This window comes from Cavia porcellus, unplaced genomic scaffold (genome assembly GCF_034190915.1).
Source record: "Cavia porcellus strain 051 isolate PalLab524CR breed Dunkin Hartley unplaced genomic scaffold, mCavPor4.1 scaffold_3, whole genome shotgun sequence".
Lineage (NCBI taxonomy): Eukaryota > Metazoa > Chordata > Mammalia > Rodentia > Caviidae > Cavia > Cavia porcellus.
The window spans coordinates 26,869,885-27,014,063 of NW_026947486.1; the positions used below are offsets into that span (position 1 = coordinate 26,869,885).

General features: G+C 39.5%; 2 protein-coding genes, 1 non-coding gene and 1 pseudogene across 6 annotated transcripts; all 4 read left to right on the plus strand.

Moving 5' to 3' along the window:
- Positions 1–8,125: 8,125 nt before the first annotated feature.
- On the plus strand, positions 8,126–16,161 carry Maged2 (MAGE family member D2). 4 transcript variants are annotated; one of them, XM_063245960.1, is made up of 13 exons: positions 8,753–8,901; positions 9,773–9,846; positions 10,212–10,307; positions 10,608–10,703; positions 11,297–11,605; positions 11,712–11,775; positions 12,000–12,079; positions 12,512–12,606; positions 13,260–13,339; positions 13,446–13,488; positions 13,797–13,859; positions 14,914–15,028; positions 15,417–16,161. In XM_063245960.1, the coding sequence occupies exons 2-13, from the start codon at positions 9,802–9,804 to the stop codon at positions 15,846–15,848; spliced, it is 1,518 nt and encodes a 505-aa protein (XP_063102030.1). In that variant the 5' UTR covers positions 8,753–8,901; positions 9,773–9,801; the 3' UTR covers positions 15,849–16,161. The 4 variants fall into 4 exon arrangements, with proteins under 4 accessions (XP_063102028.1, XP_063102030.1, XP_063102027.1 ...); XM_063245958.1 differs by lacking the exon at positions 8,753–8,901 and adding an exon at positions 8,126–8,269 and having other exon boundaries at positions 10,212–10,703; XM_063245957.1 differs by having other exon boundaries at positions 10,212–10,703.
- LOC134475538 (small nucleolar RNA SNORA11) lies at positions 14,612–14,738 on the plus strand. The gene has a single exon (XR_010046713.1). It is a non-coding gene; the product is annotated as a small nucleolar RNA SNORA11 (small nucleolar RNA).
- Positions 16,162–16,366: 205 nt separating the features above from the next.
- LOC101787744 (inter-alpha-trypsin inhibitor heavy chain H6) lies at positions 16,367–86,382 on the plus strand. Its single transcript, XM_063245553.1, is given in 14 exon segments — positions 16,367–23,825; positions 34,788–34,830; positions 34,833–34,903; positions 43,312–43,471; positions 43,703–43,705; positions 44,379–44,527; positions 44,529–44,795; positions 44,797–45,067; positions 45,070–45,398; positions 45,749–45,952; positions 45,954–46,134; positions 46,228–46,350; positions 46,353–46,364; positions 86,114–86,382. Coding segments are annotated over 14 exon segments (2,526 nt in total). The 5' UTR covers positions 16,367–23,381.
- An 8,947-nt stretch (positions 86,383–95,329) lies between these two features.
- Positions 95,330–97,856, plus strand: LOC100722939 (protein argonaute-4-like; annotated as a pseudogene).
- The last annotated feature ends 46,323 nt before the right edge of the window (positions 97,857–144,179 follow it).

The window sequence follows — 144,179 nt, forward strand, 5'->3', positions numbered from 1 at the left end:
AACCACAAAAAATCCACCAAAAGACTTGCAGATTTAATAAACAATTTCAGTATCATAGATGGATACAAAATCAGCACTCAAAAATTAATAGCATTTCTATACACCAACAGCAAACACACTGAGAGAGAAATGAGGAAAACAACACTGTCATAATTGCAACAAAACTAAATAAAATACTTACGAATCAACCTAACAATGAAAGTAAAGATCTATATATTGAAAATTACAGTGCTCTAAACTAATTAAAATTATAGTGCTCTGAAAAAGGAGATATGTGAAAATCTTTAAGATTATTTTATGTATGTCATATATTTATATATTATTATATGCATGTTATATATTTATATTACAATTCTTTAAAAGCTCAAATACTGTGTAATCCAACCAATATTATGATAAATACATCTATGGACAGATGCATTCTTCTTAGATGACTACTGCAAGATAACAAATTTGGATAAAAGTTTCTTCCTATCAAAAAAAGACATCAAAGAGAGTATCATCATATGTAAAAATATCCTTTGCTCTTAGGAAGAATGAACATAGTGAAAATGTCCATATTCCCAAAATTGTTATATGGCTTTAATGCAATTATATTCAAAATACCATTAGCATACCTCACAGAACTAGAGGAAACATTCTTAAAATTCATTTCAAAGAAGAAAAGACCTAGAATAGCAAAAACAATTCTAGGCAACAAAGGCAACACAGAGGGTATCACAATCCCCTGACATGAAATTATGCTACAAAGTTACTGTGATATAAACAACATAATTTGAGGGACAGGGATTTAGCTCAGTGGCATAAATGCCTACCTAGCAAATTTGAGGTCATGAGTTCAAGTTCCAGAACCAAAGAAAGCAAACGAAACAACAAAAACAAAAACAGCATGGTGCTGGCAAAAGAACAAAACAAAACAAGATGTGAAGATCAATGGAATAGATTAGAAAATGCAGAAACAAATCCAAACACAGTCACCTTATCTTTGATGAAGGGGTCAAATACCTTCACTGAAAGAAAGTAGCCAATTTCCTAAATGGTGCTGGAAAAACTGGCTTACTACATGCCAAAGACTAAAACTAGACCTATGTCTCTCAACATGCACTAAACTAAAATTATAATAGATCAAAGATCTAAATATTAAAATAGAAACACTAAATCTTCCAGAAGAGAGAAAATGTAGAACTCTTGAAGTCACAGGGAAAGATTTCATGAACAAAACCCAGACTGCATGGGAAATATTATAAAGAATCAACAACTGAGATCTCATCTTAATAAAAAGCTTTTTCACAGCAAAAGAAATCATGAATAGGGTGAAAAGACCACACATAGGGTGAGACAAAATCTTATTCAGTTGTCCCTCAAACAAAGGAGTACTATCTAGAACATATAAAGAACTGAAAAAATCAGACTCCCCAAGTTTAAATATCTTATTAAAAAATCTGCATTGGAAATAAATACTTCTCAGATAAAGAAATACAAATGACAAATAAACATATTTAAAAAGGCTCAGCATCACTGGTCATTCAAGAGATGCAAATTAAAATGACATGGAGATTTCATATCACTCCAGGAAGAATGGCTATTATTAAGAAATCAACCAATAATAAAAACTGTAGCAGTTGTGGAATAAAAGGAACCCCTCTCCATTGTACGTGGAAGTGTAGACTGGTATAATAACTGTGGAAATCAGCATGAAGATTCTTCAAAAAAAGTAAGATTAGAGGTCTCATTTGAGCCACATTTTTACCTTCTGGGTATCTTCTCTGAAGAATTAAAAATATCATATCACACAGATATATGTACACCTATGTTTATAGCAGCACAGTTTGTAATAACTAAACCTTAGAAACCACCCAAATACTTACCAACGAAGGAATGGGAAAAAATAATGTGGTACTTTTATACATTGGAGTGCTACTCAGTCAAAGAGAAGGATAAACTTGAGACATTTCTAGGTAAATAGACATACCTTTAGACCATACCCTTAAGTGAAATAAATCAGACACACATATGCAAATGTCACATTGTCTCCTTGGTGTGAGAAATTGAAAGAATAAATAAGGACCAAAATTTACAGTAAATATTGTAAAATAAAAATAAATTATTCAAAAGGGAAAATGAACTAGGAAAGGAAGGAAGGGCAAAGGAAAAAACGATAAAGAAGGATAAAATGTGAGCTGAGGCCACATGAGGTGAGCTCCAGCACACCAACACAGCACCAGAGAGACTTTAAGAGCGTCGTCCCCAGTGGTTAAGGGCCTGCGCAGCTTCCAGACACACTGAACTAAATTCAGCAGGTCTCGCGGGCCTAACTGGACTACCTCCAGTGACCTTCTTTCAACCTAGGGAGCTGAGGCCAAGCAAAGTGAGTTCCAGTGCACTGGCACAGGCCTGGGGAGAGTTTACGACCATTGCTCCCAGCGGTTAAGTGCCTACCCAGCTTCCAGACACACTGGACTAGGCTCAGGAGATTTCACAGGCCCTACAAGACCTTGTCCAGCGCTCTTCATTCAATCAGGGAAGCTGAGGGTACATGAAGTGAGTTCCAGCGCATTGGTGCTAGCCGTAGGAGAGCTTTAGATTATCACTCAATGTGGTTAGGAGCCCACCCAGCTTCCTGGACACCTGAGGTGGCATGGGAGGTCCTGCATGTCTGACTGGTCCATGTTCAGCAACCTCCATTCAGTCCCGGGAGCTGAGAGGATAGAAGGCGATTTCCAACATGCCCAGGGGAAGCTTTGGAAAATCACTTGAAACATGGAAATAAAGAAAAATGACAAGAATAAAGACCAAAATGAAATCTCAAACCTCCAGCCCATCCCAAGAAGGCCTAGAAGCCATGTACATGTAAGAAAATATAAGCCGTATACCTGAATTGCCTGCAATGATAGCAACTGAAATAAAGAATCAACTCCGGGAAGCTATAAAGGAATTCAAATTAGAAATAATCTCCCAGCTAAAAGAAGAAATGATAAAAGTAATGAAAGAAATGTTGAACACATCTAAAGGAGACACAGTTAAAAAATTACAGGAACAATGCAAAAAGATAGAAACCCTGGATAAACAATATCAGAAATAGAACACATGAAGCAGATTCAAAGAGGTATACAGGAAATCAAAAATTCCATTGAAAGTTGTCAAAACTGCCTCAACAAAAGTGAAGATAGAATTTCAGACCTTAAAGATAAGATTGCAGCTAGTGAACAAGAAAGGAAAGATCTTTTAAAAATAACAAGGAATCAGGAAATAATTCAACAGCTGCAAGATGCTGCAAAGAAAAACAACATAAGATTGATAGGGATAAATGAAAAAGAAACGAACAAGACAAATGATATCAAGAGCCTATTTACAGAAGTAATAGCTGAAAATTTCCCAAACCTGAGAATGGAAACTGACATATGGATTAGTGAAGCATATAGAATTCCAAATAGCTATAACCAAAATAAAACTATACCCAGACATATAATAATGACCATTCCAGAAATCCAACATAAGAACAGAATATTAAAAGCTACAAATTTCATTGATCTTACAAATGATATTTTATCATAATATCTAAATGAGCATATAGCTATCCAATTAGATTTGCTCCCATAGATGAAAAAGCATACAGTTATATGGCTAATATATGTTTATGAAAGTTATGGGGTATTATCCTATTTTCTATGCTATTACAAATGCATTAGGGTAGGTGCTTTATAAAGAAGAGATTTATTTAGCCTTAGTTTTAGAGGCTGAAAGTCCAAGATCAGGTGGCCTCATCTATTCTGCCTTTGATGAGGGACCTCTTCCTGCATCATGACATGTTGTATGTAATCATAATGGGAGCAGTAGTAAAAGGAAAACATCATAAGACAGGAAGCCAAAGAGATTCAGTGGTTAGGTTTACTCTTTTTATAGCAATCTACTCTTGCATAAACTAACCAGGGCCCTGAAACAGTTACATTAATCTCTTCCAAGGGTGGAGCCTCCAATGATCTAATTCCCTTTCCCTAGGCCCCATCTCTGAAAGGCCCCAACTTTGGTTAAGGTTCTACCACCTCAAAGTACCACTGAGGCCCAGTTTTTCAGCACATGAATCTTTGGGCACATGAACATCTAAATGATAGCTATTGGAAAGAGTATTCTGGGACTTAGAATATTGGAGGAAGTCTAGTGTAGTGGTTAAGGCACACATATCTGGCATCCCACTGATCTGAGTTCAAGTCCTCTCTGTGCCACTCAGTATCTTTTCCTTAAGGAGTGTACCTTTCTCACCCCTTAATGTTACCTTCTATAAAGTAAGGTTGGTGCTTTTAAATAGGATTCCACTTCCTTATAAGCAAAGCCACCCAAGTAGAAGCGCCCACTACACAGCTGAACTTTGTTTTCTGTTGAATGGCCCAATCTTGCCTCATAGTCTTGTACTGAGGAAGGACACAAATGTATAAACCGAAAGGTAAATTGCCCAGACTAGGCTCCAATAATCCGAGAGTGCTGGGATCACAGGCCTGTGCCACCACAATTGGCTTGCAGATTTTCTGGGAAATTTGCCTTTTGTTTAACAAAATGAAGTCATTTTGTTGTGGATAGTTAGATCCAAAGCCTAACTTTGAGTGCCACAAGTGAGTTAAAATACCTTACATACAGGGATGGAGGATTTAGCTCAGCGGTATAAACACTGCTTGGCAAATGCAAGATTTTGAGTTCAATCCCTGGTACCAAAAAAAAAAAAAAAAAAAAAAAAAAGAAAAGAAAAAAAGTAAAAAAAAATCTTACATGCAAGAGGTAGGAACATGATATTCATTCATGAGCTCAAAAGAGCAATGAGAGATCCTGGAAATGGAAAGGAGTGGAGCTGTCTGTATATCGGAGGAAAGAAAGAGCCCATCAGGCATGAGGCAAAGGCACAGTTAGTAAGCCTTTCACGCAGTAATGCAGAGACACTGATTTTTTATTCCTTGGAGGAAGAGAAATATACTAGAGCAGGATTGGTGGTGGAGATATTCCAGGCTTCGCATTTGAGCTTCAGGTGTGTGGAATCTCAGATGTTCCCGGATTACATAGTTTCATCCCTATATTCTGCACTAAGCAATCTCTAGCCTGTTTTTCCTTATCTAATGGTCCAAGATGCCTAATCATAGCTTAGATTTTCATCTTTCTCTGTAATTAATATGTGAAATTGATACTGAAAAGAAATGTTTCTGCTGTGTATGGGTACTGGTAATAGGCCTCAGATCTAGTGACTTAGATTCTTCAGTTTTATTGGTAAATGCCGTTAATCAAAGTATTCTCAGAGCTCTGAAGAAGATGAATGGAAATCACTGTAGTCAAAAGATGATTATTACAAACTAATTTAATTTCCTCCTGGTAAATTTGCCTTCTTTTTTCTGATCTCCAAGTTATAAGATAAAGAAGGATATTTTTTTGAGACAGTCTTACTTTTTAGTGCAGGCTGGGCTTGAACTCAGTGTGGTGCCCAGGTTGTCCTAGAATTTGCAGAGATTCTCCTGCCTTCAGCCTTTCCAGTGCTGGGATTACAGGTGTGCACCACCATACCCAGTTTAAAGAAGGATTTTTGTGGTATTGAGCCCTGAATGTGGTGGAGTTAAGAGGAGAAGCTTTCATTTAAAAATCTTTGGTAACTGTCTCTGGTGGACTTGAACTGAGATTTTGCCACATTTTCTTGGATCTCACACTTTCTAAAGTTATGATTATGTTACTAAAGGCCTCAGGCATGACTTAAAATATTGTGGAATTTAAAATGTTGGAAGTTGTAACAGAGGGTAGACATAATGGAGGGACAGATCTAAGAGAGGGCATTCCATGGGAAAAAAAATCTTATGAACCAAAGTTCCTAGTTACAGTCACAGAAGGCAGGTGGCATCTGGTAATAGTAAAGTGTTCTGTTTAGGTGGAATTATATATATATATATATATATATATATATATATATATATATATTCCACTTCTACTATCTTAGAATATGATCCTAATCCTCATGATATTTATTTCAGGCATGGGAGGTTATGTATCTATCCAAACGATTAGATGTTCTATTAGTAAAGGACAAGGGGAGAATTGATAACAGGGTAAGTAACTATCAATTGATGTCACAAACGTCTTCACTGAAAATATTTCTTTCAAACTCACCAGAAACTACTAGCCAACTGTCAAAAATTCCTCAACATTTTTGAGGACCTTATTTTCTTGACCTCTTGGCATCATTCAGTGCTGTCAACCTCTCTCTTTTAAAGTTTCTCTCCTTGGATTCAAGACAAGACACTGCTTTCTCCTATTTTCTTCCTACCTGTTTGGGCACTCCTTATTGATCTCTTTCATGGGATAATTTTCCTCCACGTATACCACAGATTCTGCAGGTCTCCATGGATCTTCCCTGAGTCTATATCTCTTCTAGTATAATGCTGGATAGTTTTGCTCTTTTCCTTGAATTAAAGAACCATTTATATATTGATGATGCCCAGATTTGTAACCTGTCTCGACCATTTTCCTAAGTTTAGACATGTATATTAAACTACATGTGAGATATTTTCACCTGAGTGCCACATACATGCTTCAAAAAATGTTCAGCTCCCCTCAAATCCATTCCTCCTTCATATTATATATCTCAGTGAAAGAGGTCACATTCCACACATCTCTCAAATCAGATCCCTAAGAGTTCCCTCAGACACACACCTCCTCATAAGCCTTCTCTCCACAACCCAATTCCTCACCATGTTCTATTGTTTATTTCTTTACTGCCTTCTAAATTCAATTATTTCTCAGTAACTCCATAACTACCATTCAGACCAAACCATAATCATCATTTACCTCAATGATTATCAAGGTCTTTACTAATCTGCCTGTTTCCATGACACAACTAGAATGATCTTTCTAAAACACAATCTTATATCATATCCATGCCGAGAGCTCTTCAACAAACCCACAGTGTTAGATTAAAGTCCTTATCTTGGTATTCAAGGATTGTCAGGATTTTGAATGGATAGGAATTTAGGGCACTAAAATCGGGAGAAAAGGAAGGGCTAGATTCAGCGTGGATAAGAAGGGAATCTAGAAGGAAAAAAAGTGGTGAGGTAAAATCACAAACACAGAGGAAGTAACAGTTTAGAGGAAAAGAGGAAACAAGAGACTGAATGCCTACCTTAAGTATGTGGGAAATATATGTGTGTGTGTATGTCTTAAACTGTGATATTTTATTTGCTTAGTAAAGGAAAATGTGATCTCTTGAAGCAGCAGACATGTGACCATTTGAAGCACACATGGATGCAGGAAAGTTACTGAATGTTATGTTTTACAACTGACCTCTGTGCTAAAGTATAGTATGGTTCCTAGTAAGTTTTTAATTAATACTCTTGGGTTTTGGGGGCTTGCATCCACATATTCTGTAACTAGTGATGCTTTATTTTACTTTTACATCTATGCACTTTTTGAAAATAAGCTGACAAATTTGATATCAGAAGTAGAAGAGTTTTGTAGTATGTGAGTTAGCAAAAAATACCATAAAAACAACAAAAGAGTCCAATATATATACTAGGATGTACCTAGTGGCGTTGTTGGTAATAGTGGGGGACAAAAGAAACAATCCAAATGTCCGTGTATACTGGACCAGCTAAAGAAATTATAGGATGCCTATAAACAAGATTATGCAGCTAGTAAGAAAAATGTTCACTAAGGGAAAGACGTTTAAATGCATAACTGGAGAAAAAGAGATCATAGAATAAGAGGAATTGTGTACCATGTGTGGGGAGAAAATCCAAAATAATTAGCACATAAATATTAAAACATCTGGAGGAATGTATATACGTTAATAGTGGTTATTGCTGGCAAATGATATGAGTGGTCTTTCATTGGTCTGTTAAGTATTTTTGTATTATTTGAATTTTCACAAAGAAAACACATTACCTTTGTAATAAGAAATATATGAAATAAATTCAGCAAATGAATCGCTTCCAGGGGGTGGTTTAGGTTTGAAAGGCTTCAGACTGATCTTGGTATGGTGGCATAAACATGAGCTTTGGCGTCAGACAACCCCGAGCAGGCCCCATTGCCCCACCCCTCACCTCCCCAAGAAGGCGGAGGTGGGGGGATGGAGGGTGGAAGGAGGGTAGGGTGGTGGAAGGGGGGTGGGGTGGTGGAAGGGTGGTAGTGGCGGGGACTGCGGAAAGGGGCTGGGCTGTGTTGTGCTGTCTACAGCTCTTGTCCAGGAGGCTGATTTTGAAAGGAAGTGAGAGAAGACAGACACATCCTGGACTTGCAAGAGAACAAGGTGAGGGTGTTGAGATTAGGGTTTATGGTTTTCTGGTGGCCAGACAGTAGTTGTAACCTGTAACCCACAGCCAAGCAGGCAGGCAATTCGTATGGCACTGCTGCAGCTGGAGCAGAGGTGACTCGGTGTGGGGTGTAGGCAATAAAGACTACTGGGAGTAGAGGCTGTACTGTATATGGACTGGAGAGCATAGACTAGCCGAGGAGTTTAGAAAAACAGGGACCCCAGCGTTGGTTGAGGAACTGGGAATACGTGGGGGAGAGGGAAATACTGAAGGGAGTGTGAAGATCCAGCGAAGAGACTAGTGGATAGAGAAAGAGGTTAAGGAAGACTGTAGGGTGCGTATGCATAGATAACACAGGGGAGTGTAAAGAATGGGAACTGAGAATTCTGTGAGGTAAATAGGAAAAGCGATCTGGGGATAGAGAGTAAGGAAAGGCAAAGGGAACTGGGAGGGGAAAATAAGGAACTAGGAGCTGGGAGCGGGGGAGGGGCAGACAGGCTGGGATTAAGTGAGGCCCCTAGGGAGGCGGAAAGAGGCGGGACCACTTCCGGCCTGAAGGGGGAAGGGCAGTCTCGGAGTTTCTGAAGGGTTTGGAGAGTGATCTGCTCAAGAACTATAGGATCACAAGGTGAGCTGCGGAGTTCAGCTTTGGCTGAGAGCCTGCTAGGTGTGGGCCCCATCCTTTGGGATTTAGAGAAAATCTGCCACTAGGACCGGATTGTACCGGATCTATCTGGCTGGGAAGGGAGGGAACCGGCCCCGGTTTGGCTGGGCCTAAAATGGAATCACTAGTTCAATGCTGATTTGAGCTGGTGAGGGTGTAATTGGGAAGGGGCGGAACTAAAATGCATTTCCCCCACTTTGAAGGAGGGCTTGTTAGGAAAAAGGGCAGAACCAAGAGACACTGCGGACTTGTTTGAGTGAGAGTAGGGTTGGGGCTGGAACCACTAGACTTGGCGACAATTTGGGAGGGAGACTTGTGGAAAGAGCGGGACCGAGAACGCTGCGGACCAGTAGAGGATCGTGTTTTGGGACGCGTTGCTGGACTGAGACTGTCACCATTGCGCATGTGTAACACGTATCACTAGAAAGGGGCGTGTTGAGAAGGGCCAGCAGCCAAACAGGCCAGCTGCTGAATGCGCATGTGCATGGTGGACTTCAAAGAAAGCACTTGTGTTGGAAAGCTAACAAGGCGGAGACGCGGTTTGTAGCAGACGCACATGCGCACTATCGACCTGCGGCGGCTGGGGGGGGTCACTGGGAAAAGGGGCGGGGTCCTCTGAGCTGCCGCGCTGGCACATCTTCCTGGGGAAAGGGAGGGTGCGGCTGCAGAGAATTGAGACCTAGACACTGGATTTCTTTATCCTAGAACAAAGTCGTTGGGGTGGCAGAGGAGTTGGAGATTGAGGCCCTAGGGAAGGTGAGGATCAACTTAAGGCAAAACCGAGGAGAGGACATTAGTTAGACTCTGTACTTGACTCAGGCCCTGTCTCCCTCAGGCTCAGTTCTTGCCAGGCCAACCCGAGACATGTCTGACACAAGCGACAGTGGTGCAGGCCCAGCTTGCTTCCAGGTAAGGACTCTTTCAGCCCTCTTTACAGCTGCTTTTTCTTTCCAGCCCTGTTGCTGCTCCACATCCTTTGACATTTACCCTCCCATCTCACTTGTCCTTTTCCGTGCACATTTTTGACTGGACTTTTGCCCCCATCACACACACACTGGAGGGAGGAAGGAATGGAGAAAAAAATTAAAGAGTATGAGTAGGCTCCTCTTCTACCATCAGTTCTTGCTCAAAGGAAGAGGAGGCCTTATTGGGCTAAGGTGGTCACAGCGTACTGCAGTGGGAGTATAGACCTGAGAAGTGTGGGCTTTAACATTGGAGCTCTTTACCTAGATTGGGATGGAGAGGTCAGTGAGCTTTCTTCCTTCCTCTTGCAGGCCAAAGCTTCAGAAAAGGGCAGTGGTTCAATGATGCAGACCCTGTTGATAGTGACTCAGAACTTGGAGGTCTCAGAGACACCAAAGGCCTCAAAGGTACCAGAGATCTCAGAGACTGCAAAAGTCTCAAAAGCCTTAGGGGTCTTGAAGGCCATGAAGGTCTCAAAGGCCCCAAAATCTCAGGAGGCACCTGCCATCCAGTCCTCACCTGTCAAACAGCTGACTGATACTCACGTTCTGACAGCTGAAAGCAAGAGTCCAGCAGCTGACACCAAGATACCAAATACTGACTTGCAGGCTGTGAAAATGCCTGCCCCTGAGACCAAAAAGGGCAGCTGTGTGGCTGATATGAAGGTCAATACAAAGCCTTCAGAGACTGAGGCTGCTGCTTCTCAGTTGCAAGCAGATGAACCTGAGCATGAGAGTGCAGCTTCCAAGGCCCAGGAGAATCTGGATACTCGGCCCAAGATCAAGGTCAAGAAAGCTCGAAAGGTAAGACCTCTGGAGTCACTATCCATGCTTTTTCATTCCTCTCTTTCACTTGGTTATTTAATTCTACAAACATTTACACAGATTCCCTTTACTCATCAAGACATATGGGACACTGAAAAGAATATGTATGATTCTTGACTTCAGGGAGCTCACAGACTGGTGGGAAGACAGTAGTATATACACCTATAATCTTAATGTAATGCAGTTTAAATTTGTGTGGTAGATGCCCGTGTGTTACCCCCCTGACCTAGGCACATTCACATAAGTTGCATTGTTAAAAATTAAATGTGAATCTTATAGTCTTTGTTTAACACAAAAGGATACTGAGTCCCAGAAAGGTGACTTGTCCAAAGTGGTACAAACAGAGAAAGTGGTGGTCATAGAAAGATGAAAAGCTCTAGGTTCCTGATGAACTGGGAGGATGACACCCTGGAATGGAAATCAATGAGAAATAAAACCAGTACTCTGCATGATCTGTGTTTAGCTAGTCAAGCTGTTACTATAGGAGCAGGCTGCTTCTTGGAAGAGAGAGGATAAGGAAGAATAATCACATGCTTTACCTGATAATGTTGACTTCATATTTATTGGTGCAGGTGAAGCATCTGGAAGGAGAGGAGGATGGCAGCAGTGATCAGAGTCAGACTTCTGGAATCACAGGTGGTCGAAGGGTCTCAAAGGCACTAATGGCCTCAATGGCCAAAAGGGCTTCAAGAGGGCCCATAGCCTTTTGGGCCCGCAGGGCATCAAGGACCCGATTGGCTGCTTGGGCCAGGAGAGCTTTGCTATCCCTGAGGTCACCTAAAGCTCGCAGGGGCAAGGCTCGCCGAAGAGCTGCCAAGCTCCAGTCATCCCAAGAACCTGAAACGCTACCATCTCGAGATGTGGCCCTTTTGCAAGGAAGAGTAAGAATGCCATCATTTTCATCTTGCTTTTCCCATGCTCTTGCCACCCCCCTTCTCTGCCATCCTCTCAGGTTTTCTTTTTTTTTATCTTATCTTCTTGTCCCAGGCAAATGATTTGGTGAAGTACTTATTGGCTAAAGACCAGACAAAGATTCCCATCAAGCGTTCAGGTAGAGTGCTACCAACTTTCCCCCTTCTTTGAGCTCTGCCTTACATTGCCCATTCTCCTATGTACTAGGGGCATATCTCACTTTTATAGTCCCACCTTTATTCCCCCAGAAATCTAGTTTGTAGTGTTAGCATCTCTATTGATAAGCCCAGAACCCAGTTAAGTCACCCATGGCATGGTTGACAAAGCATCAACCCAGGTGCTTGCAACACTCTCCCCTTGCAGACATGCTGAAGGACATCATCAAAGAATATACTGATGTGTACCCTGAAATCATTGAACGAGCAGGCTATTCCTTGGAGAAGGTGAAGGGGCAGCCTTGGGGGATGGATACATTGGGTAAACATTGAATGGAACAAAGGAGTACAATGGTCCTTCTGGGGGGGAATCAAAGAGGCCTAATAATAGAGCCTTATTACTGTGAAGATGGGCAGAAAGTGGCCCAGCGAGAGGCATAGACCGGCCATGGGTCACATAGCAACTAAATGGGGAAAGCATAACCAGGACTCAAGCCACCTAACTTAGTCCTGGCTTCTGTCTGCTGCTAGAAACACCCTGTGATATATTCACATGCTCACCTTTCTGTCTCTCTAGATTTCAGTAATCTTAAAGATGATGTTGATAGCAATAGTACAATTCTTGCATGTTTAATTTGTATTGGGTCTGTGCTTTGCATGTTTCAGGATGCTTGGAAAGCTGAATTTTGTGATCTTACATGTTATTCTCCCAACCCACAGGTATTTGGGATTCAGTTGAAGGAAATTGATAAGAATGATCACTTATACATTCTTCTTAGCACCTTAGAGCCCACTGATGCAGGCATACTGGGAACGTAAGCTGGAAGAAGGCTGGGGTGGGAGAGGGATTTCTACTTTGATCTGTGATACTACCCTGCCCTCTTTCCTGACATCCCTGATTCTAATGAGAATTCTCTAATGAGAATCAGGAAAGAGGGCCTAAAAAGGCTCTGTCTAAGCATCCCACATGGTTGGACCCTGTGTACAATAGTAGTGCCTGATTATTATTGACTGAAGGATGCAAGAACTTGGGATAGGATATTTCTGCTGTTAGGTTTGCTGTGTATCCTGAAGCTTCCCTGGAAAGCAGGCCTGTTGGTACCTATCTCTTCCTACTGAGGCCTGTCATTGGTAGAGTAGTTCTCAAGGGAAGGCTTCTTGATGTGATTGGATCATGAGGTTTAAAAGGTAGGTGTGCTACTGGAGCATGTTATACCAGATTGACAGGCAATCTTCCATCTTTTTGGCAACCTGGGGATGCAGTAGGATGTGAATTTTTTCCATCTTACTGATGAGATAATAGCTGATGATACTTACATACCTTGCTTGAGCTCACATAGAGTTGGAAGCATACATTGAACAGAATTCTCTCACATCTGAGGTATCTGGGAGATGCTAGCCAAGTGAGTTGGCTGGTATGTCTTGAAGATGCCTCCTTGACAAACTTTCTGTCCTGTTATTTCATTAGGACCAAGGACTCACCCAAGCTGGGTCTCCTCATGGTGCTTCTTAGCATTATTTTTATGAATGGAAATCGGTCCAGTGAGGGTGAGTGGAAATTGGTCCAGTGAGGGTATGCAGTCAAATGGGTGGCCATGGTCTGAATTCTGCCTGCTCATTTTCTATTCCTATCTCCTCTTGTCTCCCCTTGCAGCTGTCATCTGGGAGGTGCTGCGCAAGTTGGGGCTGCGCCCTGGGTATGATTGGGCTCTCTCAACACTTGGTGTCCTTTGATAAGAGAGGACAGTCCCAGGATTGCATCAACCTGGTGGTCTGGTGGAGCAGGCGGGGGTGCTGGACTGGGTAGAGGCCCCCGAATTCTGACCTGGGTGGATGGGGAAATGGTCCTGAGCTCTGCTCCTCTTCTCATTGTCTCTTGAACTTCTATGGAGCATACCCCCTCTGCTGAAACCTCTTTTGCATCTTGGAAGTGTTTTTGCTGTGCCTGGGCAGTGCCACATTCCTAATTGTATTTATTTATTTGCTTATGTTTTCCTTCTCTCAGGATACATCACTCGCTCTTTGGGGATGTGAAAAAACTCATTACTGATGAGTTTGTGAAACAGAAGTAAGTGTCTTTGGTATATTCCATGCATTTTTCCTATTTCAGAACTGAGTGATAAATCCATGGTACATTCATGCTTATGGGCATGGGTATACAAGTGTATGTGTAGGGCTAGGTATGCAGGTGCTAGGTTATTTCTCAGGGCAGTGATACAGAATGTGCTGCCTGTTTACTGATTTCTTAAATGGACTCATATGTATCTTCAGGAAACTGCAAGAAAAATTGTCATCACTAGCCACATACATATGTAGAAACAGGCAGAAAAGTGAAATTATTTGCTAAGATTCAATGACTGGGTTCTTCTTATTGTGCTTTTAATTTACAGAAATCAGTTTCCATCAAAAAATACCCTAGAATGGTAACTTCACATAGCCATGCTGGGAATTTGACTTGTTCATCTCAGTTTGCTTCCATAACTATTCTTCAAAATGTTATATTCTTACAGTAACATTCTTTAGAATGTTACAGTACCTTGTACAGTTGAAGAACTTGGGGCTTAAGGGTTATGTTTGAGTATAGCCTACAGTTGCTAAATGGCTCATTTAGGCATGGAGTCCAGCTCTCTTGACTTTCTGTTCATGATAGAGATAATATAAAGCATTGACACAATCACAGACACACACAGGAACACACACAGTCAAGTATATGCATAGGACATGCTGCTCCTGATTGACTGTTGTTCCTTTGTAGTCTTTCATTTTCTATAAGGAATAGTGCTCAAAGCTTGGCCAACCCTCCCTGGGAAGCCTGGCCATGGGGTGTGCTCAGCAGGTGGCCTGAAGAATGGCTCCTTTGTTTATAACACACTCAGTAGGAATCTAGGGTCATTGTGAAGAGGGGTACAACACTTTTGACTTCCCTTTGAGCAAGTGTCCTACATGTTTACTCCATATACTTCAACATGTTTTCTGGATATTAACAGTGGGACAAGGCTCAGTAATAGGGGGAAGGCTTTAGCATTTAGGGGGAAAGGTGGACATTTTGAGCCTGTCCAGTGTATTCATGGTTGAGCCATTGGTAGTTCTAGAAGTAAAGACTTTAAATTTCTATTTTCAAGGTACCTGGACTATGCTAGAGTACCCAATAGCAATCCCCCTGAGTATGAGTTCTTCTGGGGCTTACGTTCCTACTATGAGACCAGCAAGATGAAAGTCCTCAAGTTTGCCTGCAAGGTAATTGAAGAATTGCCTCAGCTTGGAATATAGAGAGTATGGGGTACACTTGACTGGCCAGGTTGTGTGCAGAGCTGCCTGCAGTTCAGATTTGAACATTCTGAAGCCTCTGTTACTGCCAGATGCTGTTACAGGCATTTTGTCTGAGTCATGTAGTCTTTACATTTCATATGGCATTGCCCTATTGCATATGAGAAAACAGACTCACGGTAGGTGATGAGTTCCAATCGTGTAACTAATAAAGTGTCAGTACAGGGATGGAGTATGAGGTACAAAATTACTGCTATTGTATTATTATTACATATAGCATGTAGCATGGTGCCTGGCATATAGTAGGTACTTAATCCTGTGATTATGATCCTTCAAGTGGCTGTTATTACCATTTCAGGTACAAAAGAAGGATCCCAAGGAATGGGCAGCTCAGTACCGAGAGGCAATGGAAGCAGATTTGAAGGCTGCAGCTGAGGCTGCTACTGAAGCCAAGGCAAGAGCCGAGATCAGAGCAAAAATGGGCATTGGGCTTGGCTCTGAGAACGCTGCTGGGCCCTGCAACTGGGATGAAGCTGATATTGGACCCTGGGCCAAAGCCCGGATCCAGGCAGGAGCTGAAGATAAAGCCAAAGCCAATGCCCAAGAGAGTGGTGGTGCTAGTGCCAATGCCAGTACTGGTACTGGTACCACTGGTGCTAGTGCCAGTGGTGGCTTTAGTGCCAGTGCCAGCTTGACTGCCACTCTAACATTTGGGCTTTTTGCTGGCCTTGGTGGAGCTGGTGCCAGCACCAGTGGCAGCTCTGGTGCCTGTGGTTTCTCTTATAAATGAGATTTCAGATATCTGTCATGGTTTCAGTGGAGGCAGCTGGGGCTCAGGGGAATGGGATGAAAAGCTGAAACCCAGGGTAGAAAATGACATGGAGAGTATACAAAGACACTGCTTCTGGCATTTATTCCTTCCTGTTTGGTGGCTATCAATTGACTTTTTGATTTTTTAATATGTGTTTGCAGATATCCTTAATCCTAGCAGTCTTGCTCTTCACTGAGGTGTACCCTCAGAAACCTACTCAAAACAGCACTCTAGGGAGCTATTATCAATCAATTGGAGTTGACACTGCATTAAATCTATTTGCTCTTTCTGAGTTTATTGCATTTTTAGGGGATGGGTTGTGACATTTTGTCATCACATTTTAAAAGAAAGTGGAAAGTGTCCATCTCAGTCTATGCTTAGTTTGTGTTGATATTGGATTCCTAGGAACAGGATCAGCACGTCTTCCTGTAAGAAGTTGGGCCCTATCTGTAGTTTGTAGGGTAGATAGGATTTCTGCAGTGTAGAGTCTTGGGAATTGTAGGCACAGAGGACTGAAATGGGCAAGTTTGAAACAGCAGAGGTAGAGGAGACTGCACATCATGTGTAGACTCCTTTTGAGAAATTTGAGTAAATAGGAAAGAGAGAGCTAAAGAAAGATGCAAGGGAAAGGGCATTTTCTTGACAAAGGAGATCAACATAGCCTAGGAGCCAGTGAAGAGGGGGGCGTTAAATACTGACTCATGCATCCCAGTCTCTGAAGGAGTGAGAGGGAATGATTTATAGGAGTGCCTGCGAGAAGGCTGATGTCTAGACAGGACTTAGAGAAGAGAATATAGAAGGATTTTGAGCAGGTAGGAGGCCCCAATATAGGACATAGCCACTGATTTGGGGAGAAAGTGGCACAGTGCTCAGTAATCTGTGTACAAGAACCAGGGAGATGAGTATTGGTTTATTCCAAGGTTTAGGTTGTGCTATTTGGATTTGGAGTAAGGACACAGGACCAAGAGCAGTGAAAGTGAGTTGAGATCTTCACTATTGTGTCCTGAGTGCCTGACATATAGTAGGTGTGCAGAGGGGTAAGAGAATTGGACTGTGGGACCTAAGCAGACTTAGAGAAGTAGGCTAAGGAGAAAGTGAGATAGACTGAGGAGCACTAGGAGTCTGGATAGGAATCTCAAGTCCATGAATGGGGACATAACATTAAGTAAATCTCCTAGTGACTACTGTATTTTTTGTGGTATTCTAAGCGTCTACTGAGAGAGCAGTTGAGAAAAAAGGTTGAACTAAGGATTAGTCAGACAGCAGGATATCCTTTGTGTTTAGGGCATCTTTGTGTTTAGGACAGCAGAAAGGCTTTGCGAACTCTTTAAGTTCATAGGGTGGGTGGCTGAAGGGGAAAGAAGATTATAGCTCCTGCAGATGAAAGATGAATGGCTTGGGGAGATAGATATCAAATTATCCATGTGGACAGTCGTATCACCTGGACGGTGGAAAGAGCTGGAAAAAAGGGTAGCACTATGAGCCAGGTATAAAAGTCCTCTCCTGTGGTTGAAGGTGGTATTTTTCCAAGCTAACGGACAGGGCATGTAGGCTATCAAGACTCCCTATATTGGCAGATACAATCTGGACCTTTCCAAGAAGCCTTCACCATGTCTAACCCCTCTAGTTTCAGGCACTGAATAACTAAGCCAATCTCAAGGACAATGAAATCTTTGTAATGGCCACCTCTTCCCTCCTGTAAACACCATAAATAATAAAAGAAGAAACATTTTTGTTTAGGAAATAGGATTTTTTTAAAAAGCTCCCTCCAGAGTTAGCTCCTTGCCTCTGACCCTGAATTGAGACCTACTTTTTACTGCTGAGGTGGTCTTTACTGGAAACAAGTTTTTCCATTGAACCCCAGGCTTTTGTCTCCTGAAGAAGCACAGGTCGACAAGGCAGCTTTGACACTCTTAATAAGGGCTCCTAGTGGGTTCCATGCCAAAGGCTCCCTTAGATTTTCAGGTCATGTCTGTCAAAAATGGAGGAGATAAGGGATTGGAGGTAATGGATTAATGGTGAGGAACTCAGGAACTGGTTCTAATAAAAATTGGGTTTAGACTACTTGATAAGAATTAAGGTTGAACTCTCATGAAGAGCTCTCTTTTCCATTGATGTTCCCTCCACAGGCCACTGGGCTTGCAGCACTCCTTTCTTCTTCCTACAAAGCCACAAATTTGACAGAGCAAGGCTTGGGCTCTTCTCACTTCTGAGCTGGGCCAGGGACAGGGCAAGTGGGACAGGGAAGAAAATAAAAACTCTGATACCTGGCAAGTGGAAGAGTGTTGGAATAGGGAAAAAGAGTATCAAAAGAAACCTGGACAGATTCTGTTTCTTGTTTTTATCATCTTTATCAGCCTGGATTCCCACAATTTCAAGTCTTTCCATTAGTTTATCACTAGTTCAATCCCAAGTAATTTTAGATTGTATCATGTATCTCTCCCTTGTCTAGGAGTGGGCAGAGCCATTTGAGCAATTTCTGTATTCCTTTATCACTCTAGAAAAAGCTTTTGGACATTTTTTTTTCTTGTGTACCCTGCCAGTGAAGTTTGACTTACACAAGTACACTATATATTTAATAGCTGTGTGTATTTATGCTTTATACATAAAGAATAAATACAAATCTTTTTATTTAGTATAAAGTTAATAACTAAATAAAATGTTTTAAAAGTTAAATGTTAAGGTAAATACATATTGACCCCATACATAACATGTATTCCATCTCCTATTGAAAATTTTCTTTGGTGATTAATTGGGATATCTTGAGAAAGAAGTTGACAGATTTTCACAGGATACCTCATTATGGGTTCTGTGGACATTCACATGGGGCATAGATACTCTCACACAGTCCATTTTTCAAGGAAATTAACATTAATATTTTGCATATTATATTCAAAGTAGTTCAGATTACATAGTCCATTTTGAATGTTCTGTTCACTTCTAAATGTATGCAGGCAAAGTGGTTAGTTAGTACTGTGCTTTCCATAGAAAGTGTATTGTGTACTGAGTATTTTATTACATTATTATTGTGATCATTTCTGCAATCATTTCCTGGTCTGACCATCTGGTCTAAATTGCTATATATTAGTACACTTGACCCAGTTCCTTTCTGTAAAGTGATCAACTAGATGCATAGCTCCTCGAAGGAGCTCCTTTCCTTAAATTAATATCAGGGTCAAACTGGGTGAGACTGTAGTCTTCCAGCTTCCCTTCCAGATAGTTTCTTGCCATCACTCAATGTTATCAGCTCTAGTCAAGGGCTTTTCTTTAGGACTGATTCTCAAAAACTTCCCAGTGTCCCAGGAATGAGTGAGACACTGAGCAAGCAGTGTAGTAGGAGTAGATGTGACAGGAAAGGTGAGCCTCCTGTAACATTAGCTTTAGGACTTGCTCTGCCCTCTGATGATGGGGAGTTGTGTTCACCTGTTAACTTTATGGTTTGCTGGACCACATGGTACACCTCCAGGATAGGTAGCTCAGGTGGTATGGTCACTTGGGGCTCCATGCTTAGACATTCAAACTTTACTGAGACTTGATAATTTAACTTTGTTGAATTAATTGTCAGGTGCCAGGAGCTGCTTGTCAAAAGGAGAGTGGTTACTTGGGGAAGACATGATTGATTTTACTCCAAAATGCTAGAAGCTTTTGCTTTGACACTCCAGTTAGCAGTTGTCAGAGACTTACCACATCTCTGTATTTCAGACAGCCACTTCATTCAGGCATGTACATGTTCATTCCACCAAGTAGTGACTGCAGGATTCATGCCCTCTGAGGGGTTCTGGGATGTTCTTGTTCTTAGGACCTGTGCAGTCCAGAGGGGAACAGTGGCAGCATTGAGAAGAGCCACACTGGACTGTGGGAACCCAAGGGAGTGAAGAATCCATGCCTTTGTGAATAGATGTGTTATGAATCATGGGTGATGTGTGCTAGTAACATCTGCATAAGTGCATACCAGCACATTTCTATATCTACAAATACATTTAGTGTGTACATTTAAGGACAGTTATGAGTCAGCTGTCAGTGCTCTCACAGAAAGAGTTCTTTCCTGTGAAATAGATTTGAGTTAACCCTTACTCTCAACTCTCATATATGGTGCCTATACACTTACAAGCATCCATGAGTCACTCAAGCTTTGTATTCTGCCCTTAAAATATGAGCCACACTGGTCTCTGAGCATCACTTTAGATGACTGGTAAGAAGCACAAAGTAGGTGCTGCATGAATGATTACTATGGTGACTGGTGAGATAGTCGATGAACCTGGTACACTGTGATCATGATTGTGAAGGTTCAGGCCTGGCATGTGTATGCATATGCACTTGTTTGTATGTGTGGAAAGCATATATGCGAAGATAGATACATACCCCACCACGCTCTGAGCTGTGGGGGCAGTGACAGGCCAGCTCCAGCCAAGAAGCCCCGGGATGCATGTGGTACCATGTGGGTGGACTGATGATTTGGTGGTCGCTACTCTGAGGAGAAGGAAAGGTGGAAGTTGGGTCAGAGCCTACCTTGAAGGGAGGCTGGCAGTGTGGAGATAACAAAAGGGAGTTTGAGGACAGCTTTCTGAGTATGTTGCTTGGTACATCTCCCATCTCTCTAGCAGGGAGGCTGAAACTAGGTAGGAAGGCCTAGTCAGCCCTGACTCTGTCCTATACAAATTTTGTGATCTGGGACCATCTTCTGGTCTTCTCTGGACCCAATCTATAAACCAGTAATAGCAATCACTGTTCCTTCCCATGCAGCTGTTGCAGAGATTAAATGAGGCTATACATGTGGCAGCAGATGACACCATGACTGTATGTAGTTATCTAAAGTGTGATAACAACAATGACGATGAATGACCCTTCTGGTCTTCGTTTCCCACTTGTCCCACCCCATATGATTTCCTCAGCAAGCAACATCTGTACTATTAAGCCCAGCCACAGTGACAGGTGTTAAGAAAATGTATCTCTTTAAAGATCCACCCAGAATGTTCAGATCACTATGTCCATGTGGGAGGTAGAGAATTTTGTTCTAAGAGAATCAAAGACAGCAAGAATGAGGAAACATGGAGCCCAGGGCCCTATAACCTGCCTAGGAGGAAGAGCAGTAGATGAGGAGGGCTTTTGGGGCCAGATCTTGAAGCAGGAGCAGGGCCTTAGAAGGAGTGGGGGAGGTAAAAAGATGCTATAAAAGGTGGGGACAAATTTTGGCAGTATGATTCCTGTGATAGGGGTAGGGAATGTATCAGCCCTCTGTGAGAAGAGGGATTCAGGGTGAGGTTTTGGGGGGAAGCTGCAGGGAGACTGGCAAAGGCAAAGGCACAATTGTGAGAATGATTAGGGATTCATCAAGAAGGGGCAAAGATAGTCATTGTAATTAGGCTGCAGAAGCAGGTGTATTTGGACTGTGGTCTAGAAGACCAGGACCAAGCTATTGGACTCGCAGATGGAAATTTCCATATGGTAGCAATTCGATGGCCTTGTCAAGACTGAATGACTGACAGAATGGAAGAGCAAGAGTGATTAGTATCTGCCTCTATCCATGACTGGGTAGCTCCTACTCAGGGTCCAGATAGTGGTCAACCATCAGGGCCAGCTCAGCCTGCCCACTTGGGTGTGTGGCACATTGTCTACCAAGTTTTCCCAAGCTGAAAATTCTGAGTCACTTCCAATGCAGCCTCTGAGTTTGAATTCATTCTCATTTCTGTCTCATAACTTTTACAGTTCCTAGAAACTTTAAGTCTGATGGTGCCAATGCATCTTAGCTGATGCAGCCCGAGGATATCTGATGATCTCCCCTCTGGGTCTCTTAACCCTGCACTCCACTGTATATTTTATTGTCATTGTATTTCTTGCAATTTTCCTGCTGATCATGCATTTCTTTGTTCATACAATAGAGACAAACATAGAAAGAGAATGCAGTGGAAAAAGGAATAAGTGAATGAATATGTAAAGATTTTGAATGAAATGTGAGTAAATGGGAGAACATATGCAGAGACAAGTATGAAAGACAATGCCTGAGTAAATCAATATGTCACACTGTCCCTGCTAATCCCACTGAGTATAAAAAGATAAGCAGATGAAATTCTGCTTTCTCCTGGAATCACCACTAAGAATAGAAAAACAGTTGAAAACCAGGAAATACAGGCTGCCCTGGAGGGGACAAGCTCAGACCTGTAGGGCAGAGAGGCATCCTGAATAATAGGCTTGGGTCAACTGTCACCCACAGAATGGTGAAAGCCAGACTGGCTACATCAGAACCACTACCAGAGGTTTAGGAGCACAGATTCCTGGACTTCATCCTTCTAGAGCCTGGTTCAGGAGGTTGAGATGGAGCCTGGGAATCTGCATGTCCAACCAGTCTCAAATGAACCTGAAATTCCAGCCAGGCTAGAAAACCACTGAACCAAGCCATACATCTCATCTGAGACATGAAAGGAGAGCTGTTTGGCTTGGAGGTCCTGGCTGGTTTGCCTCTGCTGACCAAGAGAAGCAACTGGAGAGGAAAAGACACTCATTCTGGGTTCAAATTCCAGCTTTGACACTCTGCTGGAATTATCCCAACAAGTAACCTCGGCATGCTGCTTCTCTTTCCCCATCTGTAAAATACGAGAGAGTCCATCAATGGCCCAAGAATTTGAAAGTGCTTCTCCCTTCAAATTATTTGGTATAGACTAATGAATGTTAGAACATGTCAGTAAGAGTTAGTGTTATTTAGCACTCACAGGGATGTAGGCACAGTTGCAAATGCTTATTTAATCCTCACAAACACTGTCTCTGAACTAGGAGTTGTTACCAAACGTGCCCTACAGAAGAGGAGCTTGAGGCTCAGAGACAGGGAATAACTTGTCCAGGGACTTGGAGCTGCAGCAGGGACCTGAGGCCACAGGCCATCTGAGTCATGCAGCCTGCACTCTTAAGCCCTGGGCTATAAATGGCAGCTCCCTTCCCCCTTCTCCTTAAAGGTTAAAACAGAGGCTAGAGCCATTCCTGAGGGAATAAAACAGAACAAAGAGCTCTGAAAGGAAGGAAGCCTAGGGAATGTATGTGATTAGGCACCTCAGAGAGTATGGGGGCTCAGTTTGCCCCTAAGCTTCCTGACAGCTGCAGTGGGGAGGGAGGACAGCAAGAATTCCCAAGCCTCCATTTTATGGAAAGAAGGAGGCACAGAGACATTTCTAAATGGACACTTGTCTTGGACTAAAATTCCAGAGGAGTTGGTCTTGTGGCCGGCTCAGCAAACATCCGGGATCAGTAATTCATCAGTGATGTCATGAGACACTAAAAGGCTTATTCACATACGTGATGCTGGGAGTTGGAGGCAGAGGGGAAAGAAAACATGAAATTCTATCTCAGATCAGAGCCTTGTTAGACTGCTATTTCCCGTAGTAGGAAGGGAAATGGAGGCCCAGGCCCTGTCTGTGTGCCTGTGCTTGTCCTAACATACACCACATTGCCTCTCTGGGAGGAGACCCGGGGTTGTGATTGACCTCGGGACATGACAGTGTCCCAAGGACTTGGCTAGGTTGAATGGGAAGTGAGGTTGCATGTGAGGGACAGATTGCTAGTGCTGGGAGGTGTGGGCAGGGGAGGTTCTATCAGGCAGAGCAGGAGCTGGTTATAAGATTTGGAGAAGAGTGTAACATTGGAGCAGGTGGAAGAGTGTGGGGGCAGGAGAAGCAAGAGCTACTAGGAACACAGTTTTTCACCCTTCTCAGACTTTGCCCCTTTTTGTGTCCTTATCCCTGTCTTCTGTGTCTGCTGAGCCCTCCATGTCACCCTGCCCCAATCTGCCCCACCCATACACAGGATGCCAGCTCACTCCCATCCACCAGAATGGTGAAGGGAGAGACCTGTGTCTGCATCACCTTCTGCCCAAAATTACAAGACCAGTCTGTCTTCTGCAGCTCAGGCATTATGGCTGACTTCGTGGTGCAGTGTGATGTGGTTTCAGAGGACATTGCAGATGTGCAGGTGAGGGGGCCCCAAGACGAGGAAGGAGCCTTTTGAGTTCTGCAGCCAGACAAGCCTAGGCAATGCTCTGGTCCATAAAGCTGTCCATTGGATCAGAGGCTCCCTAGGGATAAAGAGAGCAAATGAAAAAGGGCAGCATGTTGGGTAGAGACGCGTGTCTTCACATCTTGGGAATCACATGCATACTCAACATGGTTGGAGGCTTGGAACTTCAGAAATTGAGTCAGGGTCCAAATGAGCACATCCTTAATTGAATCAAGCCATAGCTGAGTCTAAACCAGCCCTCTTTCAAAGGGAACCATTGGCCAGTAATTCCTCTCTCATGCTTTCTATAGCTCTGATATTCTTGTGTTTTGCTGAGCTTTCTTGCTGTCTCTCATTTCCTAAAAATTCCTTTTGCTTCAGTGGAGCCATCTGCCTAAACAGGGAGCCCTCCAGTTCTCAGCACACACACTTGTGAAGACTGTGGGGCTTCTGTGCTGTACTGGCACGTGAAGTACTGATTCAAGACCCTTGCTTAATGAAAAGGGTGGTGACAGCATGAGAAGACCTCTCCTGGCCCACCATTGCAACCACACCTCTCCTTGCCCCCAGCACACAAAGTATCCCCTGGCCACCCCAAACTACCATCCTCCACAAGCACCAGAACCTGCCTCTTATCTGGGTGTGAGCATTGCTCAACTACCTGCTGCCCTGAGAGTGTCTTCCTCATCCTCCTCCCCTGATCAATGTCCTCCACCAACTTAATCTCTGTTCAAACAACTCCTCCTTCGTGTCTCCCCTCCACCCAGCCACAGTTCTCCTCTCTGACCTGCCCTAAATTAGTGCTTCAGTTAGATCTCTGTTCAGGCATCATTCATGTATTCATACGTTGGCACATCTCCATCCAGCACAGCTACTGTAGCCCAGTTTTGTATCTACTTTATCTGGAAACTCAAAAATTAGTTGGACTCAGCTCCTAATCTCACTCTGGTATCTTCTGGTTTTGAAGCAGCCAAATTCACAGGGCCATCATAGACATCAAAGGTTTTATGTGCTGTGTCTATACCCATAGGGGTTATGTGGTGACATGCATAAAGAAGGTCTTAGGACATTTTTCCTCAAAGAGTTGGTCTCTCAGCTACTATGGGAAAATGAGTAAGGCTTGCTTCCATGTCAGTGGATATGGTGAAGGGAAAGGCATGCACATGGAGGGAACAGCAGGCACAGAGGCTCAGAGGTATGGCAAGCCTGTTGTGTAGGGGAAATGAAATGAGTTCACCCTCTCAGAAGAGCTGAGGGTACCCTGCCAGGAAGTGGCACAAGGACTTTAACCTGGTCTTTGCCATGTGATTGTATTTAGTTCATAGAGCAATTGTCTGCTACTTCATTAACTACTTTGTTCACAATTGCTCAGAGGAAAAATTGCAGATGGAATAGATAGTTTAATCATTTAGTAGTATAACCAATAGTCCTGTTAGCTGAACTTTGACTCCTGATGCCATCCCATGAGGATCTCTCTATCCATATCCTAGTTCCTCTTTGAGCAGACCCACCTTTCAAACCCTGAACATCACCTGCTCATTCAGTCAGGATTCACTGGCCACCAACTCTGTGTCATGGCCTATGCTGGCTGGGATTGGGAATGCTGAAGGATATCAGTCACAGGTCTGTGGGTGTAACAGATCCAGACAATACTGACAGGAGCCCAGAAACACCCCCATGACAGGGTAGAAGCCAGACATAGTAGAAGCCAGAATAAGGGGAGGATAATAGCCAGAGAATTTTCCTCAGAGAAAGTGAAGGCTGGCCTGGGTTTTAAAGGATGTAGGGAAGTGGACAATATGGGGGGCCCTTGAGGAAAGGAAAAAGCATTCTATCAAAGTGGGTGCTTTTCAATAAAGGGAATGGAGGCTGGAAATATCCAGGTATTCATGGGGGGGGGCTGCAAGGGGCATGCATTTGAATGCAAAATGATAAGAGATACAGGAGCCTGGCAAGTCTGGCAGCAACAGGGCAAGAAACTTGCATTTTGTTGTGTAGGTGTCTGGGGAGCCAGAGAGAGTATGAATCTGTGAGTTGATGTGTGTGGAGACCCAGCAGGATTGTGGGGGTGGGTTGGCTGTGAGTAGGAACAGGGAACCTAAAACAAGTTAGGCTTAAACAAATCTCGAATGTAGAGGTGAGGTGACCCTGACAAGTATCCTGCAGAATTGATGGCTGGCTTGCTGGCTGGGTACAGGCAGATTGAAGGGGGCATTCAGCTTTATATGAGGAGGGATCCTGGGGTTGGTGGTGCCCTTACAGAGAAAAAGCATGCAAGGGCTGTAGAGAGTGTGTGACTGTGGCAATGAATGTATCATTTGAGCAGTGGGTCTGTTGTGCACTAGCAAAAAGAACTTCATTATATTTGTATTATACCAAAATACCTGTAATGTGGCCTACTGTTCTATATGCGTGTTTCTTTCCCTATGGGTGACCTAACTGACATGTTAATCAATGCTCCCTTCTGTAAAGAATTGTAAAACCTAACCCAATTGATATGTTAACCATTGTTGCCCTCTACAAATAGTAAATGTGGTGCTAAAATAAGCTAACAGGAGTTGTTTAGCTACTGCTAGACTGCTCTGTCTTCTCCTAAGAAAGACAAAGATCTTCCTCATTAACAGTTTTCCCAATCCACACCCAGAACCCCTTACTTTGTAAATTGTGATAGGTCCCACAAACTGGGAAAAGATTTTAGTGAACTCTCTCTAAGAAAAGGGACTCTTGTCTAAAACATATAAAGAATTAAAAAAACTCAGACCTCCAAAATTCAAAGATCCAATCCAAAAAATGGGCATCTGAGATGAATACGCCATTCTCAGATGAAGAAATGCAAATGGCAAATAAATACATGAAAAAATGTTCATCATCATTGGTCATTAGAGAAATGCAAATTAAAACCACACTGAGATACCATCTCACTCCTGAAAGAATGGCCAGGATCAAGAAAACCAACAACAACAAATGCTGGCAAGGCTTTGGGGAAAAAGGAACTCTCCTACACTGTTGGTGGGAGTGTAGACTGGTACAGCCTTTGTGGAGTTCAGTCTGGAGATTTCCCAAAAAGCTGGGATAAGGAAGTCCCATTTATTCCAGCTATTCCACTCTAGTCATATTCCTAGAAGAACTGAAAGCATCATACCACAGTGATATATGTGCACCTATGTTTACAGCAGCACAATTTGTAATCGCCAGATCTTGGAAACAACCCAAGTGTCCATCAACTGAGGAATGGATAAAAAAGTTGTGGTATTTCTATATAATGGAGTATTACTCAGCTATAAAGAAGGATCACATTGAGATATTTATCAATAAAATGGCGCAGATTGAGACTATACTCATAAGTGAAATAAATCAATCTCGCATGTGTGAATACCGAATAGTTTCCCTAATGTAAGTAATGATTCAAATATATAAAAATATGTGGTAATCATGATTCCCCATTATGTGGCCTTGAAGCCTTATAAAGTTTTCACTTATTAATTGGAAAGGCTTTATTCTGGGCTTCTTGATATGGAAATATTTGAAGCTATAGTATATGAGGTTTTATTCAAATATTTCAAGGAAAAAGACAGACACTATGGTAACCACTATTAAGTCGGGTTATTTGGTTGTGAAGCACTAGGTTGCTGAAACAGTTATGCTTTGACCTGTATTGTTATATTGTTATGTCCTGTTTTATCTCAATCTCTCCCTTATTCATTAAAAAATTATTTAGTTATTTCTTATGTTTTTTTAATTAAGGGGAATAATTTAAAAAATTAGTAGGATATATAATAGTAACTTTTTTTGATTTCCTATTAACTTGTTTTGAAGTCCTGTAGTACTCCCATGATCCTGTTTTGACTGATTAGACTCTGTTCCATTCTGTATGATAGTATCAAGTTTGAGAGTATAGGCAACTACTTTGAAGGCAATAAGATTCACTAAGATGCCCATTCTGGTTTGACTATTGTCTCCTTTGGAAGTCCTGTAATGTTTACAATGCTTAAGTTTTAAGTTTTTTCTTGTTCTCTACTGTCTTGTTCAACTTTATAATATCTAATGAGATAGACAATTCTTTTTAAGGAAACAAGCGACATTGTTGTTAACCATTGTTGATAACCTTGTACTCTGTTTTACATCATGTGCTATGTCTATCCTTGGTTTTGACTGACAGCTTTGTTTTGCCATATTTGACTTTATTCTCTCCCCCCAAAAAGTAATAAGAACTAAGGAGTAATAAAACCCAAAATGTGTAAATTTTGTTGTAAAAAAGAGAGGGAAAAAAGAGCTCTAAAGGATACAACAGCAAGTGTGTTAAATAGCTGACCATATTAATGTTTTTGGTTAGATCATTGAACACAACTGTTTGCAGTCTCAGTGTTTGAATGTCCACTTTGTGTGCTTTGAGCAAATATGTCTAAGACGATAATATGTAATCTAGTAACTGGTGATTTCTTACTGTTGTTTTTTTTTTTTTTTTTTTTTTTGTAGTTCTGTATTACTTGTACCCTTACACCGCTTTGTTTTGTTTTGTTTTTTCTCTTCTTCCTTTTAAATAAAAAAAAGTGAATTGTGATAGGTACTTAAAGGTGGCAAGTATAGAGGAGCAACACACAGCTTTTGCAATCTCCAACTTCACTGTATCACTGGGCCCAGGATAAAATAAATCAGTGCTGCTTTTTAAAATATGTTTTTGCCTCGTTTTTTGAACTTGAGTTTGGGGGCTCATTTGTGGATTACAAGATTTGAAGGCTTGCTCTGGATTAATGGGGGACCCCCCCCACTGATTGGCTAATCTTCTGTAAGTATTTGGCTTTTTTGCCTGTTTATAATCTGAGTGCACACATTTGTAACTGCAGATAAAATGTGACAACTTCTAGGGGACTTTTTCCCCCTTTTGTATTTTAGGGCTTCTGGGGCCTATTTGTAACTTTGGGCTTCGGCCCATGTAGGGGTTTTTACCCATTTGTAATTGGATGTGCACAATGACTGCAGATGAGCTAGGGCTCCTTCTGCACTGGAATTCGGGGACTATTGACCATTTGCAGTGTGGGGCTTTGGCCCATGTGTGTGGATTTGGCACATTTGGGGATTCAGCCCATTTGGGACTTTGGCCCATGTGTGTGGTTCTTTGGCCTGTTTGGGGCTTTAGCCCACATGTGTGGTTTTGGCCCATTTGGGGTTTTGGCCCATCCGTATCTTTGGGGCCTTTTGCCTGTGTATATTTATGTTCAGTGTTTTTGTACTTGGGAATTGTCTGCCTGTTTGAATCTGTTACTAAGTTTGGGGTTTTTTTTGGCCATTTGAACTTGTTGAATTTGTTACTAACTGAGGGGCTCATTGCCTATTTCTGTTGCAGGATCCATGTGGCTCATTGGACTCAAGGTTCATAATAAAAATTATTTCATTTAGCTCATCAAACTGCACAAAACAACCTTTGTTTGTGGCTTTAATGTGGGTCTTGTCTTTTGTGGCACATTGTTTAATGTTTTAGTCCTCAATTGATTACTTGCAACCTCAGCATGCCTTTTAAAAGCATTTTTTCTTTCTGGTTAAAATATAAATATATATACACATATATATGTATATTTATGGTTTTTAAAAATCATATTAACTTTACCAAGTAAAATCAGATCATACTGTAATTGAGCCAGTTAAAAAAGTTACAGTTTTTAAAATGTAGCATTTTAATGTGGTAAAAACACATAAAATGATTAAATATGTTTTAGACTACTAAAAGGTCACTTCAAGGATTTTGTTAAAGGTTTTAATGGTGTTTAAAAAGCAGGAGAAAAGTAATTGAATGATAATAAGTAAAAAAAAGAAGGTGGTTTTGTCTTAAAGTAAAAATGTAAAAGAGAAAATGCTTTCTTTCTGTGGCATGGCTATCAGAGCAAAGAGCCAAACAGGATAATTTGCAATACTGTGAGTTTGGGGGAGGGGAATTTCCAGGAATGCTATAGATTATAAAAACAGAGTTCAGATTTTGATTGCTAAAATAGAAAAGAGAAAAAAAAAAAAAAAACAATTCGTGTTGTACTGGAAAAAGCCATCTAAGTTTAAAAGAAATACTGATTGCGCCTATTGTGATTGGTGATTATACAGATAAATACAAGTTCTTGCATGTGCTGTGGACATCTGGGAGGTTATGCGGCAAAATTAATTTTGTTACCTATGAAAAAGCCGTTTTTGTTAAGTATGTAAGTTCAGTAAAACAATGGCCTGCCACATGGCACCCTGGGACAAAAAAAAGCAATACGGCATCCAAATGAAGCCTGCCCTCTGATCCAGAATGTCAGAACCATGTTTTCCTTTTGTCCTACCCCAATTAACCAGAGTTAAGGAGGTTTCCCAGTATTGTCAGTTGTTCTCAGTAGCCATTAAGGCACACCAGAAAATCCACCAATTTGCCCAAAATAGCAAAGGTGAGACAATTGGCGAATAAGTCTCCCTCAGAGTTTTCTGAAAAGATTGCAAAAGGCCTATCACATTTATACACCGGTAGCATCTAGAAATGCAAGGGCCCTTAATAGGCCATTTATCAAGAATGGTGCTTATTGACTTCTGGGGTCAAAAGATTAAAAATGCTCCCCAAATTTTAAACTTGTTGGCTGTCATCTGGATGTCTAGGAGAGTGGCTATTATCCCCTGAAGAGCCCATTGGGCAGGAGATGGTCTTGTTATACAAAAAATAATTTGGCACATGCCACCGCCCAAAAGGCAACTACAAAACCAGTGGGGATTGAGACAGCCCTGACATTACTGCTGATCCCACCTACTTTGTCAGAGCCTATTTGCACTTGAAAAGACTTGTGTCTGGCAGCTCAACTCCAGAGTGATCCCTGGGGGCCAATATTAAAGCTAGCCCAGTCTGTGAGCCTCAGATGCCCTCAGTGCCAATTGGTAAACCCAAAACAACTGCAACAAATAGAAACCGCTCACTATGTGGGACTATGCCTAAAAAACATTGAGACATAGACTTTACGAAAAGGGAAAAGCCTGGACTTCAAGAAAATAAGTACTTATTAATAATGATAGATATTTTTTACTAGATGGGTTAAAGCGTTGCCTACTAAGTCTGAGTCAGCCCTGATAGCAGTTTCCCCGATTTGGCTTCCCTTTATCCATGGGGTCCAACAATGGCCAAGCTTCTATAGCCCAGATAAGTCAAACACCAACCTAAGCTTTGCAGATCAATTGGAAACTCTATTGTGCTTAGTGATTACTGGCCTCAAAGTTCAGGACAAGTAAAAAAGATGAATCAGACCTTAAAGACAATAATTACTAATGGCCTTAAAAACTGGCGAGAACTGGGTGAGTCTCCTTCCCTTTGCTCTTTGCGTGCATGTTGTACCCCTTATGTTGCAGGTATTTCCCCTTTCAGGGCTTTATATGGAAGACCTCTTCCTCTTATCCTTAAGGTTTCTAAAATAACTTGGCTGATTTAGCTAATCAAGATCTTACTAAGCCCCCCGCCCAGATTTTTCAGCCAGTTCTGACTTCCATCCACTGGTGATTTCACTGCTGCCCACTGCAAGGGCAAACACCTTGCTGTAGAGCCTAGACACTGGCCCTTATCAAGAGGCGTCACAGTGAATCTCTTGAGCTGCAAGGGACTATCAAACTAGCGAAAAAGCCTGCCTGGATTCATCATTCCCAGTTCAAGCAGGTCCTGGCTTCCAGAGGCGATCAACCTACAGATAAGTGGACTGTCGTTCCCTCTATGGACTCTTTAAAGCTTAAGATTGCCAAATGTAACTGGTAATCTTGTGTTCTCCCTTATAAAAACCCAAGGAGGCCTCTGTCTGACTTTAAAAATATATGTTACTTGTATGACAGAACAGAGTAAATTTAAATTTCTTTCTCCTTTTGGTTAACAGCTTTAATAATGACAGCTGCAAGACCTTTGTTAGTCCTCCTATTGGGCCTTATATTGTAAACAAGTTGATAAACTATATCAAAGATCTTAAAAGCTTATGATTTTAAAGATGCACACAAGGTTATAAACAGATACCTATGAGTCAATGATTTGACTCACAGACCAAAATCAGTGGGGAATGTTGTACACTAGCAAAAAGAGCTTCATTATATTTGTATTATACCAAAATACCTGTAATGTGGCCTACTGTTCTATGTGCATGTTTCTTTCCCTCTGGGTGACCTAACTGACATGTTAATCAATGCTGTCTTCTGTAAAGAATTGTAAAACCTAACCTAATTGATATGCTAACCATTGTTGCCCTCTACAAATAACAGGTGTGGTTCCCTAATAAGCTAACAGGGGTTCTTAATTACTGCTAGATTGCTCTATCCTCTCCTAAGGAAGAAAAAGGCCTTCCTCATTAACAGTTTTCCTGATCCACACCCAGAACCCCTTACTTTGTAAATTGTGATAGGTACTTAAATGTGGCAAGTATAGAGGAGCAATGCACAGCTTTTGCAATCTCCAACTGCAATGTGTCACTGAGACCAGGACAAAATAAATCAGTGCTGCTTTTTAAAATATGTTTTTGCCTCATTTTTTGAACTTGAGTTTGAGGGCTCCTTTGTAGATTACAAGAGGTCTAGCCACTCAGACATGGGGGACACCCAGGAGACCAGGCAGCTTCTGCTCGTGGCTTGGTCCATGGCACTGTGGACGATACAGGTTAGGATGCATTGGAGGCATCTGAGTAAACAGGTCCCCACTGAGTGGGTACTTAGTTGTGGAGGTGGAAGAATGAGCAGACCAGACTGCAGAAAGAGATGTGGGGTCCCTAGTGGCAATTCAGTGGTATCATTCAGAGGAATGAGAGAAGTCACCCATGGGGAATGTTTAGAGCCAGGAGGGAGGGCCCCTTATGATATCAACTCAGGTGGAGTTTACCAATCCAGCAGTCATAGACCTCAGGCCTCAGGCTGCCTGGTCAACCATCTGCAAGCAACCTGCTCAGACTGCCACCCCTCCCCACTAACCCCCTCCTGTTCACTCCTTTGAGCAAGTCATAATCATGTTCTTTGCATACTGTGACCTGGAAAATTTTGGAAGTACTGCTAATGGGTATGAAGGTAAAGGGAACTTAGAGACACAGACTGAACGAGGTGGACTCAGAGGTGGCAGGAGAACACAGAGAGCAGCCCATCCCAGAGTCTCAGGGAGAAATGGTTTCAGAAAAAGAAGTCATCAGCAGCAGTGAGAACATGAGGGAGGTGCAGTGTGAAGGGACCCCAAATATGTCCCTTGGGTTTGGAGACAAGGTATGCATAGTTGCCTTTAGTGAGAGCAGTCTCAGTGCAATCAGGGGTGGGAATTGTCCTGTGAGATTCACACATATAAACTGGAGGTGTCAGAGGATAGCAGGTGCTCATCCCTTCAGCTCGGGATGCTAAGGGGAGGGAAAAGGCCAGTTAGAAGTTTCAGGAAGTTCGGGAGTGAGGGCCTATTTTAGTGGCTGGGAAAGGTATTTAATTTCTATATTCTAAGGAAAATCCAGTAAAGGTCATATGGGTAGTTGTGGCGTGGTGAGAAGTAGATTGAGGAATAGGGAGTGCTGGGGCCTGAGAGTGCCTAGGGTCTGTGGCAGTACCATGCAGTTCTCTGCAGAGGAGAGAGGCTATGGGAATACAGATAGACCCTGCCCAAGAGCAGGGTGGGCAGTCTAGATGTGTCTAGCCTCATGACCTCTATGTCTTTTCTGAGTTGAGAAGGTGGTTAAGATGACTGCAGAGGGAACTCTGAGAAGTTGGTAATCTGAGTCCTATCCCCATGCTGTGAAATAGGAAGTTGGGGCACAGATAGCACAGGGTCAGCTATAGCTGAGCACATGCGAATTCACAGGTTGGGGTGAGGGGAAGAACACCATGTACTTCTATTTCCTCTTCTCCCCGGAGGAAAGAGAACGCAGTGTCCAGGCTTGTTGTCACATAGTTCCTAGAGTAGAGAGGAGGATGAGCCAGTTTCACTGGGCATGAATTGCTTATACTTCAGGCTTCAGGACAGCACAAACCCTCAGCAAACACAGACATCTTTGGACTGAGCTGACACTGGTCCTGAGGGACCTTCCCTCATGTGACTCAGCCCTCAGGCTCTGCAGAGAGATAGATAGATAAAGAGAGAGAGAGAGAGAGAGAGAGAGAGAGAGAGACAGAAACAGAGACAGAGACTGAGAGACAGACATACAGAGAGGGAGGGAGTTAGAGAGGGGGAGGAAAGAGAAAAAACAGATGGGGAGCGAGAGAGAGACAGAGAGGGAGGGAGACAAGAAGAGAGAGACAAAACACAAATAGGGGAGGGAGGGGGAGAGAGAGAGTAAGAGAGAGACAGAGACAGAGACAGAGATAGAGACAGAGAAAGGCATGTGTGTGTTTGCACTGTGTGTGTGTGTGTGTGTACATCCAGTCACATCCAGAACAGCCCCCAAGCATCTTTACGTGGTATAACCAATCTTCTAGAAACAAAGAACTCAGCTGGCCTCTGCTGCCTCCTTCCCCTCTTGCTCTGCCCAGCAACAGCAGAAAGAAGGCTTGTGGAGAAGAGCAAGGCCCTGCAATCTCCCAGCCCTGGGCAGCAATGAGGTAGGCCCCAGGCTCACTGTGTTGAGGGAGGTTAAAACAATACTTACCATTCCTGGAGCCTAGGCCAGATGTCCCTGGCGAATCTCAACACTGTGCAAGACCAGTTCTCTCACAGGCAGGAACTCACAAATTATGGAGACCCTGATCCTTGGAGCCCTGGGCCACAAGCCAGTCTCTTTTGCTTCACAGCTGTGTTCAAGGCCTAGGATGAAGGTCTGAACAGCAGAGACATACTTCTTTTGGAGACAGACACTGAATAAACAGTCACACAGAAGACTATTTAACTGTAAGCAGTGAGAAGTCTTAGGTAGGAAAGGGCAGAGTTATGCAGGAGAATAAGAGAGGTCCGATTTGGATTGACTCTTACAGCTCTTCTTGATCTCCTTTCTTTTTGTCCAGATTTATGGCAATTATTTTATTCATTGCTTTGCCCCCAGAGGCCTCTAAATGTGGTGAAGAATGTGGTGCTTGTTATTGATGTGAGCAGCTCCAAGTTTAGTACCAAAATGAAGCAGGTAACAAGGACCCTGGGGATCACTTTAGTCTTGGCCTTAGAAGACCAGAAAGCAGAGAATGCTGAACAGTGAGGCCCTAGGACCAGAGATTCTATGCTCTCATCAGCCCATCAGCCCATCAGTCTTGGATCTTCTGTCTGAGCCTGATCCTGCCATAGGGCCGTGGTACCTCATACAACAGAAACCACAGAAATCTAGAACCACGGAGCCCTAGGAACATTGCAACACTGGTCTATATTTCCTAAAACTGTCAACTCCCTGAGTTGTAAAATTCCAGGGCTCTGTGAAAGGGTTTTGCCCTAGATAGGACACTACAGCAGAGAGAGGCAGGACTAAGGGACATTTACATTGAAGTCACTTTCCCGCCCCTTGGCAATTTACCTGTGGAATGAAATGAATTCCAATAGGCTGCTTGTGCATCAGCAATGTTCCCTTTAGGCACCACCCCAGACCCAAGCTATATGTATGCCCCCCACACCATGTGTCGGGCAGAGAAAGCCAGATCCCCGGTGGTCATGAAGTCATGAAGTTTCTCTCTGCATCCTAGAATACAGGTCCTTTTTACTTTATGTTCTCTCTTCTAACTGCACTGAAAATCCTATCACTCTGTAGGTCCTCATGTCTTGGAATCCTTGAACTGGAGCACCCTGCCATCATATACTCATGATCCAATACAAACCTTACATAACACAGGCTCTGAAATTTCATAAGATGACGGGTTTTCTAGGCTTTGGTAGTTTGATCTTTTAAAGTTTAAATATAATAGGGTACTAGCACTATAGGCTTAGAAACCATAGAGTTCTGGGGCTATCAATTTGGATCTTGTAGCTCTTCTACCAGTTACCCTTGAGTCAGAATATTGGAGCCAGACTTTGGTGTTAGTACTTCAGTTGACAATAGTCTGGAAGGAGTATTGCAAACCATAATAATCTAGGGCTTTTTATTTTCCAGTTACTTTTCAAATTTTTCCCTTTGTTTTAAATTTTATAAAAACAATAAAAATAATACAGAATTTAAAACAAGATGATAGGAAATTAACAGTGCTTATTATATTGCATATTGCTATCTTCAAAATATTTGCTCAGATTACCAGATATAGGCATGCAAAATTGATCAAACAACATAAATACTAACTGTTCCTTTCACTGAACTAATACAATTAGTAGGATAATGATCTTAATTATCATATTATATATAAATATGTGTGTGTGTTTACCCTACCTTTTTTCTTTAATCTCACATCCTTATTTTTCTTTCATTTTGAGCAATTTATTTCCCTTTCACAATATTTATTATACCTTTTTGATCATATTTAGTTTTCAGCTTCCTACACAGGGAAACAATATGCAAGTCTGGTTTATTTCACTTTTGAATATGATCTCTAGTTGTATCCATTTACCTACAGAAGCCTCGAGTTTATCTTGGTTTATAACTGAGTAGTGTAAAAGTACCACATCATTTTTATTCATTCATTGGCTGAAGGGCTTTTGAGTTGTTTCTAAGATTCAGCTATGACAAATTGTGTTGTAATAAACATGGGTATGCATATGTCGATGTGAGATGATGTTTTGAATTCTTCTGGAAAAATACCCAGAAGGGGAATTGCTACGTCAAATGGGACCTCTATTCGTAGTTTTCTGAAAAACCTCCACACTGATTTCCAGTGTTTTCACCAGTCTATACTCCCACCAGCAAAGGAGAAGGGTTCCTTTTCCCCCACAATCCCACCAGCACTTGTCATTGTATGATTTTTGGATAGTAGACCTTCTTTCTGATTTGAGATGGAATCTCAGTGTTGTTTTTAATTTGTTTTTCTCAAATGACCAGTAATGTTAACATTTTTTTTCATGTATTTGTCTGCCACTTGTATTTCTTTATCTAGATGTGTGCATTCATCTTAGATGCCCAGTTTTGGATTGGGTCTATGAATTTTTATGATCTAGTTAGAAGTCCTTTGTCTGAGGGAAAATTGGCTATTTTTTTCCCAATTCATGCATTTTCCTTTTACTCTGTTGGTGATTTCTTTTTAATAAGATGAGATCACAGTTGTTGATTGTTTGAAGTATTTCCCAAGCAGTAAGATTCAAGTGTCTTGGGATAGTAGAGGCTGCATGCATAGAGCTTTTAACCTCAGAGCTCTTGAGACTGCAATCTAACTGAGTGGTGTTTTACCAGAGGTCATCAACATGTGGGAAGGGAACTATCCCAAGCCAACTCCACAACCTTCAGTAGAGCTTTGGCCTCCCCAACTCAAAACCTTTCCAGCTTTCCTGTCTGTTTCTGAAGGGTGAGGGACAGATCTCAGTACCATTTGTGAAGTTTGTGTCCCAGTTGAAAGGATGATACCTAGCTACAGGATTATGGAATCCTTCCTCTTACCACACACAGTAATACCACATCAACTGTGGCTCCCACATAACACAGGAAGGTTGTTGCTGAAAGAACTGTAAGCCTTAGCCCTTCTTTTTTTTAAAAAGTCCTTATGGGAGCTCATAGGCAAAAATGGAGACCCATGTATAGACTTTAGATGAAGCTATAGCCTGTGGGCCTTAAAACTACTGCAAACAACAACCATAGCCTAAGTTCTAGCATCGTAAGAACAACCTGCACTGTGGTGTGCACTTGTAACTCTAGCTGCCAGGGAAGTTGAGGCAGGAGCATCATAAATTTGAGCCCATCCTGAGCAATTTAGCAAGACCTTTTTTCAATTAAAAATGAAATGAGAAGAGCTTCTGAGATAGCTCACATCTTCCTGAGTTCAGTCTCCAGTACAGGTGGGAAAAGTGTTTGCTTCACTTCCCATTCCTTGATACATTATGGATGCTTTCTCCATAAAATTGCATGGCATGCTAAGAAAGAATAACACTCACAATCTGAAGAGATAAATGTAGCATTTAAAACAGACCCTGATATATGACAGACATTAAAATTATCAGAGGAGGAATTTAAAATAAGCATAATTGGGAACAGATATTTAGCAGGGGTTCAGTGCTGTAGTGCCTGCTTGGCAAGTGTGAGGTCCTGGGTTCAGTTCCTAGTAACCACCCCTCCCCAGTTGAAATAAAATAAGCATAATCAGTATCCCACGTACTCCAATGAAATAAGTGGACAACATGCAAGAACACATGTGTGATGTAAGCAGAGATCTGGAATTCCTAATAAAATCAAAGGAAATGCTAGAAATGCAAAACACAGTAACAGCAGTGAAGAATGAGTGAAGAAATGTGGCTTATCGGGAGAATGGGCATGGCTGATGAATCAGTGAACTTGAACATATGTCAACAGAAACTTGTCACACTGAAAAATAGAAAGAAAAATGAATAGAAGACAGCATTCCTTTTTACATCACATTTTCTAATGTGAAGGCATTACAACGATATAGCACATATTGAATTGGAATCATACAGAAGAAAGTAACAGAAGAAATATCTGAAATAACAATAGATACAAATTTTCCAAGTCAAGCCACGGAGACCATACCACAGGTCCAGGAAGCGTGAGGAACAACAGGCACGATAAATATTCAAAATCTACACCTAGGTGTCACATATTCAAACAACAGAAAAATCAAAGACAAAGAGAAAATCTTGAAAAACAAAGCACTATAGGAAAAACTCCTTACCTACTGAGGAACAAGGATATAAATTAACCAGATTTCTCTTCAGAAACCATGGAAAGAAGAAGAATGCAGGGCAATATTTCCAGTGTCAAAGCAAAGAAACCACCCTAGCCTAGAACTGTGTATACATCAAAATTATCCTTCCAGTGTAAAAGAAAAAAAGACTTTCTCAGAGAATCAAAAATTGCGAGAATTGTCAACAGTAGACTGTTTTGCAAGTAATGTTAAAAGCTTTTCAGCAAAGAGAAAAATGGCATATATTAGAAATTTGACTGTACATAAAGGGAGGAGAAGTGTTAGAGAAGGAAAAGGAGAAGGTAAAACAAAAAATATTTTCTTCAAAATAATAGCAACAACGTATTCAGTGAGCACAGTTTAAGAAAGTGAAATTAATGACAGCAATGTGATACGGGATGAGACAGAAAAATTTGGAACACTCTGCTTCAAGATACTTGTACTAGATATAAAGCTATATAGTATTATTTGAAAGTAAACTTGAATTAGTTGCAAAGGTATATCAGGAATTTCAGGGCACCAGTAAAATTTTATTTTTAAGTGTATCAAATATGCTAAGAAATGAGAGAAAAATGAGATCATGCAGAATGTACAATTAAAACTGAAAAAGGTGGAAAATGAGTGGAAGACACACACACAAATAAAGAATAAGGGAAACAAATAGAAATCAATCAACTATATCAGTCATCACTAGATTTATGAATGGTTTAAATACACCTATGAAATGGCCAAGATCATCATTGTGAATGATCAAAAAAAATTCACTGCATGTTAATTTAGGAGAAATCCACTTTGTTTTCTGTCTCTCTCCATCTCTGCCTCCTTTCTTTCCTTCTTTTTTCTTTCTTTTCTCTCTCTCTCTCTCCCTCTCTTTCTTTCTTTCATTTTTCTTTCTTTCTTTCTTTCTTTCTTTCTTTCTTTCTTTCTTTCTTTCTTTCTTTCTTTCTTTCTCTTCTGAAACAGAGTGTCACAAAGCCTCTACCTTGCCCAAATTGGGCTCATAGTCTCCATCCTTTTTCTTCATCCTTCCGGAGTGCTAGGATTACAGGCCTGCTGATTATCACCATACCTGGCTAAAACTCACTTTAAATATAAAGATACAAGTAAGACTAAAAATAAAGCACTAGAGAAACACGGACAATGGAAACACAAATCAAAAGATATCTGGGGTAACTATGTTAATTTATGACAACTAAGACTTCAGAGCAAGGAAATTGTCAGGGAAATAAGTGCATAATATTTTGATAGAGTTCAGTTCTCCCAAAAGATATATCAGTGCTTCATGTGTGTGCACCTAATAACAGTACCAAAATGCATGAAGTACGATCCATTAGAACAGGGAGTAGAGACAGATGAATTCACTACTGTAGTTGGAGACTTCATCACCCCTCTATCAGTAATTGACAGATTGCAATGGCAGCAATCAGTGATGAAGAAATGCCACCATCAATGAAGATAAGAATACGTTAATGCAAATGTTACCTGTTTGAGTTACTTTTCTCACTGCTGAGACAAAATAGCTGACACCTAAAGTTAGAGGAGGAAAACTTTTAATTTGCTCACAGTCTGTAGAAGTTTCAGTCCATAATTGGCTGGCTCCAAGGCAGGGTGGCTTGGCACAGGGCCATCACAGACAAAAGCAGTTCATGGCAGGCAGTCTGTAGCCAAAAATCAAGGGAGAGAGAGACAAGTCTCTTTCTGTCTTGTAAATAGAATACAGTCTACTGGGATTAGGGTAGTGCCAATCCAACCAGTGAACTAATCCAAAAATCACCCACCCTTAGTCCCAGCACCCTTGATGCCAGCATCACACTACCAGTCGATCACATACTCCAGATTCAGCCACCTCCCAAAAAACCCTATGACTGCATGAGGCTTTACTGTCACATCCAGGCACAAATCGTAACACTCCAACCCTAGCCCTCCATCCTTTTATTCATCTCTTTATTCATGAAGGCATTTCATTCATCTCCAAGAGCTGCCAAAGTCCTAACAGTTTCAGTGTTGCTGAAAAGCCTAAGTTGAAAGTCTCTGAGATTTAAGGCAAACTTAGCTGTGAGGCCCTGAACAAATGGAAAAGAAAGTCAAACACTTCTGACATTTGATGGCACAAGACAGACATCTCCATCTCAAAAGTTGCAAAGAGAAAGATACAAAGGAATGGGACTAACACAAGTACAAAATCCAACAGGGCAAAGATTAAGTCCTGTAGCAGCTCTATGTGAAGCACCCGAGGCAATCGGTGGCAACATGTGAACTCCAAAGGGCTTGGTGGCTCTGCCCCTGTGGCACCTCCAGTGGTTGCAGCTCCTATACCTCATCTCTTGGGCCCAATCTGCTGTCTCCTTGCAGTTTTCCTCAGATGATCCTCATCCCTGGCTTCTCCAAACCCTTCTGGGGCCTCCACTGAACCTTTGGCTTCACATTCACAGCTTCACACCCTGCCCTCTTGGGAACACTACCTGGCCTCCCAGGCCTTCTGAAGTCTGGGTGGAAGCCTTCCTGATGCCACAACTCTTCCATTCTGCATGGACCTAAAATCAGTACCCCATGGATGATGCCAAAGTCTGCTGCCAGAAAGAGCAGTAACCAGGCTTTCCTCTCCCTTGGCTGTAAGGGTCAAGTGCCTGGATCACTGAAAGGTATGAATCCATTTCCAAGGAACAAATTCTCTAGGCTGCTGCCATTATGGAATATGGTGCTCTGGAGCGTTCTTCTCACAGCAAAGTCTTTCACTTTTGCAGGTTTGAGGCTGCAGAGGGTGGGGTCCTGCTGCTGGTTGTGATGTCTGCAGTCCATCTTTTCTATTTTCCTATTGCTTCTCAGCCATCAAGATCTCCTCTTCTCTATCTTTGCAGTCCATGAATTTACTGGAGATGCCTTTCTGGTCAAACTCACAATGTTTCAAATCATTCTGCTGGGCTCGTTGTTCTTGATTCTTAACCTAAACCTGGCTAAAACCCCCAACAGTAGGCATGCCACCACTTCAACACTAGATTGCCTTGAAACTTCTTCTGCCAGATTATTTAGCCCACACCCTTAATTTCAGTCTCAGGCAAACTCTCTGGACACAAGCAAAATGCAGACAAACTTTCTGTCAAGCCATAACACATTGTCCGGATTCCAACAACCGATGCATCCCTTCTTCTCATCAGAACCTTCCTGAGCATGGCCTTTATCGGCCTTCTGGTTTTCTGAACTCTGACCACAGTCTCCCATACAGAACAGCCTAAGGCATTCAAGATCTACTTTTTCAGCCAGCATCTTTCCAATCTCTTCAAATCTTTCCAATCTCTTCCCACAAGCCATACCCAAAGGCTCCTGAACCATCACAACGACCAAATCTTTCCAATCTTTCCAATCTCTTCCCACAAGCCATACCCAAAGGCTCCTGAACCATCACAACGACCTCACTTCTCCGGTGCCAAATTCTGTCTTAGCTACTTTTCTCTCATTGCTGAGACAAAATACTGATGCCAAGTTTAAGGGAGGAAAGGTTCATTTTGCTTACAGTTCATAGAAGTTTCAGTCCATAATTAGCTGGCTCCAAGGCAGGGTGGCTCATGGCAGAAAGGCAACAAACAGTTCATGGTGATGGAAGACAGAAAATGCAAGGAGAGAAAAAGGGGGAAACAAGCCTCTTTCTGTCTGTTTTGTCTTACACAGACAGCTGGGATTAGGGATTGGCTGCCAATACAATCAGTGGACTGATCCAGCAATCACTCACCGTTCATCTCAGTACCCTTAGTCCTAGCATTGAACCATGAACCAATCACAAACTCTAGATTCAGTTACCTCCAAAAGAGCCCCATCTAAAAGTACATGAGGCTTTTGGGGGACATCTAGACACAAATCATAACATTATCTAGGTGGCACAACAAGAGCAAATTTATGGAGGTGAAATAGAATCTGTGTTATCAGGAGTCTAGCAAGAAGACTAGCCTGAAAGAAACAGAGGATGAGAGTGAAAAGCAGGGTAGAGCAGAACCAAAGTGTGTGAAGTCACTGAGAGACATATATAGAGACCTGTAATCATGAGGATCTCAAACTTTAGGATTCTGAAATCACTGAATCCTGGGTTATGGGGTCAGGAATCATAACAGAAATGGACACTAGACCTCTGAAAATGCAGAACCCAAACCCGTGAGGCCACTGGTATCTAGTAGAACATTTTTGATGATAGTACTATTAGTATTAGTAGTATTAGTGTTATTTCAGTATGAGGGGTTGAATTCAGGGCTTTGCACATGCTAATAAGCACTCTACCACTGAGCCAGACCCTAGCTCTTTATTTATTTATTTCATTTTATTTTGAGTCAGGGTCTTACTAAGTTTCTCACATTGGCCTTAGGCTCACTGTCATCCAGTCTCGGCCTCCCAAATAGCTTGGATTACAGGTACATACTATCACACTCGCCTGAAGATGTTTTAAAATTGTGTGCTGCTTAAAAGGTAGTGACTGGCCACAGGTGGTTATTGAACACTTGAAATATGGCTATTTAAAATGAAGAACTAAATTTTAAAACTATTTTGCACTTCAATTTATATGGTTACTTATGGCTAGCAACTGCAATATTGGCCAGTGCAGTTCTAGATCTAACCCTTGGATCATAAAGCCCACCAGAGTAGTTTGACCTGATAACCCTTGACCCACAGAATGCCTAAATTAGAAGGTGTTGGAATCTTACAGCATATAAAATCCAGTACCTCAGTGTACAAAGAGACTTTCGCACTCATAGACTTTAAATCTTGTCTTATCATCCATATCCTGCAGACCGAAAAAGCCATCAATGTGATCCTCATTGATCTGCAAACCAATAACTACTTCCACATCATCTACTTTTCTGATGCAATTTGTGTCTGGAAATCTGAAAGCTTGATCCAGGCCACTATGCAGAATATCCACAGTGCCAGGGGACACACTGAAGCTGATGGTTAAGCCTACCTACTCAAACATGCAGGCTTTGGAAACATGAGAAGTTCCTGAAACCATCCCTTTATTCCCCCATCTTCTTCATCTCTCACAGTGCTTGAAATATCACTATTGTATTTTACTCACTTATGTGCCTTCATGTCTTGTGTTCCCCTCCCATCTTCCTTTCCTAGTGGAAACAACTGATTCCAGGTTAAGTGGAAGTGTTAAGCCTACCTACTCAAACATGCAGGCTGTGGAAACATGAGAAGTTCCTGAAACCATCCCTTTATTCCCCCATCTTCTTTATCTCTCACAGTGCTTGAAATATCACTATTGTATTTTACACACTTATGTGCCTTCATGTCTTGTGTTCCCCTCCCATCTTTCTTTCCTAGCGGAAACAACTGATTCCAGGTTGAAAGGGCACATTCTCTTTGGTCCTGAGTTTTCCCCTCCTTAAAGTAAACACTGGAGAGAATTTGCTAAGATTTCAAAAACCAACTACCTAGATATTTATTTCCATGCATTGAACAAACTGCTGCCCTGATTCCAGGTTTTGATCAATCTTCTCTCAATTACCAAAGTCTCACCTGCCTACCACCTGTCATCTCAGCCTTTTCTTTTCTTATAGCATGAAGAAGGTGGGGACTGTATCCTAGCATAGCTGCCAGTATGAATAGTGAATGAAACATTCCCCCAGAGCATAAGCAAAGAAGAGTCTGAGCTGTTGTGACGAGCCAAGGACATGTGGGTCTCCTCTCCGATCTTAGGTAGGCTGGGTGGGGGTACAGGAGTTGGGAGGGATAAGCCGCAGAAACAGGGTGAGAAAAGCTGAGATGTGACTGAAACAGTGAGGTTGGTGAGCTACCCATTGTATGGTCAGAAATGACTAGAAAAGATCGTCTCACAGTCTGTTCTCCAATTAGGGACCGGCATCAATGCAGCCCTGCTGGAAGCTGTGTCAGTATTGGACCATAACAACCATGAGTCTGGGAAGGGCCCCAGTGTGGGGAAGGTTCCACTTGCCATCTTCATGACTGATGGGGAGCCTAGAGCCAGCATGACAACAGCCAGTGTGAGTGATCCTTCACAAAATCCAATGGGTGCAGGGTTACAAGGCACCCTTTTATATCTTGGCCTTTGGAGGTGATGCTGAATTCCCCCACTGCTGCATCACCTGTCCCTGAAGAACCGGGGTGATGGTGGGGGCAGCCTGATGCATATAAGAGGATGCTGACATGGCCCTCCAGCTAGAGCACTACTATGAAGAGTTCGCCATTCATCTACTAGCAGATGTGTGTCTGGACTACCTGGGCGGCTCTGTTGGAACCTCCGGTTGGGCCTTTTTTCCCCAATTGCTTTGGTGGGTCAGAGCTGATGGTGTCTGGCCAGGTGGAGCCAGGGGAGCAGGAGCTGGACTGCCTGCCAACCTGTGACCCTGATAGTCTGCATCTTGTGGACCACCAGAGTGAAGGAGCCACAAACAGCAGGCAGAAAGTCTTTGGTTTCCCAGGGGAGTCTGCCCTCAATCTGATGCACTTTATTTGCCACTTCTCGGCCCATGTCATCATTGGAGAGCTGTGGGAGGCATGCTTCCATGGCAGTGAAACCACCACTTGCCTCTCAAAGTCCTCAACATATCCCTTGAATACAACTTTGTCACATCTCTGACTTCAGTGATTGTGGTGTAGTCCAAGGAAGCCAGTGAGGAGCCTGGGAGACAGTCATCCAACACATCTGCGCCAGGCACAATCACATCCTCCTCCAGCCGTGGCCAAGGTCTAAGAACAGGCACAGCTCAGGCATTCTTGATGCTCAAGGTCTCCCGCAAATCAAGGCCTGTGAGAGCAACCTCAGGTACAAGTGCCTCTACAAATAAGATGCTCAATTCCAAGGAGCTGAGGCCACTGAGTCAGGACTATAGTTCTCTATCAACCTTACTATACGTAAAGCTCCAAGCTCCAGCACAGTAATTTTCTGGTACCTTGACCCAGCCAACTCCCATGATGAAACTTGTTGCCCTTATGCCCTGAAACTCTAGCGTTCTGTTGCCTCCGAGGCCCCGCACTCCATCACACCAAGATCATTATATCATCCTAGAATTCTAATACACAAGTCCCACCTCCAACTCAGCTCAGTGCTGGAACCATGAAACATTTTATTCCACAGCATCCCGAACCTGATGCTCCATCATAACCTAAATCAGACACTCCATCACACCCCCAACCTCGGCTACTCACATCATGGTTGCCAGAAAAGCCTGCCATCGTCATGATCTGTAATCTCCATGCTTCAGATCCTCAAATACTCACCACTCACCAGATCTAAGATTCCTGCTCTCCAGACCCAAAACAACTTGCCACACTCTACACTTGTGATCCTCTTGCCCAGAAGCCCTAAAGTCCCATCACCTCTTAAACCCAGTGCATCACCTCACCAAAATTCCACAAGATTATCATTTTCCATGGTTGGAATCCCACCATTCCCCATATGCCCAAAACTGTGCTATTCCTCAGATTCTCAGATTCCCCAGAGTCTCCAGTGGCAAAGGTCCCAGCAGTACCATGACCACCTCTGTCCCTGGAGAACCCCACATCTCTCCCTTTACCACAAGAATGCCCTCTCTGCTGCATACTGGGAAACCCTGGCACAGGCAAGGCCTGCCACTAGGGTGCCAGAGCACATCTTTCCCAAGAGTCCCATCACTGGGCCTACTCAATGGCTCCAGACCTACGCCAGAAGGCAGACTCCAAAACCTGCCAAACTTGCTGCCTTCTAGCACTCTTCCTGAAGCCACCAGTCTGCTCCTTCTCCCAGGGTAAGTAGAGCCACTTTCTGAGTCAATGGTGCATTGCAAGCTTGTGGAGTCCTTGAGTCCACTGACATTCTATATCTTCCTCTTGACAAAGATGGTGAGTCCCATGATGGGATGTCAAGCTATGGTGGGAAGATATGAATGGAGAGCAGCAGGAGCTGCTATTCTACAAGGCATTTCAGGGTGTAGTGATAGTCGAGACACTTACTTGCTTGATGGCTTTGGAATTTTCAGACAAGTTATTTAACACCACCATGCCCCAAGACATAGGCACAGATTCTGGAGCCTTGAGAGATAAGACTTGGAAGACTGAATAGAAACACACTGAACAAGTTAAAGCTTTGACATTGTTGGAAAGGTGAGTTGCTAATGATTCCCAAACAAGAGAGGGACATAAGAGTATAAATTGGAGCACTACTGGGAAAGGTACATCTGATTCGTCTTTCTATGCCCTGTGAAGAGCTTTGCATCATAAGAAGGGTATAAAAATTTGGGAAGATGATAATATACTTAAATTTCCGAACGACTGTGAAGTAATAACTATCTTGTTTTTGCAGCACTGGGAATCAAACCCAGAGATTCTTATATGCTAGGCAAGTGCTCTACCCCTCAGTTACATTCCCAGAACCAAGTAACAACAGTTTTGGGGGCTTCCTATGTGCAGGTACTTGTATACATAATGTGCCTGTAGTCTCTCATTTAATCCCTACAAGAAACTGTCAATACACACATTTTACAAATGGGAGACAGAAGCACAGTCAGAGGTGTGAAGCATTAAAATCTGGTTCCAAAATAAATGTATTTACTGCTCTACTATTCTGCCTTTTTAAAAAAATTTTATTTAAAGAAAGACTAAACAAAATAAAATAGATAGAAATAATACATACATTGAAAGAAAGAAATAAACAGTAAGAAATCACTCGTTGATGCTTACATATTGTCATTTTTCAAATAGTTGTTCAAGATACAAGCATGGACCATGTAAAGTGCGAATTCAAACAGTGAGACCGCAAACAGTTCTGTTCAACTGTCCAACAAAATCTTAGTAGCATGGTTGTCAATACTATACACTTAAACATACATGCAGTTATCCATAGCTTCATTTATGTTTAGATTAAACAAACTAAAGCAGATTAAAATCATTCTAAAAAAGAATATTAGTATTGCTGGATTTCACATCAGGACACTCTGTGATCAGCACTGGGAACTTCAGAGTCTTTTTTAAAATTTTATTTAAAGAAAGAGTAAACAAAACACAAAATGGGTAGAAATAATACATAGTTTCAAAGAAAAAATAATCAGTAAGAAATCACTAGTTGATGATTCCAGATTGTCTTCTTACAAATAGTTATTCAAGATTCTAAAGTGGGGCATATAAAGTGTGGATTCAAACCGTAAGATTGCAAACAGTTCTGTTCAACTATCCAACAAAAACTTAGAAATATGGTTATCAATCCTATACACTTAAACATACAAGCAGTTATCCATATCTTCAATTATGTTGAGATTGAATAAACTCAAGCAGGCTAATATCACTCTGAACAAAGAATAATACTATTTCTGGGTTTCACGTTATGACACTCCAGGATCAGCACTGGATACTTTAGTGTCTCTTTTTCTTCAAAGTAGCTGTTCATTTCATCATGTGTCATAAAATCAGTTCTCATAAACTGTTTATAGATTCTACACATGCATGAGTCTTAACATATATTTTCATCCTTTCTATATTAGAGGGAGAAACAAAACAAAGCAAGGAAAATCAAAACATATTCCTATAAACACATGAAATGAAATAAACATATAAGACCAGTGTACAAAGACTTCTACCATGGTTCCTGTGTTGTCTCTTGTTATCTCTGATAGAATTGGCTATATCATCAGACATAGTATAATTGAATATATCAGTACATAACAGTATTAATAAAAACACAACTTTGTGTATAGTATATAACTTCAAAAAACCAGCAGTTATCAAACTAGCATGTGTATCGTAGAGTCTTGTCATCTTCAATGTAGTTGACTATACTCTCAGACTAGATACTATCAAGCTTATCAGTTTTGAATAAAATCTTCTCTGCCTCATTTCGGTTAAGCACATTTTTTTGCTATCAGTTGTCTGCTTATCTTCTTCATTATGTTTTCTGTTCCATTCATTTAGTCCTCTTTGCCACTGTTCCTGGAATCCTAGTACTTTTCTCTCTCCCTAGAATTCCCTGCAGTATTCTCTGTAGAGTTGTGTTGGTGGTTGCGAATTTCCCAAGTTCCTCTTTATCTTGGAAGCATCTTGTTTCTCCATTAATTTCTAGCGACAATTATTCAGGGCAAATCAATGTGGGCTAGACTTTATTTTCTTTCAGGGCTTGGAATACTTCACTCCAGGCTCTCCTCGATTTGATGGTTTGTGCCGAGAAGTCTGCCATAATTCTGAAGGGCTTTCCCTTGTAAGTAATCTGTTTTCTGTCCCTGACAGCTTTTAATATTCTGTTCTTATATTGGACTTCTGGGATCTTGATTATTATATGCCTGGGTATAGTTTGTTTTGGTTGTAAATGGCTGGAGTTCTGTATGCCTCATACACTTGAATATCATTTCCTTTTCCTGTGTTTGGGAAGTTTTCCTTAATTATTTCTGTGTATAGCCTGTGTAGGTCCACTGTTTGTAGCCCTACTTCTTTATTCACATTCTTTATTCTTTTTCTTCCAGTTTTTAAAAAAATTTTATTTAAGGAGAAAAGAGAAAAAAAAAACAGTGAAAGGGTACAAGTAATACAGATTTACAGAAAAAAATGAACAGTAAGAAATCACTAGTTAATGGATCACATATTGCCATCTTAGAAATAATTGTTCAAGTCACAAAATTAAAGCTTGTAGAGTGGACATTCCAACAATGATACTGCAAACAGTTCTGTTCAATGATCCCATAAAACTCTGTGATATCATTTTCTATCTTATACACTTAAATATACATGCAGTTATATAGTTTAGAGCACTTTCTTTTCCTCTCTTTTGTACAATGACTATTACACATTTTGGGTTTCATTGCTCCCACGGTTCTTATTGCTTTTTTGGAAGAGAGTAAAACCAAATGTGACATAACAGAACAGAATCGGTCAAGTCAAAAGGGTGGACATAATACATAATGTAAAAACATAATAAAAGGTGATCAACAGTGGTTACCATAATGCCTCCCGCTATCTCTAATAGAATTGCCTATATCATTAGTTATAATAAAATTGAACAAAACAGTAAAGAACAAAAGTGACAAAACCAAACCATTGGAGACATTGTAGGTCTTCAAAAGTAGATAAAAGTCAACGAGAATGGGCGTTATAATGAATCTCATTATCTTCACAGCTGATGCCTAAACTTTTGAACCTGATACTATCCAGCAAAACAGAATAGGGGAACATCAGTCAAAAACAAGATGGTGAGAGTAATACAGGGCTTCAAATTGAGATAATAGAAAGTCAAAGTGGGTTACTATAATATATCCTGCTATTTTTTCCCTTTAATTAAATGGATAAAAATAAAAAAGTAAATAATGGAGTGGAGATTGGGATGAAAGAGGGCATAACAGTGAAACAGTGCAGATCAAAACATAACCATTTAAGCAGAATAGTGTTTCACCACCAGATATTTCCGACCCAAAAGTAGTTACCATATTGACTCTTTCCTTGAAGTCCTTGAGTACAACTTGGTATACTGTAGCATTAAGTATATCAAAACAATGTAAAACCATTTAAGAGAATGACAGCATTACAGAGTATTTAGAATCGACTAACAGAAAATGAACAATGGTTTCTGTATAATCTCCTTGTCTTTAAAAGGTTTTTGCTTATACTATGGTACATAATAAAATCCAATAAGATACAACCTATTTAGACCATTGGAGACAGAAGAACAAAAGCTAGATGAGACTTCAAAACAAGATGATACTAAATCAGTATTACCTATTAAGATGTCATTTTTTTCCAAAATAGCTGTTCCTATCATCCAATCTTCTCTGTCTCATTTCTGTTGAGCTCTTTTTCTATCAGTAGCTGTCAGTTTGTCTTCTTCATTTTGTTCTCTGCTCCATTCGTTGTGGCATCCCCGCCACTATTTCTGGGTTCTTTGTATTTTTCTTTTTTTTTAGAATATCCTGCAATACTTTCTGTAGAGTTGAATTGGTGGTTGCAAATTCCCCCAGTTCCTCTTTATCCTGGAAGCACCTTGTTTTTCCATCAATTTCCAGGGATAGTTGTGCAGGATATCTCAATCTTGGCTGGAGATTATTATCTTTCAAAGCTTGAATTATTTCCCCCCACGCTCTTCGTGATTTGATGGTTTGTGCAGAGAAATCTGCTGTAATTCTGATGGGTGTTCCCTTGTAAGTGGTCTGTTTCTTGTTTCTGACAGCTTTTAATATTCTGTTCTTGTATTGAATTTCTGGAATTTTTATTATTATATGCCTGGATGTTGCCCTGTTTGGGTTGTAGGTAGCTGGGGTCCTGTATGCCTCATACATCTGAGTATCTTTACCTTTTGCTAAATTAGGAAAATTCTCCTGGATTATTTCTGTGAGTAGCTTTTGCAGTTCATTTGTTTGTGTCCCTACTTCTTCTTTTATGTTCTTAATCCTTAAGTTATGGCTCCTCTTATCATCTTCTTGTCTTTGTATTATTGCTGTTTGTTTCTTTGTTATTTTTAAGAAGTTTTTCATTTCATTCTCCCATATTACAAGTCTGCCTTCCAGTTCAGATAGTCTGTCCTTAGTTTCTTTCAAGCTGTTATGCCAGTCTTTGATAGACTTCTTAGTTTCTTGATAGTCCCTTTGAACCTGCTTCACGTATTCTATGCTTTCTCTGTTTTCTCCATCAAACAATTCTCCCCTCTTTTTCTGTTCTTCCATTCCACCATCTGTTTTTTCCTGGGTGGTGCTTAGCATTTCTCTAACTATTCTGCATACTTCTAGCTTCAGGTTGTTGATAACTTCATTCCTGAATTGATCTATGAGGCTCTCTATATGGTGCTTTATGTCTATTGGTGCGGTGTCCGCTATTGCCTGTTTCTCAGAATTGGGGGCCGAGGAGCCTTTCTTGTTGCTGCCTTTTCCCATATTCTCTGTTCCTTATATATGCAAGCTTACATAGGAGGCCCAGCTTCCCTCCCTGTCAGCCACAGCCTGATCGAATTGCACTGGCTAGGTGTTCCCGCCCACCGCAGCAAACCAGGGAGTTAGGCAGCCTATGCGGGTGTCGCCCCTCCGGGCCACCATCAGGCTCTGGGATCTGGGTTGGGTGAGCCTACTGAGTCCACCAGCAGTGTCACGCAGGCCAGGCACTTTTCACCAATCCCATCTGAGAGGGGAATGTGTGGCTGGAGTCGCCACCGCGCCCTGCTCCCGCAGGACTGCCTGAGTCCAGAAAGTCCTCCGCTGGAGTCAAACTGTGGTAGAGTGTCAGTTTGTCTCACTCACCTCACCACAAGTCAGTGTACGCCTCCCTGGCCATCCTTTTTTGACTCCGTTCGCAGACTCCCGTTCTCAGAGCTTCTGCGCGTCTCTCTCCTTGCCGAGCCGCTGTAGAGGCAGCCAGCCACGGCGCGGTGGCAAACCCAAATCGCGGCTTCCAATGGCGCGGGGTCTAGCCTCCACACCGAGGCTATTCTGTTCCTGTTTTAGCACCAGGACTGCATTCCAAGTTAGTTTCTCTCAGCCCAGTTCGTTCCTAAGTCAGCAGAGCATATCTCTACTGGCTTATGTCTCCTTAGTCCGCACCATTCCTGACTTCTGCACCAAGCCTTTCAGAGAGCCTCCGTAGTATCTGCTATCTGTCCGCCATGTTCTCCCGGAAGCCCCCCACATTCTTTATTCTTAAGTTATAGATCCTCTTGTCATCTTCTAGCCTTTGTAATATTACTGCTTGCTTCCTTGTTATTTTTTAAGAAACTTTTCCTTTTATGACCCCACATTGCAAACCTGTCCTCCAGTTTGGATAATCTAACCTTAGTTTCTTTCAAGCTGATTTTCCATCTTTCCATAGAGTTTTTAATTTCCTGGTGATCCTTTTGAATCTGCTTTATGTATTCTATATTTTTTATATTCTTCATCAAATGGTTCTCTCTTTTGTTTACGTTCCTCCCTTCTTCCCTCTGTGTCTGCTTGAAGGTGTCTCCAAGTTAGTATCTCTTTTAGTAATCTTCTTATATCTGTCTTTATTTGGCTAAATATTTCAGTTTTGAACTCTTCTATGAGGTCCTGAATATATCTCTTTATGTCCACTGGTGTTGTGTCTGATACTCATGTTTGTTGTTCTCATTCTTCTTTGTATTTACCAGTCCTGGGTCAGTGTTCTCAAGGTTGGGACCTGGGTACTTTTTGTTGTTGCTTCCTCTTCCCATCTTTTTTGCTTCTTCCAGGAGGCCCCAGTTTCTTTCTTTGTTCATTGTAATTCTTCTGAAGCATGCTGTCTAGATGAACTTTCACACTGCCATGTGCTAGTCAGTTGCAGACAGGGACAGCGTATAGTGGCCCTTCCCCTCCGAATCAGTCCAGCTACTTCGGCCTGCACTGTATTACTTTGTGCCACCTCCCCTCCAGATTGGAGGGGGTAGAGGGTGCAGGGGTGTCAGCAGCCAGAAGCCACAGAGTCTCTCAGCTCCCCCAGCCTCTGGTGGCCCTTGGTAACAGTTATTACCAGTGGCCCAGAGGCACCAGAGGCAGTGGTTGGAGCTTGATGGTGCCGGATAATTCAAGCTGCTGTGGCATGCACTGTATTTGTTTGTGCCGCCTCCCTTCCAGGCCAGTCAAGCTGCTGTCACCTACACTGCCAGTCAAACTTCTGAGGTTTCACTGGGTTAGTGTGGTTAGTGTGTGTAAGCACTTGAGTTCGGATAACCTATTGGGTCTCAGCCACGTCATATGACCCAGACCTACCTCATTCCACCAACCCTGTTCAGGAAAGGAAAAATTAACTGAAGTCACTGCTGCCCCTTGTACTTGTCAGTCCTGCCCAGTCCCAGAATGTCATCTGCCGGATCCCCCCTATTTATGGAATGCTTCTATTCCTGTCACTCACCACAGGTCAATGTAGGCACCCTGTAAACTCAGCTTTCCTTTTGGCTCACCAACTTAGCTCTCCATTAGGCTTACTGACCCACAAACTCAATGTTGAAGCCACGGGACCTCAGATGGCTCGGCAAGTTATGGGGCGACCTCAGCATGTCACAGTGGGAACTTGGCAAATCATGGTGAGACCTCGGCAAATCACAGCGGGACCTCAGCAAACCACAGCGGAAGCTCAGATGGTCAGCAAGTCACCTTAATTTATCTTGGGATGAGAGAATTCATCCTGTACTATGCTGAATTCTAAGTTGACTATCTCAGGGAACCTCTGTAGCCAGTTGTTATATATCCGCCATCTTTGCTCCTCCTCTTATTCTGCCTTCTTAAGGGAAGATGTGCCATTTGCTGGGTGACTTTACAGGGTGGGGTTGGGTTGAGGGTGATTGTAAATCATGGGGATGCAAATTTGGGCAGGTTAAGCATGCACCATCGCTCCAAGAGGCTGGGCGGCCTGGGGTGAGTGTCCCCACATGATCCCCAAGCCCAGCTAGTTTGGGATCCTTGCTCAGCCTGAGCAGGGACCTTTACATCTTCCTGTTGCCCTGCACAAGCTCAGTGGGACTTGAGTGGGCTTCACTGCTCCCTGCCATGCTTAGCAGTCTCTGGAGTTCTAGGTGTGCTGGTGTCATCATTCCAAGAGGCTGGGCAGCCTGGGATGAGGGTCTACACACGATCCCCAAGCCTAGCTAGTTTGGGATCCTTGCTTGGCTCCGGACAGGAAATTCCACATCTTTCTGTTGCACTGGACTGGCTTGGCGGGTCTTAGGGGGCCTCGCACCCCCCTTCCATGCTTAGTGGACTCTTGAGTTCTAGGTGTGCTGGCACCATCACTCCCAGAGGCTGGGCAGCCTGGGGTGAGAGTTCCTGCATGATCCCCAAGCCCAGCTAGTTTGTGATCCTTGCTTGGTTCCGGAAAGGAAACTCCATGCCTTACTGTTGCACTGGACTAGCTCAGCAGAGTTCAGAGGGTGGGCAGCCTGGGGAGAGTGTCACTGCACCATCCCCTAGCCCAGCTATTTTGGGATCCTCGCTCGGCCTGGGACAGGGAAGTCCACGTCGGGTTGCATTGGACCAGCTTGGCAGGTCTTGAACCAGCTTCCCCACCCCCAGTGATCCTCTCTCAATCTGGGAACTGGGCGTCCAGAGTCCCAGGAGCTGAAGGCATAGAAGAGGATTTTCAACGGGCCTTCAGGAAGCCTTGGAATAACACTTGAAACACAGAAATATAGGAAAATGACAAAACAAAAGACCAAATTACAATCTTAAAACTCTAGTCCATCCCAAGAAACCTTAGGAGCTATGTACATAGAAGAAAATATATGGCATACACCTGAAATATTGGACATAATAATAATTGAAATAAAGAAGCAACTGTGGGAAGCTTTAAAGGAATTCAAACTAGAAATAATCTCCCAGGTAAAAGAAGAAATAATAAAAAAAATGAAAGAGATGCTGAACATATCAAAAGAACACACAGTTAAAAAATTGGAGGAACTAAACCAAAAGACAGAATCCCTGGATGAACAATATAAGAAACAAACAGATCATTACATACTGGTTAGGGGAAAATTGCAAGAGGCAGAGATAACAATGTTAAATATATATTTGCACCAAATTGCAGAGCACGCAGTTATATAAAACAAGTATTAACAGAATTGAAAAACCAAATTAGCAGTAACACAGTTATAACAGGAGACCTTAACACACCATTGACAGCAAGGGACAGATCCACCAGACAGAAAATCAGCAAAGAAATAGCAAAACTGAATCACTTCTGTGAACAAAGGGACTTGATAGACATACACAGAGTGTTCCATCCAACATCAGAATACAAATTCTTCTCAGCAGAACATTCTCTAAAATAGGCCATATATTAGCTCACAGAACATATTTAAATAAATTCAAAGAGTTGAAATTATCCCATGCATGTTATCAGATCATAGTGCCATGAAATTAGAAATTAATGATAAAAGATACTGCAAAAATACCACAAACACATGGAAACTGAATAACACACTGTTGAGTAATCCCTGGGTCACAAGTGAAGTAAAAGAAGAAATTAAACAATACCTACAAGCAAACAAAATTAAAAATACAACCTACCAGAATCTGTGGGATGCAATGAAAGTTGTCCTCAGAGGAAAATTTATTGCACTGAGTTCCCATATCAGGAAAACAGAATGAATATATAAGTAAGTAACCTGATGTTATACCTCAAACACCTAGAAGAAGAGCAAGTCAAGCCCAGAGCCAAAAGAAGAGAGGGAATTATAAAAATCAGAGCAGAAATTAATACAACAGATACGAAGAAAACAATTCAAAGAATCAGAGAATCAAAGAATTGGTTCTTTGAAAGAAAAAATAAAATTGATCAGCCCCTAGTCAACCTTATTTAAAAAAAGGAAAGAAAAAGCTGAAATTCATGCAATAAGGAATGAAAAATGTGAAATCAACACATACTCTGTAGAAACACAGAATATAATCAACACCTATTTTGAAAACCTCTACTCTCATAGGTTTGATAATACAGAAGATATTGACAGACTCCTAAAAACATATGAAGAAGTACCAAAGCTAGGTCAAGAAGTTGTGAAACTACTGAATAACCCAATTTCTAGTAATGAAATTGAAGATGTCATTAAGTCCTTACCTACAAAGTAGAGCCCAGACCCAAATGGAATCCCTGAAGAATTCTGTTTTCTTTTTATTTAAAGAGAAACACAAAACAAAACAGTGAAAGGGCACAATAATACAGAATTTCAAGAAAAATATGCAGTAAGAAATCACTAGTTAATAGATTATGTATTGTCATCTTATAAATAATTGTTCAAATTACAAAATTAAAGCATACAAATTGGACATTCAAACAGTGAGATTGCAAACATTTCTGTTCAATGAGCCAAAATTAGTAATATGGTTTTCTATCTTACACACTTAAATATACATGCAGTTATATCCTTCAGATCACTTGTTTTCCTCTCTTTTTTACAATAACAATTATACGTTTTGGGTTTTATTGCTCCCACAGTTCTTATTACTTTTTTGGAAGAGAAAAAAAAACAAATGTGACAAAGCAAAACAGTCAGTTAGAACAGAAGGATGGACATAGTACATGATGTAAAAACAGAATACCAGGTGATCAACAATGGTAACCATTATGCCTCTTGCTATCTTAAAATAGTTGCCTATATCATCAGGTATAATAGAATTGATCAAAACAGTACAGAACAAAACCAATAAAACTTAAACATTGGATACCTTACAGGACTTCAAAAGAAGATAATAGTCTAACCATAATGGGCACCATAATAAGTCTTATTGCCTTCAAAATGGTTGCCTATACCCTCAAATTTGATACTATCAAACAAAACAGAATAGAGTAAAATCAGTCAAAAAACAAGATTGGGAGAGCAATACAGGATTTCAACTCAGGTTAATAGGAAAACAAAAAAGTTACTATAACACAATCTGCTATCTTATAATTTATTTTTCCCTTAATTAAAAATAGTAAGAAAAAATAAATTAATTTTTTTTCAAAAAATGGAAAAAAACCCGGGAGATTGAGATAAAAGAGGACATAACAACGGAACAACACAGGTCAGAACAGAACAATTTAAGCATCATAGTGTTTCACCATCAAATAACCTGACATAATTGCAGTTACCACAGTGTCACTTTCCTTGAAATATTTGAGTATAAGTTTGTATACTATAGCATCAAACATATCAAGACAGTTTGAAACCATTCAAGAGAATGAAAGCATTACAGGGTATTTAGAGACAGCTAACCAAAAAAAAAAAAAAAAAAGAAAAAAAAACAGTTTCTGAATTATCTCTTTGCCTATAAAAATTATTGTTTTTACTATCACATATATTAAAATATAATAAGATACAACATGTTATAACCGATGTAAACAGATGAATGACAGCTTAATGAGACTTCAAAACAAGATGATATTAAATCAGCACTAGCTATTATGATGTCTTGTTTTCTTCAAAATATCTATTTGTACTATCACAGACAATAAAATCAAACAACCCAGATTAAAACCATTCCAATTAATGAGTGAAAACATTATATGGCTTCAAATCAATAAAATTGGGAATCATGATTACCATATACTCTTATGCATTCTTATAATTTCTTACAATAGGGAAACTATTCGGTATTTATGCATGGGAGTTTGATTTATTTCACTTATGAGTATGGTCTCAAGCTGCGTCCATTTATTTATAAATATCTCAATCTGGTCATTCTTTATAGCTGAGTAGTACTCCATTGTATAAAAACACCACAACTTTTTATCCATTCCTCAGTTGATGGACACTTAGGTTGTTTCCAAGATCTGGCTACTACAAATTGTGCTGCTATAAACAGGGGTACACATATATCACTGTGGTAAGATGCTTTCAGTTCCTCTGGGAATATGTCTAGAAGTGGAATAGCTGTGTATAATGGGGCTTCCAATCCCAGCTTTCTGAGAAATCTCCAGACTGACCTCCATAATGGTTGCACCAGTCTACACTACCACCAACAGTGCAGGAGAGTTCCTTTTTCCCCACAGCCTCTCTAGCATTTGTTGGTGGTGGTTTTCTTGATCTTGGTCATTCTTTCAGGAGTGAGATGAAATCGCAGTGTGGTTTTAATTTGCATTTCTCTAATGACTCAGGATGATGTACATTTTTTCATGTATGTATTTGCCATTTGTAGTTTTTCATCTGAGAATTGGGTATTCATCTGAGATGTCCACTGTTGGATTGGGTCTTTGAATTTTGGGGGTCTGATTTTTTAAATTCTTTATATGTTTTAAAGAGAATTACTTTAGTCTGAGGGGCAGTTCACTAAGATATTTTTTCCCAGTTTGTGGGTTTTCTTTTCACTATGCTGGAGATTTCTTTTGACATGCAGAAACTTTTTAATAAGAGGTGATCTCAGTTATTGATTCTGGGAAGTACTTCCTATGTATTTTGAGTCCTGTTCATGAATTCTCTACCTACTCCAATGTCTTCAAGTTTTTTACCCAATTTGTCTTCCAATAGATTTAATGTTACTGTTTTAATATTTAGATCTTTGGTTCATTTACATTTTGTTTTAGTACATGGTGAGAGGCATGGGCCTAGTTTTAGTTTTTAGCATATGGAGAGCCAGTTTTTCCAACACCACTTATTCAAGAGACTGTCATTCTTCCAGTGAACATGTTTGGCCCCTTTATTAAAGATAAGATGGTTGAGTGTGTTTGTAGTTGTATTTGTATTTTCTAATCTATTTGACTGTTCTTCGGCTCTGTTTTGGTTCTAGTACCGTGTTGATTTTACTACAGTTGCTTTGTAGTATAATTTCAAGTCAGGGATTGTGATGCTTCCTGCCTTGCCTTTGCTGCTTAGAACTGTCTTTGCTATTCTACGTCTCTTCTAACTCCAGATGAATTTTAGGAGTGATTCTCAAGATCATTGAGGTATGTTGATGGTATTTTTATCGGGATTGCATTGAATCTGTATGAGTTTTGGGAGAATGGCCATTTTCACAATATTTATTCTTCCTATCCATGAGCAAGGGATGTCTTTCCATTTTCTGAGATCATCTTCGATTTCATTTTTCAGTGCATTATTATTTTCCCTCTATAGGTCTTTCACTTCTTTCATGAGAGTAATTCCTAAATATTTCATTTTTTTGGTTGCTATTGTGATGGGTGTGGCTTCTCTTATTTCTCCCTCAGTGACTTTGAAGTTAGTGTGTAGAAATGCTATTGCTTTTTGAGTATTCATTTTGAATCCAGCTACACTGATAAATTTATTTATTATATCTAGGACTCTTTAAATGGAATTTTGGGGGTCTACCACATAGAGTATCATGTCATCTGCAAATAATGATAATTTAACTTCTTCTTTTCCTATCTTTACCCCTTTTATTTCTCTCTCCTATCTAAATTCTCTGGCTAGTATTTCCAGTACTATATTAAATAGGAGCGGTGATAAGGGACATCCTTGTCTTATGCCTGAATTTAAAGTAAAGGCCTTCAATTTCTGGCCTTTTAGTACGATACTGGCTGTTGGTTTGTCATAGGTGGCCTTTATTATTTTGAGGTAAAGACCATCTATCCCAATTTTCTGCAAGGTTCTTATCATAAATGAATGTTTGACCTTATCAAATGCTTTTTCTGCATCTATGGAAATGATCATGTGATTCTTAATTTTGGTTTTATTGATGTGGTGGATTACATTTATTGTTTTATGTTTGTTGAAACATCCCTGTATGCCTGGGATGAATCCCACTTGGTCATGGTGTATAATCTTCTTGATGATTTGCTGTTTCGCATTTGTCATTATTTTATTGAGGATTTTTGCATCTGTATTCATTAGGAAGATTGATCTACAGTTCTCTTTTTCAGCTGGGTCTTTCTCAGGTTTGGTACTACAGTAAGATTTGCTTCCAGGAATGACTTAGGAAGGATTGCTTCCCTTTCAATTTCATTGAAGAGTTTGAGGAGTGTTGGCATTAGGTCTTCTTTGTATTGCTTGTAGAATTCTGCAGTGAATCCACCTGGGCCTGGGCTCTCTTTGTAAGTAAGGATTTAATGACATTTTAAATTTCTTCAATAGAAATTGTGTTATTCAGCAGTTTTAAATCTTCTGACCTAGATTTTTGACCTAAATTTTTGGAGTCCTAGAAATATATTCTAGAGTCCTAGAAATGTATGAAGTACCAAAGCTGGGTCAAGAGGACGTGCCAAGCAGGCACTTACACCACTGAACTAAACCCAGGCCCAACCCAACTCTTTCAAACAAGAACATATTCATGGGGACCTGGGCAAATGACCCAGCCACTAAGAAAGACCTCAAATAATGAAACAAGACTAGCCACAGTAACAAGGAGAAACAATAATACACAGACATTTGCTAAATATGGGAGAAATAGGTGCTGGAGATGAGTATGAATACCAAAACACAGATGGAGACATGGGCCTGAAGAACAAAGTTCTGGAGACACACAGACTCAAGGACTCGTCAACATTAGGCACTTGGAAGGAGGCATATACAGATTCATGAGCATACAAACACTGGAACACAGAGACTCAGGGACACCCAGACACAAGGGTACAGAAACCCAGGGACACATGTACATTGGGTCACAGGCTTTCATGGACATACAAAGACTTGGTGATGCAAAGAGACAGAAACAACATGAAAGTCTATGGGTTTGGTGCATGCCTGTAATCATAGCACTTGTGAAACTGAGGCAGGAGTATCAGTGTGAGTTTAAGGTCATCCTGGGATGAAAACTGAACTGATTCAGCCTGACCTGCACAGTGAAACCATGTCCAAAAAAGACCAAAAAAATGTCTACATGTATCCACACAGAGAGACACATACCTACTAGGTTATATGAGAGGACCAGAGATATATAAGGATTCAAGGTCAAACAGATCTGGGGGCATATAAAAATTCAAGGACACAGAGATTTCAAAACACGGAAATATTCAGAGATGTGTAAAGAGTCATGAACATACAAGGAATCAGGAGTACACAAAAACTCAGTGATGTGCAGAAAACAGGACACACATGCACAAACATGCAGTCAAACACATAAGCCAAGTGGATGATCAAACATACAGACTCACTGGCACGCAGAACCTGGGAGACACAGATGCTAGAACAGAGGCTTGGGATATAAAAAAACCCTCAAATACTTTCAACATGAGGATGCACAGACACCTAAACACAGACATTAAAGATCCTAAGACAAAGGCAGAAGTAAAGAATATAGAGTCTTGGGCACATCCAGAGGTAGAACATACAAGCAGTTGAACAGAGAGACTTATAGGATGTATGACATAAGGATGAATAGAGAAAGGGACACAGAAACTCAGAGAACCACAAGCATACAGATATTGGACCACAATACACAAAGGAAACCACAGACACTCAAACAAAGAAACACTGGGACATATAAACTGTAGGAAATTATAATGCATTGTAAGTATTGAATTCCAGCCAGACGCGTTCTATACAGATATTAAGATGTGTGTGGCCAAAGGGAAACATAGGCAACTGCTAAAACACACAGACACGAGTAAGATCAAATATTGAACACACTAACACCAAAACAGATATCAGACACACAGGAACACTGGCACTCAGAATCATTGGGAACAGACACTCTTACACAGACACCAAGACACATAGATACTGAGATACACAGACAGAGGGACATCTAGAATCTGAGATGTGACTTAGGAAAATGAAGTACAGAATCTGAAGCACATAACCACTGAAGCTCAGAGATAGAACAATTTGCTAACACTAGAACACACAGACACTAAGCTGCAAAAACAAAGGACATAAAAATCACTGAGAAATGCAGACTCTGAGATTCATGGTGGTACAAGCAAACATCAGAATATGCATACACTGAGATACACTGACACTGGGACACACAAAAGTGGGATGCATTCTGACATATATAATCATTGATGCATACATGTACAGGCACGGAATAACACAAAACATAGGGACATTGTGACACATAAGCAGTTGGGATGCAGATATGGAGATACACATGAAACTAAGAGACAGAATGCAATGTGTAGGTCACCAGGGTGTACAAGCGCTGGAACATACAGACACTGAGGAACTCAAATACTGGGACAGTTACACTAGAACAAATAGTCAGGATATAAACAGATACTGGGACAACCAGGTTATTAGAGAACAGAGAGGCCGTGATCTATAGACACTGGGGAATTATACACTGTGACGCACAGTCATTAGGACATGTAAACACCGAGAGCAGACACTCAGACCCATAGACATTGGTACATAATCAAGGGTAAAGACATAAATTGGAACTCACAGTCATTGGGGTATATAGACACCAGGATACAGAAACACTGAGCTATATCTCTATTGGAACACATCCCTGATACATATACACACTTGCATGCACAGAGTCTTGGAGGATACGCTCCTTGACACACTCACACCCAGAGAAATGGAGGTTGTTGATGCACAAACTCTGCAATAAACACTGGGACATACAGGCACTGAGACACACACATACTGACACACACGGATATTATTACATCACACAGATAGCGGGACACACAAACTCTGCGGTACTCATAAAATGGTACATAGAAACAGTGGAAAATACTCACACATGGGAATACAGAAATTCTGGGACATATAGATGCTGGAGTATGCACACACAATCAGAAACTGGGATACAGAAACCAAGGCAGACAAAAACACTGAGCCTCATAGATACAATGTGACATTCTTCCTCTGGACCACACAAATGTACAGAAACTAGAGTAAACAGGAAACGGGATATGCTGCATCAGAAATACAGATACTAGGACAGATATTGGCTCTCCATTGGCACTCAGATATATAGATATTAGGACACATGTAAACCACTGAGATATAGAGATATTGGCACTCCAGACGCCAAGATGTCCAAATGCTAGGGCAGAAATCATGAAATACACAGACACTCAAACATACAGACAGTTGAACATGGACACACACACATATATATGACATGGGCAGTGGTACACTGAGGCACAGGGATGCAGATACTGAAAGACACGCAACTACTGAAACTAGAGACAATACACTGAGACACACACAGACATGGGGACGCAAAGATATAAGCATCTACACATCGGGATAAATACCAGTGCCAGGAAATACAGATGATGAGCTGTTACAAATACTGACTTTAAGACATATAGACATTTAGGCATAGAGAGAAACTAGGACATACAGCGAACTGAAACATAAAGACACTAGGACACACAGAAGCCAAAATATACTAATATTTGGACACAGTCACTGGATGTACTCGAGCACTGTAACACTAAGACATTGGGACACAAGACACTGGAATGCACAAACAATGGAACGCGCAGATAGCACAGTACACAGATGATGGAATATAAAGAACCCGAGGTGCTCTTGACTCAAGACCTTGCTGACCCATGTGTTTTACTGCTGGTAAAGAAGACAGAAGGAAAAATTTAGGGGAGGAAGGTACTCATCCTGAGCCCTGAGACAGGAGAGAGCATGGTAGTGTTCTGCATAAGGAGAGTAGGGAATAGAGAGGAAAGTGGATGTCTAGGGAAGCAAGTGAAGTGGAAAGTAGTGTGAATGAGAAATGTGAACTTTCTGCTGGGGACAGTAAAACCAGCATAGCCTAGGGCAAAGAATGGAGGCATTTGGAGCCAGATGAGGGAGAGGACAGGAGAAAGGGAAAGAAGAGGGCTTGCAAATGTGTCAGTGGGTGAGAATAAACAAATGTGAAGTCTTCATTTTCAGCTCATGTGCACACCCTCATTCATTCATTCATTCAACAAACTTCATCACAGCCTTCCTCTGTGCCATAACCATGCGATGGTCTTTTGGAACAAAACAGGTAATGTGACCAGGATGACACAATGTGACCAGTGCCAGGATATAGGCAAGGAAAATATTCCGTGGGAGCACCCAGTGCTCAGGGTATCCAGCCTAAGGGTCAGGATGGGCTTTCTAGAGGAGGCAAGGTGTACTCAAGAAAAAGAGAGAGTTAGTGAAGGAGAAGACAATGGCAGGAAAGGACATTTCAGACATAAAGTTTATCTTGAGGCAAGGCTGAAGATTAGCTCTTCTGTTCACTGATTAACTCTACTAACATTGGAGAGAAGCTAATATGTGCCAAGCACTGTGCTACATGGCAAGAATTCTGAAGCAAGAAACTGGACATCGTCTATACACACAAAAAGTTTATATTCTTTGGTAGATTTTTTAAAAAGAGATTAAGACAGAAGAGGACATAACAAGGCAGATCAGAACAGAACAATGTAAGCAACACAGTATTTCACCACAAGACAACTCAACATGACAGTAGCTACCATAACATGTCTTTCCTAGAAATAGTTGAGCATACCTTCATACACAATAGTATCAAACATAACAAAATAATATAAAAAAGAGAATGAAAGTATTACAGGGCATTCAGAATCCAATAACAGAAAATGAACAATGGTTACTATATTATCTCATTGTCCATAAAAAATTTGTTTATACTACCACACATAATAAAATCCAGTAAGATACAACATGATAGAACCAATGGAACATAAGAACAAAAGTATGGTAGGTCTTCAAAGCAAGATGATATTAAATTGGCACTGGCTATTGTAACGTCTTGTTTTCTTCAACACAGCCGTTCATACCATCACAGACAATTAAATCAAACCAGAATACAATCATTCCAGCTAATGAATGCAAACATTATAAGGCTTCAAAGCAATGCAATGGGGAATCATGATTAACATAAAATATTATGTACTCTTGCCATTTCTCACACTAGCAAGACTATATGGCATTTATACATGTGAGTTTGATTTATTTCAATTATGAGTGTGGTCTCAAGTTGCATCCATTTATTTATAAATATCTCAACGTGATCAATCTTTATAGCTGAGTAGCACTCTACTATGTAAAAATACCACATCTATTTTATCCAGTCCTCAGTTGATGGGCATTTAGGTTGTTTCCAAGATCTGGCTATTACATATTGTGCTCCTATAAACATGGGTGCACATATATCACTGTGGTATGATGTTTTCAGTTTTTCTGCCAAAATGCATTCCAGTGGAATACCTGGGTCAAATGGGACTTCCAATCCCATCTCTTGCGGAATCTCCAGACTGATCTCCACAGTAGTTGGACCAGTCTACACTCCCACCAACAGTACAGGAGATTTCCTTTTTCCCCACAGCCTCTCCAGCATTTGTTGTTGGTAGTTTTCTTGATCCTGGCCATTCTTTCTGGAGTGCGATGGAATCTCAGTGTTGTTTTAACTTATATTTCTCTAATGACCAATGATGATGAACATTTTTTTCACGTATTTATTTGCCGTTTGTATTTCTTCATCTGAGAAGTGTGTATTCATCTCAGATGCCCATTTTTGGATTGGGTCATTGAATTTAGGGGATCTGATTTTTTTTTAATTCTTTACATGTTTTAGATAGAAGTCCTTTGTCTAGGGGAAAATCACTAAGATTTTTTCCCAGTTTGTGGGTTTTCTTTTCACTGTGCTGGAAATTTCTTTTGACATGCAGACACTTTTTAATAAGACATGATCCCAGTTATTGCTTCTGGGAAGTATTTCCTGTGCGGTTTAATTCCTGTTCATGAGTTCCCTAGCTACCTTTAAGAGTTTTACCTAATTTGTCCTCCAACAGATTTAGTGTTTCTGTTTTACTATTCAGATCTTTGATCCATTTAAATTTTAGTTTATTGCATGGTGATAGGCATGGGTCTAGTTTTACTTCTGGGCATATAGAGAGCCAATTTTTCCAGCACCATTTAGTAAAAGACTGTTGTTCTTCCAGTGAATATGTTTGGTCCCTTTATCAAACATAAGGTGGTTGAGTGTGTTGGTAGTTGTGGTTGTATCTTCTAATACATTCCATTGATCTTCAGATCTGTTTTTATTCCAGTACCATGTTGATTTTACTACAGTTGCTTGCAGTGTAACTTCAAGTCAGGGATTGTGATGCCTCCTGCCTTGCCCTTGCTGATTAGAATTGCCTTTGCTATTCTAGGTCTCTTCTGGGGCTAGATGATTTTAGGAGCGATTTCTCTACATCTATGGGGTATGTTGATGGTATTTTCATTGGGATTGCATTGAATCTGTATAGCAGTTTTGGGAGAAAGGCTATTTTCAACATATTTATTCTTCCTATCCATAAACAAGGGATGTCCTTCCATTTTCTGAGGTCCTCTTCAATTTCCGTTTTCAGGGTATTGTTCCCTGTATAGAACTTTTGCTTCTTTCCTGAGATTAATTCCTAGGCATTTCATTTTTTGGATGCTAGTGTGAAGGCGTGGCTTCTCTTATTTCTCTCTCTGTGATTTTGTACTTAGTGTATAGAAATGCTATTGCTTTTTGAGTATTGATTTTTGAATCCAGCTACATTGATAAATTTATTTATTATATCTAGGACTCTTTAAATGGAATTTTGGGGAGCTTCTACATAGAGTATCATGTCATATGCCAATAATTGTAATTGAACTGCTGTTCCTATCTTTACTCTTTTTATTTCTCTCTCTTGTCTAATTGCTCTGGCTAGTATCTCCAGTACTATGTTGAATAGAAGAAATGATAAGGGACATCCTTGATTTGTGCCTGATTTTAAGATAAAGGAATTCCATTTTTGGCCATTTAATATGGTGTTGGCTGTTGGTTTGTCAAGGATGGCCTTTATTATATTGAAGTAAAGACTGTCTATTCCAATTTTCTGTCATGATTGAGTGTTGGACCTTATCAAAAGCTTTTTCTGCATCTACATAAATGACCATGTGATTCTTACTTTTGGCTTTATTGATATGGTGGATTACATTTTTTGATTTGTGTATGTTGAGTCATCCCTGCATGCCTGGAATGAATCCCACTGGGTCGTGGTGTATAAACTTCTTGATGATTTGCTGCATCCTGTTTGCCAATATTTTATTGAGGAATTTTGCATCTATCTTCATTAGGGAGATTGGCCTCTAGTTCCCTTTTTTAGTTGGGTCTTTGTAAGATTCTGGTACTAGAGTAATATTTGCTTCCAAGAATGACTTAAGAAGAGTTGCTTCCCTTTTGATTTCATTGAAAAGTTTGAGGAGTGTCAGCATTAAGTCTTCCTTGTTTTTCTTGTGGAATTCCGAAGTGCATCTATCTGGGCCTGGTCTCTTCTTTGTAGGTAAGGACTTAATGACATTTTCAATTTCATTACTAGAAATAGGGTTATTCAGCAGTTTTACATACTCTTGACCCAGCTTTGGTACTTCATGTATTTCTAGGACTCTGTCCATTTGTTCTGTCTTCTAACCTATGAGAGTAGAGGTTTTTGAAATAGGGTTGATGAACTTCTGTATTTCCACAGAGTCTGTAGTGATTTCACTTTTTTCATTTGCTGTTGCTTAAATTTGAGCTTTTCTTTCTTTTCTTAAATAAGGGTTGCTAGGGGCTCATCTATTTTATTTATTCTTTCAAAGAACCAACTCTTTGATTCATTGATTCTTTGGATTATTGTCTTCATCTCTATTGCATTAATTTCTGCTCTGATTTTCATAATTTCCTCCCTCCTTTTGGCTTTGGGCTTGACTTGCTTTTCTTTTTCTAGACATTTGAGGTGTAGCATCAGGTTGTTTATTTGTATTTGTTCTGTTTTCCTGATATAGGAACTCAGTGCAATATATTCTCCTTTGAGGACTGCTTTCATTGCATCCCACAGGTTCTGGTAAGTTGTACTTGTATATTCATTTGCTTTAGGTATTTTTTAATTTCTTCTTTAATTGCCCCTGTGACTCACTGATTGCTTGAGTGTATTATTCAATTTCCATGTATTTGTTGGTTTTTTGCTTTTAAAAATAACAAGGAATCAGGAAATAGCAATTCAATAGCTGTGAGATGATGCAAATAAAAACAACATAAGATTGAAGGGAATAAATGAAAAACAAGGGGATAACACAAATGATATCAAGAGGCTATCACAGAAGTAATAGCTGAAGATTTCCCAAACATGAGAATGGGAACTGACATATGGTTTAGTGAAGCATTTAGAATCCCAAATAGCCATAACCAAAATAAAACTACACCCAGACATACAATAATCACCATCCTAGAATTCCAACATAAGAATAGAATATTAAAAGCTGTTAGAGAGAAAAGACAGATCACGTATAAAGGAAAACCTTTCAGAATCACAGCAAACCTCTCAACACCAACAATGAAGTCAAGAAGAGCATGGAGTGAAGTATTTCAGATCCTAAAGGAAAATGATTTCAAACCTAGAACGATGTACCATGCATAACTATTCTTCAAAATGGATGGAGAAATAAGATAATTCCATGACAAAGAACAGCTGAAGAACTACATGATCACCAAGACAACCCTGAAAAGAATACTGAAAGACAGTTTAGATACACTTAGGAGAAAACCACTAAGCAAGGCAGACAATTAAACAGAATGGAAAGATAAAGATGCAACAGCAGAAAGATAACATGTCAACAATAAGCCAATATGTAACAGATACAGCCATTAATCTAAATGGTCTAAATGCACCAATTAAAAGAAACAGACTGGCAGAATGGATCAAGAAACAACATCCAACCATATTCTGTCTACAAGAAACCCATCTAACCCAAAAGGAAACTCAGACTGAAAGTCAAAGGATGGAAAACAATACTTCAGGCAACAGGAACTGAAAAGAAAGTGTGGTAACTATTCTGCGTGCAGACAATGTGAATTTCAAACCAAGAATGATCCTAAGAGTCAAACCACATACTGGTTAGGGGAAAACTTCAAGAGGAAGAGATAACAATCGTAAGTACAAATGCACCAAATTGCAGAGCACCCAGTTATACAAAGCAAGTATTAATAGAAATGAAAATCAAATTAGCAATAACACAATTATAATAGGGACCTTAACACACCATTGACACCAAGGGACAGATGAACCAGACAGAAAATCAGCAAAGAAATAACAGAACTGAATCACACCTGTGAACAAATGGACTTGATAGACATATACAGAGTTTTCCATCCAACAGCATCAGAATACAAATTCTTCTCAATGGAACATCGGTCATTCTCTAAAATAGACCATATACTAGCCCTCATAGCATATTTAAATAAATGCAAAAGAATTGAATTTATCCCATGCATGTTATCAGATCATAGTGCCATGAAACTAGAAATTAATGATGCAAGTTTACCTTCTTGCAAAAGAGTAGGTGAAATCACATTTAGTGCAAGGAACAGTCCAGCAGAGCAGGAATACAGAAATTGAAGGCGAGAGAGGAGGATGAGATGATGTGTGAAAGGAGACAGAAGCCAGATCATGGAGGTTGTTGTAGCCATGATGTTTGGTCTAAGGCAAAGGTAATGGGTTGGAGAGATGAGGAAATTTTTCAGAGATAATAGATAGAAGTTGTCATAAGTGGCTTGATTGGAGGTGAGGGAGAGAAAGGAATCTGGTATGACTTTCTGTTTATTCCTAGCTTTGGTAACTGAGTGTTGAGTTGTTTCCTGAGATGGGAGAATGCAGGAGAAGAAGCTGGCTTTGATGAGGAACATATAATAATTTATCTGTTGGCCACTCAATTATTTATTCATTAATTGATCTCTGATCTTGTCTCTTTCCCCAAACCTTTTGAGAGTTCATAGATCTCTTTGTTAGGATGTTTTTGGTTGTAAATAATGGAAAATCCAACTCAAAGTGCTTCAGTAAGGGGAAGCATTGGCTCATATAACTGAAAAATGTACAAATGTACTGTGGACTTTTGGTTGCTCACTGAAGTCATGAAGGATTCAAGGTTTTTGTTTTTCCTTTCTTATTAGTGCATGCTTGCAATACACAATAGTGATGTGAATTTTGGGGAATTAGTATATGCATAGAACACACCTTGATCATTTTTTATCTCTTTTACTCCCATTTTTCTCACCTCCCTCTCCCTATGATTTGCTCCCTCCAATCACCCACGTGTGTCTTCTTGTTTGCTACCATCTTTCCTTTATTTTTACTCATTTATTTATCTCATGTAAGAGAAACCATATGATATTTAACTTTCTGTGTCTGACTTATTTTATTTGATGTTATGGTCTCTAGTTCTATCCATTTTCTTGGAAATGATATTTAATTTTTCTTAATGGCTTAATAACATTCCATTACATATACACACATATATGTATATATAAAGTATATATATATAATTGTTTATAATCACATTTTTTTCATTCATCCATCTGGTAACAAACATCTAAGCAATTTTCAGAGCTTGGCTATTGTAAATTGTGCTGCTATAAACATTAGCATGCATGTATCACTATAGTATGATTTCTTCAGCTCTTTCAGGAATATATCCAGGAGAGATATAGCTGGGTCAAGTGGAATTTTCTATTCTTAGGTTTTTGAGGTTTCTATAGTTGCCATACTAATTTATGTTCCTATCTACAATGTAAGCTGGTTCCTTTTTGGCCACCATTTGTTACTTTTTGTGCTCTTAATGATAACTATTCTGACTAGGGTAAGAAGGAATCACAGAGTTGCTTTAATTTCCCTAATGCCTAAAGTATTGAATATTTTTCCTGTACTTATTGGCCATTTTTACTTTTTGCTTTTCAGAATTGTCTACTCACTTCAGTGGCCCATTTTTTGACTGGGTCATTTGCTTAGGAGAGGATTGATTTATTTCTTTGAGTTCTTTATACACTCTAGGTATCAGAATAGCTCGGAAAATAGTTGTTTCTTTGCATCCTGCATGGTGTATATTCACTGCCTTGGTTGTTCCCTTTTCTATGCAGAAAATTTTTAATTTGAGGTAATCTCATTTGGTTTTTTGGTTCTTGATATTATTTTCTGTGTTATAAGCATCCTGTTCAGAAAGTCTTTGCTATGTGTCTTTTCTCCAACAGCTTTTAATAATCCATAGAGTCTTTGCTGTGGCTTATTTTCTGTGTTATCTTCTAGTAATTTTAAAGTTTCTGTTTTGTATCTAAGTCTTTGCCCCATTTTAATTTGATTTCAGTAAAGGTGAAGCATGGGGATCAAACTTCAGTCTTTTCTACATTTTTAGCCAGCGCATGTTTCTTGGCCCCTTTGTAAAATATCAAGAGGTTGTAGGTACATAGGGAGTTTCTTGCTTGTTTGTTTGTTTATCTTTTCTCTTCTGTTGCATAATATTGACCCACTTGTCTGTTTTTGTGCTATTACAATGCTATTTTTATTACTATAGCTTGATGGCATAACTTGAAATCCAGTATAGTGATGCCCCCAGTCTTGCTTTTGTTGCTCAGAATTGCTTTGGTTATTCTGGGCCTCTTCTGGTCTCGTGTGAGTTTTAGGATCACTTTTTCTAGTTTAGATCAAACTTCTATCTCTCTATTCTACCTTCTGCAGTGCCACTCAATCCTGGGATCTGGGATTGTGCTAACTTATCTAGGACAAACGTAGGCCCTCTGTTGAATCTGAGGTTCCTGGCAATCCCACACGACTATATATGTGGTTTCTACATATTAGATGGGGGGGAAATGGATGCTGGATAGATTAACAAGCATAAATAAAGGGTTTAGTTATTTTAAAAGTCCATAAACTAGGTGAAAGGAATAAGTAGGCAATACTGATAAAGAAGCAATTGCACCAGGAGATCCAGATAAGGTAATACTATAGCAATTCAGCCAAATAACTTGAATATTTTAGAAACCTGGCATAAAATGACAAAATATTGATGAGTTTGAAGGCAATCTTCACATACCTGGTTCTACAGAGTACCTAGTGACTGTCAACATAATGCTTATATTTCTTCCCTCCCTTAAAGTGAGTCAAGTGGAATCTGCAGTTTATCGATCCAACTCCCAATAGAAGATAAAAATGAGGCCAAGAGAATGTGCGTGACCTCCTTTGGAGGACCAAGAAAGACAATGGCAGAACCAGGACTAAAATCCCCAATGTGTCAATTCTTTGTTGTCAGGAAAAAAAATAAACTGATGTTTAAGCAGAAAAACAGCTGACAAACAGGTAATAAGCAGCTATGTACAGGAGACAAAATACCCCCAAAATGATGCCCAAAATCCCACCTCAGAAATTTCCTAGAGGAAGCACTGATCGTACTATTACAAATGAGATACTACCGTGTGCAGTGCCATATCACTGAAACTGAGTATTTGAACCATCTCTGGAAACCAGATGTAGCTTCTGTAGCTGCATTCACTGGTCACCAAAATGGATTCCATGCAGTTCTTCTTCCTTAAGCACTAGTTCCTGATTCTAAAGGATAAATTAATTTAGGGTTGGCATCTGATCATGTGCCCAAGCCCTATTTTCAAATGATCTTGGGCAACTGGGAAGCCTTTTCAATATTTTCAAGCTCCTGTATAGGTGGGCTCTGCCTCATTGGACAGTGGATTATCAAGCATAGGAAAGGAATGGGTAACCCAGAATATTAGGGAATGCCCACTCTACCAGCCGTATAACCACTTCACAGAGCCTCTACAGAGGGGTCATCTACTCTGAAACCAGACATTCAATAAGCTCTTCCCAAGTATGGAAGGCTAGCAAACATTGTCAGGGAAATGTGAGCATTGGGAAAATATCATTCATATTTTCCTCATCCCAGGATGGGTAGAATGCTTTACCTATGTAGTAACTCTTTGAAAAACAGCACCAAATACTCTGGAATAAGGCTGGGAGGACTTACAGAGGAAGTGAGTCTTGATCTGGACCTTGAGAGACAGAAAGACTTCAGAAAGAAAGGAAAGAAGGGAAAAAAAAAACATTGCATTGTAGTCTCTGCCCTTAACTCTTCTTTTTTATTTGGTCTCTACTTTGTCACAGATTGTCGGAAAGCCTGTTCATATTGTTGCCAGAGTGTACCTAGGATGCTAGACGATTGTTAAAGCAGATCTCAAGACCCACTTTGGGTCCAACATCAGACACATGGCACACACAGACACACACACAGACACACACACAGACACACAGACACACACACACACACACACACACACACACACACACACACACACACCAACCAGAATGGTATAGAATAGTGTCCAGCAATGGTCTCTTCCACTGTCATGCACTTGAGTGGTATGTACACACCACCTGCATCACCCCTGCTGTGTTTCATTTCAGGTCAGCCAATTCTTTCCTGTGAATCTCCATCTCTTCTTTATAAAACAAAGATAATGAACTTTATTATGAAATTTTATGAGGATGAAATACACATATATGTATGCATCTACAGTGCCCATTTAAATATCCAGCACCCAAGTGCTATCTGATGCTATTATTCCTGAGCTAGAAGGAAGCACAAAGACTAGCCACTCCAACACATAACTTTGGCACGTTGAGGCACTGAGGCTCAGAGAATGAAAACACTTTGCCTACGAGCTCACACCAAATGGTGGCAGAGAACAAATCAAGACCTATTCTTGCAGTCCATGCTATGAGAGTAAAGTCAATGGATTGCCCCTCTAATGGGTGTTGGCCTGCTTTCTGCAGTTTATTCATTCTTTCATCTAACACTTACAGAAAAAAGTCTTCATTCCAGGTGGACTTTGGGTGTAGCAAATCCGGTTACATTCATTCCACATATATCAAATGACAATAATGTTCTTTGATATGGATAACTACAATTTTTCAGTCTTGAACAAGTTGTAATTAAAATCATTCTGAATAGAACTGGAAGACCACGTTAAGTGAAACAGACCAGACACAGAACAACAAGTACCATATGCTTTCTCTCATATATGGAAACAACAACAAATCAATCTGAAGTAGAAGAGGCATTTCTAAGGGACTAGGGTACCAGGAAGGAGCCCGGGGGCTGGGTAGACAATGTTGGGTGCATATGATCAATCAACAATACATGCATATGTGGAAATGTCTTCATGAATCTTTTTCACTTATACAATTAATTATAATCTTTAAAACAAAATAAACCTGGGACTTCAGGCTATGGCTGAATTCTTTCTTTCCACCAAAAAGTGACTAAACAGTTGGACAAAGACATACAACGATTTAAGAAATGTTGATATTTTAAAAACTGCTGAACCTGGATCAAGAACAGAGGAAATCTATGTCCCCAGTTCTGGCTTCACTTCGCTCCTACCCCCCCCCCTCAGCCAGGCAGGTGGAAAAGTTCTGCCAAGGATAATACAGGACACGTGCACCAGCACTTCCTCTATCACTCTTAAAGTGAGCTCACTCAGTTTGAAGCGGTAGGTAAGGCCCGAGACTCATAGCGTTGTCAGTGGAAGTACTGCTTAATAGTGGGTAGGTGGATGAGACCCAAACAGCTCAGATTCTTATTATTTCAGTTCTATGGTTGGGACAACATAAATGTGAGTAGAGCCTGAGGAGTCTACAGTCCTCCTGCCCACCCCTGACATTGGGCGCAAGCACCTAGGAGACTTACAAGACAATGTAAAACCTAGACCAGAGTGTGAAACAGTCTAAACTTTTCATTCATTCCCTATACATACACAGATACACTGTGAAAGGAGAAAGTCTTACTAGTTGAAGGTGACATAGAACATAAGCTCTGTCCAATCATTGGCTCAACAATAAGTTATAAAGAAACAAGGGTAATTACAAGAAAGCTAATCTTTGCTTTAAAAGAAAATAGACATCAGTGGCTGCATGCCATGGTGGGGGGACGGGTAAATACTGAATATGGTTAATGTTAAAAGGCACAAAATAAGAAACTTTTGGGGAAATATAACAATTCTGTACTGGCAGCAGTTAGTTTGTTAAAAACAAAGGACATTTCCCTTTGGACAGAGGATTAATACCCAGAATGTACACAGAAATAAAAAAGTAGACCCTCCAAAATAAACCCCAAAAGAGCCTGTCAACAAAAGACAACTGAAATGAATAGACTCTTCTCAAAAGGAGAAATACACATGGACTGTGGTGGATTGAAAAGTGATGGTCAATTTAAACTCCAGCTGAACTGAACCAGCATGGTGCTGAGTGTAGAGGGTCCATCTGAGGACTGTTGCCAACATAAAAAGAAGTGGAGAGGAAGAATAGCAATGTGGGTTCTCCTGAGTGTTGTTGTTTGGAGCTGTTGGTTCTTTTGGAGCTATTGGTTCTCCTAGAGGAGCTTGTCATGCTAGCTTTGCAGATACGTACTCAGCTGTTATCATTGGAGGAGCTTGGGACCTTGTTGCTGAGAATGACTGTGGTTCACTTTGGGGAGCTCTGGTCTTCATTTGGACCATCACTTCCTGGCTCCAGAGAGGAAGATGTGTGCTGTTCAATCTCCAGGAGAAGCTTGTCATGCTGGCTTCCTTGTATGAAGTCAGCTGTTCTCATCGTCAGAGGAGCTCAGGACCCCATTGTTGCAAAGGATGACTGTGGTACTTTTTGGGGGGCCCTTGTTCTTACTTTGAGCAATGCTTCCTGGCTCCAGTGCAAAAACCTCAACCTACTAGCACAGATCCTTCAGTCCACTGGCATAGACCTTCTAGCTTCTGCCATTAACCTTTGGGTCTTCCCAGTGCAGATCAGTGAAGCAGACTTGCATGAGTCATTGTCGTGGGCTCTAGGTCTCCAGCTGGACTCGTAGGAGACATTGCCATGGGCTCTAGGTCTTTACCTGAATACATACAGGTTATTGCCATGGGATCCAGGCCCTTGACTGGATTTTCTAGGTCTTTAATGTGTGGACAGATTTCCTGCACTTCTTGTATTTGACTCCTTGGGTGACCATTATAAATAATTCTATAAATTATATGTCCTGTATCGTCTTGTTCTCCTTGCAAGCCCCTGACCACCACATGGTCCATATACACAAGAAAAATATTCAGGACCTTTGAACAATGGAAATCAAAATAACACCGAGATTCCATCTGACACCATAAAGAATGGTTATCGTTGAGGACTCAAAACACAACAAATACTTGTGAGGTTGTAGGAGGAAATGGAATCTCGTACAGTGTTGATAGGGGTGTAAAGTAGTAAAACCACTGGGCAAATAATTATGGAAGCTCCTCAAAAAACTAAGCAAAGAAATTCCATTGGACCCAGCAGTACCTCTTCTGGATATCTTCCTGAAAATGTTAAAGACATTATATTATGATGATACACGCATACCCATGAATGTAGTAGCAAAACTCATAATAGTGAAATCTTGAAAACAGTCTCTCAACCGATAAAGAAACTGTGGTATTTATACACGTATGCAATCATAAATAAGGGTAAATTTGAGTCATTTCAGGAAAATGGTCCATATTGCAAAGTGAAATGAATCAGAAAGAAAGTTAAGTGTGGCATGGTTTCTCTTATATGAGAAAACTGAAGGATGAATAATTTAAAGAGAAAAATAAAATATAGGATATAGGTGATAGGGATAAAAGAAAACACTGGAACTAATGAACACAATAGATTTAAAGAAAACATTAATAGAAACATTAGTAGAAAAATTCGATAGTGGATTCAAGATGGCAGAAGAGCCTCAGTGAGCCTGAGGAAAGACCAAATCCAAACCCAGTTTGAAGAATAGGGAATAAAACATTGAAGAGAAATGAACAGATATTCAAAATCCTGCAGCTCAATGTCAATTGGACAAAGAAAAGATGCGTAATAGGATTTCCAGAAGAAGATGAGGGAAGGTGACAGAAAAATAGATGAAGAAATAATGTAAACTCCACAAATACTATGAAAATAAAAAAATATGTAAATTATTACAAATTCAAGAAGCTCAACAAACTCTAAGGAGGATAAATACCAAAGAGCCATTCAAAAATAATAGTCAATCCTCTAAATATCAAAAATGAAAAGAAAATTATGAAATTAAAATATACAAAGGAATCAACGTTAGTAATTGATTTCTTATCAACAGTGGAGGCCAGAAAGCAGCAGAATGATATATTCAAAGTGTTGAAATAAAAATGAAATGATCAAAACTGGTTAATAAAGACATTCTCAAATACACAAAGATGGTGAATTTATGACTAGCCAAACTTCCCTGGCAGAAATATTAAAGGGCATGCTTCAGGCTGAAAGAAATGAAACCAGATGATAAAACCACAAGAACAGATAACTATATATATATATATATATATATATATATATATATATATATAATTTATGTTCATGTATTCTATTACCTGATTTTGAAATCTTAATATTGATTAAATCGAAACTGTGATACTATGTTACTGGGTTTATTACACATCAATATGCAATGGACATGTAAGTAAAAGGAAAAAAGGGGAGGTAATGTGTGCGTGCCTTGAGGGTGTGTCAATAGGTAGCTAGAGCAAACAGTTACAGGATATACGTTGTTTGCAACCACATAGGAAACAGTCAAGATAAACTATACGCTAGGCCATAAAATGAGTCGTAAAACTGTAAAAGTATGTGTTCTTTGTGACCGCAGCAAAATAACTTAGAAACAAACAATAGAAAGAAATATGGAAAGCATTCAAGTATTTGCCAATAAAAAACTTTCAAAACAATCCAACTTACAAATGGGGCAAATGACTTGAACAGAGATTTCTAAAAAAAAGATAAAAAATGGACAGTGAGCGTATGAAAACATGCTTTATATCACAAATAATTAGAGAAATCTCAGTCAAAATCACAATGAGATACTATCTCTCATACATTAAGATTGCTAGTGTAACACATGTGTGCACACACACACACAATGCCAACAAAACAGAAAATAAGAAGCGTTAGTGTGGATATGCATAAAACTAGAAGTTTTATGCACTGTTGGTGGGAATGCAAAATGGTATGGCTACTATAGAAGCCACTATAGTGGTTTCTCAAAACTTGCAAGTAGAATACCAAAAGATTCAGCAATTCTACTGCTGAGCCAAGGAAAAGAACTCAAAGGCAGAATCTCAGAACAGTATCTATATACCTATGTTCAAAGCAGCGCTATTCACAAAAGCCAAGAGATGGAAACACCCTATATGTCCATTGATGAATAAACTGATTAACAAAAAGTAGTATATATGTATTTCATTCTACAATTAAAAGAAATGAAATATTGGTATATACAACAACACTGCCTCATGACAGTTTCCATATGAAATATCATGAAAGGGCAAATTTATAAAGATAAAAAACAAATCTATCATTGCCTAGGGTGGGAGTTGAAAATTCAGACTAAATATTAGCCAGCAGAGAGAATTTTTGGAGGTGATAGAAATTTTCAAAAATTAAATAGCAGCAATGATCAGAAAACCCTATACATTTACTAAATTGTTTTGATTTTTCACTTGGAAATGTTAGAGTGTGTGAATTATAAAGTAAGTTTTTCAGATGCAAGCAAAAAATGATCCTGAGACTGCCTGAATTTTTAAATCAGTAACATCCCAGACAACTAAGTCCAGCTTGTTTCCTTTCAATGCATGAAAGTCCTAGGCCCTCACTTCCTGCTAGTTCATTGTCCATAAATTTTACTGCTCTTTCCAGAGTAGAAGCTTCCTCAGCACCCTAGCAAAGGAAGAGCCTCTCCCGCAAAGGAAACAGCATGAATAAAGGCATGTGGGTTGTAAAATTTCTGAAGCAGAAAAACGTTATCTCCAAGTAGCAAAAGGGCAGAGTGATGATTGGGAGGAAAACTGAGCTTCTCTAAGATCTAGAATCCATTCCAGACACTGGAAAATAACAACTTTGTGAGGACACACAGAGAGAAAGACAGAGACAGACAGAGACCAAGATAGAGACAGAGACAGAGACAAGAGACAGAGACACAGAGAGGATAGGTGGCTGGGAACTGGGCATGGAAGGAAAATCAAAAGCTACAGAGAAGTTGGAGAGCTGGTCAAGAGTGCACAGGAAAACAAAACAAATAAAACAGAACAATCTAGACTCTTTCTCTGGCTCCTGGTTCAGAAGGGAGGTTGTGTTGGTTCCCAAGAAGGGAGGTAAGCTCCCATGGGTGGAGATCCAAACAGGAATGGCAGTGGAGACCATGGCCCTCATGAACTGCAAAATCAGTGTGGGGTTGTAGTCTGAGGGTATTCCTTCCACAAGGCAAGTAACAGTTGAAAAGGAATTCCATCACAGGCCCCCTCCCCCATAGAGCCAGACAATGCTTAATCAGGCACCATTTCAGGCAGGGATGGATTATTTAAATCTAGAACTCAGAACAACTAAAAACCAACTTCAGTTCAGGGCTCCAAGAGTTGCCCTTCCACGGTGAGGAGGGGAGAGACAGCCATAGAGAGGGAGTGGGCTAGAAAGAGATCCTGTGAGAAAGTTAAACTCAGGTCAGGAAGGACATGGGCCCTGCTTCCTGGAGTGAGAAACCAGGCCCAGCTGAGTTGTACTCAGAAACAACTGAGTTTGAAACTGCTGACATTGAGTAATTGTACCACTGTCTTGCTGCTTACATCCAGCACAGATCTGAGATCTGTAGGCCTTCCATATCTGTCAACATGAGCAAGGACCTATCTTGGCATGGACATTGCCACAGCTTGGGGTAAACAGAATAGTGCCTCTGGAATAGTGGGAGCACCTCACAACCCATGGGCCATAAGGCCAGGCAGAGTAAAACCAAGACTGCCTGAGCTCCAAAACCATGGATCCTGGAAAGAAATGAACTATTCTAAACTACAAGGAATATTTTTTTTCTCTTAATGGATGCATTTTCTCCCCACTACCACCCTCAAACCCCCATTGCCTCTTTCCTCTTCCTTTTTCACTGGTTTTTGCGGGCTTCAGGAATTTTCTTTGTCCTTGCTTTTTTTCCTCTTTCACTCTTGTTTTTCTTACTACAATGTGTCTTTTTTCTCTTTTTGTTTTTTATGCTTTATTTTAATTTTTAATAGTTTTTTCTCACCTGAATGATATGGTCTTATAGATATATCACAGTTCAAACATTCATCAATTGGTGAACATTTAGCTCTGAGGTTTTCATCATTTACTTTAATTTCTTTAAGAAATTATTAATACTGTTTTGCAGTGTATAATGTTTAATTCTCCTTGTGGGAAGTTGTACACGCACCTGACTTATCTCAATTCTTTTTGATTGCTTTTCCCTTCTCTCCTTCCCCCTTCCTCCATCTCTTGATTCACTAGTCTCCTTATTCATTCTTTTTCTCTCCCTTTGTCTTATCTTTTATATTTTACTGTATATTTCCCTATTACCTTTAAATAAATGTATAAATATCCTTCTACTCCTCGGTAGGATTACTTCTATCACTTCTATGTCTTTCTTCTCATCTTTTAAAAATTTTTTTGAATTTTTCTTCTAGCATTCTCCCATTTCCAAAGCCCTGTATCCTCAATGCTATAGCCATTAAAGTTTACTAATATTTATGTAGCCAGTTAACTCTCTGGTACTACTGTTGAATACTTCTCTATCATTAGTGGAGATATAATTATTATCACATTAATGCACATTTGTTGTATGTCCATATTCAATTTGCCTTAGTTTTTATGCCATAATTATAGATTTTTTTCTAAAGTTAAGGGTGATGCGATATTGGCTTTTATGGGAATGAATATCCACTTTGTCTTGCATGATATTACTGTTGCTGATTTACTTGGTATTTCTTGAGTTGTTGCTCTTTGTAGGTTTTTTTCTGTATACCAATACCCATATTCTGTTTGTGACATTAGAAATTCTGCAATCCACTCCCAGAGAATTGTATTCTGGGCCAGTTACACTGAATCCCTCATCCCCAAAGTAACAGAGTTGGTCAGATCTTGAGACGGGGGCAGAGGAATATAGTTAGCCATGTCATGAGTGCATCGCTGAAAAGCAGAGTAACAAAAGACAAATCCATACTAGCAACATATACTCTTCACTGTAAGCAATCACATACCTAATCACAAAACTAAATCATCAAAGCAAAACCCAACAGAAACATGAGAGGACAAGGCAACAAAATGCCTTCCCAAATTCCCAACTCCTGCAATATTGACCCATTGGACATAGTGGAGGAAGAAAGAAAAAGCTACACAGCTAAAACTTTCCAATGGAAAACACAAGACATAAAGAAAACAGGTCAATAAAATGCTTGGCAGGCTCATAGAAGATATAACTATAATCAGATAATGGAGGCAATAAAATGTTCAGGGAGCTGACAGAAGACCTTAATAGAAAGCCAGGTGGCTAAACAAAATTATAGAAAACATACATGACCAGTTTAGTAAACAATTAGAGTATGTGAAAAGGTTTCAATGCGAAATTCAGGATTGAAAACTTTACTGAAAGATGGGCAAAAGAAGGCCCAATGTGAGGACACAGTATCAGAGTTAGAGGATAAGGTTGTCTTCAAAGACCAATTGCTCATAGATACTTGAAAAACAACAAGAAAACATCGAAATGGATCCAAAAGCTTCTATATGACACAAGGGAGACTGACAAAAGATTAATTGGAATGAATGAAACAACTGAAAGACAAGACAAATTGAATGAAGAAAAGCACAACTTTACAGAAATAATAGCAGGAAACGGTACAAATATGGGAAAATAAGTAAACATACAGATAAGTGAAGCTTGTAGAACACCAAATAGCCATGCTCAAAAAAGAACTTTATGGTCAAAACCACAAGTCAAGCAGAGAGACAGAATTTTAAATGTGTTAGAGAAAAATCAATGAGACATTTATGAGGATTATTCCACTAAAATTACAATGGACCTCTCAAAACAACACAAAGGGTTAGGAGATGTTGGAGTGAAGCATTTTAGAACTGAAAGATACCAACTTTCAAGCTTGACTTGCATATAACCTGCAAAACTTTCTTTAAAAATGGGTGGAACATAAAGTGCTCCTATGACAAAAAAAAAAAATCATGACCTCGAGAAATTTATGACCACTGAACAAGCATTATACAAATTATTAATTCCAGACAAAGTTGATTTCAACTCAAAATTGAGTAGCAGAGGCAAAAAAGTGCACTACATTTTGGCTCAAAGAGCAATTCCACTGTAAGAGATATCAATTATAAATATCATTGCAAGGGCCTGGGGATAAAGCTCAGTGGAACAGTGTCTGCCTGGCATGAATTTAATCTCCAGTACAAAAACAAAGCGCAAGCAACACAAACAAACATAAACAACATATATGTACCAAACACCAGCATGTACAGCTTCATAAAATGAACACTACTGGACATACAAAATATCAGCAAAATGCCAAAAGAATTATAAAGGAGGAGGTCAAAACAACTGTTATAAATAGATAGATCAATTAGACCCTCCCTCCAAAATAAGCAAAGAAATATCAGTTGACCTAAAGCTTTGAAAAAAATGAACTTAATAGAGATCTACAGAGTGCCCCCTGCCTTGACAGCTGAATACACATTCTTGTCATCAACACTAGACTTGTTCCAAAATACACCACATGATATCCTATAAAGCATGCTAAGTAAAAGCAAAAGAATCAAATTGATCCCATGCATATGATCAGATCATAGTGCACTGAAATTGGAAATCAATGTGAGACAAACCACAGAACTTATCCAAACACATGGAAATTAAATAATACCCTGTTTAATAATCAATGTCACAGAAGAAATCAAGGAAGACATAAGACAGTTTCTAGAATCAAATGATAATGCCAGTAAAACACACAAGAACTTATCAGACACGATGACAGCAGTCCTAAGAGGGACGTCTATACACGTGAATTCCCACATCAGAAATCAGAACAAGTCCAAATAAATAACCTAATTGTGCACCTCCAGGTCCTAGAAAAACAAGAACTATCCAAATCCAAAGTTACTACAAGGAAAGCAATTATAAAGATCAGAGCAGAAACCCATGAAATTGAGACAAAAAGACAATGAATAAATCAAACACATGCTTCTTTGAAAGAATGAACAAAGTAGACAAGTTATTAGCCAATCCTATAAAATGAAAAGGAATTTTAAAAACCACACAAATCAATGCAATAAGAAATATTAAAAAAGGAAATCATGGTGGCCTCTACCAAAATCCAATACTGAACCCAAATGCTATAAAAACCCTGAATAATTCAATATCAGGTCATGGAATTAAAGAAGTAAGAAAAAACACTACCAAAAAGAAAGCCTCAAGTCCCAATGAATCTGATATCAAATTCAACAAGGTTTTAAGGAAAGATCTACATGAATACTACTCACAAAGTTCTTTTAAAATTACTCAAAGACGTTAATAAAATAAAAAAGTAAGGCATATACCCCAGATCATTCCTTTAAGTGACCATTGCACTGATTCCAAAACCAGAAAAGCACCCAATCGTAAAAGAAGACTACAGGCGAATTCTTTTAGTGAATACAGACAAAAATATTCATAACAAGATACTGGCTAACATGATGAAACAAATTATGAAAAAGATCATACATCATGATCAAGTAAAGTTATTCATCTCAGAGATGCAAGGGATGGTTCAAACTATGCCTATCAGCAAATGTAAGACATGACACATAGGCAAGGAAAACATCACTTAATCATCTCAATTGATGCAGAGTGATCAACATCTATTCATGGTAAAAACACTAAAGAAAATGGATACAGAACAACCTAATATCAATACAATGAAAGCTGTTTATGTCAATCCAATGGGCAACATCATACAAAATAAGGAGAAACTGAAGGCTTTCCTCTAAAACCAGAAACAGGACAAAGGTGGCCACTGTCACCACTATTGCTCAACATAGTTGTTGAAATGTTAGCTGGAGAAACCAAGCAAGAGAAAGGAATAACAGGGATATGTATACAAAGGAAGGAGATAAATTAACACTATTGCAGATGACATATTCCTGTACATAGAAGACCCCTAAAATATCCATCAAAATTCTCCTACAATGGATATCCAAATTCAGTAGCACAGCAGGTTACGAAGTCAACACACAAAAATCAGTCATGTTTCTGTACTCCACAAATTAACTCATGAAAGTAAATTATGGGAACAACACCATTCATGATAACATCAAGAAAATGCAAATACTTAGGATTAACCTAATGAAGGAAGGGAAAGAAAAACCATACTACTGTGAAACAAGAGATCAAAGAGGACATCAAAAAATGGAAAGATATTGCCGGTTCCTGAATACATACAACCAATATAGTCAAAATGGGTATCATTTTCAAAAGTGATGTACAGATTTGAACAATCTTAGTCAAAATATCAATAGCATTCATCGATGAATTAGAGAAAACAATCTTAAAATCCATATGGAACCAGAAGAGACCTAGATCACCAAAACCAATCCTGGGCAACAAGAACAAGGAGAGAGGCGTGGCAGTTTCAGACTTCCAGCTGTACTACAAAGCAAGTGATAAAAACTAGAAAAACAACATAGCATTGCAAAACATAGCAACATCATAAACAGAAATAGAAACAAAAGCAAACATAAAGTAAAGAGACATGTGAATCAGTGGAACAGAACACAGCATGCAACATGCGCATTCAGATATCCAATCTTTGACAAGGGGTCCAAAAACTTATGCTAGGGGGACGATAGCTTGTTTTAAAAAATGGCACTGGGAATACTGTCTACTCATATGCAGAGGATTGAATCTATACCATATCTCATTTACTAAACTAAAGTCAAAATGAATCAAAGATGTAAATCTTAAAACACTGTCTACTGGAGAGTAAACTAGGGACAACTCTTAAGTACGCAGGCATAGGCAAGGAATTTATGAACAGAAACCCAATTGCACAAGAAATAATACACAAATTAACAAATAACATCAAATTTAAAAGCTTCTGCATAGGGACAGGGATTTAGCTCAATGGCATAAGTGCCTGCTTTGCAAGCGCGAGGTGGTGAGTTTGATCCCCTGTACCAAAAAAAAACAGAAAACAAAAACAAACCTTCTGCATTGGAAAGGAAACAACCAACAGAGTGAAAAGACAAGTTACACAATAGAAATACATTATTGTCTGGTATTCCACCAAAATGAAGATTAATATCTATAATATGTAACTAACTCAAACAACTAGACCTCTCACAATAAATGACCCAATCAAAAATATGGGCAAGTGAAATGAACTGACATTTCTAAGAGTTAGAAACACAAAGAAATAGGTAAAGAGAAAAAAAAAAGTCCAGATCTCTGGCCATTATGAAAATGCAAATTGAAACAACACTGACAGTCCATCCTACTCCAGAAACAAGGACTATCTTCAAGAAATCAGATAATAGTGAATGCTGGTGAGGAACAGAGGGAAAAGAAACCCTTCTACATTGTTGGTGGGACTGATTTAGCCCTAGAGCAATCATTATGGAAATCAGCATGGAGATTTCTCAAAATCCTAAAACAAGAAGTTCTATTTGACCCAAGGAGTCCCCTTCTAGGTACTGCTCCTAAATGTTTGAACACATCACATTGGAGTGACTCATGCGTACACATGTTTATACCAGCACAACTCACAATAACTAAACCTTGGAAGCAGCCTACGTGTCCATCCACAGATAAATGGATAAAATGTGATACCTATATACACTGGAGTACTAATGTGCCATAAAGAGGGATAAACTTAAGTCATTTGTCAGAAAGTGAATGCACCTGAAGACCATGATGTTTCATGAAATAAAGCAGGCACACAAGTTTAAATAATGGTTGCAATACTTTAGATTCTCACCAGTGATGTAGAAGAATGCCTTTTTCTTCTACAGCCTCACTAGCAATTGCTGCTCTTTTATTCTCTGATAATAGCACATTTCCCCCAAACAGACCCTAAACCCTAGCATGATGTTTCAGGGTGGTTGTAATACAAGCCCTGCACTTAGAATAAACCTCAATTAAGATTTTCAACCAGACTGATGCATTTAGCATATCTGTTGCAGCACATGGCACACATATTGAATTATACAATATTATTATTGATATATAGTTAAATATAGATAATAATATGATTGACATTAATTATTAAAACAAATGATAAATAAACTATAATTATTTATAAAACCAAGCAGCCACATTTGGACAAGAGGTAAACACCTATATTAACAGGTCAACTCAAGACTTTTGCTGAGTGACCAATCAGTACAGATGGAACACATGAATGATATATGCACTTGATAATGAATGAACGTGACTGTGTCTAATACAAATCTTCATAATTCAATATCTTGTGTGTTGGAATGGACATACTTAGTACGCTCTTGCAAAATAAAGGAATGTTTTCTGCATTTTGGTGCATGTCATTTTATGACACTTTCTGTGGACCATTATTCTGAACTGTCACCATTTTTGTTGCCACTTCTGTCTCATATGTCTTCAATTAACTCTTGATTTAAAGGAAACTTTGTGAAGCCTAGCATGCAGGACGTCGTGATGTGGATGAAGTGTTCATGGCATAAAATCACTGACAAGCGTGTTGTCAATGGGCCACAAGCAGTCTACACAGACAAGAAGTGCTCATTTAAGGAGAGGTCTCTTGCTGGACGTGAGAGACTGGAGCCAATGGTTCTACAGGAGATGGAGTCACAAGAAATTCAGACCAGTATTCGGGATTTGGAGATTTATGAAAGTGGTCCAGAAGAAGATGATGTGACTATATTTGAATAATATAGGTTGCTGTACATGATGAATAAATGTAGATTGCTGTAAATGAAAAAATAAGACATCCCATGAAAAGGAGCTCTATTGTGTCTTTTGGAGCAAAAATTAATGTAAGACCAACTTTTATTTTTTGAGAAATATGGTAGCTATTTGATCTGGAGAAAGCTGGAAGCTCAGTGTTGTTTTAACTTGCCTTTCTCTAAGGGCCAACGATGCTGAACATTTTCCCCGGTATTTAATGGCCATTTGTTCTTCTTCATCTGAGAAGTGTCTGTTCATTTAAGATGCACATTTTTGATTGGTTCTTTAAATTTGGACAGCTGAAATGCTGAGTTCTTTCTATATTCTATATTAGTCCACTGTCTGCGGAAGTGCTCTATTGGTTGTGTCCTTTGCTGTGCAGATATTTTTAACTTTATATGACCACATTTGTTGATACTTGGTGTTATTTTTCACTCAACTGTACTTCTGTTCAAAAAAATCCTTGCTTTTGCATCTGTGCTTGAGCGTCTTACCTAATTTACCATCTGGAAGATTAAGGGTTTCTGTTTTAATGTTAAGAATTTCTGGTTTTAATACTGATCTTTATTATCTTTCTTGTAGCAGTATTGGATTTGGATTGTTATTGCTCCTGTAAGACCTTGTGTTGAATCCTTAGGTTTTGTATTTCTGCTTACTGCTTTCATAGATTCTGGTATTTTGTACTGATATTATTGTTTGCTTCTAGGAACTGTGTTATGTCTTCCTTGATTTCTTCTGTGACTCATTGATTGTTCAAGAGTGTGCTGCTTAATTTCCATATGATTGTATAATTTCTGTGGCTTCTTCTGCCATCAAATTCTAGTTTCTTTGTCCTGTGATCTGATAACATGCCTGGCATAATTTTGACTCCTTTGCATTTATTTAAGTATAACTTATCACCATCATGTGGTTTAGTTTGGAAAAATTTCATGCACTGCTGAGAATGAATATTTTTTTATTTTGGGTGGAACACTTTGTAAAGGTCTAGTATGTGCACTGGCTTGAAGGTTGGGCTCATTTCTGATATTCCTCTGCTTGTTTTTTGTCTACTAGATCTATCTGTTTGTGACAGTGGGGATCTGATGTGTCCCACTATAATTTTGTTGATGTTCATCTGAGTTTTTATGTCCAAGAGGGTTTATGAAGTTGAGTGCAGTGTTGTTTGGTGCATTTACATTTATAATTGTTATCACTTCCTGTAAAATTGTTCCCTTAATCAATATGTAGCTGTCATCTTTACCTCTTCTGATCAGTTTTGGGTTAAAGTCTACTTTGTGTGAAAATAGGATCAGTATCCTTGCCTGTTTACAGATTCCCCTGCATGGAATATCATTTGCCTCTCTATGAGGTTTTTTTTCAGTCCAGAAGGTTTTTGGGGGGATTAAATGTTTTTGCTTATATACATCATAACAATGAATATGTTTCTTGATACATTCTTCCAATCTTTGTCTTTTGACCGGGGAAGTAACACCATTTCCATTGAGAGTTATTACTGAAATTATTGACTTATTCTTTTAACTACATTATTTTCCCATTGCTGATTACTTTTCTTTATTTTCTACTTACCTACTCACCATACCTAATGTATTCACTCTATTAGACATTTTGGTGTTGTTTACTTCAATGTCTCTTTCTAGGATATTTTTGAGAATTTATAGTGCTGATTTGGAGTCACAAATTTCTTTAGGTGCTCTATATTTTGGTAGTATCTTGGTTTCCATCAATTTCAAAAGATAGTTTTCTAGGATATATCATTTGCAATTTGAAATTTGTTTTCTATGGTTTTATACACTTTACTCGCAGCTTTCTGGCCTTTCATGTTTGTGCTGAGAAGTTTACTATAATTCGAATGATTTTTATAAGAAATTCATTGTTTGTTTTTTTTTCTAACAGCTGTTAAGAGTTTTGTCCTTGTCCTGCACTTCTTGGATTTTGATGACATGTTATGAATCAGTGGTTTTCTGATAGTGGATATTGGGGGTTTTATATGCTTAACATATCTGCATGTGAAATTCTTTTGCCATGCTTGCAACATTTTCTGCCATAATTTCTGTAAACATGGGGGTTTTATGCCATTGTGTTGTCTTCTGATTTTCAGCAATTCCAACTAGTCTAAGAAACTAGTCTAAGATTAGACTTTTTGTGCCATCAAGTAGCTATTCTATCCATTTTTTGATATCTTGTATTTCAGCCATCTCTCCATAAGTAGTCCATATAAACAGCTCTATCTTCTAGTTCTGATATCTGCGCTCACACTGGTTGTTTCACGTGCTCGTACTTTCAGTAGAATTTTTAAGCTCCTGAATTTTTATTTGGTGCCTTTTCTAGGATTCTAATTCTTTGCTAAATTGGACATTTATGTCTTGTTTCACTTTGTTCAATTCAGTTAGCTTTTCATTAGTGTTTGCTGTAGCCCTTTTGCACATTTTGCTTACTGGATTCGCTGTCTGTTTAGCTATGACTTTTTGATTTTGGCAAACACATTACTAATCTGGGATTTTTAAAAGTTATCTTTCTTATCCCTTTGCATAATTCAGTTTTGTGGCTTTTGATTTCCTTCCTTTTCATGCTGCATGGATCAGCATTGATGCGTGTACCTGGGAGTTTGGGGGGTTGTTTTATTGCCTTGTCCTGTCTTACTTATTTTCTTTGTCATCTGTTTTTCTTTGTGAGTGTGTGTGTGTGTGTCTGTGTGTGTATGCAAGTGTGTGTATGTGAACACCGGGGCTATGAGCTTGACTCTAATGGAAGTCTTTTGTTAGAAAGAAAACCTCTTTAGTTAATGTCCAGTGTTTAGCAGTGTATTCTGCCTGTGGTTAACTATAGTTCTTTGACTCTTTCCCAGAATCCAGCCACCCATTTTTACATGACAAGGGAGGTTGCAGCACATTTGATTCAGTATCCAGTTTACCAGGAGTGAGTGGCAGTATTGTGAAAGACTCAAAGGCAATGCACACATTGGCATATGGAGAAAAAATATTAGTAGCAATAAGTATGTCAGCTTAAATACAGTAATGAAACCAGCAACACAAATATAATGAAAAGGTAACTGGATATTGACATACCTAGAAGGAATAATGTGTTACCTTTAACCATAGAAAAGAGGTTTATAATTATAGCTTGAATGCTAAGATAAATAAAATATTGACCTGCAGTATATTTTTACTTATTGGAATAACTTTCCACCAATAAAAATTAAATGGGATGCACAGGCACAGCATAGTTATGTATTTAAAGAGTCATAAAGCTTAGTGATTATACTAGTACAGTTAGATGGGGTTAGGGAATTGGAAAATAAGAAAAATAAAATTTTAAAAATTAATGATTGGAAAAATAGAAAAGAGAATATTGAGATAAAAGATGTTATTGAGCAATAAACAGAAATTAGTAATATTACGTACCAGTAAACAAAAGGAATAAGGAAATGCAACAATAAAAGAATAAAAGGGAGAAAAATAAGGATAAAAAGGAAAAATGTTCAAAAGGAGAAGATAAAAGAAAAAGAGGGGGAAAATGCAAATTCCCAAAAATTCATTAAGGGAAGACAACTTAGAGAGACAGACAGAGAGAGACGAGAGAGAGAGAGAGAGAGAGAGAGAGAGACAGAGAGACAGAGAGACAGAGACAGAGAGACAGAGACAGAATCAGAGAGAGAAAATTGAGCAAAAAAATGAATTTTTGAGGGTTTTTTGGGTGTGTCATTTTTGAGACAGGGTTTCACAGTGCAATTCAGGCTGACTTTAAACTCACTTTGTAGCCTAGAATAGCCTGGAGATCACAATGAGCCTTCTGCCTCAGTCTCCCCCAGTGGTGTGATTACAGGCATGTACCACCATGCCTGGCTCCTAAGTGTTTTTGAATAAATAGTCTATTTCCAGGATCTTTAGTCTTGAAATTCAGAAACTCACAATGTCCTCTACCTATCTTTAAGGCCTGTGAATATGTAAGGTGTCCTCCATACTTCAGAGAATCTTTCGTTCCTTCACTCCCGACTGTGACAGTCATCCATTCTGAGACATATCTTTGCCCACTTTGGTAGATGGGAAAACAATCAGCCTTTTGGTCTCAGCTGGATTTAGATCATAGCATAATGGTTCAATGGGCCAATGCTTTTAGATGCAGTCTCCTCTGAAAGTCACAGTTGGCAGGTCTGGTTTCAAACCAAGGAGGGCATAGTCTATGTCCCTGGCCTGAGTTTAAATTCTTGGGAGGGACTATGTCCATCTCACACCCTCTCTGTGACTGTCTCTCACCTAGTCACTATTGGAGGCTAACACTGGAAACCGTGAAGTAAATTTGTTCTGTTCTTGATCTGTGGCACAGTTTTAAACAACCCCTTCCCATAATGGAGCTTGACTAAACTTCCTGTCAGTATGAAACCCCACTCCACTGGGTCTCTTTTCTAACTCCAGTGTGCCATGAAGTAGTAAAACCTTACCCTGTTTTTGTAGTTTACAGCAATTGTTTCCCTTGCTAGCATGGCAGCTCAGGTCCGTATTTTCTCTCCACGTCTGCTGATCCTCCCAGTTTACATTCCCTCCCAGGGCAGCGGCTCCTTCTATGATCAGGTCAGCCAGTTTATTTGGTGCCTTTGTTGCCCCAGACCAAGAAAAAACAAAAGATAGAACCAATCAAAAGCTCCTAGATGTCCAAAGCCCGCGCACAGAATCCACAGGTGCAAAGTTGATCATGCAGCAATATGCACAGTTGTTGTGTCATCCTGCATCAAGGCCCAGCTGCACATAACTGGAGGACCTCAGCAGGCCAGTCAGAATGTGGTGATCTTCCATCAAAACACAGGACTTCAGTCAGTCAACAGGAGCTTCAGCAAACCCTCGCACAACCCAGAGAATCTTGGGAGCTGTTGAGACCACAGGTGAGTCTTTCCATATAGAGAACCCCAGGAGGGTTGACAAGAGTTTCAGCAAGGCCTCATCTCATCCAGAGGAACTTGACTGGGGCTGCTAGACATCCAGTGGCACAGTAAGGTCCCTGCTGAAGCACACATTATAGACTAGTGGGTCTGGCAGCCTGGAACAGCCTGAAGCCACAGTAACAATATGAGCAAAGGGTTGGTTCACATCAATACCTCTGGGCTAGTTAGCCTAGAAAGAATATAGGACTGATGCAATTGGCCTGCAGGATAAGTTCAGGTGACTGGCCCATTCCCTACATTGTTGAACCCAGTGACTGGGTGAAGATCAGCCACAGAATAGAACCCCAAGATACACATGACAGACAATTGAGACTAGCAGATTTGAAAAACCAAAATATTAACCCAAGAGGTGAAAATGACAAAATAAAAAACAAAATGCAATGTTGGGACTGGGAGGATCCCACAAGAATTCAAGCAGCCAACCTTTCTGGTAAGGCATGCAAGCCATGTGGTTTCCAGGAAGAGAAAAGTCAGTGCCTCCTGTGAGCCTACTGGCCCACCAAACACCACCCCTCAGCCCCATATGCAACCCAACATTTTGGAGAACAGGCTGAGATGATAGCAACTAAGGTACATAAAGCAATTAAATGCTTGTATTGCGGGCCTGGGGCCATCGGTCTGATCATCTCTTAGGAGAATGACAGTATGCAATAGAGCAAATATGGGGGATTTCCTTCTATCTTGTCTTTGAAACCCAATGTTGTTCTCACTGTTTTGCTTTACTCAGTGCTCTGTTTTGATTGGTTTTATTCTATTTTGATTTTGGTTTGATTTTGCTATACCTGATGGAATGGACAACTATTGTGAAGACAATAAGATATACTATGGTAGCTATTGTTGTTTTCTTACGGTAGCTGTTGTCTCCCTGCTTTGAAGTTCTGTACCAATTATGTTGCTTTGTTTTGATTCACTTTGTTCTGTTTTGTTTGGCTGGATTTTAACATCTTAATAAAAAAAACACAGCAAAATGGCAATCTCAAATGTCCAGCCATCAGGAACAAGTACATTGAAACTGAGGACATTGGAGGTCACATGGCTGAAATTTCAGAAAAGGTAGCAAGCGAAATAAAGAAAAAAACTCCATGAGGCTATAGAGGAAGTTAAATTAGAAATAATCACTTAGGTAAGGAAAGAAATGACAACCTTAAGAGAAGAGTTGCACAGCATAGCTAGAGAAGACAGATAAAAATGTACAGGAGCATGGGGAAATGATGCAAACCTTGAATGAACAATATAAGAAAGAACCAGAATGCATAAAACAATTTTAAAAAGATAGCGTTTTGGTTACTTTTCTCACACTGTTGAGACAAAATACTTGATGCCCAAAATTAAGGAAGCAAAGGTTACAGTTTTTGGAGGTTGCAGTCCATACTCAGCCTTCTCCAAGGCAGGGTGGCATCACCAAGAGGCAACCATTCATGGTGGCTGCAAGCAACAAGAGCAAAAAGAGCTAAAAGGGGCAATCATACCTTCTTCCTTCCCTTATATTGTATGCCAGCTACCTGCCTCTGGGTTGGTGAGTACAGCAATCACACCACCAATCCCATAACTAGACAATGAACCAATCACAGATGGTAGATTTAGCTGCCTCTGTGACTGCATGAGTCTTTGGAGGGATGCCCAGACACAAACCATAACATTTCACCTTTGTCCCCTAAAGACTCATGCAAATCCTTGATGCAAAAGATATTTAGTCCATCTCCAAGAGGTGCCAAATCCTAACAGTTTCAACATTGCTGAAAAGTCCAAGTCCCAAGTCTCCTCCAAGACCCAAGGCAAACTCATAGCTGTAACTCCCTGTAAAGAAAGAAAAGAAAGTTAAACACTCTCAACACACAGTGATGCAAAATAAACATCATCATGTAAACAGGTACAAACAGGATACAAAAGATCAAAACCAAAACAAGTCTGAAAGCTGTCGGGAAGTCCTGGCGTTCCACACTCAGCATCTGAAGCAATCTGGTTGTGAGCTCCAAAAGGCTTGAGTGACTACATCCTAGTGGCATTTCCAGTAGTTATAGCTCCCAGGGATGTTCTTTTTGGCCTGCTCTGCTCAATCCTTGCAGATTTCTTTACATAATCCACACTCCCGGCTTTTCCAAACTTCTGGGCCCTCCTTTGTACCTTTGGCTTCACACTCACAGCTTCACCACTTCCCTCTAAGGGCAGACTGCCCAGCCTCTGAGGCCCTCTGAAATCACAGTGGAAGCTTTGTTTTAACCCCTGAACTCATGCATTCTGCACTCTTAAAATCAGCACTATGTGGATGTGACTAAGGTCCCTTATCAGTTAGAGAAGTAGCCAGGGTTCTCTCTTTCTCTCTCTTGGTCATAAGGGCCAAGTGCCTGGATCACTGAGCACTTTGAATCAGATTGTGAGGAACAAATTCTCTACATTGCTGCCATTCTGAAATCTGGTATGGCAGTTGCCATTTTGGAACCTTGCATGGCCACCACCACCATTCTGGAAGATGGTGCTTGGCAACTTTCTCCTCTAAGCAAAGTCTTTGACTTTTAAAATTTGGGGACTACAAAGCATGGAGACCCACTGCTTCTCATGATGTTCACAGACCATCTTTTTTATTTCTGTTCCTTCTCAGCAATGGAGGTCTCAGCTCTATCTTTACAGTTCATAGCTGTCTGGCCAAACTCACATTTTAAATTAATCTGCTGGGCTCTTTGCTCTAGATTTGCAACATAAATCTGGCTAAAAGCCCACAAAAATAGCCGTGCCACCACCTCAACATTTGACCGCCTTGAAATTTGTCTGACCAGATTAATTAGTCTGCTTCCCCGAATCTTAGTCTCAGGCAAAGTCTCTGGATACAAGAAAAATGCAGATAAACTTTGTGCCAAGCCGTAACATGCATTGTCTGGAGTCAATCACCCAATGCAGTCCTTCTTCCCAGCAGAAACCTCCTAAGCCTGGTCTTTACCAACAGGCTTTCCATCAGCCTTCTGGTCTCCTGAGCTTTGACCAGAATCTCCCAGGCAGAACAACCTAAGGTGTTCCAGCATGACTCTTTCAGGTGACATCTCTGACCCTTTCCAAACTCTTCCCACAAGCCATTCCCAAAGGATCTTAAGCCACATAGTCAGGCACAGTCACAGAAACAACCCCACTCCTATGGTCCCAAATTGTGTCTTGACTACTTTTCTCTTGTTGCTAAGACAATATACTTGACACCCAAAATGTAGGAAGCAAAGCTTTATTTAGAGTTTTTGGAGGTTGCAGTCCATACTCAGCTTTCTCCAAGGCAGAGAAGCATGGCTGCGGGTCAACCATTCATGATAGCTACAAGTGACAAGAGTGAAAAGCGCAAAAATGGGCAAGCATGGCTTCTTCCTTCCCATATATTGTATGCAAGCTACCTGCCCTTGGGCAGGTGCAATGATCTCACCACCAATCCCAGTACTAGACAATGAGCAGATCACAAACACTAGATTCAGCCATCTCTGTGACTGCAAGGCTTTGCAGGGACACCCACACACAATCCACAACATCCAGGAAATGAAAATTGAGAGCTGTCAAAATCTCCTGAATGAAACTGAAGATAGACTTTCAGACCATAAATACAGGATTGTAGCTAGTGATCACGAAAGGCAAGAATTCTTAAAAATAACAGGGAACTATGAAATAACAATGCAACAGCTCCAAGATGATGCAAAGAAAAACAATACAAGCTTGATAAGTGTGAATGAAAATGCAGGAGTGAACCTGGCAGACATGTACCACTTCCACTCCCATTGGCAGCCATGGAAGCAGCAATGATTTTTTTTTTTTTTTGCTGTTGCCAAGGCTGGAAGAACCTCAGGAGCTGGGTCCCTGTCCCCAGGCTGGGCACAACTGCCTCCCTCTGCCCAATGCCCACATCTCTGCAACACCACTCCAGTACCAATATTTCAGAGATGAAGTATTATAGGGTGGTGGTGGGCCCCAGAGCACTGGGGACAGGGTGAGGTGGTCCCCACTGCCACCACGGCTGTGTGGGGACCTGGGCCTTAAACCAGCCTCTTTCAGCCTCCCTGTCACCCTGGAACTGTTAGAAAACCAGTTTGACTGTTAGTCAATCATTTCAGGATCATATCCCGAAAATAGAGGTGTATCACCATGATGTGGATATTAAACTAGAAAAACAGCCTCCTAGAGTCAAGAGGGAGGTAGTAGATACAATGGTTTGGCATTTCAAAATGCAGATATTTGATGATTGACAGCCTGGCAATGATGGCAAAAGAAACATGTACACAGCACACCCACTGCCAATCAGATGTGATAGGATTGACATGCAGGTGACTCTCCCAGGTGAGGGCAAAGGCCAAACCTTCAAAGTATCCATTAATTGGGTGTCCTTTGTGAGCCTTTAGGAGCTTTTAGCACCTTTATCTGGGCAGCTGAATGAAGTCCCAAGTGATTCATTTCAAGCACTCAATGTTATCACAAGACACCTTCCCTTTATGAGGTATACTCTGGAGGACTGATGGATCTTTGTTCTCACCTCCTGAAGGTTAATACCACCATCTGGGAGGGGGAAGAGACATTTGGTCTGGCTTTCATCAGTCTGTGAGGCCTGCCATTTGGAATATGATGCTTAATATTGATGTATCTGCAGTTGCTTTCTACCAGGATAGCCATCATTGAGTTCATGTGTTAGGTTTTAGACATTCAAAACATCATTGAACAGACCAGACCTCTAATAGATTCTCAGCATGTCAAGTTTGCAAAAGAAATCAGAGGACTCAAAGTGGTAGTGACTCACTGTGGACAAATGAAACAACAATGCCGAGTTTGTAAAGTGACCAGATGGCCAGCCAGTCATCAAACTTTTCCTTTGCAGCTAGAAAATGTTCAAGCTATGGATTGTACAGTATAGTTCAACACTAAAATCTCTTTATTCTGCAGCTGAAATACCCCCATCTTCCCTGTCTCCAAGTGCGACAAGATCCAAAACATACATACTTACGACTTGAGGTGTATAATATAGTGGCAGGACGATGACGTATAAAGAAGCTCACAGACAATCATACATCTGTGATGATCAAAGCCGCAGCAAGATCTAATCATGACAGGTAGGAAGGAAGAAATCAGTAGACTGGTGATGAGTAAACAGAATGGTGGGTGGACCTGATCCATACCTTAAAGAACTTGGCAATGTTGTCCGCAACAAAATGACAGAGCTTACAGGCAGGGTACTTCCAGCACCAATGCTGCAATATGGAGGCAGGAATAAAACAGTAGCCACATCCACCCAGGGTGTCTGGGACATGAAAGGAAAGCAGTTTTATGCTGGCACTGAAATTAAAGTTTGTGAAGTTGCTTGTTTTGTGCCTCAAAAACAATGTAGGGAAGATTTACTATTGAGTATCACTCACCAACTGCATAAAATCTCCAAGGACTTAGGGATGCCCATCCAGGGTCAGCCATGCTTCTGCAAGTATGCACAAGTTGCAGACAGGATGGAGTCCATGTTTAAACATCTGAGGATGACATATGTGGGTCTGCAGCTAATAGTGGTTATCTTGCCTGGAAAGGCACGAGTACATGTGGAAGTGAAACCTGTTAGAGATAGTCTTGGGGGTATGGCCACACAGTGTGTCCAGGTAAAAGACGTAGTGAAAATCTCACCTCAAACACTTTCCAAACTTTGCCTGAAGATAAATGCATAGGTTGGAAGAATCAACAATGTGCTTGTTCCACTTCAAAAGCCCTCAGTATTCTAGCAGCCTGTCATCTTCCTGGGAGCAGATGTCATACACCTGCCAGCAGGAGATGGGAAGAAACACTCCATTGCTGCAGTGGTAGGCAGTATGGACAGCCACCCCAACCAGTACTGTGACACAGCCCGGGCACAGACTTTTTGGCAGAAGATCTTTCAGGATCTCCTCTATAGCCAGGAGGTCATCCGGGACCTGATCAACATGGTTAGGGAACTGCTGGTCCAGTTCTACAAATCCATGCTCTTCAATCATTCTCATCTACTATCATGGAGGGATAGCTGAGGGACAGATGAAGCAGGTAGCTTGGCTAGAACTAATAGCAATTCAAAAGGCATGTGTTAGCTTGGAAGAAGATTATTGTCTAGGGAAAAAAAACATACATTGTGTAAAACAGACATAACACGCTACTTCTGTGCAGATAACACAGAGAGGGTGGGGAAAAGTGGTAACATATCAGCAGGAACTACAATGAATAGCATCATCACACATCCACTTGAGTTTGACTTTTACCTCTGTACTAATGCAGGAATTCATGGAACCAGTCATCCTTCACGTTACCAAGTCTTACAGGATGACAACTGGTTCACTGCAGATGAGCTCCAGCTACTGACTTACCAACTATGTCACATCTATGTGAGGTGCACACACTCAGTCTCTATTCCATCCACTGCATATTATGCCCAGCTTGTGGCATTCAGGGCAAGGTATCATCTGGTGGATAAAGACCATGACACTGTGGAAGGCAGTCATGTGTCAGGAGACAGCAATGATCGGGATCCTCAATGGTGCAGATTCACCATGATACCTAACACATGAAATATATTGGCTGAGTCTCAGGAAAGGAACTCAACCAGTTTGGCACCCCACAAAGCCTAAAAATGTTTCAAATTCCTACCACCTCTAGTTAGAGCCAAGTTGACTTCAGGTGATCTTCTACCAGCAGCTCAGAATAGTTGCACTGAATTTCTACTTCACAGCACTGTCTGATGCATTGACAAAATTGAGCCATTTTTAAGAGTAGTAGATGATTCTGTTGCACTGAACAGAATTTTTACCTCAGTGTTCAAAGGCTGATCAGCCCCAACTTTCTAAAGGACTGTAGAAGAAGGATTTCTATGGATTACTTTGCTAGCTGTGGTGTTTACGACATCCCTCCCATCTTGTAAGAAAGAGCATTCTTTCTTTCTGTGTCCATTGAGTGGGGTGTGTGCATAAGTGAGAGAGAAAAACCAATGAATCTATTTCAGTTCAGTGTAACTATTTAGTTGTGTGGGCTCATAACTTTTTAATGGAGATTTCTAACTTTGCCACTGTAAATATCTTTAATGAGCATTAATTTCTGAAAGTTTTACAGTTTTATTAATTTTACTACTTTATCTTACTGATCTCTGCAGACTTGTGTTGGTGCAAGTACAGGCTGTCAGGCCTCTGTATTTTGTTTGGCTGCAGAATCAAACAGGCAGTTCTCTTATTTGGTTGACTTTGCCACAGCGACAGATAACACTGCCATGAACAAGGTACTCACATTTCTCTCCCTTTAGAAAAAAAAGTTAGCTTTTAGTATTTTTCCAAGTTTTCAAAAGTGCCCATATTATGCTGCTGTGTAGTATATTAGATCTGCATCATTTTTAAACTTTTCTCATAGAAAATCAACTTTGGCAATAAGCATTTTTCAAAGTCCTGCCTTTTCTTCCCCCTGATGATATAGTTTTCTAGATGAGATTTTGCTATGATGTTATCAGCTGTTTCTTATATATCATAATCCGGCCATTTCCAAAACCAATCAGAAAAGATATATATTTCTGTGCCTTTTGAAAGAATGGTTTTCAATAATATTGTAGTCACAGTTAGTGTTATGTTACTTTGTTTTAGAGTAAGCTGGAACTAGGATACTTTCCTATTGGACAGGCATTACCAGTCCTTAATGGCACTTTGAGTGATGTTGCACTTCCAAAAAAGTACCAGCATTTTTTTTTTCCAAGTGGAAATCAAGACTATGCACACGGTTATTTGCAGTGCAATGTTTCTTTTTCTTGTTTTTCCAACTGAAAGAGATGGGCTTTCTTCCCTTTTGTTCAAATAAAACTGTAGAAATGGTTGCTTTTTCTTAATAGATTCTGGGTTCCACTTATAGGGAGATGAGATTCCTTTCCCTTTTTTTCAGTTTTATTACTTCTAACTCTTTTCCATCAATTTTGCTTTTTTAAAATTTTTATTTTAAAGAAATTAAGACAAAAGAGGACATAACAAACCAGATCAGAACAGAACAATGTAAGCAGCACACTATTTCACCACAAGACAACCCATAATTAACAGTAACTGTCTCTTTCTTTGAAATAGTTGAGCAAAATTTCGTTTACAATAGTATCGAGCATAACAAAATGGTATAAAACCTTTCAAGAGAATGAAAGTATTACAGGGCATTCAGAACCAAATAACAGAAAATGAACAATGGCTATGATAGTATCTCATTTTCCATAGAAATTTTGTTTATACTATCACATATAATAAAATCGAGTAAGATATAACATGATAGAACCAATGGAAACAGAAGAACAAAAGCATGGTAGGACTTCAGAGCAAGATGATGTTAAATCAGCACTGGCTATTATAATGCCTTGTTTGCTTCAAAATAGCTCTTCATATCATCACAGATAATAAAATCAAACAAACCAGGATAAGACCATTCCAACTAATGAATGAAAACATTATAAGGCTTTAAAGCAATGTAATGGGGAAATCATGATTACCATAAACTCTTGCCTACTCTTACCATTTCTTACACTAGGGAGACAATATGGTATTTATACATGTGAGTTTGATTTATTTCACTTATGAGTATGGTCTCAAGTTGCATTTATTTATAAATATCTCAATGTGATCATTCTTTATAGCTGAGTAGTACTTCACTGTATAAAAATAACACAACTTTTTCCCATTCCTCCGTTGATGGACACTTAGGTTGTTTTCAAGATCTGGCTATTACAACTTGTGCTGGCATAAACATGGGTCCACATATATCATTGTGGTATGGTGTTTTCAGTTCTTCTGGGACTATGCCTAAAAGTGGAATAGCTGGGTCAAATGGGACTTCTAATCCCAGCTTTTTGAGCAATCTCCAGACTGACCTCCACAGTGGTTGCACCAGTCTACACTCCTACCAATAGTGCAGGAGATTTCCTTGGAAGACAAACGAGGTAAAATCTGGAAGACATAGGGTTAGTTAGAAAATTCATGTGCAGGAATCAAAGCGTATGGGAAATACTTCCCAGTATCCATAACTAGAATCACATCTTATTAAAAAGTTTCTGCATATCCAAAGAAATCTCCACCATAGGGAAAAGAAAACCCACACAATGGGACAAAAAATCTTAGTGAACTGTCCTTCAGACAAAGGACTTCTGTCTAAAACATATAAATAATTTTAAAAAATCAGACCGCCAAAATTCAAAGATCCACCCCCAAAATGGACATCTGAGATGAATACACAGTTCTCAGATGAAGAAATACAAATGGCAAATAAATACATGAAAAAATGTTCATCATCATTACTCATTAGAGAAATGCAAATTAAAACACTGAGATTCTATCTCACTCCAGAAAGAATGGCCACGATCAAGAAAACTACCAACAACAAATGCTGGAGAGGCTGTGGGGATTCCTTTCTTGTCCAAACAGAGGGGGTCGTCTGAAGCAAGGATCAGTTAAAATGTAGGGCAAAATGTATCCTTTATTTATTGTAGATAATACTTTGTAACAGATAATGATTACATAGGGTCTTGGTACTTCCAGCCAATGGTTCCCACTTCACACTTCACTGACTTTACTGATATTCTGTATCCTAGAATAACAGGTGTGTGAGACAAAGGACCCAGAGCTGCACTTCATAAGGCTGGTGAAGGTGCCCTGGTTAGGAAGAGGGAGACACAAGGTGGTAAAAACTGTTTTGCCATCTCTGTCTAGAAACTGTTGCCGGGAAACCCTGGATCAGATGATGAAATGCATTTGCTTGAACTCATTAGTTTGGCCCAATCTCTTAAACTAGCCTTCTTGAAATCCCTTCAACGTACAGCACTGTTTTGCTTCAATGTTTTAAGCAAGTTTGTAAATACATTGAAGTTTACATTTTTGTGTGCTGTTACTCAGCAATACTACCAGTGTTTGCTGGACTGATCTCTGAGAATTTCTTGTCTTTTGAGTCCTATAGCTCATAGTGGTAAGTACAGATGTCCTTAGTCTATACAGATAGTGGGATGAAAGCAAATTCTGTGACTGAAGTACAACATAGACAGGAGTGAAGAGTCAAAACATGTTAATATATTAAGGTTTTGCTTTTTTGCAAATAGCTCACTTTAATACACATCAGGACATGTTGGTGAGGGTCTGGCTGCTGCTTTTCCACACACTTGTTTAGGTAGAGTACAGAAAATACCCTTTAGCACAGCTGATATTGACCCAAGAGGAGGAAAAACAAGCCTTGGTGGAGGAAGGAGACTCTTTGGAGTTCAAGATGTGAAGAACTCTGGCTGGCTAGTGGGCACCACACCTGCACTGCAGTGCCTCAGGTTCATTTGACAGTAATGCAAAACAGAAGCTCACATCATATTCTGGCACCCATGGATCAGGGGTGAGCCAAATGGCCAGAAGCCCTAATTCACTTGCCTGCAGTTGGGCTCTATGCTTGAGATTAGACTGTATTGTTTGCCAGACTTAAGTCAGAGTACAGGAAAGCCAATCAGCATGGTGGTGGAGGAAAAGCCAGGAGACCTACTTTTTATAAGAAAACGGTCCCATTAAGTGTGTGATGCTTCATTTTGGACAAAAGGAAAGAAATATAGAAGAAGTAGGACCATTGAGTGGGGGAACTGCAGAGCGGTGAATCTTTAATAGGTAACCACTGCACAGAGTTGCAGTAGTAATATTGTAAGCAAGTCTAAAAAGAGTTCTCATTTAATTCACCTTGACAATTCTAATTGGTAACCTCCTCAAGACTAAATCGTTGTGTACATGTCAATCAATGGGAGGTGCACATTCTCTAGAAGCAGTATTAGGCTGTTTGGATTTTGCTTTATTTTTAATGAAGCCTGTTTAGACATTTTCATGTGGTGTGAAAGATTTAAATGAAGCAGTGTCAAAGAGCAAAAATTGGGAGATAAGGAGTGAGACATTAGGAGAGTGGTGAAGTCACAAATGTTGAACCAGTTATGTTTTGTCATTGTTGTTAGCTGTTGAATAATGGGTGGTTTATAAAATGAACCAGCAGGCTTGATGCAGCCAGCTTTCTGGGAAGACAGAACACATTCATTCTTACTGTAAATTTATTTGGCTGCTTTCAAGGTGATGATTTACAAGCAGACATGTTCTATATGGTGGGTACTTTAGTGCCTGGTCCCCAGCCTATTTCAGAGGTTACTTACCAGGCTCAACACTCTACCCCATTTCCAGGGGAAAAGACAATCACCTGTTTAACAGGACTCACCCTCTCCACCCCGCCCCATTGGCCCTTTGTGGATGTGCTGTAAGATTTTCTTGCTCAATAACAAAGTTGGGGCTCTGCTTTCATTTTAAGAAAGTGGAGGCTAAGAATCAGTACAGCTTCAACTCCTAGAATTTTTCCTTGTAAAGTCACAGGAAAAATCTTATTTATTAACCATTTTCTTATCCCTCAATGTTGACATATCCATGCTCTTTCTATGTCTAGTGGCTGAAAATGTTTGCATTTGTGCATTTGACAAATGGTGTGATTTTTGACTCTATACCATTAGACGTGCAATGTTTTAAAATGTATTTTATTAAATTTGGACTGGATGCATATCTCTAGGAATACAAGATATTTTTTTATTTTGAACAGAATAAAATGAAATGATATCAAACAGAGTAGTCCATCATAATTAAACAATGAACATGGTACATGACTTCAAAACAAAATACAAGGAAATCAACAATGGCTACCATAATGCCTCTTGTTATCTTGAAAAGAACTGCACATATCATCAGGCATACTAAAATAAAACAAAATAGTAAAGAATAAAACAAATAAAAACAAAACAATGGAAGAAGTACAGGACTTCAAACAAGATAATAGTTAAACAACAGTGGCTACCATAATGCCTCTTGTTATCTTCAAAGTAGTTGCCTACACCATCAGAAATGGTACAACCAAACAAAACAAAATAGAATAAAATCAATCAGAACAGAACAATGGAAGCAATGCAAGGCTTCCAAACAAGGTAATAGGAAATCAGCCATAGCTATGGTAGTATATTTTGTTGTCTTTGAAATAGCTGTCCATGCCATCAAATGTAATAAAATTAGACATATTAAAACAGAATAAAACCAAACTAAGAACAACGAAAACTATATGGATTTCAAATCACAATAATAGATTAACAATGGCCACTGTTTTACCCTTTTAGATCCTTCCTCCCTTTTCACTTTCACAGTATATATTGTGCATTTTGAATCCCATTAACTCCTTTAGTCTTTTATACTAGGGAGACAGCATGATATTCAACCATGTGACTGTGAACCATTTCATCCATAAGCATGATCTCAAGTTGTATCCATTTACCTACAGGGTCCTTGAGGTTATCTTTCTTTATAGCTGAGTAGCTTTCCATTGTATAGAAATGCCATGTCTTCTTATCCACTCTGCAGCTGATGTGCAAGTTATCTCCACTTCTTTCTGGTTCCCTGTCACATAGAGCATTGTTCTCTCTCCTTTGACTTTCAGTCTATGAACCCCCTTTTGAGTTAAATATGTTTCTTGTACAAAGCATATTGATCGATCCTATTTCCTGATCCGCTCTGCCTGTGTTTCTTTTCATTGGTGAATTGAGGACATCTGTATTATTGGTTATGGGCAACGTGCTCTGACTCATCTCTGCCACGGTATTTTCCTACCTTTGATTGCCTACTTTTTCCCTCCAATCCCTTGTCTGCCCCACTCAGTGATCCCTCTCTGCCACTGTTCCTAGGACCGTGGACTTTTTCAACTCTCTGTAGGGTATTCTTCAGAATTCTTTGTAGGGTTGGTTTGGTGGTCATGAATTCCTTCTGTTGTTTCTTGTCATGGAAGTATTTTGTTTCTCCATTAATACTGAAAGATAGTTTTGTGGGGTACATCAATCTGCATTGCAAGTTGTTTTCTTTAAGGACTTGAAATATTTCACTCCAAGCTCTTCTTGACCTGATGGTTTGTGTTGCAAAATCTGCCTCGATTCTGAAAGGTTTTCCTTTATAGGTGATCTGATTCTTTCCTCTAACAGCTTTTAATATTCTGTTCTCATGTTGAATTTCTGGGACCTTTGTTATTATATGTCTGGCTGTAGATTTATCTTGGTTATGGCTAGCTGGAGTTCTGTGTGCATCACTTATTTGAACATCACTCCTTTTCCCCATGTTTGGGAATATTTCTGGTATTATTTCTGTAAATAGACTTTTAATGTCATTTGTGTTGACCTCTACTTTCTCACTCACACCTATTGTTCTTAAGTTATGTTTCTTTGGGTTGTCTTGCAGCTGTTGAATTGTAACTTCCTGGTTCCTTGTTATTTTTAAGAGATCTTTCCTGTGGCGATTGCAAGCTAAAAACTTTCTTGAGGGTTTGAGAGTCTATCTTCAGTTTCTTACAAGTGGTTTTGACAGCTTTCAAGTGAGTTTTTAATTTCCCAGATATCTCTTTGTTCCTTTTTTCTTCTTTTTCATTTTAAAGAGAATAAAACAAAACAAAACAGAACAAACCAAATCAGAACAGAGCAAAGCAAGCAACATAACACTTCACAACAAGACAACAGGACATCAACAGTGGATACCATAATGTCTCTTGTTTCCTTTGAAATAGTTGACCATACCCTTACATGCAATAATATCAAACATAACAAAATAGGATAAAAGCATTCAGAAGAATGCAAGCATTAGAGGACTTCAAAACCGGATAACAGGAAGTGAAAAATGGCTACTATGATATCTCGTTTTCCTCAAAAAATTTGTCCATACCATTACACATATTAAAATCAAATAAAACACAACAGGATATAGCCAATCAAAACAGAATAACAAACGCATGACAGGACTTCAATTCAAGATGACCATAAATCATCAATGGCTACCATGTCTCATTTTCTTCAAAATAGCTGTTTATACCATCACATATAATAAAATCAAACAAAGCAGAATAAAACCAGTCAAACAAATGAATGAAAGCATTATATCAACAATAAAATAGGAAACCACAGTTACCTTAATATATCCCATTATATTCAAAATAGCTGCCCTTGTCATCAGACAGAGTAAAATCTAAGAAAACAAGACAGAACAAAGACAACCCTAACAAAATTTTGAAAACAATGCAAGAGTTCAAGAGAAGACAATAAGAAATTAACAGGTTTCCCTCACAGGTTTTTCATCCCCTATCACTCTTACATTAACTAATTTTCTTTGGATCCCATTAACTCCTTCTGTTTCTTGTGTTAGAGTTCATGGATATGAGTTTGAACTGTTTTGCCCATGAACAGGATCTCCTGTTGTGTGCATTTACCTACAGGAGGCTTCAGGTTATTCTACTTTATAGCTGGGTCACTTTTCACTGCATGAAAATACCATATATTTCTTATCCTTTGTGTAGTTGGTGGGCAAGTTAGTCTTGCCTGTTTTTTTTCTGGCGTCCTGTCACATGAAACCGTTGTTTTCTCTCCTTTGATTTTCAGTATATGAATTTCATTTCCAGTTAAATATGTTTCTTTTATACAGTATATTGATGGATCTTGTTCCTTGATCCACTCTCCCTATGTTTCTTTTTTATTGCTGAGCCGAGGCCATCTACATTAATGGTTATAACCAGTATACATTGATTTGTCTCTTCCATGCTGTCCTTCTGTTGTTGGCCCTCCCCTTTTCCCCTTCATTCAATTGCCTGTCTTGTTTGGCGATCCTCTTCTGCTGCTGTTCCTGGAACCATGGTCATCTTTATCTCTCTCTGGAATACTCTTTTGTACTCTTTGTAGGGTTGGTTTGGTAGTCATGAATTCCTTCAGTTCTTCTTTATCATGGAAATATCTTATTTTCCATCAATTTTGAAACATAGCTTTGCAGGATAGATCAATCTGAATTGGAAGTTGTTTTCTTTAAGAGTTTGAAACACTTCACTCCAAACTCTTCTTGACGTGATGGTTTGTTTTGAGAAGTCTACCATGATTCTGACAGGTTTTCCTTTACAGGTGATCTGTTTCTTTTATCGGATAGCTTTTAATATTCTGTTCTTGGGCTGCGTTTCTGGGCTCTTGATTATTGTATGGTTCAGTGTAGATTTACTGTGGTTATGCTTAGTTGGATTTCTATAGGCCTCACTTATCTGCATAGCAGATCCATTTCCCATGTTTGGGATGTTTTCTTCTATTAGTTCTGTAAATAGCCTTTTAAATTCATTTGTGTTGACTGTGCTTCTTCACTAATGCATCTCACTCTTAAGTAATGCTTCTTTGCATTCTCTCCTATCCATTGAATTGTTACTTCCTAAATATACTGTTTTTTAAAATTTATTTAAAGAAAGACTAAACAAAACATAAAATAGGTAGAAATAATACATGCATTCAGAGAAAAAATAAACAGTAAGAAATCACTAGGTGATGCTTACATGTTGTTGTTTTACAAATACTTGTTCAAGGTACAAGCTTGGAACATGTAAATTGGGAATTCAAATAGCAAGCCTGCAAGCAGTTCTGTTCAACTGTCCAACAAAAACTTAGTAACATGGTTGTCAATCCTATATACTTAAATATACATGCAGTTATCCATATCTTCATTTTTGTTTAGATTAAACAAACTAAAGCAGGTTAAAATCATTCTAAACAAAGAATAATAATATTGCTGGATTTCACATCATGACACTCTGTGATCAGCACTGGGAACTTCAGTGTCTTTTTTAAAATTTAATTTAAAGAAAGACTAAACAAAACAGAAAATGGGTAGAAATAATATATAATTTCAAAGAAAAAATAAACAGTAAGAAATCACTAGTTGATGATTCTAGATTGTCTTTTCATAAACAGTTATTCAAGATACTAAATTGGAGCATATAAAGTGGGGATTCAGTCAGTGAGATTGCAACCAGTTCTGTTCAACTATCCAACAAAACCTTAGAAATATGGTTATCAATCCTATACACTTAAATATACATTCAGGTATCCATAACTTCAATTATGTTGAGATTGAGTAAACTCAAGCAGGCTAATATCACTCTGAACAAAGAATAATACTATTTCTGGGTTTCACGTTATGGCACTACAGGATCAGCACTGTGTATTTTAGTGTCTCTTTTTCTTCAAAGTAGCTGTTCATTTCATCATGTGTCATAACATCAGTTCTCATAAACTGGTTATAGATTCTACACGTGTGTGAGTTTTAACATGTATTTTTATCTTTTCTATATTAGAGGCAGAAACAAAAAAAAGCAAGGCAAAGCAAAACATATACCTATAAATACATGAAACAAAATAAACATACAAGGCTGTTGTACAGAGTTCTACCATGGTTCCTGTGTTCTCTCTTGTTATCTCCAATAGAATTGGCCATATCATCAGACATAGTATAATTGAATATATCAGTACATAACAGTATTAATAAAAACACCACTTTTATATAATATAGAACTTCAAAAAACCAGCAGTTATCAAACCAGCATGTGTATCATAGTCTTGTCATCTTCAGTGTAGTTGCCTATACTCTCAGACTCAATACTATCAAGCATATCAGTTTTGAATAAAATCTTCTCTGCCTCATGCCTTCTGCCTTCTGTTAAGCTCTTTTTTTGCCATCAGTTGTCTGCTTATCTTCTTCATTCTATTTTCTGCTCCATTCATTGAGGCCTCTCTGCCACTGTTCCTGGAATCCTAGTGCTTTTCTCTCTCTGTAGAATGTCCTGCAGTATTCTCTGTAGAGGTGGATTGGTGGTTGTGAATTTCCCAAGTTCCTCTTTGTCTTGAAGGCATCTTGTTTCTCCATTAATTTCTAGAGATAGGTTAGCAGGTTATATCAATCTGGGCTGGAGGTTATTTCTTTCGGGGCTTGGAATATATCACTCCAGGCTCTTATTGACTTGATGCTTTGTGTGGAGAAGTCTGCCATGATTCTGATGGGCCTTCCTTGTAGATTATCTGTTTCTTGTCTCCAAAAGCTTTCAATATTCTGTTCTTAGGATCTTGGTCATTATATGCCTGGGTGTAGCTCTGTTTTGGTTGTAGGTGGCTGGAGTTCTGTATGCCTCATAAATTGGAATATCATTTCCTTTTCCTATGTTTGGGAAGTTTTCCTCAATTATTTCTGTGAATAATCTTTGTAGTTCCTTTGTACCCCAACACATTCTTTATTCTCAAGTTATAGATTCTTTTGTCATCTTCTAGGCTTTGTATTGTTACTGCTTGTTTCCTTGTTATTTGTAAAAAGCTTTCCCTTTCATAATCGTACATTGAAAATTGTCCTCAAGTTTGGATAATCTATCCTCAGTTTCTTTCAAGCTGATTTTCCATCTTTCCATAGCGTTTTTAATTTCCTCATGATCTCTTTGAATCTGCTTCATGTATTCTATATTTTTTTATGTTCTTCATCAAATAGTTCTCTCCCTTGTTTGAGTTCCTCCCTTTTTCCCTCTGTCTGCTTGAGGGGTGCTCAGTACCTCTTTTATTAATCTTCTTATATCTTGCATTGTTTGGCTAAATATTTCAATTTGAGCTCATCTATGAGGTCCTGAATATATCGCTTTATGTTCACTGGCACTGTTTCTGATGTTGCGTGTTTGCTGTTCTCATTCTCCTTTGTATTTACCTGTGCTGGGTCAATGTTCTCAGTGTTGGGACCCGGGGACTTTTTGTTGTTGCTTCCTCTTCCCATGTTTTTGCTTTTTCCAGGAGGCCTCAGTTTCTTTCTTTGTTGGTTACAATTCTTCTGAAGCACTCAGGCTAGGTGACCCTTCATACTGCACTGTGTGCTAGAGAGTTGTAGACAGAGGCAGCGTATGCTGGCCTCTCCACTCTGAATCAGTCAAGCTGCTGTGGCCTGCACTGTATTACTTTGTGCTGCCTGCCTTCCGGATTGGTGGTGATGGAGGCTGTGGCAGCAGCACGGGCAGTGGTGGGGGCAGCCCATGGTTGCCGAGTCACTCTCCTCCTGCAGCCTCTGGCGGGCCCTAAGCAACAGGTGTCGCCAATGGCCTGGATGTGCTGGAGACAGCTGTTGGAGCACAGCGGCGTGGGGATCAGTCAAGCTGCTGTGGTGTGCACTGTATTTCTTTGCCCCATCTCCCCTCTAGGTCAGTCAAGCTCTGTCGCCTGCACTATCTGTCAAACTTCTGAGGTTTTACTGGGTTAGTGCGGTTAGTGTGCGCCACAGCTGTACCGTGTTTATTTTGCATAACCTATTGGGTCTCAGCCATGTCATGTGACCCAGCCTAACTCACTCCACCAATCCCATTTTTGAAGGGAACAATTGTCTGAAGTCACTGATGCCCCTTGTACTTGTCAGTCCTGCCCAGTCCCAGAATGTCATCTGCCAGAGCCCCCCTGTTTATGGAATGGCTTCACTCCCATCACCACAGGACGATGTAGGCATCCTGCCAACTCAGCTCTCCTTTTGGCTCGCTGACCCCCAAACTCAATGTTGAAGCCACGGGACCTCGGATGACTCAGCAAGTCGTGGTCAGACCTGGGCAAGTCACAGCAGGACCTCGAATGGTGGGCAAGTCTCCTTCATTTCTTCTTGGGATGAGAGAATTCATCTCCCTCTGTTTGGGGCTCCTCACTCTGTACTATTCTGAATTCTAAGTTGACTATCTCAGGGGGCCGCTGTAACCAGTTGTTATCTATCCGCCGTCTTTGTCCTTCCTTTATCTGCCATGTATTTTTTAAGTCTGAGCAAATGGATACATCATTTCACACAGAAATAAGAAGAAAATATCCAAATGGAGAGGCAAACAAGGGAGGGGAAGGAGGAAAATGAAATATACATATATTTTAAGAGAGCTTTCCTTTCACAATCACCAGCAGCAATTCTATCTTCAAGGTTTGAAAGTCTATCTTCTGTCTTTTTAAGAGGATTTGCCAGCTTTTGATTGAATTTTTAATTTCCTGGATCTCTCTTTGAATCTGTTTCAGGCACTGTAGTTCATTTCTATATGCTTTCAAGGTTTCCTTTAGTTTCTTATGCTCCTATTTTTAGTCTATGTCTTCTTTAGACACCCTGAGCAATTCTTTCATGATTTTTGTGATTTCTTCTTTTACCTGAGACATTATTTATGATTTGACTGCTTTTGTAATCTCATGAAGTTGTTTCCTTACTTCAGTTGCTATCTTCTCAGAGATTTCAGGTGTGTGACTTCCATCTTGTTCCATGACTGTAGCCAGACTTGTTTTGTGTTGGCTAGAGGTCTGAGATTGCCTTTTGCTCCTTCATCTTGACATTCTGATAGGTTCTTCTCAACAAGCTGATTGTGGAGTCCCTGGCACTTCTCACTTTGGCTTCCCCTATACAGTGTAGGGGGACAGGACAGGCACCTGGTTTCCTCGAACCCCAGATTTACAGGGAGGTAGTAGGGTGTGAAGCAGGCTTCTATAGATCTGTGCAGCTATACCGGGGCTTCCCTGGTGATCAGTAGTGTATGGAGGTAGGGCTCTTTCTCTCAGCCTGTGTGTCTGTATTTGGACTCCCACAATGGTGGCAGACACACAGGGGTGTGTTTAACTGGTTCTGCTAGTGGGTGATGGCTGCCTGAGGGAACCAAGGGCCTCCAATGTTGGCCTACAGGTGCACAGGGCTTACCTGGCTGTGTGCCCCTGCTCCTGCTGGCTCCTTGCAGGAAGGAGCCTTCTGGTGGCAGCTCCCTACAGGTGGAGGTGGATCTGCTGGTTCTCTCTGCTGGCACTGGCCACCTGCAGGACATGGCCTTCTGGTGGCAGCACCTGGCAGGCAGAGGTAGACCTGTCTGTCTCTCTCTGCCTGTGCTGGACACCTGTAGGAAAGGGTCTTCAGGTGGCAGCAACAGGCAGGTACAGGTTGATCTGTTTGTCACTTTCTGCTCATGCTGAGCATGCATAGGAAAGGGCCTTCTGGTGGTGGTGCCTGGCAGGCAGAGGCAGATCTGTCTGGCTCTCTCTGCCTGTGCTGAGCACCAGTACAAAAGGGCCTTATGGTGGTGGCACCCAGCAGGCAGAAGTGGGCCTCCTTGCTCTCTCTGCCTGCACTGGCTGTGCATAGGAAAGGGCCTTCCGGTGGCAGTGCCCAGCAGGCAGAGGGGGATCTGTGTGGTTCTGCCCTGGATATCTCTTTGAATATGTTTCATGTATTCTAAACCTTTTTTATGTTGTTCATTCAAGACTTATTTCACTTTTCTATGTTCTTCTACATTTTTTTTATCTATGACATTTTAGAGATGCTTAGTAGTTCTTTTACTATGTTTTGGATTTCTTCTTTTACCTGAGATAGTATTTCTGTTCTAATTTCTTTTATAGCCTCAGTTTCCATGACTTCAGAAATTTCATTTGTGCAGCTCCCCATCTCTTCCACATTTACATCTCTTGGATCAGGTTGGCCTGGGTTGAAAGCCAGAGTTTGTCTTTTGCTTCTTTATCTTGATATATTCCTGGATTCTTCTGGACAAGCGGGTACTAGGATCCCATGCACTTCTCCCATTGGCTGCAATTTCTCTGAAGTGAGACTGGGTGGTTCTTCTGGCCAGTGATGGCTATGGGAATCTGATGGTGGCCATTGGGAACACGGGTGCAGGTCTGTATACTGTGTTTTCCAGCATGCGTTGGCTCACTGATGGCTGCCTAAGCGGCCATGGGGACAGGGCTGGCTGCTGCCTCCAGACCGAGCCACTGGCAGGGAACCTCAGGGATGGCTGCTGGAGTGTTTGTGGGATTAGGGCCATGTCTGAGAAATTTCCAGAGTTCTGCTCTCAGCTAAGAGCTGCTGGAGGGAGCCAGCAGCTTGTCTGACCCAACTCCAAAATCGCTCCCATAGAATCCCTCTCTCTCAAGGGAGGACTGAGCCCTCTGCACTCACTGCCAGTCAGTGCAGTCCTCCATTCCTGCCACTCCCCTCCAGTGCTACATCACTTTGCAGAGGCCTTTAGGGTCTCTAGCCACCGTTGTCACTATGACTGTTCATCCCCTGGTTCCGAAAGCTCCTCTGACACAGTGGGTCCAGCTCCAGGCCACAATGGCACCACCAGCTACTGCTTTCTTCATCATTTAAGTTTTTCTTTTTCACTCTCTTGGTGGGTTTCTGTCCTCACATTAGATTCTTCCTGTGTCCAGGGTGCCCACTTCTTTCCTTGTTGTCTTCCCCATGATGCTGTATTGCAGCCTTCACTGTTTCTCTCAGAGAGGCTGTTTACTCTGCTGCTTACTGTTCTGCCATCTTCCTGGAAGCTCCAATGCAAGGTACATTCTGAGATATTAAAGGAGAGAACTTTCCCTATGGTGAAATATGGTAATATTTGTTTAAATTTTGCAGAATTTTTGGCCTGCAAGGGTATTTTGTGTTCATGTAGAAAAAAAAAAAGAATAAGTTGTCACTCTTGTGCAACAAAAAGAAAGTAAGAAAAGAAAAAGAAAATGCAGGAGTCAATGCAAATGGCCTTCTAAAAATTTGCATAAGTAATAGCAGAAAATTTCCCAAGCATGGGAAAAGAATCTGATATACAGGTAACTGAGGCATATAGAACTGCAGACAGCTATAACCAAAATAAACTCATACCTAGACATATAATAATCAAGATTCTAGAAATTAAGCATAAAAAGAAAATACTAAAAGCTGTTAGGGAAAACAAAACATCTCATCTATCAAAAAAGCCCATTAGGATCATGGTTGACTTCTTAACACAAATCCTCAACTGAAAATGAGCTTGGAGTGAAGTATTTTAATCCTTGAGAGAAAACAACTTTAACCCCAGACTGCAGTATCCTGTAAAACGTTCTTTCAAATGTAATGAAAGAATAAGATACTTCCATGACAAAGAACAAATGAAGAAATTTGTATTCACCAACCCAACCCTAGAACGAGTACTGAACGACTTACTAGATAGAGTTAAAAATGTCAACAATTTCCAGAAAGTCAACTGAAAAAGTCCACCAGGCAAGGCAAACAATTAAACAAGAGGGGAAAGCAGGGAACCAACCACAGGATAATAACTTGACATAGTTAAGCCAATACCCCCCAGTTATAACCATCAACGTAAATGGCCTGAATTCACCAGTGGAAAAAATAGATTGGAAGAATGGATTGACTAACAGGATCCAGCAGTATGCTGTATACAAGAAACAAATCTGACTCAACAAGAAACTCATGGACTAAAAAATCAAAGGACAAAATGTATTCCATGCAATGGGAATCCAGAAAAGAGCAGAGGTAGCTTTCCTGTTTGCAAATAATGTGAACTCAAACCAGAAAAAATAAAGAAATAAAGAAGCTCACTACATACTTGTTAGGGGGAAAATTTAAGAGGAAGAGATAACAGTCATAAATATATTTGCACCAAATGCAGGAATACCCAACCATATAAGACAAACAGTAATAGACATGAAAAATCAAATATGCAATAACACAATTGTAATAGGGGAACTTAACATCCCATTGTCATAAAGAGATAGATCAACTAGACCAAAATCAACAAAGAAATAGCAGAATTGAATCAAACCTGTGAACAAAAGGACTTACTAGATGTTTACAGAGTGTGCCACCCAATGACATCAGAATATACAATCTTCTCAGCTGCACAAGGGACATTCCCTAAAATAGACCACAAATTAGTTCCCAGAACATACTTCATTAAATGCAAAGGGATTGAAATTATCCGATCCACACTATCTGACCATAGTGCACTGAAATTGGAGACTGATGGCAAAAAGAAACTTCAAAACCTACATAAAAGCATGGAAATTAAATAACACCCTCCTGAACAACAAATGGGACACAGATGAAATTAAAGAAGCAATTAAACAATGTCAACAAACAAATGAAAATGCACATACAACATATTGCAGCCGGTGTGACACAATGAAAGTGATCTTAATGAGGGAAATATATAGCAATGCATTTTCACATCAGGAAAACAGAATGAGAACATATAAACAACCTAATACTACAGTCCAAGCTTGTAGAAAAAGAAGAGCAAGTCAAGACCAATGTCCAAAGATGGGTAGAAATTATAAAGAACAGAGCAAAAATTAACTTGTTTGAGACTAAGAAAATCCAACAAAGAATTAATGAATTGAAAAGTAGGTTCTTTGTAAGAATAAACAAAATTAAGAAACTCCCTAGCAAAACTTATCAAGAAAAGAAAGCAAAATCTCAAGTTCATGCAATGAGGAATGCAAAGGGTGAAATTACTACAGATCTTGTGGAAATTGAGAAGATCATCAACATATACTTTGAAAATCTTTACTCTCATAGGCTGGAAAACATAGAAAATGTACAGATTCTTAGAAATGTAAGAATTATCAAAGCTGAATCAAGAAAATATGAAAATTTTTGAATAAACCAGTATCAGTTACTGAAACTGAAACCTTAAAAGCTTACCAACAAAGAAAAGCCGAGGGCCTGATGGATTCATCACTGAATTGTGCAAGTGATTTAGAAAAGATTCAACACCAACACACTTCAAACTCTTTGGTGAAGTTGAAAGGGAAGTGATTCTTTCTCACTTATGGCTAAAAGCAAGTATCACTCTGATACCAAAACCAGAGAAAGACCCAACCAAAAAAGGAGAACTGTAGACAAATCTCCCTAACAAACATTGATGATAGATATTCTCAGTAAAATACTGAAGAACAGAATGCAGCAAATCATCAAGAAGATTATACACCATGACCAAGTGTGATTTATCCCAGGAATGCAGGGATGGTTCAACACACAAAAATCAATAAATGTAGTACATCATGTCAACAGAGCCAAAGACAAAATTCACATGATCTTCTCAATACATGAAGAAAAAACGTTTGTTACAGTCCAACACACATTCATGAATGGAAAAAAAAAACCTACAGAAAATCAGATTAGATGGTCTCTATCTCAATCTGACAAATGCCAATATGACAAAACAAAAGGCAACATTATACTGAATGGGAAAAAATTGAAATCATTCAGTGAAAAGACAGAAACAAGACAAGGATGTTCCTCATCACCACTCCTATTCAATATAGTTCCAGAAACATTTGCAAAAGCAGTCAGGCAAGACAAAGAAATAAAAAGAATAAGGATAAGGAACAAAGAAGCTAAATTATCATTATTTAAAGATGGCATGATACTGAACATGGAAGACCCCAAAAACTCCATGAAATAAGCCTACTTGTCAGCATACCTAGATACAAATTCAACACTGAAAAATCAATAGCATTCCAGTACATAAACGACAAACTCACAGAGAGAGAAATCACCGAAATCAGACTTTTCAAAATAACACCCAAAACAATGAAATACTAGGAATCAATCTAACGAAGGTAAATGGAAAAGACCTATGCACTGAAAACTATAGTACAATAAAAAATAGATTGAAGAAGATCTGATAAGATGGAAAGATATTCCTTGCTCTTGGATTGGAAGAACCAATATAGTGAAAATGGCCTTACTCCCAAAACTGTTGTACAGATTTAATGCAATCCCAGTCAAAATACCACTAGCATACTTCACAGATCCAGACAAAACAGTCCTAAAATTCATTTGGAAAGAAAACAGACTCAGAATATCAAAAGCAATCCTGGGAAACAAAGGCAAGGCAGGAGTCATCAGAATTCCTGACTTGAAATTACTTTACAAAGCTATATGACACAATCAGTATGGTACTGGCATAAACACAGACCTGGGCATCAGTGGAACACATTAGAAGATGCAGACACAGCTAAAGATACTCAGCCACCTTATCTTCCACAAAGGGGCCAAACTTGTTCATTAGAAGAAAAATACCCTCTTTAACAAATGTTGCTGGAAAAGTTGGCCATCCACATGCCAAAGACTAACACTGGACACATGTCTACCACCATGCATTAAACTGAAGTCAAAATGGATCAGAAATCTATTTTTTAAAATAAAAAACTAAGTCCGCAGGAAGATAAGGCAGGTAAAATTTTTGAAAACATAGAGGTAGGCAAACAGTTCATGACAAAATGCACACTGCACTGGAAGAGTTTCAAAGAATCAATAACTGGGATTTCATCTGATTTAAAAGTTTTTGCACTTCCAAAGAAATCACCCGCAGAGTGAAAGGAAAACTTACAGCATGAGAAAAATTTTAGCCAACTGTCCCTCAAACAAAAGACTTATGTCTAGAACACATAAAGAGCTGAAAAACATCAGGCCTCCCAAATTCAAAGATCCAATCCAAAAATGGGAATTTGAGATGAACACCTATTTCTCAGATTAAGAAATACAAATGGCAAATAAATCCACTGGGAAATGTTCATCATCACTGTTCATTCAAGAAATGCAAATTTAAACAACAATGGGATTTCATCTCACTCCAGAAAGAAGGGCAGCCATCAAGAAGTCAACCAATAACAAATGTTGGAAGTGTTGTGGGTCAAAAGGAACACATCTCCACTGTTGGTGGGAGTGTAAACTTGCAAATGTGGAAATCAGTGTGGAGGTTCCTCAGAAAACTAGGATTGGAGGTTGCATTCAGTCCAGCTCCAGGTTTGTGGTAGAGAACACAAATGTTTTCAAGTATTATCACTGAAGTATGTTACAACTCGACAATGTGTGCAATGCATCAGTGAAGACAATGAGGGTTCTTTTTCAAGGGTTAAAAACAAAACAAGTTTGAAGATAAAAGTGAAGTAGGGTTACCAGAGACAGATGAGGACCATGGACATATGGCAGTAAAAGGAACCAACACAGTCAGTGAAGGCAACTTGCAGAGAAACAGTAGAAGACAGCACAAAGGAAAAGTCAGCCTTGGTTAGTGGTGAGATAATACCAATTGAATCATTTCCAGGGATTATAAGTAACTCCTCAAGAGATAAGAGAGAAAAGAGCATAGACAATGGGAAATACATATTGTCAGGTGAGTGGAGTAAATGTAACCATTCAACAATAAATACCTTGCGGCTATGGATGGCAACAAGAGCTCCTGTGGGCAAAGGGGCTGAATGAAAAATGAGCAAGGAGAGAGGGCAGTCTTTCAGGACTCGATCCACCATAACTGTGATGAGTGTGTGAGCAATGCTTCGAAGGGCTTGCTGTAGAAAAGGAGAATCAGAGATCACATCAGCAGGATTTGTGTGACCCTGTAGAGCATCGAATCGAGGAGCTAACTGTTGAGTTCTCAAAGGAAAATAGAGCCTTGCCTAATTAAGATGGCCTAGAAATTGTTGTAGTTTACAAAGTGTAGCTGGAAAGTGGAAGCACAAGATAGGTAAGTCAGGCATGAAAGAATAAGGAAGTTGATGGCCTAAATGAGAAAATGGTTTGAGCATTGAGCCTTTTCTGGAGCAATGAAAAGGCCAAATTCCGCTAAAGAGGAGGAGAGATCATGGAGAATGGAGGGATTCAGAGAAAGACCAGCCGCCAAGGATGTTATCTATATAATGATACTAGTAAATTAGGAAAGTGTTATCTAAAGGTAAGCAGAGCAGTATTAATAAAGTATTGACAGAGGGCTGGACTATATATCATACCTTGAGGTAAGGCACACCAATGGTAGCTGTGTGTAGGCTTGTGATTGTTATAAACTGGAACAGCAAATGCAAAATGAGGGTGATCCTGTGGATGTAAAGGAATAGTGAAGAAACAGTCCTTTAAATCAACAATATAGATTTGAAATTCATGAGAAATAAGGTTAGGATTAGGAAGACCACATTGTAAGGGGCTCATGGGGACTGTAGACATTAATTTCCTGGAGGACATGTAATAACCTCCACTTACCTCATTTCTTTTGTATAGTGAAGATAGGTGTATTCCAGGGACTAGTAGTGAGTTCAGTATGACCTGCAGCCAATTGTTCCTGAACTAAGGCCTCTGCTGGTGATAACTTATGTCTAGGTAAAGGCCATTGTTTCACTCAAATTGGACTATCAGTTTTCCATTTGAGAGGCAGAGCATGAGGGATGGTGGAGGCCCTTAGGAATAATTTGTTTCCACATAAGCATGCAGTTGAGAAAGAACATCATGGCCCCATATCCCAAAAGGAATATCCATAATATATGAGCAAATGGAGGCCTTTTTTTGTCCATTGTAACTACAAGTAACAGGGGCATCACTGCGGAACACTTTGTGGGAAGGGCCCCCAAACCCCACAAGGGATGAACTGGTGAAAAAGATAAATCAGAAGGCCAGTGGGAGTGAGTAAAATCAGAAACATCAGCTCCAGTGTCTAGCAAACCTGAGAAGGAAATGTAGTCAATAGTTAAAAGAGAGGCTTGGGGTTCATCCTCTAGGGGACTAGCAACAGCCACCATAGTAGAGCCAAATCCTTGATTTCCACGAGTAACATCACAAGCTTTTGAGGAGACATAAGGAAAGACAACTAGTTGAGCTACAGATTCAGAAACATTTAGTTAAATGAGTAACAGAGACCACAGTTGAAGCAACAATATTCCCATATACTCAGCATCAGTGACACTGGGAATCACAAAAGCATCTCATTTTGATGTATGTGAACAAGGAATAACTAGGTCAGCTGTCCCAAGAGGTAAAGGATCATGAAAAATAGTTGGAACCTTATAAATCATACCAGGCATTTCCAAGGCAGTAGGTCGTTTTGTATAAATATCTTTCAAAGCAATCTTGCACTCTTGGTTTGCATTTTTGTATGCTAATTGCTTTAACAAGATAGAAGCTGCTGACATAGGGTCCACCTGGTATTCAGTAGCTCTATTTAATCTCTCTATAAAGTGTCCAGAGCCGCTTCCGTCCCGCGGAATGGAGCACACGAACACTCAGCCTCTGCAAGCACCTTTATTGACTGGGCAGCAACCTCAATACATGTCCGTCCTCGACGGCTTCTTACGTGTTGTGCGTCAGGCACTTCCTATACTTGGGCTTATATAGCTAATGTTATCCAATCATGGGATTACACGTGGGGACAGGCGATTGGGCGGCAACAAGGAAGCAATCAATCATTACCATATATGGCGGGGACAGTAAGCCAAGCAAGAACCAGGAAGCAGGATGTGTGCGCCATCTTGGGCACACGATGGGCGGGGGAGCAGCGGAGGCAGTAGGCGGGTGCCATCTTATGAATATGCTCTCATGAATAACATGGCAGGCTCCCAACATCTCCCCCTTTCTTATTTACAAGCAAATGACAGCAAGGTCTTCCAAGTGACTACAGTGGTCTGTACTCCACTGTGCATGGCTGAGGTCATCCCCCGGCACAGGTTGGCCACCCCCGCGTCGGGAGGGACCCCCAAGCCTCATCCTTTTGCGCAGGGCTAGGGTAATTCGGATGAAACCTAGATGCATACAGACATATAGCCTGACATCTCTCTTCAAAAACCCCAAGAGTAGAATGTCATGCAGTACCATCTGGTCTCGCACCTTGGTGCCTCTTGCTGTCATTGTGTGGAATGGGGCCTGTCTTAGGTTGAGCAAGGTGGGGTACCTCAGTCTTACCTGTCTTTAGCTCGCCCATTCAGCATCCTTATAACTGATGCTCTGCAACATGAAGGAGATATGCAGCCGCCCGACCACCAGATGGGCCAGCCTCCGCCAGCTGCATAGCCGCCATAGCTGTGAACTTGACCTGCTGCTGGGTTTGCATCAAGCGGTCTAGCAAGCATTTGATGACCACCAACCCCACCAGTATGGCAACAACAATCAGAATCCAAGTAGTCAAATTGGGCCAAGAGAACCAGGAAGTGACATGGTCCCACAAACCTTTTAGGACGTCCCTCAGGGTAGACAAATCAAACCTAACTGGGTTTAATTGAACCTTTTCTATCTCGTTTAACTCGTGATTAACAATCACAGACAGATTATGAAATTTTGGCAGATAAGTGTCCTGTAACCACGCGGTCATACTTTTGTGGTTTCAGTCAAGTTGGTGCGAACGGGAGTGATACACACCCGGAAGGACAGCCACCTCTGGTCGCAAAGTTGAGTGGCGACCTGCCACAGGGCATCGATCTCTTGTCCGATGAGTTGGATTTCTTCTTGTAGCCGGAGTATTGCTTGGCTGTTTAGCTCTATCTGTTGCCTTTGAGCCTTGATGGTCTCTCGTGTGGCGTTGCTCAGCCGATTGACTGCATCCATGGTCAGCGCGAGCTGCTCGGAGGTCCATGCCTGCAAAACAGCCTGTCCCACTGCAGGGACAAACAGAGAAGAGACCACCCCCGCTGCCTGCCACAACCAATCTTTTATCCCTCTTTTAGTTCTGGTTGGTAAGGAAGAGAGCGTCCTGGGCTTGGACGGGAACCCAAAGATCAGGGAGAGAACAGCATAGGCTGCTCATTTTTTTTTTTTTTTGTCTTTTTCATTTTTATCAGTACCAGGGATCAAACTCACGACCGCGTGCTTGCAAGTCAGGCGCTTATGCCGCTGAGCTAAATCCCCAGCCCCTTCCTGTCCCTCTTAGTGAGGGCGGGCACAGGAGAGGTATTTCCTTGCAATTTGATGCCCAAGCCTTTTCCAGGGGTATAGCCCATCCGTTTCATCATGTTTTGAGCCACCTCGGAACATCCCGTATTGGCCACACTCAAAACATTTTTTACTCTTTTGCATCTGCTGTTGTGTTGCTGGAGGGCGGGAGCCGAGGGCCGCATTAATTGAAGCGCCCACCAGGGCTGCAAGACCTGAATTAGAGAGTGGTCCCCCCACTTCTCTACATAATTTGGTCCAGGTTTCTAAACTCTTGTTTTTATGTGGTGTAATGACTGCACGGCAGTCCTTAGTACACTGCTCAAAGACTAGCTGCTTTACCAGGGGCGGCGCCACACTGAGGTCGGGGAAGACCTTGCCGGCGGCATCTAGCATCCTGGCCACAAAGTCAGAGAATGGCTCTGTCATCCCTTGCACAATCTTAGTAAGACAGGCAGTATGTTCGCCTGCCTTGGCAAGTTGTTTCCAAGCGGCGATGGCACACTTAGTAATCTGATCATAAACTGCCTGAGGATGTCGAATTTGATCCTGCGCATGGGCTCCCTGGCCTAATAACATATCTTTGTTCCATCTAACATTGCGCTCCCTAGCGTTCTTCTCAGCCTGCTCTCCGCAATACTCATCATTCCATGCCTTCCAGTCCATAAATTGGCCTGGGGACAAACACGCCCTTGTGAGTTGTGCCCAATCCGAGGGTGTCAGAGGGGTGGCTCCTATGTTTTCCAAAAGAGCCTGCGTAAAGGGGGCGTTGGGGCCGTAAGTGGAGACTGCCTCTTTTAACCCCTTAACCACTTTCATGTCCATGGGCTGATAATAAGGCGCGCCGGCCTGGTCCTGGAGGACCGGGTAGAAGCTGGGAGCATCATACGAGGCAAGGCCCCTACGCAAGACGTCCCATAAACGGCCATGAAATGAGCGGCGCCCGGAGAACGGAAGTGTGGCAGGGAAGGGAGGAGGCGGCCCCCAACTACCAGGGGCATTCATTCCCTGGGGTGGTTCCCAGGGAGGGGCCGACGGGACTAACCCCGCCTCGCTGGGGGTGCGCATTTCCTGCAGATCACTCTCCACCCTCTCGAGCTCCTCCCCTAGGCTCTCCATCATCCCTTCACACAAGGCTCCAGCAGGTTTATGAACTTTCTGCCCTGTATTGCGATGTGGGCCTATCTTACTGTCAGTTTCCTCCTTTGGGCCCACCTTAGGGTCTTCCCCCTCTGAATCTGAATGGCTCGGTGAGCCAACCTCTGAGGCCTCCCTGGAGCTCTCCGAGCGCGCCTGCTCGAAAGCGTGGCATGCCTCTTTGAGTCCTTGGGCTGCGCCTACCATACTTTCGGTTTTGAGACATGACCGAACCATCTCCCAAATGGGGCGAACCATGGGGTCGACACCCATCCCTTGTTCCTCAGCAAACTGAATATCACATCCTAACTTCTCCCAGGAGGGTAAAGTGAGGGATCCGGTGGGCAGAAACCACGGGGCCAAACCATCAATACATTCAAAAAACTGCAGCACCGTTTGCTTATCTATCCTAATCCCTCGTGCCTTAAACAACAACCACAGCGATAAGGCGAGGGGGCCGCAGTTAACATTGCCCATCTTAACAAAATTAAACAGCCCCGAGGCGCAATAGCCAACAGAGGCCTGCCCTTCTTTTTCGGGCAAAATCGACCCTAACAAGGGGTCGACTAACAAATCCCTTAAAGTGCGTCCACCAAGGGCCGGGTTGAGCCGCCGCTCACCCGCAGGTACGTACCGTCTCTCAACGCAGTCACAGGAGTCGCAGAAGGCACGGGAATGGTTTCAAGTCCCCGTACGGGCCACCAGCTGTCCGGAGCCGCTTCCGTCCTGCGGAATGGAGCACACGAACACTCAGCCTCTGCAAGCACTTTTATTGACTGGGCAGCAACCTCAATACATGTCCGTCCTCGACGGCTTCTTCCGTGTTGTGCGTCGGGCACTTCCTATACTTGGGCTTATATAGCTAATGTTATCCAATCATGGGATTACACGTGGGGACAGGCGATTGGGCGGCAACAAGGAAGCAATCAATCATTACCATATATGGCGGGGACAGTAAGCCGAGCAAGAACCAGGAAGCAGGATGTGTGCGCCATCTTGGGCACACGATGGGCGGGGGAGCAGCGGAGGCGGCAGGCGGGTGCCATCTTATGAATATGCTCTCATGAATAACATGGCAGGCTCCCAACAATAAAGGTAAGGAAAGATAGAGTGGCCTTCTGTTTAAAGCACTAAAGAAACCTTGAGTGTCCACTACTTCAGAGATTCTTTTCCAAATTTTTAAAGCTATTTGAACCACTTGAGGATAAGCTTGGGATTGGCAATGAACTTGTTGGAAAATATCTGAAAAAGTTCCTTCACCCCCTAGTGCAGTAGCTCCTACAGGAATACTGCAGTCTAAATTATCTATAGCTTGTGTGTCTGCAGCATCATTGTATTCTTGGAACCACACCTGATATTGGGTTGAAGTAATAATAGTATGCACTAAGGCTTTCTAATTGAAATGGGTCATTTCATAACTGTGACCGATACTCTCAATAATGCCAGTTACCAAGGTACTGTTATGACCCTATTATTTGGCAGTCTTTTTTAGCTCTTTAAGCACAGAATATTGCAAATTTTCAAGATGGGGCTTTTGTCATTGTTGACACAAAACAGGACAAGCAATTAATTCTCCATGTTGTTTAGCTTCTTGGGCCGGCTCTTGCACGGGAGTTATAACTGGTGGGGTGTCGCCCAGAGGTTTTACAGGGCTTGTGTCTTGTGGTGGCAGTGGCAAGCGGGCAGAAGCATATGGGGGAGGTATAGAAGCAGCAGAAGGACACTTCTGGGAAAACCAGGGAGCCTACCATATGGTGTTCCACCTGCCTGCCTGCCAAATATTGTCACAGTATCCCAGCAAAGATACCAGGTGTGCAAAACAGAGATAGGAGCTCAAGGCTCCTCATGTAGCAGTTAGCCTGTCTTATCCCAATCCTCCACAATGAGGGTACCCCCCCCTCAAAATACCAAGGACAGTGATCATGAGGTTCCAACAAGAATAGCACCAAACTATCCGCAGAGGTAACATTGCCTGCCTTCCTAAGAAGGAAAAATAGCTCTGCTTTACATTTCTGCTGAGCTTCAGAATGGGAATTCCCCATGACTTACCTGATGAAGGGATTTTCTGAACAAAATGAAGGAATTTTCCAAAGAAAATGAAGGAATTTTCCAAAGAAAATGAGGAAATTTTCCAAAGAAAATGAAATAGACTCACATCAGGGGCCATGTTCCATTCCAGGAACACAGCAAAGGTAAGTTACCCTCCACAGCAGATGTATTCACTGTTGAGTCCCTATTTGGGCACCAAGCTGTTGGGATCTGTGCCTAGTTTCCCAGTCCCCCTAACAGGTGCATGATGAAGACCCAAAGGAATGAGACAAATGGCATGATCTTTAGGGCTACAGAAGGACTAAAATCCTTGGCAGATATCGTAACTCTGCGAGCCTGCTGGCTGACTGAATCTTGGCAGCCAATATTTAATCAGAACAGGCAAGGAGCTGAGTGGACAGTGGAGGAAACTTGAACAGCATCTTGGGAGTGGTTCGAGGAACCTTCACATCAACAGACAATACTAATTAAGGAGAACTATCCAGAAAGTCTCCAGGTGGCCTCAGCTGTGGCCTATCTTGCACCCCGAGGTGTCTCCTCATTCTCAGTTCAACCATGCCTGGACCACACCACAGCTCTCTACATGTATTCAGCTTCAGTGATCTCCAACACAAAAAGTCCAATAGATATTGTAAAAAATGAAAGGGAAGGGAAGTGCTCAAAAGTAAAGAACAACTGAGATAGGGGAAAGGAGAAAAAGAAGAAGGGAAGAGATTATATGTGTATAGGTATACATGTATATAGATACATATATATGTATATATATCTATACACACATATATATATGTATATAAAAGGTAGTTAACTACACTAATCTCTGTAAGTTTATCAAAAAGGACAGTTTCTGCTTTCATTGTTTGATTGTTTGATGATCATTTTTGATGCCTAAATCTTATAATGTGAATGAACGTCTACTTCTTAAGATTACAATATGCAATATATTAACTAGTATTAATTTTCTACTATTTTTTGAGATTATGTACTATTTACATGGTTTTTATATTTTTTTTTGTCTTTAAAATAAAAAAAGATTAAAAATGGTATAATTTGAATTCCAGGACTGTGGCACTTCCTGGTTCTCTCATGTTGTCCAAGATTGCTTTTGTGATTATGGGTCTCTTGTGCTTCTATATGAATTTTAAGATGGATTTGCCTAGTTCTCTGAGAGCTGTTGTTGGTAATTCCATTTGAACTGCATGATTTCTACATGTCAGGTTTGGAAGTGTGCCATTTTTGCCAATATTCATTCTGTTCATCAAGGAACAGTGTATATCTTTCTCTTTCCTGATGTCTTCTTCGGTCTCCCTTTTCAGAGTACTGTAGTTTTTCTTATAGAGTTCTTTCACTTCCTTTTTTAGTTTAATTCCTAAGTATTCAATTTTCCTTGATGCTCTTGTGAATAGTACTGTGTTCCTAAAATCTTTCTTTCATTATTGTACTAGAACAAAAGCATTGAGCATTGAGCCTTCTGTTTTGGCTGTGTATCCTGCTCCCTTGGTGAATTTATTTGTTGGTTATAGGATTCTTTTCATGGAGTTCTTTGAGTGCTCTATGCAAAGGATCGTGTTGTCTGTGAATAAGGATAGTTTGATGACTTCCTTTCCCATGTGTATTCTATTATTTTTTTCTCTTGCTTGATTTTATTGGCTAAATTTATTAGTACTATGCTGATTAGAAATGTTGACAGTGGACATTGTTATCTTGTTGCTGATTTTCGGTTTTCCTCATTGAATATGATGTTGGCAGCAGGCTTGACAAAAATGGCTTTTATCACTTTAAGATATGGTCCTTCTGGGAATTTTATCATGAATTGATGTTGGACTTTGCCAAAGCCTTTTTCTGAGTCAGTTGAGTGTTCATTAGATTTTTATATTATAAAGATAAAAATATATGAATAAAATAAAAATAAAGCAGTTTCAAAACAGGCTTATTTTTATCTTCCTATTAGTTGTTCAGAGTATAAGATTTAGGGATGAAATATTGTCCAAATAAATTTAGAACAAATATCTTTTCCATAAACTAAAAAAACTAGGAGCATAACTGTCTTAATTATCTTGTGTATATATGATATACATAGATACCATATATATGACTCATATATTTCACCCATATATGACACATATATTTCATATGCATGATCCATATGCATTCAAGATACATAGAGATTTACATAGTTATTTTTCCTTTTCCCTTCCTTTCTTTCTCTCATCACAGTTTCTCCTTTCTTTGGAATACTTTCTTCTCAATTCACAATATCTATATTTTGGATGTTATTCACTATTTAGGTTTCTCAAACCAGGGAGGCAATGCAATGTTTGCATATGATTATGAGTTATTTCACTTATGAATATGATTTCAAGGTACATACGTTTATCTATAAAAGTGTCAAGTTCATCTTTCTTCATGGCTGAGTAGTAACCCATTGTAAAAAAACACCACTTCTTTTTTATCCATTCTGTGGTTGATGAGCATCTTCATTGTTTCCAAGATTTAGCTATTATGAATTGTGCTTATAGGCAAGAACTTGTGCCCCCAAGCTATATCCTAGCCCTCAAATTGTACTGCTGTAAATATGGGTGCACGTATATTGCTGTGGCATGATGTTTTCAATTCTTCTGGGAAAATACCCACAAGGGGAAAAGCTGACTCGAGTGTGACCTGCAATCCTAGTTTTTTGAGGAACCTCCACACTGATTTCCACAGTGGTTGCACTAGTCTACATTTCCCACCAGCAGTGGAGAAGGGTTCCTTTTTCCCCACAGCCCTGCCAGCATTTGTTATTGGATGATTTCTTGATGTTAGTCATTCTTTCTGGAGTGAGATGGAATCTCTATGTTCTTTTAATTTGCATCTCTCAAATGACCAAGGTTGCTGAACTTAGTTCAGGTATTTATTTGCTGTGTATTTCTTCACCCGAGAAGTGTGTATTCATCTCAGATGCCCTTTTTTGAATTGTGCCTTTGAATTTTGGAAGCCTGATTTTTTTTCAGTTCCTTATATGTTCTAGGAATAAGTCTTTTGTGTGAGGGACAGTGCCTAAAATTTTTTACCACTCAGCTTGCTTTTCACACTGTGGATGATTTCTTTTGTTGTGCAATAACTTTTGAATAAGGAGAAATTCTGTCTGTTGATTCTTTGTAGTATTTCCCATGTATTCTGGCTTTTGTTCATGAAATTTCTGCCTATACCTAAGTCTCACAGATTTTGGCTATTTCTCTTCCAGTAAATTTAATGTTTCTGTTTTAATATTTAGATTGTGCCCCCTTTAAAAAAATTGAAAAGGAAGCAATACTTCCAAAATCATTCCAGAAATCCAGCATTGCCCTTATTCAAAACCATGAAAGAATACAATCAAAAATGAAACAAATAACACAACAACATAAACAAACAACAACATAAAGCCAAAACAAAAATCTATATGTCAATATCCCTAATGAACATAGAAGCAAAAATCCTCAAAAAGATACTGGCAAACAGAAAGCCTCAAATCATCAAGAAAACTTTATACCATGACCATGTAGGATTCATCCAATGGATGCAGGAATAGCTCACATATGCAAATCAAGAAACTCAGTACACGATATCAACAGAACCAAAGACCAAAATCACAGGATCATCTCAAAAGATACATAAAAGCAGTTGACAAAGTCCAACACCCACTCATGATAAAAGTCCTACACATAAATGGAATAGATGGTCTTCATCTCAATCTGATAAAAGTCATGTATGAGAAACCAACAGCCAACATCCTACTAAATGCTCAAAACTTGAAAGCCTTCACTCTAAAATCAGGAAGAAGACAAGGATATTCCACTCCTATTTGATATAGTTCCAGAAGCATTAGCTAGAGCAATTAGACATGGAAAAAAATCAAAGGAAATAGGATGGGAAAGGAACCATTTAAATTATCATCATTTGTAGATGCCATGATATTCTACATTGAAGACCACAAAAACTCCACCAAAAGCCTTATAGACATAGTAACTAAATTCAGTGTTGTAGCTGGATTAAAGTCAACACTCAAAAATCAGTAGCATTCCTGTGCCCAAGCACAAAAGCAACAAATTTCAGAGAGAGAAATTAGGGAAAACACACACTTTATAATAGCATTCCAAAATAGTGAAGTACTGGGGAATCAATCTAACAAAATAAGTAAATTTCTATGCATTGAAAATTGCAGTACTAGGGGCCAGGGATTTAGCTCAGTAGTGTTAAGCACCTGCCTGGCAAGTATGAGGTAGTGAGTTTGATATCCAGTACAAAAAAAAAAAGAATGAAAAAAAGAAAATTACAGTACTTTGAAAAAGCAGATGAAAGAGGATATCAGGAAGTCGTAAGAAAAGAAGCAACATAGTGAAAATGGCCACACTCTCAAAACTGCTGTACAAATTTAATGCAAACCCTATCAAAATACCATTAGCATACCTCACATAACAAGAGAAAACATTTCTAAAATTCATTTGAAACCAGAAGTGACCTAGAATAGCAGAAGCAATCCTGAGCAAGAAAGGAAAATCAGGAGTGCACAGTCCCTGACCTGAAAATACAATACAAAGCTACTGTAACAGATCAGTGTGATATTTGCAAGGAAAAAAAATAAATAAAAAATTCCTGAGGATAAGTGTAACAGAATAGGACATACCCATGCAACTCCAAACACATTCAGTCACCTTATCTTTGACAAAGGAGAGAAATGTTTTCACTGGAAGAGAGTCTCTCTTACAAATGATGCCATAAAATTTGCTTTGCATATGCCAAAAAGAAAAGCTAGATCAGTGTCTATCACCGAGTACCAAAGTCAAAATGGATCACAGATCTAAATATTAAAACAGAAACACTAAATTTAGTGGTGTTCATTAGATTTTTCCTCCTTGTTTATATGAAGCCTATTCAATCATGATGTGTGGTCATTTGCATGATCTGCTGCATCATGTTTGGCACTGTTTTCTCAGATTCTTTGCATTGATGTTCATTAAAGCAATTGGCCTGTAGTTTATCTTTTATTTAAGTCCTTGTCTGCTGTTGGAATCAAGATAGCACAAGTTTCAGGAATGAGTTTGGTACTACTCTTTTCCTTTCAATGTCATTAAAGGCTTTGTGGGATACTGGCATGAGACCTATTCGAAGTTCTTATAGAAGTTATTGATAAATCCAATTATGTCCTGGGCTTTTTTTTCAGTTGGTAGACTTACCTAATGCTGCCTCAATTGTATTGCGTGCCATAAGAATGTTCGGGCTGTTTTATGTCATTTGGCTTAGTTTTTGTAGTTCATGCATATCTAGAATCCTTTGCATTTTTTAGATTCATCAAAATTTTGGAGTACACGTTTTCAAAGCTTATATTAATAAGCTTCTGGATTTTACTAATATCCACTGTGGTTTTGCCTCGTTCAAATAAAGTTGCATTTATTTGTGTCTTTTATTTCTTTGATAAGACAGCCTAATGGTTTTCTATATTGGTTATTCTTTCAAGGAACCAGGCCTTCATTTAATTAATTCCTTGTATTATTTTTGAACTCAATTTCATTGTTTTATGCTCTGGTCCTCATTATTTCTTTGTTATACTAGCTTTGATTTGGATGTTCTTATTTTTCTGTCTAGGTCCTTCAGGTACACCATTAAGTTATTTATTTGGGCTCACTTTGTTTTTATAAGGTGATCCATAACTCGAAACTTCCCTCCTAGGACTGCTTTCATTAGTTATCATACGTTCTGAAATGTTGTACTCATATTATTGTTTGATTCTAGGAGGTGTCTTACTTCATTCTTGACTTCTTCTGTGACTCATTGGTTATTAAAGAGTGTATTGTTTCATTCCCATGTGATTGCTTAATTTCTTTTTCTTTTTGATTTCTAGGTCATTGCTCTATGGTCATATAACATGGATGGAATAATCTAAATTCCTTTTACTCAGTAAGGATTGTTCATGGTCTTGTATGTGACCTACTTTCTACAAATTTCAGTGTGTTTCTGAGAAGAAAATATAGGCAATCATTGTGTAACACTATGTAGATATGTGTTCAGTCCATTTGTTCAAAGCTTTGATTCAATATCTATATCTGTTTTTGTGATAGGGTTTCACTATACAGTTTAGATCTGTCTTGAACTCTATGTATGCACCTATACAGTTCAAGTCTCACATGACCTCTCTGTGTAATCCAGGCTGGCCTTGCACTCTCAGTGACCTTCCAGGCTCAGGTTCCTGAGTGCTGGAACTACACGAACATGCCAACAGGCTTGGTCATTTTGAATTTTTTCATCAAATTAATGTACTCTTAATAGTGGGGTGATGATGATGTTTCTCTAATCTTTTAAGCCCAGTAGTTTTTGTTTCATTATGTTGATTGTACCGAGTTTTTTTATCTATGTGTTTATGATTGTTATCTTCCCCCATTGAACACTTTTCCTTAAGCAATATGGAGACACCTATTTGCTTCTTTTGATGTGTCTTGTCCTGGAGTTCACGTTTTCTGAAAAGAAGATATCTATGCCTTGTTTTCATGTTCCCATTGCACGGAATTTGTTTTCTATCCTTTGCTTCATAGTGTACTAACTCCTATTGAATTAAATGTATTTTGATAAACAGCATATGAGTAGGTACTTTTTATCTAACTTGGTAATCTGCATCTTTTGATTGAGGTGCTGAGACTATTCACACTGAGAGTTATTACTGAAAGTTATTAACTTATTCCTGTCATTGCATTATTTTCCTCTTGCTAAGTCCCTCTCCTCCTTTTATTACCCTTGAAATTAACTACTCACACTACACTGTACATTCATTCTATGAAATTTTTTGATGTTGGCTTCATTCTCTGTCTTTGACATATCCTTCTGTGACAGCCCTGAGAACTTTCTTAGGTGCTCATTTGGTAGCCATGAATTTCTTTATGTATTCTTCTTCCTGGGATGAATTTGTATATTTATCAATTATGAAAGACAGTTTTTAAGAATATATCATTCTGAATTGGAAATTGTTTTTCTTCATGGTTTGAAACACTTCACTCCAAATTGTCCTGGCATTTAAAGTTTGGGTTGAACAGTCTGCTGTAATTCTAATGAGTTTACATTTATAAGTGATTTGTTGCCTCATCTCTAATAGCTTCTGAGAGTCTGTTCTTGTGTTAGAATTCTGGGACTGTTACTATGATATCTGAGGGTTAGGTTTCATAGCATTTGTAAATTTCATATCTCAGTGGCACTATCTCACTCAAAGAGTGGGATCTGACCATAGAATCCTTCTTCTGTCCCCACCTAGTAACACCACATCAAGGGAAGCTCCTGCACAATATATGAAAGTTATACCTGAAAGAACAATGGGTTTTAGGCCTTCTTTAAGGAAAGTCCTTATGGAAACCCAAAAAGACATGAATGGAGACACACACGTAGACCCTAGATGAAACTACAAACCATGGTACCTACAGATCCTCTAAACAACAAAGATCTTACATTCTATGTTGACAAAGAAAAGTCTATTTACTTCACTTTTTTTTACCTAATATAGAATGTCTGCCTTTATATAAAATCATATGAAATGCCATAAGAAAATGATGAAAACCTCACTATGTGAAGTGATAAGTGTAGCAGTGAGACCCAAATTAGACATTGAATATGATGTCATAGAATTTTTCCAAGCAGGGATTTAAAATAAATATGAGTTATTAGCTAGATGTGGTGGTGCTCACATGTATTTCCAGGCTGTATTACCAGTTTAAGCTCATTCCAGGCAACTTAGAGACTTAGCCTGATCCTATCTCAAGACAAAAGAAGAAAGGACAGGGTATGTAGGTCAGTGTGAAAGGCCTGTTTCTCAATATTTTAAAAAACAAGAAAAAAGTGTGAACTGTAATGAAAGCTTGCATAACACCAAAGAACATTTGTGTAATATAAGCAGCAATAAGACAACACTAATAAAATCAAAAGAAAAGGCTATATGTCAAAACAGTGAAACAGGAATGAGCAATCCCTTAACGGGTCCCTTAGGAGATTTGACATGGTTGAGAAAAGAGTTAATGTGATTGACAATATTTTGGCAATATTTTGCAAACATAGAAGGCAAGAACAAAACAAAAATTCTCAAAAAAAAAAAAAAAACCCCGCTCCAATATACCCTACAATTTTGGGGACATTATTATGTAATTTAAGTAGTGGGAATAATAGAAGGAGAAGGAACAGAGAGAGGAACAAAAATGATGCATACAACTTAAGCATAATAATTTAAATTTATAGAAATCCAACAAGATCAGAAACGTGTCTATTTAAAAGTTCTACAATTTGACATGATGATTTCTAAATACAGAAAATCAACATTGTAGAGAAAATCTCGAAACTAGGCAAAGCGTAAAACTGTTTATCTATAGTGACACAAAGAACTATGAGGGATGTTTATCAGACTTTGCTCCAAAAAGTGTTCAAGCAGAAAGAGAGCGACATGAAATGTTTCTATTGTTTAGGATTATGAAATGGAGTTTTGGCTTATGTGAAGAAACCTGAGATACAGAGGGGAAAGGGAGGGAGTGAAACAAAATAAAAATTTTAAGGGGTGTTATGAAGTGCTGTATTGGTGCACCAAGTTCCTATGAGGAACATGATCATCATGTACAACAAACATGTGTAAAATCATACATAAATATAATTATTCTGATATATATATCCAAGAGATGCAGGGAGGGGAGGGTTTTAATAATGTCATATACATGTAGCAGTTCCCACTGATCAATTTAATCACTATGTACTATAGACAGATGCAAGTCAAAATAGATTGCTGAAAAGAACATATTTCTGTTGCCTATGGTTATACAATAACAGCCTAAAGTTATCTATACATTGAAAGAGAAACAAACACTTTTTAAGATAAAAATATTGGGGTTTATTTTAAAGATGGTGGATAGATAACAGCAGGCTCCAGAAACTCCCTGAGATAGTCAACATAGACTCCAAAAACAATACAGTGTGGGGAGTCCCAAACAGAGGGAGATGGACCCACCTGACCCAGGAAGAAACTGAGCTGAGAGAAGCCAATTAAACATACATCCCAGTGCTACTATAGGAATAGCTAAAGGCTCAGTGCTCTCACTGCAGCACTTGAACTAGCACAGCCAAGACTCACTGAGCGACCGAAAGCCCACAGCTTCAACTCACTGGAGAGGCACTCACACTGAGGTCAGGGGTCGGGGCATCAAATGGAAAGCTGAGCTGGCAGGGAACCTGCATCAACCTGCAGTGTGTGACGAGAATAAAACCAATCCACAGGAAAAGGGACTCCAATAGATGACATTTTGGGGCTGGGAAGACTGGTGAGAACAAGGAGCAGCGGTGACTTCAGTCAGCATGTCCCTTCTCAAGCGAGATTGGTGGGGTGTGCTTGAGCTGTGTCATGCCCTGGGCAGAGATCCAATAAGTGAGCTCAAACCAAGTCCCTATGCCTGGCATTGCACCCTAATGCAATGAAGCTCTGAGCAGGTTGACTGACCCAAAGGGGAGGGCCCAGCATATGCTGCCCCTGTTTGTACCTCCATAGTATACAGCAGTGGGCAGGAGCACCTAGTCAGCAAGCTTCAGATGAACTGTAACCAACAAAGAAAGAAACTGAGGCCTCCTATGTACACCTGTATGAAAGGAACAAAAAATATGACAAGAGGAAGCAACAAAATAGGGTCCCCAAACCCCAACCATGAGAACAGTTATCCAGGAAAGGTAAATGCAAAGGAGACTGAGGACGGCAAACATGCAATATTAAATGGCACCAGTGGACATAAAGCAATACCTTTGAGACCTCATAGACGAGTTCTAAAGTGAAATTTTTAAGTAAGTAAAGCAATATATAAATAGAATAACAAAATAAATGCTAAGCATCTTGCAAGAAGACACAGATGGAAGAATGGAAGGACAAAAAAAGGGGGAGAACTGTTTGATAGGGAATATAAAGTATGCTTAGAATACAAGAAGCAGGTTCAAAGAGATTACCAGGAAATTAAAAACTCCATTGAAAGCTGGCAAAACTACTTGAAAGAAGCTAAGGATAGATTATCCAAACTGGAGGACAGGTTTGCAGTGTGGGATCATGAAAGGAAAAATTTCTTAAAAATAACAAGGAAGCAAGCAATAACATTACAAAGGCTAGAAGACAACAAGAGGATCTATAACTTAAGAATAAAGAATGTGAATGAAGAAGATGGGGTACAAACAAAGGAACTACAAAGTTTACTCACAGAAATAATTAAGGAAAGCTTCCCAAATGTAGGAAAAGGGAATGATATTCAGATATATGAAGCATACAGAACTCCAGCCACCTACAACCAAAACAGAACTTCACCCAGGCATATAATAATCAAGATCCCAGAAATCCAATATAAGAACAGAATATTAAAAGCTGTCAGAGACAAAAACAGATTACTTATAAGGGAAAGCCCTTCAGAATTATGGCAGACTTCTCGGCACAAACGATCAAATCGAGGAGAGACTGGAGCGAAGTATTCCAAGCCCTAAAAGAAAATAACCTCCAGCCCAGATCAATGTACCCTGAAAAACTGTCTCTAGAAATTGATGTAGAAACAAGATGCTTCCAAGATAAAGAGGAACTTGGGGAACTCACAACCACCAATCCAACTCTACAGAGAACATTGCAGGACATTCTAAAGAGAGAGAAAACTACCAGGATTTCAGGAACAGTGGCAGAGAGGTCTCAATGAATGGAGCAGAAAGCGAAATGAAGAAGACAAACAGACAACTAATTATTGAAAAACAACACAAAAGAAATGAGGCAGAGAAGGTTGGATATAATTTCTAATATAGATGGCCTAGGTACACTAAATTAAGGGGAAAAAAGAGAGAATTGCAGGCAGAGTGGATCAAGAAGTAGGGTCCATCAAGATGCTCTTTATAGGAAATATAATTAACCTAAAGAAGGGTATATGGACTGAAAATCAAATATGAGAATACAGTACTCTATGTGATAGGAAATCAGAGAGTAACTGGATCAGTATTTATGGATAGTTTGGAAAGACAGGCTTTAATAGGTAAAGAAATACAACTTGAGATCAGGTCCAGGAGTGAGAAGGTTCGGAACTACTTAGGTAAATAGCAGACTGCCCCCCACAATATAAAACCCAGGGTGTGGGGAAGACCCAAAAATGCACAGTACACTCTGGGGGAGTAAAAGGGGAGGAATGGTCTTTAAAAAGACAGCATAAGATATTGCTAATAGTGTATCAGGAATTAAAACCCACATTACTCGTACCACTCTGCTTAGATAGAACTTATTCAGTCCCAGCTTGTATACAAGCACTAAATCTGAGGGCACAGACAGCTATCCCCAAAATATTAAGATTTGACCCAGTAATCATCATTTAATTTCCTATTAACATAATCTGGAACCCTGTATAACTTATACTGTTATAACATGACTGATGTTAGTTAAATCTGATTTGTTTGATTTCTGTTTGTTATTGACAGATTTTATTCGAAAATATTAAGGTTGATAGTATCAAGTCTGAGTATATAGACAACTATACTGAAAATGACAATGATTCAGTATGATACCTATTCTGGTTTGATTAATACCTGGTTTTGTAGTTCTACACTATCTACAAAGTTGTATTTCTATTAATACTGTTATGTACTGATATATTCTGTTATATCTGATGATATAGCCAGTTCTATTGATGGTAACGAGACAACACAGTAACCATGATAGAACTCCTTATACAGAAGTTTTATGTGTCTGTTTAATTTTATGTGTCTGTAGGAATATGTTTTGTTCTGTCATGCTTTGTTCTGCTTCTCCCTCTACTATAGAAAGGATAGAAACACATATTAAGACTCATGCTTGCATAAAAACTATAAACAGTTTATGAGAATTGATCTCATGACACATGACAAAATGAACAAATACTTTGAAGGAAAGAAAAGGCACTACAGTTCTCAGTGCTGACTCTGTAGCATCATGATGTGAAATCCAGCGATACTATTATTCTTTGTTCAGAGTGATTTTAGTCTGCTTTGGTTTGCATAATCTCAACATAAATGAAGATATGGATAAATGCATGTATGTTCAAGAGTATAGGATGATAACCATGCTACTAAGTTTTTATTAGATAACTGAACAGAGCTATTTGCAGTCTCACTGTTTGATTTTCCATTTATATGTTCCACTTTTGTAGCTTGAACAACTATTTGTAAGAGGACAATATGTAAGTATCAACAAGTGATTTATTATTGTTTATTTCTTCTTTGAAAGTATGTATTATTTCTACCCATTTTCTGTTTTGTTTTGTCTTTCTTTAAATAAAATTTTTTAAAAGATAAAAATATTGGAATGACCATCAGTTGTTATGGTTTGTGTCTGGATGTTCCATGGAAGCCTCATGGAAACATGGTGACATGTTTCTAGAGTTTGGGAATGATTTATGGTCCAGTGCTGGGATTGTGGGTGTCAGTGCTACATCCATATGGGTGTGGCATATGTACAATATAAGAGACAGAAACAGTCTTCTGTTTGTGCTCCTCCCTGTTTTCTCTTGTTGCTTTTGCTATCTTCCACCACCCTGAACTGTTGTGTCACTGCCATGTGTTGCTCTGCCTTAGAGCCAGCTGATTATGGACTGGAAACTCCAGAAAGTGTGAGCTAAATAAACCTTTCTTTCTTTAATTTTGTGTGTCAGGTATTTGTACCAGACAAGAGAATAAAGTAATGAACACACCAGTAAAATTGTTTTTCAAGAAATGTTACTATTTCTTTAGAGTCTGAAAGTACTAAAAGTCGGATACTTGGTTCTACATATAGTGTTATAAAAGAAATAAACAAAGATGAACCAAAATGTGTCATTTTTCACACCAGTCTCAGAATGAAAATTAGACAACTAGTTCATATTTACATAACTTTCACCCCGTAAGGAGAAAGACACAAATGCACAATAGATAAACGAATACAAATATGTTATGTTGGAACAAATTTAAAAAGCTGGAGTACCTGTATGAGTTGCAGAAAATTAGTCTTCAGAGCTAAGAAATTATTTCCACATTGTTTCTAAGGCAAAGACAAATCTCAAGATCATCTAATGAAAAAATAATACTATCCTAAAGTGGCATTAATCATTTTTATATTGAATGGAAATTGGAAGTTTAATGACATTTTAATTAGAAAAAATTCACTCCACAGATGGCAATGATGAGTGTAATCAAAATATGTTATATGGATGTGCAAACATGCCACCATATAACTTCTTATTTTGTACTACCAACATGCAACAAAAATACTTTTAAATTATTGTCTGTGAAAAGAAACAGCTGATAGACTTTATAAGATTATAGGACAGAGCTAAAAGTGTCCCTGGTTTGCCTGTATTCATCCCAGCCCAAGTAGACTGGGTTTTCTTTATTAAAAAAAAAAACAGCAGACTATTCTTTTACTAATGAAGTTGTATAAAATATTTTAATATGTATATTTTGTTTTTAATATCTATATAATAATATATTGCAATGTTTCGTCATTTAGTAATGTTTCTGGTTTTGATTTTGTTAGTTTTATTTTTACCCTAATGTAATTTTTAAGTTTTACATTTTACTAGTACATGTTTGCAGCACATAATGGTTACATTCATTGTGGGGAATTGATACATGTACATAACAATCTCAATAATAATCCCTTTCTCCCACTACCCTGTTTTTGCCATCATCAGATTCATGTTTTCCTTCATGGATCCGTATACAGCTAGTTATCATACATACTGATTAACAATCAGATGCATAGGCCAAACACTTTAAAATCACCTAAGACAGATATACTAAATCAAGATACACTTTTAGATACTTTGTCCATGTTTGAATACAATAATGTTTTTCTCCCTTTTTTCCTATTATTTGTATTTTATTTTGCATTTAATTTCCCTATTGAGTTTCTCATATAAGAACCATGTGATATTTAAGCTTGTGTGTCTGATTTACTTCACTTAACATTATCATCTCAAAGTGCACACATTTTCTTCATTAAATAACTCAAAGTGCATATATTTTCTTCATTTATCATCTCAAAGTGAGTACATACTCCTACAAGTGACCAAGGTTTATCTTTCTTTATGGCAGAGAAGTACTCTATTATGCATAAAGAGCATTTCATTTATCCATGCATCTGTGGATAGCACACAGGTTACTTCAAACCTATTATGATTTGCTGCTATAAACATGGATATGTGTACTTCACTGTGATATGACATCTTTAACTCTTTGGGGAAGATACCTAGAATGAAAATAGCTGAGTCAAATAGAATTTCTATTTTTAGCTTTTTGAGGAGTGTCTGTATTGAGTTCCACCATGATCGTATCAGTTTATACTCTCACCAACAATAAGGTGTACATTTTTCTCCCTGCAGCCTTATCAACATTTTTTATTGGTTGATTTCTTGATGATATTCATTGTTTTTGTAGTGAGAGGTACTCACAATGTTGCTTTCAATTGCGTTTCTTGAATGAGCAGCGATGTTAAACTTTTTTTCATGTATTTATTGGCCTTTTGTACTACTTCTGAGAAGCATCTATTCATTTCAGATGTTCATTTTAATTGAGTCTTCAAATTTGAGGTTTAATCTTTTATGTTCTTTGTATCATTTAGATATTTGTCCTCTGTCTGTCGAGTAGCTATCAAATTAGTTTTTCCACTCTGTGGCTCATCTCTTAAGTACTGTTTAAAAACTTTTTAATTTGATGTGATCCCATTTGTTCAATATTGGTATTACTTTGTGCAATTGTAACTCAGTATAGAAATCTTTGCCTACATCTATGTCTTCAGGGTTTTACCTATTTTGTCTTCCAACAGATTAAAATGTTTCTATGCCTATGTTTAGATCTTCAATCCATTTTTCTCTCAGTTTAGTGCATAGTGAGAAACACGGGTCTGAGTTCCATCTTTGACATGTGGATAGTGAGTTATTCCACAGCCACTTGTTAAAGAAGCTGTCTTTTCTCCAGCAAAAGAATTTGCCCCATTCATCTAATATAAGGTACTGGAGTACTACTCAGCTATAAAGAATAATCACATTGAGATATTTATAAGTAAATGAATGCAACTTGAGACTATACTCATAAGTGAAATAAATCAAACTTACATGTGTAAATGCCATATTATCTCCCTAGTGTAAGAAATGATAAGTGTACATAAGATACAAAATCCTCACTAAATACAGTGAAAGGATAAGAATCTGCTCAAAGGGGAAAAGATAATATCTCAGAGAAATGAAGGAAAAAGAAAATGGAAGGAAAAAAAAATCTAAATTTATATAAACACACGTAGCATAGCTAAAATGATTGTGCTACAAATTCTGTAAGTGCTTGGAACAAAAAGTTAACATTAATAGGATTGGAACAATTTTGCATGCTTGTGTCTAGCGATCCAAGGAACTCTTGAAGTTCATTATGTAAAATAACAACCCTAATTATGTTCCTACTGCCTTACTTTTCAGGCCTATATTATCATTGTTTGGGACTCTTTACTATTGTTATTTATTTGTCTTTTTTGTTTCCTGCTTTTCTAGTAACTTGTTTTATTTTGCTTTGTTTCTCCCTCTAATACAGAAAGGTTAGGTATACCTGTAGAGACCTATACATGCATAGAACTTTTAAACAGTTTACAAGAATCAATTATATTATGCATGGCAAAATGAACAGCTACTTTGAAGAAAAAGAGACATTATGGTATCCATTGCTGACTCCATATCATCAGCTGTGAAATTCAGTAATGCTTTTATTCTTTTTTCAGAGTCATTTTAGTCTGCTTTGTATTGTTTAATTTCAACATACTTGAAGGTATGGACAGCTATTTCGAAGAGAACAAGAGACATTATGGAAACCATTGTTGATTTTCCTATTGTCTGGTACTGAAGGCCTTTAATGCTTTCATTCTCTGTTCACATCAGCTTAATACTATTTTGTTTTGTATGAATTCATTGTGTGTGAAGATATGGACAACTATTTAGAAGAAAACAAGAAGCATTATGATAACCACTGTAGATCTCCTGTTGTCTCGCTTTGAAATTTGCGTCATTTATATTATTTTATTCTATTCTGCTTTGTTTTACTCTCTTTAAAATAAAAAAAAATATATGAAAACAATATATAAGGTACTGGGATATGCCTGGAGTTGTTTCTGCATCCTGAGTGTTAATGCTGTATCTTGTTATGCTACTGAATTTGGTTATTCATCCTGGGAATCTTTTGGTGGGGCTTTTTGGGTAGATCATCTATGTAGAGAATTGTGTCATCTGCAAATAATGATAATTGAACATTTTCCTTTCTTTCTTTTCCATATCACTTTTTTCTTTCTCTTATTTAATTGCGCTAATATTTTATGAGCTAACTTGAATAGGAAGAGTGATAGTGAAAATTCTTGTTTTCTTCCTGAATCTAGAGGGAAAGCTTTGAGGTTCTCTCCATTTAGTATAATGTTGGGCATTGGTTTGTCATGGATGGTTTTTATCAGACTGAGATAAAGACCTTCTATTCCTAATTTTTCTGGATTTTAAAAATTATTTTTTAAACCATGAATGAATGTTGGGTTTTGTCGAATGCTTTTTCTGCATCTGTTGAGACAATTATGTGATTTTTGTCCTTGATTCTCTTTATGTGGTGCATTATATTTACTGATTTGCATATGTTGAACCAGCCCTGTGGAATGAATGCTACTTGATCATGATGTATGAGCTTTTTGATAATTTGCTGCCTTTTGTTTGCCAGTGTCTTATTGAGAATTTTCTGAGGCTAGAATCATTAAAGATATTGGCATGTGGTTCTCTTTTCTGGTTTGAGAACCAGGCTGGTAATCACTTCCAGAACCAAGATTAGGAGACCAGTTTCCCTTTCAATTGCATTAAAATGTATGAGGAGTATGGTCATTAGATCCTCTCTAAACTTCTTTAGAATTTAGAAAAGAATCCATCAGTACTAGGGATTTTCTTAGTTGATAGGTTTTTAAAAAAATTATCTCAAAAAGCAACTGGGATGGGGAAAGGAGAAAGAAGGAAGGAAAAATAAGAAAGGCATAAATTTGTACATATACATAAAATAGTTTAATGATTATACTACTAATTGTATTAGTTTTTGGAAAAGAACCATAAATACTCATATCATTAGATCAATTTTGCATGTATATATTTGGTAATCTAAGCAACCCATTTGAAGGTAACAATATGCAATATTGCAACCATTGTTAAATTCATATCATCTTGTTTTGAAAACTTATACTGTTACTGTTTTGGGTTTGTTGTGGTGGTTTGTTTGTCTCTTTTGCTTTTTATTTTTTTTGTGTGTGCTTTTCTCTTGAATATAAATGAATAAATATATTTCCCTTTAATTTTGATACTAGATTATTCAGGATTTTGTTTCTTCAGCATTGGCATTTCATATGTATATAAGAATTTATCCATTTCTTCTCAATTTTTCCTTGTATAAGATCACAAATTCTCAACATCGCTATTGCTAATCTGGATTTCACCCGAATCTTGGGATTTTGCCTTCTTGATTTCTAATTGCATGGATTTGGATTTTTTTTCCCTTATCTCAGTAAATTTGTCCCAGGATTTTTCTATTTGTTTCAGTCTTTTGTAGGACCAACTGTAATTCTTTGATTGTTTGTATGGCATTTTAGTCTTGTTTCATTAATTTCTGCTCTGATCTTTATAGTTTCCTTCTCTTACTAGCTTTGCTTTTGGATTGTTTTTGTTATTCTTGAACTTTGAAATGTATGACTTGGTTGTGTACTTGAGCTCACTCTCTTTTTCTCAAGCAGGAATTCACTCCTAAAAGCCTCCCTTTTAGGACTTTGTGCATTGTGTCCCACAAGTTCTGGTATATCATAGCAGCATTGTAGAAACCAGTTTCTTCTTTAATTTCATCTCCATCCCATTGATCATTTAAGAGGGCATTATTGTGTTTCTATGTGTTTGCATTCTTTCTGTGATGTCTTTTCCTACTGATTTTTAATTTCATTGGAGTATGATCTCATAACATGCATTGAATGATTTTGATACTTTTGTATTTACTAAGCGTATTTTATGGACCAGTATGTGGTCTCTTTTGGCAACAGTCCTATGGTCAGCTGAGAAGAATTTTTAATTCTGTTTTTGATGGATGGAACTGTTTGTTGATATCTATTAAGTCCAGTTCTTTTAAGGTTTGGCTCAATTCTGACATTGCTTTTCTGATTTTTTTGTCTGATTGATCTGTGCCCCATTGTAATTGTGTTGCTGTTTATCTGATTTTTCACGTGCATTAGCAAATGTTTTATGAAGTTCTTTGCACTGGATTTTGATGGACATATGTTATAATTCTTACCTTTTCCTGTTGAATTGCTCCCTTAACCTATTTGTGTTGAATTATTTTGTGTCTTCTGAACATTCTTGTCTTAAAATGCACTTTTCCTGGGATTAGGAGAGCAACTCCTTTTTTTTCCCCTGTGTTCCTGTTACATACACTATTGTTTTTTGTCCTTTGAGATTTTAACCTGTGAGTTTCATTTTGGGTTAACTGACTTTCTTGTACATTGCATATTGTTTGGTTTGTTTCTTGATCCATTTTCCCAACCCATGTCTTTCAACTGGGAAGCTGAGACCATACACACTGAAAGTTTTTATTGAGAGGTATTGATTTATTCCTGTCTTACCATTAGTTTTCTGTTGCTGATCTCCTCATTGTTGCATTTTTCCTCAGCTGTTCATTCTTTTCCTTAGCTGCTGTATACATTCTTTTTGACTAATTGGTATTGTTGGCTTCATTGTCTCTTTCTAGGAAACCTTAGACAATTTTATGAAATGCTGACTTGGTGATCATGAATTTCTTGTGGTGTTTCTTGTCATAGAAAATACCTTATTTCACATTCAATTTTAAAGGAAAGCTTTGTAGGTGACATTAGTGAGGATTGGAAGTTGTTATAGGGCTTTACATACTTTATTCTAAGTCCTCCTTGGCCTCTCAGATTTTGATAGAAAAGTCTGCTGTGATTCTACTGGGTTTATTTTGGGTGTGGTTCATTGGTTATCTTTAAAGGTTTTGAAGACTTCTAGAATTTTGAATACAATGTGGCATGGTGTATTTCTCTTTTGGTCATGGGTATCTGGAATTCTATATACCTTACTTTTATGTATGTTTATGTATTTCTATGTATTGAGGTAGGTTTCTGCCATTATTTCTGTGAACACCTTTTTTAATGTGATATTTTAGTAGTACATGTTTGCAGTACCCAATGAACACATTCATTTTGGAGAATTTGTACATGTACATAAAATATCTTAATTCTTTTGGGGGGAGGTTTTATTCCCTTCCACTTCTTCAACCATTGTTCCCCGTTTATTTGCCAAATTCTATTTCTGTTTTATTATTTCCACTATTTATTTGCTTAAAACCCCTTTTGCCTTCCTATCCTGCCTCTTCTCCATCTCGTTTTCCCCTTCCCATTTGAAACAATTCTGTCTGCTTTCTAATATCTAGCCTCTGTGTTGTTCCTTACTTGGTCTTTGGGCTTCTCACACAAGGGAAATAATGCAATATTTAAACTGTGTGTCTGATTTATTTCATTTAAAATTATAATTCCAATGTATATCTGTATACCTAAAAATCCCTCGAGTTTGTCATTTTATTAACAGACTAGTAATGTGTATATATATATATATATATATATATATATATATATATTTCAGTTTTTGACCATTTGATATGACATTAACTATTGGTCTGTCATAGATGGTTTTTTTCAGATTGAAACAAAACTTATATTCCAATTTTCTGTAGCATTTTTATTATGAAGTGATGTTGGAATTTGTCAAATGCTTTTTCTACATCTGTTGAAATAATCCTGCGATTTTTGCCTTTGATTCTACTGATATAGTGTTTTATATTATTGATTTTAATATATTGGTCCATTTCTGAATCTCTGGACTGAAACCTACTTGATAATGTTGTATAATCTTGAAGATTTTTGGCTTTTTTGTTTGCCATATCTTACTGAGGGTTTTTTAATTAAAAAATTAAAAAACAAAGAAAGTAAGATAAAAGAGGACATAACAACATAATAACAGAGGTCAGAACAGAACAATTTAAGCAACATAGTGTTTTACCCCAAGATAACCCGACATAATAGTAGCTACCATAGTGTCTCTTTCCTTGAAATATTTGACTATAATTTCGTATATTATAGCATCAAACACAAAATGACAGTGAAAAACAATTCAAGAGAATGAAAGTATAACAGGATATTTAGAACCAAATAACAGAAAATGAACAATTTTTTCTGTATTATCTCCTTGTATATAAAAAGTTTTGTTTATACTATCACATATAATAAAATCCAATAAGATACAACATGATAAACTGATGGAGACAGAGGAACAAAAACTTCATGGGAC

Bases quoted from the DNA above. Each gene is read 5' to 3' on its own strand.
- Maged2 (XM_063245958.1), top strand. From the start codon at position 9,802: ATGTCTGACACAAGCGACAGTGGTGCAGGCCCAGCTTGCTTCCAG. The intron at 9,847-10,211 runs GTAAGGACTCTT...TTCCTCTTGCAG, and splicing joins CAGGCCCAGCTTGCTTCCAG to GCCAAAGCTTCAGAAAAGGG. The intron at 10,704-11,296 runs GTAAGACCTCTG...TTATTGGTGCAG, and splicing joins AGGTCAAGAAAGCTCGAAAG to GTGAAGCATCTGGAAGGAGA.